Source organism: Pleurodeles waltl, chromosome 10, assembly GCF_031143425.1.
Source record: "Pleurodeles waltl isolate 20211129_DDA chromosome 10, aPleWal1.hap1.20221129, whole genome shotgun sequence".
Lineage (NCBI taxonomy): Eukaryota > Metazoa > Chordata > Amphibia > Caudata > Salamandridae > Pleurodeles > Pleurodeles waltl.
In genome coordinates this window covers 559,484,597-559,628,775 of record NC_090449.1, presented here as the reverse complement: position 1 = coordinate 559,628,775, position 144,179 = coordinate 559,484,597, and the positions used below count along the sequence as shown (strand labels likewise).

The window sequence follows — 144,179 nt, the reverse complement described above, 5'->3', positions numbered from 1 at the left end:
GATTTATCAGCTCATGTTGTTTGTTGTTGTGGGTGACATTTGTACCGATCAGACTACTTGTCTTCAGTGTGTTAAGAGTGATTCTACCTCACTACTGTGACTCGTATGATGGTGAACCTCTTGCATGTGACATAGCATAGAGTGCACTTTCGGTGCAGTCACTGAGCAATATTTCCCCTTGGTAACCAGCGAATGTACAGTAACATGAGAGAGCAAACATCACTGGTGCCATCAGTATTAGTTCCTATATGTTGGCATGTATACCTTTCCTTCTTTAGTATCATCTACACTACTGTTTCACATATGATCTACATGTCTTCATCGGTTGATGTCTGATTCCATCACATATGTGTGTGTAGGCCAAACTGTATTAGGAAATAGTTATATGTGATGGGTATACAGTTCATGTGTTACCACAAACAGGAGTGTGTACACATTGGTGGGAAGATCACACATACCCTAAGCCATTACTCAATGTCATTAGTCAGGTCCAATTGATGAAGCAATGTAGGACATGCCAAGTAGACTTACAGTAATTTCTCACAATGCGAATGGGGATGCCATTGATGTAGAAGTATGCAGATATGTGACTTGTACATATTCATTTGTGAGGGTTCATTCACTGACTGGTGACGATTCAGGAAGTGACATGCAGGAATGTATGAATCATATGTGAATGTCTACACTCAGTAATACCATGGAATTTGTGTTTGCATGACAGAAAGGTACAGTGATGTGCCTTCCCATTAGAAAATAGGTTACACCAACTCTTCAGGTAATGGAGAATCCCTGAGGCTCAAAAACCTTCAATGGACTATTGATTTTTAGTTATGCAATGGTGTTCTCACAGTACCAATCTGGCCTAGGGATGTCCCTGGGCCTAGCTGATTCATTATGCTGTGGATATTTGTACACACAGATTGCCTTCAGTCTAATTTTCCATGCTACATGTGAGATATAGCAAATATATTTAATTACAACTTTCATGAGACTATTCTGACAATGGACATATTAGGAAGTTACCATTTGGAAGCTTCATCAGTGTGGCATAAGTTTTTCCATGTCCCCTTATCCCTGCTACTGTACAAATTGCTGCAACTTAGCTGTATTAGTGGACTATCATTTCATGATGGTGTGGTATTAGGTTTTTGAACATTTGCTAATTGCAGGGCCTTGTTCGGCACCTGTAGGAATGAATTTGGTATAGCCAAAGTATTTTGTAACATCAAGTTACTAAGGTATACTACAAGAGCCAAACTATATAAGGTGATAAGGTATCCTACTTGATACATGGGTATTGTTATCTGACAACTTCACTCATGCAATTGGAGCTCTCTGTGGTTATGACTTTACTGTGAGTAACTGTTTACAGGTCATGTAGCATGCATGAATGTGGTCTTGCTAATGTTGAAGCCACTTTAGTAATGTTCTGTGATCAAAGCTGTTTGCCAAGTGAGTTCTGGCACATCTAATAAGCCTATTTGTATGTGTCATTTCAGCATCATCCTACGCAAGCGGAGGAGTCAGGGACGATATCTTTATGGAAGGAGCTGTCCATGATATCTCTGGTCGTGACACAAAAGACATAGAGGTAGCCAGTGACCCAGAGTGTGAGTAGAGTGCCACGGAGGACACAGACTCAACCTCTTGATAACCAGAGTCAAGCTCTAGCAGACAATCCCAGTGGTTGTGGAACACATAGGACCAGTACCTACACCATCCTTGTGTAGAACCCCTCCTTACCATCTATACACTCCCTGTTTCTCCCCACCCAGTTGGCCAGGCCAGCTCATCTAAGAGAGGAGCTGTTTCCTTTGCTTCAGGCACCTCAACCCCTGCCCCTCTTACCCCCACTCCTGCCCTGAGTGATGACGCTTTGACCTCTTGAGAAACATCTCAGTGGGTCAGGTAGCACTACTGAATGCCATCCAGGTGCAAGACAGCCATCTGTAACATATGGCTTAACTGGAAGGTATCTACAGTGTTATGCCTGTCCTACAGAGATCTTTTCAGGGTCTTGCCTCCTCCCCCACAGCAGCCTTCCACGATCCCAATCTTCCACTCTACCTCCTGCCTCTTCCCCATCCAATTATCCTACTCCCATGCCTGCCCCAAGCACACTCACACATAAGCACACACACCCTTCAACAGCCTCAAGTAGCACACACAAACAAAAACACCACAAAACAAACACACAAGCAAGCCCTACTCATCAGACACTCCCCCACCTCACCACCTCCACCACCCCAACATACCCCTGGATACCACACTCACAGGCCCCTCTACCATACCCAACCTACTCCCAGACACCACACCTACACCTAGAGACCCATCTACCACCCCAATATAGCCATAGACACCACACCCACACCCACAGACCCATCCTCCACCCCAGTACTAACCCAGATACCACACCACAGACCCATGCAGCAGCCTCAGTGTTCCCCCAGATATCACACTTGCATCACCACACTCATCCACAACACCCAGCATACCCAGCACGTCCACATCACACACCACAAAAAACACAAACACCCACACTGACCTACACAACAGGCATCTACAAAACAAAAAACAAGATACTTCAGACACACCAGCACCAAAACCACACCCACCCACACCTGACACTACCACTCCCGCTACCTCCCAACCCCTAATCCCTCAAGAACATCCTACCTATTTTCACAGGTAAAGCTTGTTATTTGCTATTGCCCTTAACCATGTCAAAACCAAACACCCCTTCCAATGCCGAATAACCTCTTCCATTACCCAAACCTGTTCCCCCCCACTAAACCCGACCATATCCCACAGAAAACCAAAACCCCTCCCAAAACCAAGGATACCTCTCTCAAAGGCAGAACCACCCTTCCCATAACCAAGGAGACCCCTCCCAAATTCAGACCCACCCCTCTAAAAACCAAACCCACTCATCCCAAAATCAACCCCACCCCTCTCAATTAGCATGATTGAGGTGCCTGGACTGCCCACTAGATGCCAATTCCTGAGGAGGTTACCATGACAGTGTCATGAGAAGCAGGTTTTGTGGCTCAGCAGTGTGTTGGACCACACACTGGGATCTTGTACTGGCCATTGACCTTTACTTTACTATATGTGTTAATTGTTTAAACTAAAAAATGCTATTTTAGTACATATTAGTCCTGCCATTACGTTTATCATTTTGATGTTCATGGATACTTTGTAATGTATGACTACAGTTATGTTTGTTTCACCCTGATTGATGATCCATTTGATGTGGTTAGTATGATCTGACCTTAGAACCTGTGCTGGGCTCACCAAGCACAAGGGAAAACGTTCAGTGGATGGATGTGTGGGATGGATTGCAAATGGGGCTGACATTGCATTGGGTGGTATTTCATATGGTAAGTATTTCATCTTGGTTTGACCAATGTTAACATCATTTGGGTTGCATTTCTCCATATGATGTAGGTGGGATATGTTTGTTTTTCTCATTGAAGGAAATGGACAACGGAAAACCTAAGAATTGCCGCACATTCCTATATTACCGAGTATTGTTTAGGTGCTCACACATTCAAAACATGCCCGTTGTCAAGCATGTGTATCGGGACAGAAACACTTGTACCAACAAGTTAAATCTATAAAAAAGTGAGAATGGAGCACACAAAAAATAATAATATCCCTCTATTGCCAGTATTCAAAAAGTCATTGTACACTTAAACATATAAGAAGAACATAATATGAATTTCCACTGAAGTGGTATCAATACAAAATATAATAATTGAAAGGTTAAAAGAGCAAAAACATTTTTTTATTAGATAAGTCATAAACATTGAATTGGATGTATCACAATAGAAAATTAGTTCCCAAAGGAATTTGGTAATAATAAAACTAGAAAATTACTACATAACAAATAACCAAACATTCACCAGACATTAAACAAAAGTATATATTAAACCAACAAAGGGTGGTTCGTTCCCTATTTTGATCATTCAAAAGTCCAAATCAAGATGGTTATAGGGATAGAAACTATCCACTCTGAAAATTTAGGAAGCGGAAGGGATTGTTTTCATCCAGATGGAAAGAAGGATTCTCCAGTTCTTCCAAACTCAGCCGACACGTGTTTCATCCTGCAACGAACCACCCTATTGCATCAATGCACCAGCTCCCCATCAGGATTGGACACTGGTGAGTCACCATTTACAACCTACTACTACCCCATACCTGCATGGCATCCCACCCCCTCACCCTGAATCCCCTCACCCCACTCACTCCCACACTGTGCACTACCCCAATTACCATACCTAAATGTCAACCCCTGCATGCCATACCCACTGCAAGCACATCCCTCCCAGCTCTGCATGCACACCCACCACCAAAGCATGGACAGCACGGAGAACTACCAGTCCCACAATACATCACCATACACTACCAGTGGTGGGAGGACAACATGAGTATTATTGGGAAAGCTAGAAATGCAGAATATGTTACAGACAATTACCCTAACACATAACTTACATCCCCACAGGTGCCCCAGCCAATGTCAGCGGCAAGGAAGTGCCATGGCAACCAAGTCCCCCACCTGAAGATGCCCTCAGTGATGTCAGCAACACTGGAGGTCTCGATCTGGACCAACTCCCTGGCCCATCTGGGAACACTGGTCAGTCGGATACCACATCCCATAGCCAGTCAACCACAGGCCCCCCCTCAGACTCAAACACCACAGCAGCCAGCCAACACCCCCACACCTCTGTCCCCAGGACACGTCAAACAGTAGTGTGCCCACCTACACATTGACCCGAGTCCGCACCACACAGGCAAGATGATGAGGGTCCTGGTGTAAGTGTGAGTGGGCACACCGTTGAGGAGACACAGGCACAGGGTGCCAGGGACAGTCGGAGGACAGCTGTGCACCAGGGGAGGACAGGCCCAGGGAACCAACTGCCGAGGAGGCAAATGTCCTGGGGGCATACCAACAATCCCAGGACAGGATGGGTCAGGTGCTCAACATCATGCAGGAGAATGAGCAGCTGCAGTTGGAACATCACCAGGAGGCCATGCAACAATTGCAGGCATTGAATACCACAATGGCCTCCATTGCAGGAGTGCTGGGTGACATGGCCAAATCATGTAGGAGTACACGGCACACCAGCGGGCCCCTACCACTAGCCAGTGTACTTACCAGCCCTCCACATCTGCTGCAGCTAGTGGACAGGGGGCCCTGCCACAGGACTCAAAGGCCACCAACACCCTTCCCCCTGCAGAAGGTGAACCACCCTGCAAATGTTCCCTGCGGCCTAGACAGACACCAGAGACACATGCCAAGATAAAGACCACTGCCTGGAAATGAGCCCCTCCAGAATGTCCCCCTTGTGTTCCACTGATTCGCCTTGTTCACTTTGGACTGCCATTGCTCCTATTCCTATGGCCCCATGGACACTGGACATGTGCTACAAACAGACTGGGCCACTACACTGGACTTTTCCCAACCATCATCCCACTCTATTGCACTTTCCATTGTATTTTTTTATACAAATTAACACCCTTGAAAATACTTTGTGTGATAGTGCTTTATCAGACAGACATGTGCAATGTATTGAAATGTATTGAACTGCATCGTCCTGTGCAAATGTCCTGTAATGTGTGAATCCATCCAACAAATGTGTGGTAGCAGTCTGTAGTCATCACATCAGTACACTGTTGTAACCACACCAACATCTGCAATAAGTGAAGACACAGGTGACAGTCAAATGGGATGCTAAGGTAATGACTGGCATTATACTACAGTCATACAATACATCACTTAAATGGAGACATGTATAGGTCAACAGTCTTACCTGAGTCTCATTGGAAGTACTGCTGAATGATATGTGTTCTGTTGTCCACATCCTCCTCCTCTTCCTCCTCCTCACTGTCCTCAGTCTCCACTGCAGCCACAGGTGCATTGTCAGCCCTCTCCTCCTGCAGATAGGGCGCATGGTGTCTGAGGGCCACATTGTGCAGCATGCAGCACACCACAACAATCTTGCAGACTTTCTCAGGGGAGTAGCATAGGGATCCACATGTCAAATGGAGGCACTTGAACCTGGCTTTCAGGAGACCGAAGGTGCATTCCACAATCCTCCTGGTACGCCCATGAGCATCATTGAACCTAACTTCAGCCCCTATTCTCAAATTCCTAACAGGGTTCAACAGCCAGTACAGGTTTGGGTAGCAAGAGCCACCTGGAAGAACTGAGGGACACACATTAGCATGCACAATGGCTTGGATTATGACTCCAGTAGGCATACACTGACATACATTGGGTGGGGACTCACGCTCACCTATAAGCCACACTCTGTGCCTCTGTAGTCGTGCCATCATCTGTGGGATGCTATTATTCCTCAAGACAAAGGCATCATGCACAGATTCAAGATACTTGGCAGTGAAATGGGTGATGTACTGGTCAGCTAGGCACACCATCTGGATATTGGTAGAGTGGTAACTCTTCCTATTTCTGCACACCTGTCATTTGCCCAAAAGGGACTAAGGCAATATAGGTCCTGTCAATGGCCCCTATCACATGTGGTATGTGTCCCATGGCTCAGAACCCAGCCCTCACAGTGGACAAATCATCTATCTGGGGTAATGCAATGTAGCTGCACATGTGTTTGAGAAAGGCAGCCAAAACCCATCCAAGCACAATCAAGAACATTGTCTGTGACAGTCGTGCAGGCACGCCCACAGTCACCTGGAAAGAACCATTTGCCAGGAAGTGGAACACTGACAGTATCTGCACAAGAGGGGGAATTACTGTGCTGCAACGGATAGCAGGTGGAAGATAAGGCTCCAATTGTGCACACAGCTCTGTGATTGTGGCCCTGTCCAGACGATAGGTGAGTATAATGTTCCTATCCTCCAGTGTAGCCAAGTCCACAAGAGGTCGGTACATGGTTGCATGCCTCCTCCTCCTATTCCTCCACAGTGGTTGGTATCTAAGTGAGCCAAAAGTAAAATGGTTGTGACTACAGGACCTATGGACATACAACATCAGAGTACATAGAGCACGTATGTGTGTAGGACACTAGAATTGTCTAGGTGTGTACAGTCAACACCAATGATGCACATTTGAATTCAATACATGAGTACTAGTGGTAGGGAATGGCAACCGCCTGTCCTGTATGCAGGGGCAGGTGTGTGACCTCACTCCACCAGCGTTAGGCATCATGGCGGAAGGCAGTCTGCACCGCCGTGCAATTCCTCATTGGATAACATGGGGCTCTATGGAGTTCACAAACCAATGACGATCAACACTGCAAAAATGACCACAATTTTCTTACTATCACTTCACTTGATTCCTGACCTTCCACACAACGCCATCTCCACTGCGTGTGCTGCTGTGACCTGTGTCTGGAACCTACCATGGCCCGTGCAACAGTGGTAGAAGCCTCAGACTTCATGTTGGAGGAGTTGGAGAAGCTTGTGGATGGAGTCCTACCTCTGTATAGGCAGTTGTATGGACCTCCAGACCAACAGGTGAGTACATCATGGGTACGTTGCATGTGACATGGCTGCATGTAGATGTAAGTGTGCAATAGAAGTGTGTCATTGGATGGGCTATGGCTGCAGGCAATATGAATGCAGAGGTACAGGTCATGTGTGTGCTTGATGAGGGCCAAATGCAGTATGTAGGCCATATGTGTGACAGGCTGAATGGTATGGTTCATGGTGTCCTACTGTATGTGTTTCCTCTACAGGTCAGCGCCCATCAAAAGAAGGGGTTTTAGCGTGCCATCGCCAAGGACGTGCGGACCCTGGGTGTCCACAGCCGGCAGAGCACCCACTGCAGGAAATGGTGGGAGGACCTGAGATGCCTGGCCAGGAAGACCGTGGAGGCCAAGCTGGGGATGGCCCCCCAACGAGGGAGGAGTGTCTGACGGAGCCTGACCCCCCTGATGGCACGCATACTAGTGGTGGCCAATCCTGAGCTGAGTGGGTGTTTGAGGGCGACACAGCAGCCACAAGGCGGTGAGTACAGTGTATGTGGTATTCATCATTAGTTGCCTGGCATGGGATTTGGGTGCACAGTTCTAGTCAGTGGATGCCCCAGAATGCCTGTTTAGACATTCCTGCCTGGTACTGCTTAGCTATGTAGGGTGGTATGCATTTTTGGTATTGCTAGGTAGCTAGCCTTCCATGGCAGGCAGGCCTTTGTTAGTCCCAGTAGGTGTGCAGATGGTTGTGTTTGGGTTCCTAACTGCTGTAGTACTCAGACAATGCTTGTAAATGTGGTCTATTCTGCCCACTTTAGTCCCAGGGAGCGATTGAGATGTGTATGCCATCTGTGCTGTTGGTGCTGTGATTGATCCTGTGCTCCCTTTCTTTCCCCCCCCCTCCTTTTGTCATCCTATCCATGAGTGCATTAGGATCATCAGGCAAAGGAGCATGGGCACCGGCGAGTGAGAGAGCTGCAGCCCATGAGACCCAGGCGGCAGAGTCAACTGATGCAGAGGGGACCAGAGGGACGGAGGGTGAGTGGAGAACCAAGGTGGAGACGGAGCTGAGACAACTGAATGATTCCTCCTCAGATGGAAGCTCCCTGGTGGTGGTGGACCCCTTTGGGACCAGACCAGCTACTTCATATTCCACCCCTGTACCAGTCCCTCCCTCTCAGTAGCACCCCACCCAGTTGCCTGTGCCCTCTCACCCAGGAAGGTGGGCGTTGCATTTGCCCCTGGCACCTCAGGCCCTGCCCCAGTCAGCCCTGCTGCCCTCAGTGAGGAGGCTATTGACCTCCTGAGATCCATCTCTGTAGGGCTGTCAACCATAGTGAATGCCAACCAGGGGCTGGCATCCCAGATGCAGCAATGCAATGCCTTCCTGGAGGGCATTCACGGTGGCCTGGTAGCCCTACAGCGATAGTTTCAGGCTCTGGCCTCCTCTCTGAAAGCAGCCAGTGTCCCTGTTTCTTCTGTCCCCGCTCCAACTACCTCTTCCCTGTCCCTGTCCCCTCTCCCCAACCCATCCTATGCACGCATTCTGACAGGCACGCACACAAAACAACAGACAGGACTCGCACAGACAAACACAGGCAGCACACTTCACTCCACAAGCACACACACAGCCAACACACAGTTGCAGACACAACAGCCACTGCCTCCACTGCCTCCCCTCCTCCTCTCTCACAGTCACATCAGCACTCACACCTGCATACACAGCATCAACAATCCCTTATCCTGCCACCTGTACAGCCTTACCCACAGTCACCACAACAGCAGACTCGCAGACATGCACCCCACGTATCACATGTGCAGTCACCACCACCACCATCACCATCACCACCTCATGCAGCACACCCATCTCACTTGCTGACACCACCACAACATGCATTCACATGTCCTGTTTATCCTCCCCCACCCTGTCAGACCACCCCCTCCAAAGACACACAAGCGCTTCCACTCTGATGCCCAATTGCCACCCACCTCACACATGCACACTGTCCATGCACATGTACCCACGTCCAGTACACCACCTCCTCCAACAACCTCTGCCTCAACCTTAATTCCCATACCTCCTCCCACGGCCTGCCCCATTGGTCTGAAAAGGCTTTTCCTTTCCCACCTTGACCTCTTCCCACCCCCACCCCATCCTGTCCATAATAGAAAAGTCCCACCCCCAAGCCCAGTACCTCCAGCTCCATACCGACTCCAGTTACTCCCCTTACGTCTACTCCTGCCACTAAGGTGAGGAAGGGTAGCACCCCGGCCCCCTGTCCCAAGGTCACTCTTCTGCCCCGAAACAAAAGGGCAAAGCCCGCCCCCTCCAAAACCGAAGCCCAACGACCCCCCTCCCAAGAAGAAACCCCCCACCACCCTCTGCACCATGAGGTGCCTGCCCACCATCTCCATGATGCCCCTGCCCAGTGGAGTTGCTGGTCTGTCAGGAGTCAAGTTGGGCCTTGGACGTTGCCCTGTGGCTAAATAGCTGACACTGGACTGGCCAATGGCCCTTTGTATATAGTTGCCTGTGTTGTTGTGGGCACAGGTCCGTCGAAATACAGAGCTTGATCCTAAGATATGTGTCCTGGCTTTCTTTACTTCTGGCGGATGTTGCTGTTGTTTACTCTGAAGATAGTTCTGGGTGTATGGTGTGTGTTGTGCGTGTGTGACTCTCCCCTCCCTCCATTATTTTAGGCAGCTGTACTCACTGTTGTCGTCTTTGTCAGCGTTAGTGCTCCTGGAATGCCATGGCGTGGTACAACATCGACAAGACTTCCAGTTCTTGTTCCATGGTGGCCACAGACTCCTCTGTGCCCCTGAGGTGCCCCTTTCATATATGTTTCCACCAGGCTTTTGGTTGTGTTGTTAACGCCCTGGAAATCCTGGCGGTCTGCTATGTCATAATATGGTGGGTGGATCCTTGTCTTCCGCCTGCCTGAAGGTCCCTACCACCATGTTCAGTGGTCGCACCGCACTGGCGATTGGGGTGATACATTGGCTGTCTATGGGAGCAATCAACACCATGGTAATTATTTGGCAGTCATTACCGCCAGCCTGGTGATGGTACTACTGTCATTGCCGGCGTGGTGGTCACCAAAACGCCAATGTCATAATGACCTCCATAATGTATGCAATGGGGGGAGGTGTTTCCCCATTAGGGGGGCTGAAAAATGGTGCAATGAAATCTAAAATCTAAAATATTTCATTGCACCATTTTTAGCGGCATTTTTAACACCTGCACAAAGCACACATTAAAAAGAATCACACCATTATTTATAATGGGCCTCAATGTGCTTTGCAGGTTTGGTGTCAACATTTTTTACACTAATCGTGCAAAGCACCAAACTAGCGTTAAAATCTTTGATGCTAGTTCCCTAACTACCGCCATGGTGTACTGTATCTTAAATACTTAAATACGGCACTCACATGGTGGCATTAAGGGGGCACCAAGGGGGGGAAGAAAAGTGGCGCAGCATTGGATGCAGCGCCACTTTTTCTTAAATCTGCCCCTAAATTACAAAAATTATCCTGTTAACATCGAGACATGCGGCCACATTGTAGCTTTGTAATTGTTATTAACAGAAAGGCTCCATAGACCAGCTGGACAAGTAAAACAGGAGCAATGAGAAAACTAACATTGTGTCAGGTGAGATAATAAATGTCCTCACTGGTTATAAATGTGTGTAATACACTCATAATAATATTGAGCAATCACCAGATGGCAGGAATATGTAATTATCAAAAATATTTAGCCTACATTGCAGAAGCGTGACTATTGAAAGTAGTCCATATGACGAGGTATGCACTTATCACCTCACAAAATGGCAGGCATGACCTTGCATCACTGAAGAGAAATCCTCTGAGGCTGGCTACGGTTGCAGGAAACAAATAGACTCGAACGACTCACTGGGTGCCCAGGAGGAGAAGCATCATTGTCTCCTCCACCAGGTAAGTGCAGCAGAAGCCTCAGGTCATGGAAATATGCCCAAGTCGCTGGAGCTCAAAGGCGCATCACCATCTTGTGTGTTACCTGAATTCACCCCCCCCCCCAGAAACCCTTCTTATGCACATCCAGAAAACATTCCTTTAGTCAACATCTGTTTGGCAACATGAATTAGCCAGCCCCTCATATGACATTGCCACATTCTCTTACTTGACTCAAACAAAGTAGGGTAATTTGATGGTGATAAGTTATTTTATGTAGAGCAGACATACTTTTATACAGGAAAACATTTATTTTTTCACAATGTAAAGATAACACCTTGGATATTATATCATAACAAATACTTAGAGCCAGCAGCTGTTGTAGCAGCATTTAGTCTTGCATGGCTGAACGTGCAACACATTATCATATTCTGCTATCTTTATGAGCTTAAGTGGGTAACTTCACAGTATTGATTCCTTTGCTGTAAGATTAAACTCTTGACAGGTTGGGCAGCAAAATACTATAGTCAGAACATTGTCTGGCATAAATATTGTTTACAATAGTATCACTCCATTGGAGTTAATAATAGAAAATCTAATGTCAGTGAGACAATGGTGGCGTAAACAATATTGAGGACACAATATTTATGTCAAAAAATGTTTCTGTACATAAAGCTCTGACATACAATTGTTATTGAACTCACAAATGAATGTTTCATTACACTGCTATTTCCTTAATTTTTACAGAAAACTTATCAGTGCCTAAAATGAAGTATTCCCTTGCATCTGAGCATTTATATGAGGATATCCCAGAATAACCTCAGGCCCAAATTTATACATTTTCACACAAAACTGCCCTAATGCAGTTTTGCGTGAAAAAGTGTACTACTGGCTAGCACTATTCCAAGACACAGTCCGGGCGTCATATTATGAAATGACGTTAGTTGGCGGTAAGGCCCGACTAGTGTCATGAAAAAAGATGCTAGCTGGGTGGGGGAGGCGTAGGGGGGACAGGAGGTTGTGCATCAAAGGATGACACTAGTATGGTCAGATGCATAAAAATGCCTCTAACCAGACAAGTGTCATTTTTTCACATAAACCCCCCATGGACATGACTCCTGTCTTAGTAAAGACAGAAGTCATGCCCACCACCCCAATGGCCATACCCAGGGGTGTCCCAGTGCCATGTAGGGGGCCCAAGTTAGGCACCCCTGTGGCACTTAAAAAAAAAAAAATACTTACCTGTACCCACCTTACTTACCTGGGATGGGGTCCCCCCATCCTGTGGTATTGCTCTGGTGTGGGTTGGGTGTCCCTGGGGCTAGGGAAGGGTATCTGAGGGCTCATTCCATGGTCTCTGAACATGGAAATAGACCCACAGGTCCCCTAGCACCTGCACTGACACAGGCGTTAAATAATGTCGCTAAGCAAGCTTAGCACCATTATTTAAGGCACCCGTGTGTGATTTTAACATAGAGGGATAAATATGGCGCTACGGTCATGTCGTCATTTTTTCCACTGTAACACCTATGTTGCATCTTATTGATGCAAAGTAGTTTCCCGCAAGCAAAAAATGACTTTAACTCGGGACCGGTCTAGCACCAAAGTATAAATATGGAGTTAGGTTTGCTCTGAATTTCCATAAAAAATGTAAACTCATTATTATATATCATGCCTGATGAGAAATGTGTACTTTTAATTTTTTATCATGTATGTCAACTTCAGTCAATCTTACTTAATAATGGTCTTGTGTTAACAACATTCCATCAGGCAATGCTACAACATGCACACTTTTCACCTCATTTGACAACACCAAACAACTTGCCTGTGTAAGCATAAAACATGTACCACTAATCAAAGGACCTCTTTGGGAATCTACCACCAGGTTACTTTCACTGACAAGGATGCCACCTGATAATTATGTGCATCTTGACAGCTGACTGCACATAATCTTGCCTGCCCATTACTACTAATTCCTATCTGAAATTAACATGGAGATACTTGATCCGTTAGAAGCCACGATAACGCATGGTCTACTAGGGGAATATCTGATTTATGGATACAAGATAATAGTGTGTTATTGATAATCCCAGCCTCCTGATATACCTCCATAAAAAAAATTGTTGGGCAGAGTTTTTCATTTTTGATTTGTGTTTCTGTATCATTAGAGAAGTAATTTACCTTGCGTAGACATTGCTGATCCGGGCCAAATTTCTCTGCATGACATTTTCAAAAATGGTGGATGTGTTGCAGTGATGATGTACTATTTCAGGAGCCATGAGACCTAAGTATTTTATTAAGGTGCCAAAAAATAACTCCTCACAGCAACCCTTCTGCTATTTTCCAAAATGGCAGATATAATAGTGGAAGAAGAGACATATATAGAAATGAAACAAATAATAATGGTTTTTAATCCTTTTATGTACTCCCCAAACAATGTTTATGATCCAAATATGAAAAAAATATTGTTTATCACTCCTGTTTTAGACACATTTTTATAGTTAATTTCATTTTTTTTGTTTCGCAATTGCTTGCGGTGCATTTGCAGAATGTTGAACATTTGAGAAAAGCATATCGACAGGGACATCTTTTTGTAGCACAGGTTTTGCAAATACATGTACGTGTAAGTTCGGTAGGAAGAGGTTTTAGAAATTTTGTAGGTTCTAGCACCCCATCAATATCTTCCAAATCAAATTCACATTGATCCTTTTTTTATTTTTTTTTTAAATCAGTTTATTAAGCATAATATACAAACAATAGTACTTTCACTATTTTAGATTTTGCAAACTGGCTGCACGCATATGTTATCATGTATAAAGCGATTACCTATTAATGTGCTATAGTGCAACTTTTAATAATACAAATTCTGATTAGCGTCACATCTGAGTTCCAAACTTATATATGCTGATCATTGGGGTAGTACAGGCAACTCTTGCCTGTTCGGTTGGGGATGGCACTTCTGCTATACATATGAGCTGTGGGGCAGAGGTTGAAACTGGGGCGGGGTGCTCACGGCACAAAGAATAAAGGAAACGGAGACCATATGCTAATTCCATGGGGTTATCGTCGGAGGAGACTCCCACTACCGTGCCCAACCGTGCCACAGCTGAGTTTGAAGGTTTTAAGGCTGAGTGTTTAGCGGGATGCAGGGGTTATGTGGTGTGAGAACTAAGTGGGGAGACAGTCTCCGGGTAGCTGCTGGTTCAGGGGGGTATGTATCATCTCTGGCTTCTATGTTTACCACAAAGTTATCCCATATTTCAGCACCGCCCTGTATCAGTCCCTTTTGTTGTAGCTGGCGTAGTGTCTGAGCCTCTGCCTACGAGCAACTGTGGAGGTCGTGGAGCCAAGCGGAGTATGGTGGGGGGTGTGGTGCCTTCCAGTGCGTGGCAATCAAGCGCTTGTAGACAACAAATGCAAGGTCGACAAATCTGTGAAGGATTGCAGTGAGCAGATGAGACTCGCGTGGTTCAGCATTACTGTGCCCCCATAGGTTATTAAGTAGTCTTTTTATGGCACTATGCGTCAGGAAGGCCCCGGGGTGCGTGACCCTGGCAGTCACTAGTTCCTCGAGGGTACGTGTAGTGGAGTTAGAGTAGTAATCCCCCATGTTTAATGGTCTCATGTCCTGCGTGTCGTGATGTAGTGAGAGTGTCTGGACTCCCGGTAATTGAATCAACGGTAGCAGCGGGGAGTAAGGAGGCAAAGAGGCTCTACCTTGGACGTATCTACGCCAACAAAATCGGACTGCATCCAACAGTGTAAACTTTTTCGGCGGTCGGGGAGACCTGCCATTAAGGAGGTTAGGATCGTTTGTGGTGCTGTCTGTGCGCGTATCGCTTCGCATTCCGGCAGGGGTGGTTAGCAGAGCCACATAGTTAGCTATTGCAGCTGAGCAGCAGCATAATGTAGTTCGAAATTTGGCATGCCCCGACCGCCAGCCTCTTGAGGGTATTGAGTTATAGATATAGCTACTCTGCGTCTTTCCTTGCCCCAAAGCAGATCCGTTAGTAAGGAGTGCAGCTTGTGAAAGAACGAGCGTGGCAGGCGTATCAGGAGTGCAGTGAAGTAGTATAAAAACCTCGGAAGGATGAGCATTTTGGCTATGGCTACCCGACCCATAGGAGATAAGGGGAGCGAGCTCCAGAACGGTAGTGAGCCTCGCTGGATGTGAGTATTCTATCAAGATTGCCCTCTTTCAGGTCGGCCATGGTGTGGTAGATTTGTATGCCTAAATACTTAAATGTTGTGTGTGACCATGGGAGTTGGTATTGATGTAATGCCATATGTAGATCGTTTGATACGGGGGTAAGGGGAAAGATGCTTGACTTGGACCAGTTGAAGCATAAACCGGAGGGGAGTGCGAGGTTATCCAGAATTAGCATTACCCCCGCAATGGAAGTAGTGTGATTGCGCAGGTATATTAAAGCATCATCTGCATATAAGGATATAATGTGGTGTGTATTGGAGTCTGGGATGCCCCACATGGGGGCGTAGCTGCGGAGCTTGATTGCTAGAGGTTCCATGGCTATTGCCAATAATAAGGGGAATAGCGGGCAGCCCTGTCTAGTGCCTCTGCCTTTAGGAAATGCTTCAGAGATCATTTGTCCTGTTTTGGCTCGAGCTGTGGGTTTGGAGTATAGTGTTTTAATCCAACTGATGAAGCCGTGTCCAAAGCCAAATGCACCAAGCGTGCCCAGGAGGTAGTCCCAACTCAGCATATCAAACGCTTTCTCTATGTCTAGGGAAAGGGCCCACACTTCTGCCTCTGTGGCTTTGTGCATTATACGGAGTAATCGTCTGATATTTAAGAAGGTGTTTCTACCTGGGATGAATCCAGATTGATCAGAGTGTATTAAGTTTGGAAGATAGGGGAGCAGCCTGTTTGCTAGGATTTTCCCTAGGAGTTTACAGTCTGAATTTAGGAGGGAGAGCGGTCTGTATGATTTGACGTCTAGAGGGTCACGGCCCGGCTTTGGGAGCACGACTGTTAGGGCTTCGCGCATGGAATCAGGTAATCGCATCCTGCTACGCGCTTCATTGAACACCTCAAGAAGTGGTTTCAGGAGGTGAATAGCAAAGGAGTTATAATACTCTGCTGGCAGACCGTCTGAGCCAGGGGTTTTACTGAGTGCCATCTGTGATAGAGCTAGATGTATTTCTTCAATGGTGATAGGGCCATCTAGTGTGTCTGCGTTATCAGTAATGTATGAGTTTTGGGGGACTAATGACAATAGGTCAGCCAATTGTTGTTCAGTTGAGGGGGAGGGAGGCGTGTATAAGGAGCGATAATAAGTAAAGAAGGCCTCATTTATTTCCACCTGGGTATTAATGATGTTGTCTGATTGCAATTGGATTGCTCCTAAAGAACCCTGTAGAAAGAGCTGCGTTTCTTCTGCACTTCCGAGGTAAAGTCTGGGTAGGCTGTTATCTCGGGGTTGTCAAATCGTATAGGACCTGATTTACAGAACAGTTGTAGGATGAGGTCTCTGTCACGGTAATTAAGGAGTCTTGCTATTAGTGGGCGAGCTTGCGCACCGGGTGGGGGTGATCTGCCCGGGACCCTGTGGGCGCGTTCTATTGAGAAGAACTTCGGATGTTATCTTTTAAAATTGTTTCCATGAGCCATTGTTCTACAAACAGTTCTGTACACAGGCCTTCAGCTCGTTCAGGGAATCCCACTAGGCGGATGTTGTTGCGGCGTGATCTTCCCTCTGTATCTTCAGCTCTACTTTTTAAGGCGTCCACTACAGTTGTCAGGTGAGTCATCTGCGACTGTAGATCCTTCACAGTAGAGGGAAGGGGCGTGGAGTATTTTTCGAGTTCCGTTACCCTATCAGCCAGTGCGTGCTGGTCTGTTCGCAATAGATTGACATCTTCTGCAACTGATTCTATTTTAGCTTCAAGGGTAGTCTTGGTTTCAAGGATAGCTTGTAGAATCTTTTCAAATGGCGTTGTGTGAGCCTCTAAAGTAATTTCCAACTTCTGCAGGTCCTGGTGAGTAATGGAGTGTTCACCGGAAGAGGGGGGGGCACTTGAATCCTTGTTCCCCGAGTGAGCTTGAGGGGTTTTTGTTTTGCCCATTTGTTGTGTGCGGCACCCATGGGTTATTAATAGTGTGTGCCTGATTTGATGTGTCATAGGCTGAGCCTCTATGTTAGATAACTATAGAGCTATGTCAATTAGGATTATTTTACGTTACTGTAAATGCCAGGCAAAGGATGATGTTGCTGCGTCAGTGTGGTATCGTGTCCTCGAAAGGTTGGGCCAGGCGGGGGTGCTGATATTAATATGACAACCAATCTGGTTCAAAGTTCTTAGCAATTTATTGTACAGATGCCCCGTTCCACGACTGTGCATCTGGGATACTAATGCAAGGGCCAACAACGTGGTGTGATCACACAGGTGGTGTCTCCTTACTCAATGTCAATGCACTGATGCAGCGTAGCTGTGGGGGATGTACTTTGTGGAAATAGATGGGGTCACACTTGCACGAAGGAACAAATCAACATTGCTGCAGCAGATGGTTAGGGCATCAGTAGACCAACTAAAAAGAGACAGCAAGGGGTGCAGGGCTGTGCCGTTTCTCTGTCCATCTGGGAGCAGTATCAGTCAGAAGAGAGTTTATTTAGGGGACCAAAAGGAACTAAAATAGTAGTTGCTTTGCTTTTGTGGGGCTCTTAGTAGCTCCGCATATGCTGTTTGAAAGGAAGGACAGGGCCACATGTGCGCGCCGCGACTCGATTTATGTCACCGGGAAGCGCCGGCCCCTGCTCAGCGCCGATCGCGAGTAAGCGCCTGGGGCCTGGCAGGGGGCCTCCAATCCAACGTTTTCCCGTCTGCGCTGGGTCCCTAGCGGCTGCACCCCTCCTGTGCCTGGGCTACATGGCATATTATATAGGTGCAGCGCTCTTATTTCACCTCCGGATAGAGCGCGGCGCCACGATGCTGCAGCAGGTCTACAATAAAACTCTGTGTGCCCCTCAATAGGGGGAGTCAGGGTCTGGTTTGCCCCAACAACGCTCTGGCTATCGGGACGTGGCCAACCACAGCGACGGGCCAAACGCTACCCTGGATCGGGACCGATGCTCGGCCCACACCGCATCAGGGGGAGGGGTGTCTGGGCCAGCGCTCACCTACTGTGTGGGTTCCGAGCCCTGGTCATCCTCACTGCTGGACCTCCTGTGCATGGTCGTGCTCCGGTGAACCGTTCCGGGTCCGAGTGTGTTGTCGGCGGGGCCGGCCTACATCCCAGGCTGGGACCCACCCAGATCACGACCGGAGGCATGCAGCTCGGAAGGTCCTCGGATGTCTTGTGGCACAATGGGCAGCGACAGATTCCAAAGTGAAGCCGCCACTTCTGGCTGAGGTCCTGGGCAGCCGAATGGGCGACGCCTGCCTAGAAGTGAATCAAAGGCAAAGTAATCAGGATAATAGAGTAGGGCCGGGCGTGGAGCAGCAGTTTATGCTGCCACTCCGGTCGCCATGTTGGCCACGCCCACATTGATCCTTTTATACATATGCATGATCCAAAAAATTTACACTTTCTGATTCAGTAGAACGTTCTTTAAATCTGCCCATACAGAGAACATGATGATGGTGGAAGGTCACTTAGTGGGACTGATCTCTTGAACTCACTTTTCGTACCAAATATTGTTAAATGTGTGAGAGTCAGAACTTGTTTTCCACACATGCACAAGGTATTTTTCCACTTTTCAAGGTCACATTCTTCTTCTGTCTCAGCAAAGGCTTTTTAGAAACTTCACAGGTTCAGCAGTTAAAGCTCTAAGCTTGGTTCCAATTTTGCTCATAGTTTCATCACCCATAAGATTATGGTGGTCATTACAACCCTGGCGGTCATGTTAAAGCGGCGGTAAAACCGCAAACAGGCTGGCGGAAAAAAAATGGTATCACGACCGTGGCGGAAACCGCCAACAAAGACAGCCACTTTAACACTCCGACCGCCACGGCGGTACAAACAAACAGCACGGCGGTCACCGCCAACAGACAGGCGGAGGACAATGTACCGCCCACAGTATCACAACCTACCAATCCGCCACCTTTTCCGGGGCGGATTGCCCGCGAACAAAAACACGGCGGAAACGGGACTTCGAAGGGAAAATGCTCACCTCTACACATCCCACGAGGAATCAGGACGCCATGGACCCCGAGCTCCAGATCCTGCCAGCCCTTATCTTCTTGCTCCTCTACCAGGAGCACGAACGCCGGCGGCGAAGACCACGGTGAGTACTGCACCTACGACACAGGGGAGGGGGAGGGAAAAAACAGGGACACACACACGCAATACGCAACACCCCCACCCCCACCCTCACCCACGACAACACACACACTAATACATATTGATACATTACAGTTACACCCCCCAACCCCCCGGAAGAATGCAAAGACAAAAGGAAATGAGTGTAACCATTGTACTATATTAAAATCCAGGACGCAAAAATACATATATATACACTATAAACAAAATATACACCAAGAATAGTAGTCCAGGTAGTGCTCCATTGAAGTCCGTGAAACACTGGGCCCACACGGTATGGGCGAGGCCCACACTCAATCCCCGAACATGACGGAGAGAACACTGCAGGGGCATCAGATAGCAATAAAACAGGCACCTCAAGGGGAAGGGAAAGGGGGGCACCTCAGACGGTTGAGTGCCCAACGCCAAATCCACGAGGGGGTCACATGCCTACTGTTCCATCCTGGGGAGTGCAAAGCCACAGTCTCTCAAGTCTCTACAGTGGGTGGTTTGCCCACTGTACCATCCTGGGGAGTGCAAAGCCACAGTCTCTCAAGTCTCTACAGTGGGTGGGTCGCCCACTGTTCCATCCTGGGGAGTGCAAAGCCACAGTCTCTCAAGTCTAACAAGTGGGTGGTTTGCCCAGTGCTTTATCCTGGGGAGTGCAAAGCCACAGTCTCTCAAGTCTCTACAGTGGGTGGTTGGCCCACTGTTCCATCCTGGGGAGTACAAAGCCACAGTCTCTCAAGTCTAACAAGTGGGTGGTTTGCCCACTGCTTTATCCTGGGGAGTGCAAAGCCACAGTCTCTCAAGTCTCTACAGTGGGTGGTTTGGCCACTGTTCCATCCTGGGGAGTGCAAAGCCACAGTCTCTCAAGTATCTACAGTGGGTGGTTTGCCTACTGTACCATCCTGGGGAGTGCAAAGCCACAGTCTCTCATGTCTCTACAGTGGGTGGGTTGCCCACTGTTCCATCCTGAGGAGTGCAAAGCCACAGTCTCTCAAGTCTAACAAGTGGGTGGTTTGCCCACTGCTTTAACCTGGGGAGTGCAAAGCCACAGTCTCTCAAGTCTCTACGGTGGGTGGTTTGCCCACCGTTCCATCCTGTGGAGTGCAAAGCCACAGTCTCTCAAGTCTCTACATTGGCTGGTTTGCCCACTGTTCCATCCTTGGGAGTGCAAAGCCACAGTCTCTCAAGTCTCTACAGTGGGTGGTTTGCCCACTGTACCATCCTGGGGAGTGCAAAGCCACAGTCTCTCAAGCCTCTACAGTGGATGGTTGGCCCACTGTTCCATCCTGGGGAGTGCAAAGCCACAGTCTCTCAAGTGGATGCCTTTCTCCACTGGTTCTGGAGGGGGCTTTGTGCCCAGAGTGCTCCATCCTGCCAAGGACTGAGGTAGTGGATGTAAATCTCCACTGGTTCTGGAGGGGGCTTTGTGCCCAGAGTGCTTCATCCTGCGAAGGCCAGAGGTAGTGGATGTGAATCTCCATGGGTTCTGGAGGGGGCTTTGTGCCCAGAGTGCTTCATCCTGTCAAGGACAGAGGTAGTGGATGTGATACTCCACTGGTTCTGGAGAGGGCTTTGTGCCCAGAGTGCTTCATCCTGCCAAGGACAGAGGTAGTGGAAGTGAATCTCCACTGGTTCTGGAGGGGGCTTTGTGCCCAGAGTGCTTCATCCTGCTCGTAACGGACTCAGTAGCGTCAGTGCCCTTGGTGCCCATGGGCCAGCGGTGCTAGTGGCGGCGGTGCCGTGTTCAGCAGTGCTAGTGGCGGCGGTGCCCTGTTCAGCGGTGCTTGTGGCGGCGGTGCCCTGTTTAGCGGTGCTTGTGGTGGCGGTGCCCTGTTCAGCGGTACTTAATGCGGCGGTGCCCTGTTCAGCGGTGCTTGCAACGCCGGAGCCCTGTTCAGCGGTGCTTGTTGCAGCAGGGTCCTTTGCAGTGACTCAGCTGCTGGCAGACCTGTCTGGCACAGCGGGGCTGGTGCTGGCGGTCCTGTCTGGACCAGCGGGGCTGGTGCTGGCGGTCCTGTCTGGCCCAGCAGGGCTTGTGCTGACGGTCCTTCATTGCCCAGCGGGGCTGGTGCTGGCAGTCCTTCATGGCCCAGCCGGGCTGGCGGTCCTTCATGGCCCAGCAGGGCTGGTGCTGCCGGTCCTGTCTGGCCCAGTGGGCTGGTGCTGGCCGTCCTTAACGGCCTAGTAGGGCTGGTGTTGGCGGAGGCCTCCTGGGCAGCTGTGCCATGGCGTTGGCTCCTGGGTAGCAGGGCTGGTGGCGGTGGCCTCCTGGGCAGCAGGGCTGGTGCTGGCGGTGGTCTCCTGGGCAGCGGGGATGATGGCGGTGGCCTCCTGGGCAGCGGGGATGATGGCGGTGGCCTCCTGCGCAGCAGGGCTGGTGGAGGTGGCCTCCTGGGCAGCAGGGATGATGGCGGTCTTCTCCGCCCTGCTGCTCTTCCCAGCCTTGCTGACTTTCTTGTGGCCCTTCCCCACCTTGGAAGGTGTAGCACCTGAATCCACACTCCCACCTGTACCACCGGGAGCGGCTTTGGTGGCTGGAGTCTTCCCCCTCTCCCGCTGGGCACTGGCCAACTTTTGATGCTTGACAGGTGGGGGACTGTCCGTGCTGTGGCTCCGTGCCACACTGGCTGCCCTGGTGGCCGGTGCACTCCAGATTCCTGTGACTACAGGCACCACTGGTCCTGGAGATGTTGTGGCTGAGGTGCTAGCTCGGGACCTATGAGACAGACGGGGTGGGGGAGGAGTGGGAAAGAGGTCAAGTTTGAACAGGAAAAGTTTTTGGGAGACACTGGGACGAGTACCATGAGGGGGTTTGGGAGTGGAGGAAGAGGTTGTGGTTGTAGGAGGTGTTTGTTTGCTGACTTTGGGTGAAGGTGCATGGGCTGGAGGCTGTCGTGAGGTGGATGGCTGTTGGGTGGGTGCGTGCCTGCGTTTATGTATCTTGGGAGGTGGCGTCACAGACACAATGGGAGAGGACACAGGGGACGTGTGAATGGTAGTGGGGTGGTGTCTGCACGTGAGCGGGGTGTGGTGGTGGGTGTGCTGGTGATGGCAGTAGTGGTTGTAGATGTAGTGCATGCAGGTGTGAGTGTACACAAGACTGGGAGGGAGGAGGGAGATGAGGAGGAGGGGGACACAGTAGAGGCAGTGGATGTTGGTGTGTCTGCATGTGTGTGATGCTTGTGTGAGTGTCTGTGGGATGTGTGGTGCTTATGTTTGCCAGAGCTTCCCTTGTGTGTTGACGTGTGTGCATGCTGGTCTGTAGGTGTGCTTGTGATAGGCTGGGGTACAGGGGATTGGATCTGGGTGGAGAAAGTTGGAGGGGGGAGGCTAGAGACAGGGGCAATGGCTGCCATTAGTGCTGAGGCCAGAGTCTGAAAACCTCGCTGAAGGGCCGCCTGACCAGAATGAATGCCCTTCAGGAATGCATTTGTTTGTTGAAACTGCCTTTCTACACCCTGGATGGCATTCAAAATGGTGAGCTGCCCAAAAGTGAGGGACCTGAGGAGGTCAATGACCAGGGCAGCAGGGGTGACTGGGGCAGGGCTTGAGGTGCCTGGGGCGAAGGTGATGCCCACCCTCCTGGGTGACTGGGCACGGGGCAAAGGCAGAGGGGCTGCTGGGAGGGCGGTGCTGGTGGGGGGGTGGCAGATGTACCTGTAGATGGGGGGGCACAGATGTTGCTGCCACCACAAGGGAGCTCCCATCAGAGGTCGAGTCCGTGTCGCTGGTCTCAGCTCTTGTCCCTGCCGTGGAGCTCCCCTCGCCCTCCATCCCACTGGTGAAGTCCGAGTCCGTAGTGTGGCCCTCCATGGCCATGTGGGATGCAGCCCCCTCAGGCTCCGGTGCCACTGCTCCTCCGCCTGATGATGCAAATGCACACAAGAACAGGGAGACCACAAAAAGGGGGAGGACGACAAAAGAAAGACATGTTGAGTGAATGCATTACCGCTACTGTTGGCGGACATGACAGACACAGAAGCTCCCTGCACTACGCCGCGCTCTTGGGCTCCACTGTTCAATCCCTGGGAAATGGCCTACTAGGCTATGGACGACATCTGCACACATGGATGACACAGGGGCATGACTAGGTGTACTTGGCACTCTACAGCGGTGGGGTGGGGTGGGGTGCCACATGGCCTGCCTTAAGGAGGGACCTTGCCTACTAAACTCCCCTGGCCTAGGGAAATCCACAGCCCACCTCCCCCATCCAGACCCCTCCACTGCACGCTAAATCAGCAGGATGAGAATGTACTCTCCCCGTGTGGCTGCTGTGATGCCCTCAAGCGCCCATCCAACTCCGGGTACGCCACCACCAGGATCCTGAACATCAGGGGGGTCATGGTGCGACAGGCACCCCTCCCACGTTGGGAGGCCATCCCCAGCTGAGCCTCCGCCGTCTTCTTGCTCCAGCGGCGAATGTCCTCACATCTTTTCCGGCAGTGGGTGCTCCGTATGTGGTAGACCCCCCAGGGTCCGGACGTCCTTGGCGATGGCATGCCAAATGTCTTTTTTCTGGTGGGCGCTGACCTACATGAATTGTACAGGGGGAAGAGAAACGTATTACCAACTGCACCGTTACAGTCATTGGCCTCCATCCCTACCCTTGCCATGTGGCACATGCACTCACCGTCGTTTCATGCACGCCGCAATCTATCCCCACTTCTTACATCCACCGCACTCCACACAGGCATAGCCCATACAGCATGCTCCCAGTGTACTTACCTGTTTGTCTGGAGGACAGTAGAGTAGTGTACTGGGGGAGGACCCCGTCCACAAGTTTCTCCAACTCGTCCGATGTGAAGGCAGGGGCCCTTTCCCCAGACACTCGAGCCATTGTCTCTTCCAGACCGAGGTCACAGCAGCACTTGCAGTGTAGGTCCTCTCCTGTCGAAGATCAGGTATCGAGTGATTGAACAGATAGAAAATGGCGGTCACATCCGCGGCGGTGCGTACCGTTACCGCCGGCGTACATCGTCATTGGCTCATGGGACCCATAGGGTCCAATGTTAACCTATGCAGCATTGCGCCGCGGTCTTCGACCGCCTACCGCGACGGTGTACAACGCTAGCGCAGTTACCTCACATCCCATTGTCCCACTTTACAGGTCAGGCAGCCACCATTTCAGGGGCCCACATGGCTTCATTTTTAACTGCGTCACACATACCTAGGCCTAGACTCAACGCACATACAGGCCATTTTTTGGATTATGATTTGTGTTCTGTGTAAGCTGTGGGTATGTACCTCTGAGTTGGTTGACTCTGTGCTCGCTGTTGTCCTTCATAGGCACCGTCCACTGGGACATGTGAGGAGATGGCGGCATCCTCCGGTGTACCGACCTCTGGTGGACCTGTCAACAATGGAGGAAAGACATTTGATCATCACATACAGGCTTGACCGTGGCACAATCCAGGAGCTGTGTACCCAGCTGGAGCCAGACCTGATGTCAGCTATCCGCCATCCCACAGGAATCCCCCTCAAGTGCAGGTGCTGTCAGTGCTCCATTTCCTTGCAAGTGGGTCATTTCAAACAACAGTGGCCATAGCATCAGGGATGTCCCAGCATATGTTTTCCAACGTGTTGTCCAGAGTGTTGTCTGCCCTGCTGAAACACATGCGCAGCTACATTGTTTTCCCTCAGGTGGAGGATTTGCCTACAGTGAAAGGAGACTTCTCTGTCCTGGGACATATCCCCAACATCATAGGTGCCATTGATGGGACCCATGTGGCTTTGGTCCCCCCGCAGGAGTGAACAGGTGTACAGAAACAGGAAGAGTTATCATTCCATGAATGTACAGATGGTATTTTTGGCCAACCAGTACATCTCCCATGTAAATGCCAAGTTCCCTGGCTCAGTGCATGATGCCTGCATCCTGCGGAATAGCAGCATCCCTTGTGTGATGGGTCAACTCCAGAGGAACCAGGTGTGGCTATTAGGTGAGCACCTGGAAGCAAGACAGTGGGAATGGTTGTCTGGGTCTGGGATTATCCCTCCAGGTTAGTGTGTGTCTAATAGTTGTCTCTTGCCATTTGCAGGTGACTCTGGTTACTCCAACCTGTCATGGCTACTGACCCCAGTGAGGAATCCCAGGACAAGGGCAGAGGAACTCTACAATGAGGCCCATGGGCGAACATGGCGGATAATCGAGCGGACCTTCGGCCTCCTGAAGGCCAGGTTCAGGTGCCTCCATATGACAGGTGGATCCCTATTCTACTCACCAAATAAGGTGTGCCAGATCATCGTGGCCTGCTGTATGCTTCACAACTTAGCTTTGCGACAACAGGTGCCTTTTCTGCAGGAGGATGGTCCAGATGGCGGTGCTGTTGCAGCTGTGGAGCCTGTGGACAGTGAAGACGAGGAAGCAGAAGAAGAAGACATGGACAACAGGAACTAAGTGATCCAGCAATATTTCCAGTGAGACACAGGTAAGAATACAAACCTGCCTACTACATGTACTGTAACGCTACTACCTCTCTACTGTCTGTCGTTTTCACCCAGTGTATGGTCACTGAGTTGCACTTTCCCTTACGATTTCACAGATGGGGGTCCCACAGTGTGACATCTGCTTTGATTCCTCATGGACTAGGCTGTTCCTCATGCAGGCGCTGGGTCTCCTGAAACTTGGCCAGTACAGTTGCCATCGTCTTCTGGGAGTGGTGGTAGGCTCCCATGATGTTGGAGAGGGCCTCCTGGAGAGTGGGTTCCCTTGGCCTGTCCTACCCCTGTTGCACAGCAGCCCTCCCAGTGTGTTCCCGGGCCTCCATCCCCTGAACCGTGTGCCCACTGCCACTGCCCCCAGGTCCCTGTTGTTGTTGGGGTGGTGGGTTAGCCTGGGTTCCCTGTAGTAGTGGACACACTGCTGATTGACGTGTCCTGGGGACGGAGGTATGGGCCCGCTGGGTGGGTGCTGTGCTGGTGTTTCCAGAGGGTGGAAGCTCTGTAGTGGCCTATGACTGTGTGATGGGAACCAACTATCCCGAGGTCCCTGATGGGCCGGGCTGGTCATCTATATCCAGTTGGACAGAGCTGCTGTCATCACTGTGGGCCTCTTCTGTTGGTGGTGTGGACATGTGTGGACCCTTCTGTCCGGTGACGTTGGGTAGGGGTCCTGCAGGGGTATAAAAGGATGTTTATAACATCTGTGTGTGGCATGGAGTGCAATGGGTGGGTGACCGTGTACCCCAGTGCTCGCATTCTTGTGTGGGACCTTGTGTGATGATGGTTTTGGGGGTGTATGTGTATGTGCAGTGGGTATGCTTTAGTGATAGGTGTCCATGCTTTGTTGTTGCATGCAGGGCTTGGTGTTGGTATGTGTGGGTTGTGATAGTGGAACATTTGTGAGGAGTAGGAGTGATGGGGGTGAGGGTATGTGATGGCATGCAGGTAGGGTGGGGGATGTAATAGTTAAGATTTGCCTTACCAGTGTCCATTCCTCCATCTAGTCCTGTGAGGCCCTCAGGATACAGAATCACCAAGACCTGCTCCTCCCATGTTGTTAGTTGTGGGGGAGGAAGTGGGGGTCAGCTGCCAGTCCGCAAAAACCGCAATGTGGTGTCTTGAGACCACGGAACGCACCTTCCCCCGTAGGTCGTTCCACCTCTTCCTGATGTCATCCCGATTTCTTGGGTGCTGTCCCACTGTGTTTACCCTGTCCACGATTCTTCGCCATAGCTCCATCTTCCTTGCAATGGAGGTGTGCTGCACCTGTGATCCGAATAGCTGTGGCTCTACCCGGATGATTTCCTCCACCATGACCCTGAGCTCCTTCTCCGAGAACCTGGTGTGTCTTTGCCGTGCCATGGGGTGGTGTGAGTTATGTGTGGGGTGGTGATAAGTGTGCTGATATGTAGTGGGGTGTTATGTGAGGTGCATGGAAGTTATGTGGGTGATGGTGTTGTGTGCCTGTGGATGCTAGTGTTGTTGATGGTGGTGTTTCTCTTTCTGCTTCTTTTTCAATTGTGGTCGTAGGGGTTTGTTGGTGATGTAGGTGTGTGTTTTATATTGTATTGGTTGTGTGGGAGTGGTGTGTGTATGTGTATCAGGTGTGTGTATTTTGAATTGTCCAATGTGGTAGTGTTTTGTAAATGTGTGTGTATTTTGAGCGCGGTGGTGGGTACCGCCAATGGAATACCGCGGTTCAAAGACAGCCGCGTGGCTTCCTGTGTTGTGATAGTGTGGGCGTATTTCTGTTGGCGTGACAGTGGAGGTTTTGTTTTCGCCAGTTTAGCACTGACCTTTGGTGTGGCGGATTTGTGTGGGTGTCTCAATTTTGGCGGATTCCGGCCAGTGGGTCATAATGGCTGTTGCGGATTACCGCAGCCGCGGCGGTGTGTTGGCGGTCTTCGGTACGGCGGTAAGTGGCTTTTACCACCAATGTTGTAATGACCGCCATAGTTTCGATCCATGTTCCAGGACATCTGGAGATCATGTCTTTTTATTGTTATCCACTTTTAGTTTGGTCGCAAAGTTGTGTGGTCGCACAGGCTCAGTCATTTCAAAGGGGTTTCCTTGCTGCTGCAAGAAATGAAGAAGGCTGTCAACATGTTTATTTACAATTTCCCCTCTCTTTCCAACAAGTTCATGGCGAGAAACAATTTCAAGGTAATATCACAAAATACAATGGTGGACGGAGTGCTGAAACTTTTCAAACATTCACTCCCAGTCACAGGTCTGGGTATAATCCATTGTTATTTTGCTTGCCACATCACCCCAGTTTGGACCCAGCTAAATGCAAATCAGTCTTCACCCTCTCCCCATGGAGCAGTCCAGCCCAAACTGCCAAGCCAGGTCCTCCCTGGACAAGATTCAAGCATCCTGGGACCGGTTTCAGGGTATCACCCTTCATCAGCCAGGCTAGCTTGAACACAGTGGCGCAGCAAGCAAGAGACCCACGTCTGGGCATACCCTAACCACTTAGGGCGCACAAGGCAATATCATGAAATAAAATGATGGACAGAGTGTTGAAACTTTTCAAACACTCACCCCCAGTCACATATCTGGGTTAAATCGATTGTTATTATGCTTGTCACGTCACCCCAGTTTGGACCCAGCTATATGCAAATCAGTCTTGACCCTTAGCCCAAACTGCCAAGCCACGTCCTCCCTGAACAGGATTCAAGCATCCTGTGACTGGGTTCAGGGTATCACCCTTCATCAACCAGGCTAGTTTAAATTGAGTGGTGCAGCAAGCAAGGGACCCATGTATGGGCCTACCCTAACCACTAAGGGTGCGCAAGTCCATTAATTTTGAATTTGTCATCTTTCTGAATAAATTGCAAATAGAAAGGACTTCATGGTAAAATAGCTGCCATTGAGCAACATAATCACTTTTATGTGTCTGACCAACAATTTCCTCAGAGCTTTTCTGTTAACTCTGGATCATCTGTTCCAGTTTGATATCTGGAGCCACAACATTTAGGGGGTTATTCTAACTTTGGAGGAGTGTTAATCCGTCCCAAAAGTGACGGTAAATTGACGGATATACCACCAGCCGTATTACGAGTTCCATAGGATATAATGGACTCGTAATACGGCTGGTGGTAAATCCGTCACTTTCCGTCACTTTTGGGACGGATTAACACCTCCTCCAAAGTTAGAATAACCCCCTTAATCTTTGCTCTCTGTCTTTCACCACAAAATGTCTTTGGATGATTTTTCTGTAGAGGTATGGCTTTTCCACCTCTAGCTTCTTCACTCTTTAGAAATACCTGGTCCCATATCTCAGGTAGTTTAGCCAATCAAATTTCAAAACACAGTAATCAGTGATTCCACAGTCTTTAGGTGCAGCTCCCAATCAAATCACATTCCTGATCAGCATGTACCAAGTTTTTCACTACAGCTAACATGTGTAAATCATTTCCCCATCTATAATGCATATCAGTTCTGATTTTTCTTCACATTCTTTGAATAACTCTACAAACCTGGGGCACATTTATAATGCCCTAGCACCACCTTGCACCACATTAACATCATTATTTTTGGCGTTGATGTGGCCCAACAAGGCCAAAATCCCCACACCATATTTACAAGGTGGAGCAATGCATGCATTGCACCACCCTGTAACCCTTTGTGCTACATTATGGACCTCATTACGACCCTGGCTGCCAGCGGTAAGCTGGCGGTAACACCACCAACAGGCTGGCGGTGTTCCGCCAGCTATTATGGCCGTGGCGCAATAGCCAGGGCCATACCGCCGGCCCCTCCACTATACCGCCAGGCTTCCGCCTGGCGGTCATAATCTCCAGGGCAGCGGTGCAAGCACTGCTGCCCTGGGGATTATGAGTCCCCAACCGCCAGCCTGTCCACGGCGGTAAACACCTCCATGGAAAGGCAGGCAGTATGGGGGACTTGGGGTGCCCCTGGGGGCCCCTGCACTTCCCATGCACTTGTCATGGGCAGTGCAGGGGCCATATTGTGCATTTCACTGCCCGAATTTCAGGCAGTGAAATGCGCGACAGGTGCTACTGCACCCGCTGCATATCAACATTGCCGCTGTGCAGCCCGATAGTGCATTTCACTGCCCAAATTCAGGCAGTGAAATGCGCGCTGCGCGACAGGTGCTACTGCACCCGCTGCACATCAACATTGCCGCCATGCAGCCCCATCGCGCATTTCACTGCCCGAATTTCAGGCAGTGAAATGCACGACAGGTGCTACTGCACCCGCTGCACATCAACATTGCCGCCGGCTCTATTACAAGCCGGCTGCAATGTGGATGTGACTGTTACCGTCCGCTGGCCCAGCGGAAAAGTCAAAATAGGGAGCCAGATATACCACCAGCACTGGTGGTATACTGGCGCTCGCAGCTTTGGCAGTCTTTGGGAAAGACCGGCGAAGTTGTAATGAGGGCCTATGTCTGCACCAGGCATAATGTTTGCAAAGTTTATGGGATCAAAAAAATTCCGGCTCCCCCGTTCTGGGAAACAGAAAAATTGGATTTCCATGCATCATTTTTATGGCACTTTTAAATCCTGCTCAAGAGCAGGCATAAAAAGAGGGTTTGCATTCTTTAGAATGGAGCCCTATGACCTCTGCAGGAGTAGCACCAATATTTTGGCTCTACTCCTGCAGAGTACATCAATAGTGTCATGAGAAATTACACTATTGCTGCCTACCCTGCTCCATGGTGCACTTTATTTTAAATAAAGCGCACACATGGTGGTAGTAGGGGGGTGCTAAGGGGCGCAGGGAAAGTGGCATTGTACTCGATGCAGCACCACTTTCCGTAAATATGCCCCTTGTTTTTCAGGTTTTCTGATGTTGAACTGAGTATATTGAAAAGTGCCTGACTTGCCATTATGTCTTTTGAATGAAGTACATCCTGTGCGTTGTTCACTTTTTGAGATAAAATATGTAAAACCTAATTGTGATTCCTGTTCCAGAAAGCATTCCAATGCAATGTTTCCATAGCTTCAGATATGATGAGCATACCTTGTAATGAACAAATAATGAGCTCCCCTCAATACTGACTGGACAGTTTTGCTTCCAAAGATTTCAGCCTCATCGTCTATGCCACATCCACTGTTATAACTTCCTGCACACCACAACACAACTTTTGTCATGTGGAAAATGCCCATCACTGGATAAACATTATCAAATTCTACTGTATTGCTCATAAAAATGTCAGCTACAATAAGGAAAACACATTCCTCACAGATAATTGGTAGGATAGGCTGGTCATCAAGCTGAGTACGCACATTTTGTAACTTTTTTAGAGCTGTGTATACTTTTGTGTAATTTGTGACTGGATATGGTATTATTGGTAAAAACCCAACCTTCTTAATTGGGACGGTATTCTGGGAGATCAGTGCATGAATTCTAGCCCACCGAGAAACTTGCTTTTCTTCATTCTCACTGAATAAGTGATATGATAAATTCAGTTAAATCAGCTTTGTGGAACTTCCAGAAGATCTATGTCCTCAGCCACTTTGAAACTTTCTAGTAGACTACAATGTGTTGATGGCTTGCAGTAATTTTGCACACATTGACAAGGCAATTTGGTTATAAGTTTGCAGATTTGTTTGTTTATACCTGCAGCTGACATAGCTTGTTTTTTAGCAGCTACTTCGTTGACACATACTTGAAAAAGCACTATGGCAGTATCATGGGTGCTGGATGTTCCAGGCAAAGAAGAGCTGTCTTCAAAATCAAAATTATCAAGACAGCAATTGTAAATAATTTCCTGGTAAAGTGACTTGGGAGTGGTGTACAGACTGATTCACAAGAGTTTACAGCATGAGCTGCTAACAGGTTTCTGCTCCATACTATGTCATTATAACTTGTTGATACACCAATTCTATTCATTGAAGTGATTAGCTCTCTACTTTTGCACTTGTCATAGATTGTGTGGGCAGTCATCATGAGTAGTGGAGTTTTCTTTTTGTTGTGATGTAATTCATAAAATAATATTTGGAAAAGACAGTACATTTGCACAGCATAAGCCTGTCAGTTCATGGAATTATCTTCCACTTCTTCTCTTATATCTTCAAAGCAATTATCAATGTAGTCGGATTCTGTTCTGAACTCAAGAACTTTAGTTTGTAACAGTTTCGCTTTGCTGATTTTAAAACTGATGTGAAAAATGTTAAGACAACAGGCATTCTTGTTTACTCCCATGATTTGCAGATCTCTGGAGCATCACAAAATTTGTCATTAAGTCCAAAATCTAAATCTTCCAGGACATTTCTTAAAATGGTCCCTGCTAATTCTACTGTGATCTTAGTTTGGCAGCAATAGCTTGAGAACACCATAAGTAGCTCAGTTCTTTTTGTTAGACTGACAAAAACAAATTCTGTCATTGTACATTCTCACCAAAAACATCTTAATTTCATTACGTATCAATACAGTTTTATCAATGTTGACCAATTTTCTCTGACCTCACTGAGTGTGAACCCACAGCCAGCACTCAAGAGTGGCTTTAAAACTTAATTTGCTTTTTCAAAGAGTGCATGTAGTTATGGTGCTGCTGGGAGCTTATGGTACATTCATATTTTAGAATGGTTGCACGCATGCAATATGGGTTGGCATACAAATCAGCTGCAAATACATTCACCTTGCTGTTCAGATCAGCTTCTTGGCTGAAAACTTAATCTTGGAAGAAACTAGCTGCAGATAAAAACATGTTAGCTCTTTGAGACTCACATACTCTGTACTTTGTTCTTTCGTCAATCCTTTTGGCCCTTGTTCTGGCCAAACCACAGATAACACATTGCAGATCTTCTGCTTTCTGATCAGTTGTTGAAGGTAGACGAGTAGTAGCCATCGATCTTCTAAGTGGATGGGCATTGGGTTTAGTTGTTGTCGCTTTCTCAGAATATTCAGATTCTTGTTGTGATTCACTGGTTTCTGCTATTTTTGGACAATTTTTTCCAGGCTTTTATCCCATTGTATATAATTTGTAGTAGTTGTTGTCCCAATGATAAAATATTTGATCCTTTTTACCCAGAAGTTTCGATCTTTTGTGAACTCTATCTTGTAGTATTTCTGAAGGATTTCAGCAGCATCTGGAATACTATTCTGTCCAGCCACAGTTGATGTTAGCTTTTCTTTCAGATTAGTTTGGCATATGACACATTTATTTTGTTGAAGGAGCCCTCAGATTTTGTAGTTAGCAACACTCTGTCAGGAAGTAAACAGTCTTTGCTACCACCTAATTTGCTCATGTTTACAAACTTAAATCAATAGAAAACCTGAAACAAAAACAATATTATAATAAATTACCAATATGATGGCTAAAACACATCATTATAGAGCTGCCATTTTGGTGGAAGGGTTGGTCTGAGGAGTTATTTTCTCTCTATATAAACCTACTTGACCTCTAGAGCCTATGTTTTTATACTATAATGAAGTAGATAGGTCTCATTGTTCCTGAAATATTACATCATCACTGCAACACATCTGCCATTTTTAAAATGTCATCCAGAAAAATTGGCCTGGATCAGCAATGTCTACCCAAGCTAAATTACGTCTCTAATGTTATATAAAACACAAATTAAAAATGAAATTCTCCTCTGATCAACAATTGTTTTACGGAGGCATATCAAGGGGCCAGTACTATAATGTTTATCTGCATGTTAATAGTTATGCATGGCTTTATATCAAACTATAATTGGAAATTCGTATTCTTCAGCACTTGGAACCGGTTTATTATTTCCCATTCTTCAATGATTTGCTCTGGGTCCAGTTCTGCTATTTGGATCTAGTTGTGGTCAGTCCCAACTCCTGAATTGATATATCCTTATGTACTAATGACTGTGATTGCTTGATTACTTACTGATAATCTTCATTGCTTGAAATCCAAATCTTCCTCATCAAAGTACTTTTGAGCCTACCCTTGTTCCTTGATGGTTTCTGAGTGAATATACAAGCATACATGCACTCTTATGCTTTGTAGTAAATTCACCTCTTCTGACTTTTCCCCATTTACAAGTGTACACCTACTGCAAACTGTAGATTTACATGTCATCACCCCATAAGTAATAGGGTTGGAGTCTAATTTAAGATGTCAAGTTACAACTTGTAACTTTTCACAAATATGAGTAGATCTATCTCCCCATCTGGGGGGAGAACTCCCTACTGTAATATTTAGCGAAAGGTAAAAAGATTATTAGGATTAATAAAACATAAATATAGTTATGTTTTTATTCATTATTATTGAACATTATTGTTATATATATTTCTTTTAATTATAGAACACAAAGAAAAATCCTAAATAACTGGTAAAGTACTTCTACGTTATACCTCTTTTTAATTTAAATATATCAAATTAAATGACAATTATTTTGTGAATATTTAAAAACTATACTTAAAATTAAAATAAAATGTTTATATGCATTTATGATGGAGTGACATTTACTAATAATGAAGCATAGAAGTAGTTTAATATATTTTAATTATTTTAAAAAATAAAGTTAGTTACTTTTGTATTTAAAAATGTTATATTGTGTAATAAAATAATATTTATTTTTATGTATATGTTTTAGCATTAACTTACATTTGTATATAATTTTGAAATACAAAATATATTTTTTCCTTTATTATCTATGTGTTTTATATTAAGTCCCTGGTTCCATTATTGTTTTTGAGAGGTTGTTGGCTGACGTGTGAGATGACATTTGTATTAATGGATTTACTTCATGTCTGAGCTGTGCTCCATTTACAACTAATTTGGGTCCTTTTTGGCTACAGTAACTTTAGTAGTGTAGTTTGTGACCAAGAATGGCTTTACACTTTTGTGGGTGGTTGCATGTCTTTTCCTAAATACCTCCCTAGACCTCCCTTAACTCCTCCTTACTGTTCCTAACTTTCTCCCATTTAGGGCCTGAGTGCGAGTTTGGGTGTTATATATTGTACATATAACAATATTACAGCATACACTTTTTATCAGGTGTGAAAAATAAAACCTCTTATGATTTGGTGGGGAATAACTGGGTTCTGGGAATTCTAGGTGTTTAATGCACCTTGGGCCAGATGTAGGTAGGTAAAAAATTGCGATTCGGAAATAGCGACTCCATGGGAATCGCTATTTTCGACTTGCAAAACCAAATGCCAGAAAGACTCGTCATTCCAAATTGCGAGTCGCAGAGGTGTCGCACCGCATTTTGCGACCTTCTTTTTTAGCTAGGTCGCAAATTGCGCGAAGGGTGTGGTCCGGTTTCCCAAATTGCGACTAACTCGCAAATTGCCTGCAGGTGGAACAAAACAGTTTGAATACCCACTTCCTGGCTCTCGGTGATGACATCAGAACCAGGAAGTCACCAAATAGAACTGGAAGGAGGGAGGAGCACACCCAGCCCAAACTGCAGAGCCCCACCCTGGTGATAGGAGCTGCAGCAACAATGGAGAAGGAGACACCCAGTGCTGGCAGGAAGAGAAAAATCAAGTTCTCTGACAAGGAGTTGGAGGTACGTACTGAGGAGTGCTGCCTGCACCATGACCAACTCTTTGGCAAGGCAGCAATGAGTGTCACTGACACCCAAAAAAAATATATGGGAAGACATCAAGGAAAAAATAAATGCCATTGGCGTAAGCCATCGCACCCTGGATGAAATTAGGAAAAGGTGGCATGACCTTCGAACCAGGACCAAGGAGAGGGTTGCGGAGCGCATGAGGGAGATGCAGGGCACTGGAGGAGGCCCGTCCACCGTTCCACCACCTACAGCACTGAAAATCATGGTGGAGATAACACTGGAGCCGGAGGCTGTACTGGGCATAGGAGATGTGGACAGTTCGGCGCCTGGAACATCAAAAAGTAAGTACCAAAATATATGCTTTGACACCCACAAATGCACTATACACACAATCCCAGTACAAAGCAGCAGGCACCTCCAGACTAGCAACCTCTAGAATAGTGCATTATGGGCAATGTAGTACAGAAGTCCAAATATAGGCAAATGTTTATTATGAGGCAAAAACAGATGTGCGAGACTCACAGTGTATCCCATATGTCCCACAGGTCTCCCACAAGGCCCCCCCATCAGCGCAAATGTGCAGGGAGAGGAACATGGGCCAGACCCACAGGAGGAGGCTGCCACTGACACAGCAGGGCACTGCAGGACAACACCCATGGAAATGCACCCGGAGTCCATGGACGATCCTGCGCTTGATATGGAGGCAGCAGTGGTAGCACCAGGGCCAATGCCTACGGAGAGGCACACACAGACATCAGCATGCGCAGTGCGCAGACGCCGCCACAGAGTGCAGTCTGTGCACAGTGAGGATGTCGCAGATGTTGAGTTTGCGGGACTTGAGGCATCCTTAGTACATGGTCAGCGCCTACAAAAATAGACAGTTGAGGTCAATTAACCGGAACCTAACAAGACTGCAGACCACTGTGACCCGTGGGCTGGCTAATGTGGACAATCAGTTCCAAACAATGAACACGCATCTGGGGAACCTGACACAATCCATTGACTTATTGGTCAGGGAACTGGTGGCTGACAGGGCACAGGCACGGCGCAGGGAGCGCAACACAGCAGCCCATTTTGACAGACTTGAAGCATCCATTGGGCGCCTGGCAACGAACACAACCTGCCTGTCAAGGCGCACTGTCAGCTTGCAGATAGAACTGGGTCATTTTGCTGGTGATGTGGCCCGGGTACTTGGCCGCATCAGCCATGCGGTTGATATCATGGAGACCAGACAGGCTGCAAGGGGCACAGTGGATACCCTGCAGGACAGCGAGGAGGGCTCAACAATCAGCAGTGTGTCTGCCACTGATGCCCATGTGCTGTGGAGTAGCAGTGCACGGCAGGGCTCAGGGGCCCCACCTGGAGTAAGCCATGGTGGCCTCAGTCGGAGGAGGCTGTGAGCCACTGACATGTACTAGTACTGAGGCTCATGAAAATAAAGTGTCTGATTTGACTGTTTCCAATACCAGACTGTTGCATACTGCACATTTCTAACAACATTATAGTTTAGCAAAAAAAAGGTTTTGTTTGTTTGACTACACAACTGGGCTATGTGTGTCTGACATTAGTGAGTGTGGTCACGGCTGCCAAGTACCTGCCAAAGTATTGGGTTGCAATGTGGTTCAGTCTCTGTCTGCCCTCATTTGCGATGCTTCTGTCCCCAGACTGTCGGTGTGGTAGCTCTTGCTCGTCATCCTCCGTGTTTGTGTCTTCAGGGGTGAGATGTAGCCCACGTCTGGTGGCAATGTTGTGTAAGATGGCACAGGCGGCAACTATCTTGCATGCTGTTTCTGGGGCATACTGGAGTGCTCCTCCACTTTTGTGGAGGCATCGTAATCTTGCCTTTAACAAGCCAAAGGTCCTCTCGACTACAGTTCTGGTCCGCCGATGTGCAATGTTGTATCGCCTCTCGTTCTGATTGCCAGGTGTTAGGTATGGGGTGAGTATCCATGGTCTCAGGGCATATGCACTGTCACCTGTTTGACATAAGAGGCAAATTTAGCATGGCATCACAGGGTTACTCAGTGACCTGTATGTAAAGTTTCAGAGTGTAGTCACCAATACCTAATAGATATCCTTCTCCAAACTCCCCACGTTCTATGCGTTGGTGTATCCCACTGTGCCTGAATATGTATGGGTCATGTGTACTCCCTGGATATTTAGCTACAATGTCATTAATGACATTATGGGCGTAACATTCCACCTGGATGTTTAGTGAGTGGGTACATTTCCTATTGCGGAACACATATTCCAGATTTGCAGGTGGGAAAATATGTATATGTGCCCCTTCCACACACCCTATTACATGGGGGAAGTTGGCAATTCTGTAGATGTCCAACTTGGTGGTGTTCATTTCTGCCTCATTCCTGGGAAGGTATATATATCTGGGCATGTGTGCGAGTATGGCATCTAGGAAACGTCTGAAGAATTGTGAAAGGGCACTTTGGGATACCCCACCTGCCACTGCAATCAACCCCTTGTGTGGGGATAGCGCTGCCGCGCATTGTCTGTCGTTCCAGCTGAGGTTTCAGCAGTTCAATAATCTGTAAGATAACAGCACTGCTCAGACTATTTTTGTCATAAATCTCCTCCTCAGTTTGTTAAAATAGTGTCTGCCTTGTTTGGTATATCCTCTCTTGTCTCTACCTCCTCCTCCTCTGCTGGGCAGTCTGGACTCTCCTCCTCCATGCAATCATGTACAGTTCAGCTATTTTGAGTAGCCCTTATGCCTTCTGGGTCTCTTTTTATACTTTGGTTCTGGTTACCACCTGCTCTGAATCAGTGGTAATCTGGGTGTGCAAAATGGGCTTTTTGTGACTAGTCGCAAATTGCGACTGGCTTTTGCATATGGTTTGCGACTCGCAATTTGTGACTTCCTGATTGCGGGTCACAAAATTAGGTCACAAATTTTGCGAGTCAGTGCTGGGTCGCATCGTTATTTGGTTATTGGAAATGGGATTTTTGCATCCCCTTTCGGATTTTGCGGGGTCACTAATAGAGATTCGGGCCATTGCGACTCGCAAAACTTTGCTACATGAGGCCCCAAAATCCACATGATATTGTAAATACCACATCTCTTTCCCCTGGTAAGTTTCAGCAGGTTTGGCCTGCCAAAAGATAATGAAGGCTGACATTTTTAACACAGCTGATAACTATTGGATGTGTTCAATACCAACCAACTAATATTTCCAACCTGTGCATAAACATGGGTTCACATCGGTCACAATATAGTGACCACCTGATACTTAGAACCCTAGTGGTAAGTATTCACCATTTTCTAGCCACTCCCCCCGGCCTTCCCGTATTTACTACTAAAACGAAGGAGTACATGTAGACAGATCTCCTCAGTTGGGGTAGAGATTCCCACACAGAAAAGACAGAGGTGGAGGAGTAGACTATCACCCAATAATTAAGTGTATAAAATTTTCGAGTGCATGAGTAGTACTGGTGTAATGCTACTAAATGTACTACAACATGCATTATGGAAAAAGGCCACAGAGCTTTGTAGCAGACAGAATGTGGAAAATGGAGGATGGGGTTTAGGAGAAGTGTAGGAAAGTAGAATCTTGCCTGGCATATTACCCCCATTTTTACTTGTGTGTCAGTTTGTTTTTGCCTGTCTCACTGGGATCCTGCTAGCCAGGACCCCAGTGCTCATAGTTTGTGGCCTGAATGTGTGTCCCTGTGTAGTGACTAACTGTGTCACTGAGGCTCTGCTAATCAGAACCTCAGTGCTTAAGCTCTCTCTGTCTTTAAAATTGTCTCTATTTTCTAGTGACCATTTTCACCAATTCTAATTGGCAAACTGGAACACCCTTATAATTCCTTAGTACATGGTACCTAGGTACCCAGGGTATTGTGGTTCCAGGAGATCCCTATGGGCTGCAGCATTTCTTTTGCAACCCATAGGGAGCTCAGACAATTCTTACACAGGACTGCCACTGCAGCCTGTGTGAAATAACGTCCACGTTATTTCACAGCCATTTTACACTGCACTTATAAGTCACATATATGTCACCTCCACTTAGGTGGAGGTTAGGTGCAAAGTTACTAAGTGTGAGGGCACCCTGGCACTAGCCAAGGTGCCCCCACAAAGTTCAGGGCAATTTCCCCAGACTTTGGGAGTGTGGGACACCATTACACGTGTGCATTACATATAGGTCAATGTCTACATGTAGCTTCACAATGGTAACTCCGAATATGGCCATGTAACGTGTCTAAGATCATGGAATTGTCCACCCCTGCCAAATCTTGTATTGGGGTGCCAATCCCATGCATCCCTGGGGCTCCAGCATGGACCCCGAGTACTGCCAAACCAGCTCTCTGGGGTTTTCACTGCAGCTACTGCTGCTGTCAACCCACAGACAGGCTTCTGCCCTCCTGGGGACTGGGCAGCCCAGTCCCAGGAAGGCAGAACAAAGATTTTCTTCTGAGAGAGGGTGTTACACCCTTTCCCTTTGGAAATAGGTGTTGAGGGCCTGAGAGGAGTAGCCTCTCCAGGCCTCTGGAAATGCTTTGTTTGGCACAGATAGTGCCCTCCTTGCATAAACCAGTCTACACCGGTTCAGGGAACCCCCAACCCTGCTCTGGTGCGAAACTGGACAAAGGAAAGGGGAGTGACCACTCCTCTGTCCATCACCACCCCATGGGTGGTGCCCAGAGCTCCTCCAGTGTGTCCCAGACGTCTGCCATCTTGAATCCAGAGGTGTGAGGGCACAATGGAGGCCTCTGAGTGGCCAGTGTCAGCAGGTGACGTCAGAGACCCCTCCTGATAGGTGCTTACCTGACTAGGTGGCCAATCCTCCTCTGAGGGCTATTTAGGGTCTCTCCTGTGGACTTTTCCTCAGATAACGAATGCAAGAGCTCATCAGAGCTCTTCTGCATCTCCCTCTTCAACTTCTGCCAAGGATCGACTGCTGACTTCTCTAGGATGCCTGCAAAGTTGCAACAAAGTAGCAAAAAGACTACCAGCGACATTGTAACTCCTAATCCTGCCGGCTTTCTCGACTGTTTCCTGGTGGTGCATTCTCTGAGGGCTGTCTGCCTTCACCCTGCACTGGAGGCCAAGAAGAAATCTCCCGTGGGTCGATGGAATCTTCCCCCTGCTAACGGAGGCACCAAACTTCTGCTTCACCGGTTCTCTGGGTCCCCCCTCATCATGACGAGAGTGGTCCCCGGAACACAGGTTCTGGATCCAAATGACCAGACGCTCCAGTGGTCCATCTGTCCAAATTTGGCAGAGGTAAGTCCTTGCCTCCCCTCGCCAGACAATAATCCTGTGTACTGCGTGAACTGCAGCTGCTAGGGCCTCTGTGCACTTTTGCAAGGAATCCTTCGTGCACAACACAGCACAGGTCCCCAGCAATCTGTCCTGCATTGCTCAACTCGCTGAATTGACCACCGGCTTCGTGGGACCCTCCTTTGTAGTGTTGAGATGATCGCCGTGCTCAGTTTTCTTAAACCTGTGTTAAAGTACTTCTGCGGGTGCTGTCTTCTTCTGCATGGGCCCTCTGTGTTGCTGAGGGCCCCCGATGTCTCCTCTTCCAAGTGGCAACCTCCTGGTCCTTCCTGGGCCCAGGCAGCACCCATTTTCTTCAACTGCAACCTTTGAAGCTAGCAAGGCTTGTTTGCAGTCTTTCTCCAAAGAAACAACTCTGCATCCTCCAGCACATTTTGGGACATTTTCTGTGGAAAGGAGATGTTCCTGGCATCTTCCATTGTTGCAGAATCTTCAGCTTCTTCCACCTGTAGGCAGCCATTTTTCACCTTCATCCAGGGTTGAGTGGGCTCCTGCCCCCCCCCGGACACTTTCGTGACTCTTGGACTTGGTCCCCTTTCTTTACAGTTCCTCAGGTCCAGGAATCCATCCTCTGAGATATTTCTGACACATTGTCACTAAAATAAAGTACCTTTATTTTTAGTAACTCTGAGTATTGTGATTCTGATGATATAGTGCTACATGATATAAGTGGTATAGTAGAGCTTTTCATGTCTCCTAGTTCAGTCTAAGCTGCTCTGCTATAGCTACCTCTATCAGCCTTAGCTGCTAGAACACTACTGATCTACTAATAAGGGATAACTGGACCTGGCACAAGGAGTAAGTACCATCAGGTACCCACTTTAAGCCAGGCCAGCCTCCTAAAAGAAGGAAGAAGAAAATGTAAAAAATCATGTCTATAACAAACGTTAACAGAAAGAAACTACAAAGGTGTTAGAAAAATTGTGTCCTTATCAGGGAGAAGCTAAGCCTCATGTTGTCATGACTATGACAGGGATGACATAAAATCATAATAATCATAATAATGATTACTGTTAAACATGTCAGGACCACTTCATAATTATGTCACATCACTCACTAATACTATTGTCGGAGTTGTTTTTCCGTTGTCATACCAGTTTCAACATATACCATTGACAAGTGTACCAGTTGTTCATTAAGGGGTAATTCCTACCTTTTAATATTCATGATTATAATATGGTTTCATTAAAAGTTTAAAATAATGTAAGACACATGCCTATTTGTTATCCCAAATAAATTTACATTGTCTCTTTTTTCTTAAACTGGAAGATGTTTTCTTATTATTATTCACATGCCATTCAGAGGTCCTGATTATAAGTGGGATGTAATTTTCAGACTCCTGTATAAACTCTTGTTTGTATAGGGCTGGGAACACCATTTTGCAAAGTTTACCTTACCCATTTTCTACCAGGTGTGATAACCTCTGCACACTTTCTCAAATCTCAGAACATCCATCCTGTCAGATTTAACTGGAGAAAAAATTGGTATTTACAGTGACATGTGGACTCTGGTGCAATAAGCGCTAAAATTCACTTGTTATTCCTCAAAGACACAGAATAGGTACCCAAAGTATTCAGAAACAATGAATGTTAGATTTGTAGGGTGTAATAAAGAGTACCTTCCCTCTGGGGCATTCATAATCAGGGCGTTGATTATAAGTAGGATATCATTTTAACCCCTTCTGTGCCGAGGACGTAGTGGTTACGTCCTTCGGCACAGTGCTGCTATGCCGAGGACGTAATCACTACGTTCTCAGCACACAGCCCAGAGGGAGCGCTCTCGCTCCCTCTGTGTGCTTCCCCCCACCCCCCCCAAAGTCAGGGATGGAAGGGGAAGCCATTCCCCTTCCACCCAGACCTCCCCAACCCCCCCGTGACGTCAGCACGCGAGCGCCCGAGCGCGCGCTGATTAGTCACAGGGTCCCCCCAATCACGCTGGAAGCTCTGCTTCCAGCGCGATTGAAAGTGAAATGCTCAGCATTTCTCTTTCAATCACGTGGGGGAGGCCCGGAGAGGCTTCAAAGGGAAGGAAATGTATGTCCTTCCCTTTGAAGTCTCTCCCAGGGTTTCAAAAGCCGGATTGCTTGCAATCCGGCTTTCGAAACCCCACTAGACACCAGGGATTTTTTTTTTGTGGAAATTGACATAAGGGAGCGACCCCTTGGGCAAGGGTCGCTCCCAGGGGGGGAATTTTTTTGGGAAGGCCTTTTCTGCCCCCCCCGGGGGCAGATCGGCCTATTATTAGGCCGATCTGCCCCAAGGGGGGGAAGAAACCTCTAGGCACCAGGGATCATTTTTTTTTTCTTTTTGTTTAGTTTTGGTTCTGTTTTAGGTGGGGAGCGACCGCTTAGGCAAGGGTCACTCCCCTAGGGGGCAAATTATATTTAGGCCTTTTCTCCCCCCCTTGGGGGCAGATTGGCCTATTTTGATGTGGCCAATCTGCCCCCAAGGGGGGCAGAAACCACTAGACACCAGGGAGTTTTTTTTTACGTGAATTTCACGCAAGGGGAGCGATCCCTTAGGCAAGGGTCGCTCCCTGGGGGGAGAATTATTTTAGGCCATTTCTGCCCCCCTGGGGGGTAGATCAGCCTATTTTGATTAGGCTGATCTGCCCCCAAGGGGGGCAGAAACCACTAGGCACCAGGGATTTTTTTGTTTTTTTTGTTTTACAGATGGGGAGCAACCCCTTGGACAAGGGTCGCTCCCCTGGAGGGGCAAATTGTATTTAGGCCAAGGGGGGCAGAAACCACTAGGCACCAGGGATCTTCTTTTTACGCCGTCACGCAAGGGGAGCGACCTTGTAGGCAAGGGTCGCTCCCCGGGGGGGGGGGTGGGAGGGCAAATTTATTTTAGGCCATTTCTGCCCACATTGGGGGCAGATCGGCCTATTGGTATTAGGCCGATCTGCCCCCAGGGGGGTCAGAAACCTCTAGGCACTAGGGCTAATTTTTTTGGGTGTTTTTTTAGAGATGGGGGGCAGACACTACTAGGTACCGGGGATTTGTTTTTTGGCGCCAATGTCACGTAGGGGGAGCGACCCCGTAGTCAAGGGTCGCTCCCCGGGGGTGGGGGTTGGGGTGGCAAAACATTTTTAGGCCATTTCTGCCCCCCCCGGGCAGAAACCTCTAGGCGCCAGGGCAATTTTTTTTTTTGTGTTTCTTTTTTTTTGTTTGTTTGTTTTTTTAGAGATGGGGACCGACCCATTAGGCAAGGGTTAATCCCCTGGGGGGCAAATTGTATTTAGACCATTTCTGCCCCCCTTGGGGGCAGATTGGCCGATATTAGGTCAATCTACCCCCAAGGGGCAGACACCACTAGGCACCGCGGATTTGTTTTTTGGCATCAATGTCACGCAGGGGGAGCGACCCCATAGGCAAGGGTCGCTCCCCGGGGGGAGGGAGATGAGGGGGTGGGGGCAAATTTATTTTAGGCCATTTCTGCCCCCCGAGGGCAGAAACCTCTAGGCACCAGGCCAAATTATTTTTTTGTGTTTTTTTTTTTTTTTTTTTTAGAGCTGTGGACCGACCCATTAAGCAAGGGTCAATCCCCTGGGGGGCAAATTGTATTTAGACCATTTCTGCCCCCCTTGAGGGCAGATTGGCGATTGTAGGTCAATCTGCCCCCAAGGGGGCAGAAACAACTAGGCACCAGGGATTTTTTTTTGGGCGCCAATGTCACGCAGGGGGAGCGACCGGGTAGGCAAGGGTCGCTCCCAGGGAGGGGGTTGGGGGGAAATTTATTTTAGGCCATTTCTGCCCCCTGGGGGCAGAAACCTCTAGGCGCCCGGGCAAATACTTTTTTTGTGTTTTTATTTTTGTTTATTTGTTTTTTTAGAGATGGGGAGCGACCCATTAGGCAAGGGTCACTCCCCTGGGGGGCAAATTGTATTTAGACCATTTCTGCCCCCCTTGGGGGCAGATTGGCCGATTTTAGGTTAATCTGCCCCCAAGGGGGCAGAAACCACTAGGCACTGGGGATTTTTTTTTTGGCGCCAATGTCACGCAGGGGGAGCGACCCTGTAGGCAAGGGTCGCTCCGGGGGGGGGGGAACAAATTTATTTTAGGCCATTTCTGCCCCCCCTGGGGCCGGATGAGCTAGAGGCCAAAATCCACAGATAGGCACTGTTTTCAATGAAAAAATGTGATGTGTCCACGTTGTGTTTTGGCCATTTCCTGTCGCGGGCGCTAGGCCTACCCACACAAGTGAGGTATCATTTTTATCGGGAGACTTGGGGGAACGCTGGGTGGAAGGAAATTTCTGGCTCCTCTCAGATTCCAGGACTTTCTGTCACCGAAATGTGAGGAAAACGTGTTTTGTTTGTCAAATTTTGAGGTTTGCAAAGGATTCTGGGTAACAGAACCTGGTCAGAGCCCCACAAGTCACCCCATCTTGGATTCCCCTGGGTTTCTAGTTTTCAAAAATGCGCTGGCTTGCTAGGTTTCCCCAGGTGCCGGCTGAGCTAGAGGCCAAAATCCACAGGTAGGCACTGTTTTCTATGAAAAAAATTTATGTGTCCACGTTGTGTTTTGGGCCATTTCCTGTCACGGGCGCTAGGCCTACCCACACAAGTGATGTATCATTTTTATCGGGAGACTTGGGGGAACGCTGGGTGGAAGGAAATTTGTGGCTCCTCTCAGATTCCCGAACTTCCTGTCACCGAAATGTGAGTAAAATGTGTTTTTGAGCCAAATTTTGAGGTTTGCAAAGGATTCTGGGTAACAGAACCTGGTCAGAGCCCCACAAGCCACCCCATCTTCGATTCCCCTAGGTCTCTAGTTTTAAAAAATGCACAGGTTTGGTAGGTTTCCCTAGGTGCCGGCTGAGCTAGAGGCCAAAATCCACAGGTAGGCACTTTGCAAAAAACACCTTTGTTTTCTTTAAAAAAATGTGATGTGTCCACGTTGTGTTTTGGGGCATTTCCTGTCACGGGTGCTAGGCCTATCCACACAAGTGAGGTATCATTTTTATCGGGAGACTTGGGGGAACGCTGGGTGAAAGGAAATTTGTGGCTTTTCTCAGATTCCAGAACTTTCTGTCTCCGAAATGTGAGGAAAATGTGTTTTTTTAGCCAAATTTTGAGGTTTGCAAAGGATTCTGGGTAACAGAACCTGGTCAGAGCCCCACAAGTCACACCATCTTGGATTCCCCTAGGTCTCTAGTTTTCAAAAATGCACAGGTTTGATAGGTTTTCCTAGGTGCCGGCTGAGCTAGAGGCCAAAATCTACAGGTAGGCACTTTGCAAAAAAACACCTCTGTTTTCTTTCAAAAAATGTGATGTGTCCACGTTGTGTTTTGGGGCGTTTCCTGGCGCGGGCGGTAGGCCTACCCACACAAGTGAGGTATAAATTTTATCGGGAGACTTGGGGGAACGCTGGGTGGAAGGAAATTTGTGGCTCCTCTCAGATTCCAGAACTTTCTGTCACCAAAATTTGAGGAAAATGTGTTTTTTTAGCCAAAGTTTGAGGTTTGCAAAGGATTCTGGATAACAGAACCTGGCCAGAGCCCCACAAGTCACCCCAACTTGGATTCCCCTAGGTCTCTAGTTTTCAAAAATTCACAGATTTGGTAGGTTTCCCTTGGTGCCGGCTGAGCAGAGGCCAAAATCTACAGGTAGGCACTTTGCAAAAAACCCATCTGTTTTCTTTAAAAAAATGTGATGTGTCCATGTTGCGTTTTGGGGTGTTTCCTGTCGCGGGCGCTAGGTCTACCCACACAAGTGAGGTATCATTTGTATCGGGACACATGGGGGAACGTAGATTAGCAAAACAAGTGTTATTGCCCCTTGTCTTTCTCTACATTTTTTCCTTCCAAATATAAGAGAGTGTGTAAAAAAAACATCTATTTGAGAAATGCCCTGTAATTCACATGCTAGTATGGTCACCCCGGAATTCAGAGATGTGCAAATAACCACTGCTCCTCAACACCTTATCTTATGCCCTTTTTGGAAATACAAAGGTTTTCTTGATAGCTATTTTTCACTCTTTATATTTCAGCAAATGAATTGCTGTATACCCGGTATAGAATGAAAACGCACTGCAGGGTGCAGCTCATTTATTGGCTCTGGGTACCTAGGGTTCTTGATGAACATACAAGCCCTATATATCCCAGAAACCAGAGGAGTCCAGCAGATGTAACGGTATATTGCTTTCGAAAATCTGACATTGCCGGAAAAAGTTACAGAGTAAAACGTAGAGAAAAATTTATGTTTTTTTTACCTCAATTTCAATATTTTTCTTTTTCAGTTGTTATTTACTGTAGGAAACCCTTGTAGGATCTACACAAATTACCCCTTGCTGAATTCAGAATTTTTTCTACTTTTCAGAAATGTTGTGGTTCCTGGGATCATGCCCATTTCTGTCACTGACTGGAAGGAGGCTGAAAGCACAAAAAATCGTAAAAATGGGGTATGTCCTAGTAAAATGCCGAAATTGTGTTGCAAAATTGGGTTTTCTGATTCAAGTCTGCCTGTTCCTGAAAGCTGGGAAGCTGGTAATTTTAGCACCGCAAACCCTTTGTTGATGCCATTTTCAGGGAAAAAAACACAAGCCTTCTTCTGCAGCCCCTTTTTCCCATTTTTAAAAAAAAAAAAAAATTTTCACAGTATTTTGGCTAATTTCTTCGCTTCCTTCTGGGGAACCCACAAAGTCTGGGTACCTCTAGAATCCCTAGGATGTTGGAAAAAAAGGACGCAAATTTGGCTTAGCTAGCTTATGAGGACATAAAGTTATGAGGACCTAAGCGTGAACTGCCCCAAATAGCTAAAAAAAGGCTCGGCACAGGAAGGGAAAAAGGCCTGGCAGCGAAGCGGTTAAGACTCCTGTTTAAACTCTTGTTTGTGTAGGGCTGAGAACACCATGTTTGCAAAGTTTACCTCACCCATTTTTTACCAGGTGTGATAACCTCTGCACACTTTCTAACATCTCAGAACACCCAACCTGTCAGATTTTAACTAGAGGAAAAATGGGTATTTACAGTGACATGTGGACATTGGTGCAATAATAGCTAAAATTCACTTGTTATTCCTCAAAGACACAGAATAGGTATCCAATGTATTCAGAAACAATAAATGTTAGATTTGTAGGGTGTAATAAAGAGTACCTTTCCTCTGGGGCATTCATAATCAGGGCTTTGATTATACGTGGGATGTAATTATCAGACTCCTGTTTAAACTTTTGTTTGCATAGGGCTGGGAGCACCATGTTTGCAAAGTTTACCTCACCCATTTTTTACCAGGTGTGATAACCTCTTTACACTTGTTCAAATCTTAGAACATCCAACCTGTCAGATTTTAACTGGAGAAAAAATTGGTATTTACAGTGACATGTGGACATTGGTGAAACAAGTACTATGATTCACTTGTTATTCCTCAACGACAAAGTTTACCTCACCCATTTTTTACCAGGTGTGATAACCTCTGCACACTTTCTAACATCTCAGAACACCCAACCTGTCAGATTTTAACTGGAGGAAAAATGGGTATTTACAGTGACATGTGGACATTGGTGCAATAATAGCTAAAATTCACTTGTTATTCCTCAAAGACACAGAATAGGTACCCAATGTATTCAGAAACAATGAATGTTTGATTTGTAGGGTGTAATAAAGAGTACCTTTCCTCTGGGGCATTCATAATCAGGGCATTGATCTCAATTTAAACCCAGAACATTATACCCAGACCCTCAATACAAGTTTGGGGCTAAATTATGATATTTATACACAGAGTGTGCATAGGTATGAGAATGACAAGTTCAACAATAATAGTATTTACCAAACGTAATAAATAACCTACCCTATTCCATTCAGACTATTTCTTCCAATTTACATTGAGGGCAATTGTGTCTTTTTAATTCTGCATACCCTTTAACGTTCATTGCTGCAATGCTGGAATTTGGTGAATGCCAACATATACAATTAGTATGCAAATAATTTCACATGAATAGAAACATTATTACAGTAAATATATCATAAATATTTAGAAACTGTAGGCATTGGCGATTCATTCATTAAATTTAGGGGCATATTTATAATCCCCTAGCTCCACCTTGTGCCACATTAGCTTCTTTTGTTTTGATGTTAATGGAGCCCAACGAGGCCAAAATCTTCCCGCCACATTTACAAAGTGGCGCAATGCATGCATTGCACCCCTTGTAACCCTTTGAGCAAAATTGTACCTGCACCAGGCATAAAGTATCCATAGGGGGCATTCCCCCATTAGGGGGGCCAAAAAGATGGTGCAAGGAAATCTAAGAGATTTCCTTGGCTCATTTTGTACGGCACTTTTGACGCCTGCTCAGAGCAGGCGTTAAAAGGGAGCTTACATTATTTAAAATGGGCCCCTATGTACTCTGCAGGAGAAGCACCAATATTTTGGCTCAACTACTGCAGAGTACATCAATAACGTCATGAAAAATGACCCTATTGCCCCCTACCCAGCACCATGGTGCACTGAATTTTAAATTCCATTGCACACATGGTGACGGTAGTGGGGCGCTAAGGGGTGCAGGGAAAGTGCCGTTGCACTCGGTGCAGCACCACTTTACATAAATCTTCCCCTAAATTTTTAATAATAAATGGGATTCTGCAATTCCTGTATGAATCCTGTCTCTAATTTCTTTATAATAGGCTACTTGTGACACATCCAGTAGCCTATTATAATGAATGGCTTACCTATTATGAAGAATGGTGTATCAGCTCAACTGTAATAACTCCCACAGTTCAGGGAAAACCATTTTAGGTCATGGAGTACATTTTAAGCAGTTGTTTGCATTGACAAAAAGATATTTATGACAATATGACATTTTAAAACTTATTTTGCACTTATTGAGTCATTATAGAAAAGTTTGACCTTTTTATGCAGGTTTCTATACATTTCTAGCTACAGCAACCATTTTGTAGTAAAACCTGACTTGTGTTAAATTGATTCTAATATCTTTTTACAATAAATATCAAACATCTTTTTTGGTGTGTTTAGGTTGTCCTAGAGTTCTATTTTCACTCTTCAAGTTTGCAAACATACTGCCTTTTTCATACGAAGGAGCTCTGCACCATAGATTTGAGTGAATTGTGGGATAGGTGATGGTGTGGCCATGTATTAAAAGGAATAAAGAACCAGCTATCATCGGATTTGGGATGCCTAGGTTTGGGTTTGGAAGGGGGGCTGCTTCTTTGGAGGGGTGAGCTTCTTCTTGAGGGGAGGGGTATGGGTGCTTGCAGAGGGGCTGGTGTGACAGGGGAAGAAATGGATGTGGAAGGGAGGGGTTGGGATGTGAGTTGGGTCTCTCAGGTTTGGGACAAGGGTGAAGGGAACAGGGTAAAGGACAAACTAAAAAAATAAACTCTCCTTTGGAACACAGGGACATTCATCAGAAGGAGATGGCAATTTGGAGGTTGAGGGAGTAGTCATCTGATCCGTGGGTTTTGATGTCTTGGATTTGTGCGTGTGTAAGGTATGCTTATGTTTGGGTGGTATCTGTTGCATGCGTGAGTGTGATTATTTGTGTGCTTTGGGGAGCTGGGAGGTGGAGTGGCTGGGTGATGAAGTGGTAGATGTGTGTGTCTGTTAGGGTGGTGTCTGCAGATATGCTGGTAGTGTTGGATGTTTCTGTGTCTGTTGGGGTGGTTTCTGCAAGTATGATGGATGTGGTGGATGTCTGTGTGTCTGTTGTGGTGGCACCTGTGGGTATGCTTCATGTGATGTGGGTCAGTGGGGGTGTCTGCTGAGGTGGAGGCTAATGTTGTGTTTGTGGGTATATGTTGAGTTCCTGTGTGCCGGTGTGTCTTGTGGTTTTTGTGTTTATGTGTGCTGCTTGTGTGTGTTGAGGTAGGTGTGTGCAGATGTGTCTGTATGCTTGGGATAAGTAGGGGAAATAGGGATTTGGATTGGGAAGAGGGAGGTGGAGGGGAGCGGAATGTGGGGGTGACTGGCTACTGTCAATAAGGAGGCCAGAGCCTGGAAAGATCTCTGTAGGCCAGGCATGGCACTATGAATGCCTTCCAGGAAAGCATTGGTCTGCTGACATTGGCTGGCCAACCCCTGGATGGCATTCCCAATGGCAGTCTAACCCACAGTGATGTTCATCAGGGGGTCAATAGCCTTCCTTACTCAGGGCAGCAGGGGTAACAGGAGCTGGGGTTGATGTGCCTGCGGCAAAGGAGACACCTACCCTCTTGGATAAGAGGGCACTGCAAACTGGGTGAGGAGCAACAGAGAGGGTGTCGATAAAAGTGGGGGTTGTGGACAAAGATGGTACATAAGTAGGTCCTGATAGGACCACCACCACTAGGGAGTGGGGACTGGAAGTACAATCTGATGATGAGGATGTAGATCCGGTCTCCTCCATGGCACCCCCACACCTTCCGGGCCACTGGGTCTTTCTGTGTCTGTGGTGTCTTGACCGGAGGTACAATGGCCAGATGCTTCCTCACTGAGTTGTGCCCTGTTTCCTTCGCTTGCCAGTGCTGGTGCTGAAAATACAAAGAGAAAAAACGGCCACCACATGTCCCTGATTACACTTGAACAACAGCTGTGATTAGCAAACATGACCGTGATGTCAAGAAGGCCCCAGCAAGAAACTCCACCAAAGTGGCCTCTACATGTATCATACCATATGTATACATGCCATCTGAACTGTCTGCAGTGGCCCACAGGAAAAACAGGATCTCAGACAACTATAATTACATGGCTGAAGTTGTGCAATCACAGTAACCAATGATCAAGTAGGAGACCCCATCAACTTCAAAGCTTTGCCTCATGGAGCATACCTCAGTTGCCTGTTGTCATATAAAAGTAGGTCGATGCCAGCTACATTTCCACAGATGCCACACAAAGTCATGCAGAACTTTATGTGTCACATACACAATAACACAAAAATGTGAATTGATGCTCCCAGAAAATGCCATTGTGCTGACAACAGTACAGTAGCCTTGAGAAGGTGACATAGACTTATTCATTTCACACTGGAAACATATCAACAATGCACACTTCAACAAATGAAATTTGTCCCAATAGAGTAATGGAGGTAGTACCGATGTTGCTTTGATACGTCACACATTTGACATGGAAATGCACACTGTAGACATCATGTGCTGATTGACAGGGAGATATGTCCTTAAAATCCACGACACAATGAATCAGCAAGCCCCAGTGAAATCACCACTAATGTCTGGTACCCCTTACAATGACATACTTGATTTAATCAGTAGACACCATTAGAGAGACCCAGAGATCTGCAAGTACCTGTGGAAGTTGCCCATTAGGAAGCTACATAACTGTCACCATTTGGTACTGCAAACCCAGAAGTCAGTGGATGAATGGTTGTATACAACCATATGTGATTTCAACATAACTACAAGTTACTCCATGATACATGCCAAGAGTCAGGTTATAAACCTCCCCTATAACACAGAGCAGTTTGCTACATGATGCCACATCAATGGCCTGGAAATGCATATTTTGGCTACAAAATCTAGCCATACACATCTCGACCCTCATTGCCACTGCAGTTGTACATGCCAAATGACATGCAATGACGGTTCAGGGTATGTGTCAGCCAACAAATAATGGTGACACACTCCTGTCTTTGGCAGCAATTGAAACGTACCCCCATTGCTAACGTCCTATTCCACCCATGGGTTGGCACATATATGTGAGGGAACACAGAAATCATCCCATGAGCACAAGTAAACCAAGCATGAAACAGCAGAGTACACATTTTGTCAAAAGAGAAAGGGACACATTCTAACTAGTAGGCACAAGGAATGTTGGCAACAGTGATGACACACAAATTATGCCAGTGGACAATCCCCACTTATCAAGGGAAAGTATTGTTCTGTAGCTGACCCAAAGAGCAATATATGCTCTGTTGCATGTATGATGGCCATCTTCACATTACAAACAGTATTGAGGCACAGGCACCCATCACACACTGAAGACAAGTAGCCTCTGGGTGGTAGATGCCAATATACTCATTTGACCAGTCACATGGTTGAGGACAGCGATCCGTCACTTCCTTTAATTTGGTCTGTAATGCAGAGGAGTAGTAGTCTGTTGCATAGAATGTACACCTACTACAGCAACAAACAGTGCTTGGTTGATCAATGTACACAGCGATATGTTGTCCCTGAAGAGCAAATTGTTTGTGGATTGTACACAGTTGTGTCCTAGGTCCCTGGGCCAATAGGCAAGGCACATCAGTATACACCACATGACATATCTACACAGTCAATCATCTACTGTGTCACACAAAGCACATCCCTAATCGTCAGGAGGACATATCAGAACCTAACACATTACCTTGGCAATATCACAGGTATGAATATGTCCTGTTCTTATCCCTTTATTACTGCTGTGCTCCCCTCAAATGCCCATCAAGGTCTGGGTAGGCTACTGCCATTAAAGGGGTCATTTTCTGACGTGTGTTCTGCCCATGTTGGGAGGACAGCCCCAGCCCCAGATCCTGCCATCTCTTCTGATAGAGAGCGCTCTGTCGGCTGTGAACCCCCAGGGTCTGTACCTTCTGGGCAATGGCTCTCAATAGCTCCTTCTTCTGATGGGCATTTACCTGCATGGATGCAAAAGACAAATCAAGGGGTTACAATCACACGTTTTAGCACAAATGGTTGAGTAACATACATGTCAGAAACACCAAGCTAGAAGTTTTCAATTTGTTTTCAATTTGTTAACACACCACAAAAGTGAGCACTGCAGGAGGCTGGCCTGGCTTATAGTGGGTACCTTGTGGTACTTACACCTTGTGCCAGGTCCAGTTATCCCTTATTAGTAGATTAGAGGTGTTCTTAGGCTAATAGAGGTAGCTATAGCAGAGCAGATTAGGCTGAACTAGGACACATGCAAAGCTCCTACTATACCACTTATATCACTTAGCACTATATCATAAGAAAACACAATACTCAGAGTTACTAAAAATAAAGGTACTTTATTTTATTGACAATCTGCCAAAAGTATCTCAGAGGATATCCTCCCTTAGGAGGTAAGTAAAATACACAAAATATACACACAAACCAAAATCAGGTAAGTAAACAGTTAGAAAAGTAGTGCAAACACTGTAGAACACAATAGCATGCGATAGGAGACAATAGGCCTAGGGGCAACACAAACCATATACTCCAAAAGTGGAATACGAACAACAAATGGACCCCAAGCCTAGTGTAGTGTGTAGAGGGTCACTTGGGGTGTAAAACACTAAGGGTGTCCAAGATACCCCACCCCAAGACCCTGAAAAGTAGGAGTATAGTACCCTACTACCACAGAGACAGAAAAGTCGAGATAGGGGATTCTGGAAAGACAACAACTGACTGCAAAGCACTGAAGATGGATTCCTGGACCTGAGGACCTGCAAAGGAAGGGGACCAAGTCCAAGAGTCACGCAAGTGTCAAGGGGAGGCTTGAACCCCGGACGGAGGTGCAAAAGGGCTGCCTCCTTTGGTCAGAAGATGTCCTACGGTGTGCTGGAGGATGCAGAGTTGTTTCCACGCAGAAAGACCGCAAACAAGCCTTGCTAGCTGCAAGAGTCACGGTTGAAGGTTTTGGGTGCTGCCAGGGCCCAGAAAGGACCAGGAGGTCACCCCTTGGAGGAGGAGACCGAGGGGGCGCTCAGTGACACGTAGAGCCCACGCAGAAGCAGGCAGAACCTGCAGAAGCACCTGAACAGGCGTTCAGAAGATTTGAGCACGACAGTCGACTCAGTACAACAAAAGAGGGTCCCACGAAGTTGGAGTCCAACTCAGTGAGTTGGGCAATGCAGGACAGAGTGCTGGGGACCTGGGCTAGGTTGTGCATGAAGGAAGTCTTGTAAAAGTGCACAGAAGCCCAAGCAGCTGCAGTTCACACAGTACACAGGATTACTGTCTGGCGTTCGGAGGCAAGGACTTACCTCTACCAAATTTGGACAGAAGGGCCACTGGCCCGTCGGGAATACTTGGACCCAGCTCCTGTGTTCCAGGGACCACGCTCGTCAGGATGAGAGGGGACCCAGTGGACCAGTGATGCAGAAGTTTGGTGCCTATCGTTGGCAGGGGGAAGATTCCGTCGACCCATGGCTTCCAGTGCAGGGTGAAGGCAGACAGCCCTCAGAGCATGCACCACCAGGAAACAGTCGAGAAAGCCGGCGGGATGAGGCGCTACATTGTTGCTGGTAGTCTTCTTGCTACTTTGTTGCAGTTTTGCAGGCGTCCTGGAACTCTGGTGAGCTCTTGCATTCGTTATCTGGTGAGATACCCACAGGAGAGACCCTAAATAGCCCTCCGAGTAGGATTGGCTACAGAGAAAGGTAAGCACCTAACAGGAGGGGTCTGTTACGTCACCTGCTGGCAATGGCCACTCAGTGGTGTCCATTGTGCCCTCACACCTCTGCATCCAAGATGGCAGAGGTCTGGGACACACTGGAGGAGCTCTGGGCACCTCCCCTTGGGAGGTGCTGGTCAGGAGAGTGGTCACTCCCCTTTCCTTTGTCCAGTTTTGCACCAGAGCAGGGCTGGGGGGAATCCCTGAACTGGTGTAGACTGGCTTATGCAAGGAGGGCACCATCTGTGCCCTTCAAAGCATTTCCAGAGGCCAGAAGAGGCTACTCCTATTTCCAAAGGGAGAGGGTGTAACACCCTCTCTCAGAGGAAATATTTTGTTCTGCCTTCCTGGGACTGGGCTGCCCAGGCCCCAGGGGGGCAGAAACCTGTCTGAGGGTTGGCAGCAGTGGTAGCTGCAGAGAAAACCCCGGAAAGTTAGTTTGGCAGTACCCGGGCTCTATGCTGGGGCCCCGGAGATGCATGGAATTGTCCCCCCAATACCAGAATGGTATTGGAGTGACAATTCCATGATCCTAGAAATGTTACATGGCCATGTTCGGAGTTACCATTGTGACGCTACATATAGGTATTGACCTATATGTAGTGCACGCGTGTAATGGTGTCCCCGCACTCACATAGTCTGGGGAATTTGCCCTGAACAATGTGGGGGCACCTTGGCTAGTGCCAGAGTGCCCACACACTAAGTAACTTTGCACCTAACCTTCACTATGTGAGGGTTAGACATATAGGTGACTTATAAGTTACTTAAGTGCAGTGTAAAATGGCTGTGAAATAATGTGGACGTAATTTCACTCAGGCTGCAGTGGCAGTCCTGAGTAAGAATTGTCTGAGCTCCCTATGGGTAGCAAAAGAAATGCTGCAGCCCATAGGGATCTCCTAGAACCCCAATACCCTGGGTACCTAGGTACCATATACTAGGGAATTATAAGGGTGTTCCAGTGTGCCAATTAGAAATGGTAAAATTAGTCACTAGCCTGCAGTAACAACTTTTAAAAGCAGAAAGAGCATACACACTGAGGTTCTGGTACAGACTTCACCCTTACACTTGAGTGAAAATTAAGGCGCTGGCATGGTGGGTACAGAAAGTGTCTTCCTTGTGCAGGTGTGAACATGTGGCTTAACTAATCCAGACTCATGCCACTGCAGCAGGTGGGCTCTGTGGTATGTGCCTGTACCACAGAACACTCCTTTGGACAAATGTGTCTACCCTACAGGGATAGTATCCAACATACAAAGGTATGCATTGTACAGTTTCCTATATGTGCCCAGGGTACTGACTCTCATATCATCGCCTTCCAGGAATCAACACACTGTCTGCACTGTGGGACAGTTTTTTGTGCAATACTCCTGTACAAAACAAATATGACTTATGCAGAGGTGACAACAGAACTGTCGGAGTAAGGGACCTGTCATAAGTCAAAGACACACATTGTCAATGATGTACAAAAGCACATGTGGACTACTTTTGGGATGCACCTCAGTACCCATTCCTAATTTAGTCAATGGACTTTGGCATTCAGGGCAAGGTTCACCACTAGAGCATCACATTGTCCACATGCCAGGACCAGCTGGTGTAAAGAGAGAGTGGGCACAGTGCCACAGTTGCATATCCACAGTGACTATGTCTCACACTGGGAGATAAATGCAGCAGGACCTGGTCTCTGATGGCTGAGCATACAGAAGGCACATGTCACTTCACTTCTATGCATGATTGCATGATAGTACATAATGTTGCCATCAACAATTTGGCATGTGGTGTGTGTGTGGCAGCCTAAAGGTGTCATGCCGCAGGTCCCGCAGCATCCCCTGCTCGGGCCACGGTGAGAGCTGTGATCCGTCTTTCGGATCGCGGGGCTTGCCACAGCCTTTTTCCTCGGCCGAAGTATATCATATTGCCCACAGCGAGGTCAGAGGTCCAGGGATGGGCATCAGGCCACATCGCATTCAACACAGGGCATGGGTGTTTGCCACAGGGTGTCTACGCCCCCCTGGCCCTTCACTTACCTGGTAACCTGATCTAGGGTACTTTCTTTCTTCCTTTCTTTTTCTCTCCTTCCTTTTCCTTGTGGGGCCATGGTCTCTCCTTCCCAACATACAATTCTCATTTTGTTTCCCTGCATGCATCTGTTTCCTTTCATAATATGGTGTCTTTTTCTGCCTTGTTCTATAGCTCCTTTCTCAATCTAAGATGCCGTTCTTGCTTCATCCTGCATGTCACTTCCTACTAAGTGGTATATAAGGGGTCAGATTCTTGTTCTCTTTGCATTGCAACACTTCCCTTAGTGGTGATCATGGTCCAGCTGGTTTTTCTCTGATTCCAGTTTTTGTTCCTGCTTTTCCAGCTTTTCCTGTTATTCTTTTTCTGGCGTTGGAGTTCAGATTTTTGTCATGTCCTTTTTTCTGATCCAGGGAGTTCCTGTCAAAGAGGTTTTTTTCCTTCAGGGTTTTTCCTCTGGGACTCCTTCTGGAGGGCACAGACTGTTGTGCCGTACCATTGTCAGCAGCACCGTGGCTACTGACCTTACCTTGGTCAGAGCAGGACCTACAAGAACTGAGGTAGCACTTCAGCTCCGTGTGACCAGGGCGGAAAGCGGAAGGTAGATTGCCACAAAATGGCAGAGTGAGTCAGGAAATGAATTCTAGAGTACAGTTTGGCAAGGCCAGATATGGGTTGGAAGATCTGTGGGTCTATACACATTGCTTACAAGATCCTTAAATGACTCATACAAGATGCATGCATGGCTCAAGCTGTCATGCATATACATGTTGTTCAACATTTACAACAATTATGAAGGAAGGGATGTCACTGGACAGCAGTAAAGTATCCTTACCCAGTTATGTGCCTCCAACACAAGGAGGATCATCTAGGACTCCAATAATCTCACACAACACAAAGGGACTGAACTTAACATATAGGGGGTCATTCTGACCTTGGCGGACGGCAGAGGCCGTCCGCCAAGGTACCGCCGTCAGAACACCGCACCTTTGACCGCGGCGGTGATTCTGAGATTTGCCCTGGGCTGGCGGGCGGCCGCCAAAAGACCGCCCGCCAGCCCAGGGCAAATCAACCTTCCCACTAGGTGGCCGGCTCAGAATTGAGCCGGCGGAGTGGGAAGGTGCGACGGGTGCAGTTGCACCCGTCGCGTATTTCAGTGTCTGCTAGGCAGACACTGAAATACTTTGTGGGGCCCTCTTACGGGGGCCCCGCGGCACCCCCTACCGCCATCCTGTTCCTGGCGGGAGAACCGCCATGAACAGGATGGCGGTAGGGGGTGTCAGAATCCCCATGGCGGCGGAGCGCGCTCCGCCGCCATGGAGGATTCTGACGGGCAGCGGAAAGTCGGCGGTACACCGCCGGCTTTCCGCTTCTGGCCGCGGCTGTACCGCCGCGGTCAGAATGCCCGGCGGAGCACCGCCGGCCTGTTGGCGGTGCTACCGCCAACCTCCGCCATGGCGGTAATTACCGCCGGGGTCAGAATGACCCCCATAGTACTGGCCACCATTACCTGGATAATGTACATCCTATTGACCCCATACAGACTTCAAAAACAGGCACACAAGAAGTCTAACTGGCACAGAGGGGTATATTGCAGCCTGTAAGGAGGGAAAGGATGGTATAAAAAAGAATCAATTGTGCCTATGAGATTTCTGCCTGCTCCACTCATGAGCTATAGAGCTGTCTATGGTAGAACATCATCAATAAGCCTCTCCAGCTCCTCTGGAGAGAAGACAGGGGGTCTATCACATGCTAGACGTGGCATGATTGCTCCCAGAGACAGCACACAGCAGCTCTGGTAGTGGAGGTGTTGATGGCAGCAGTGTCAAGAGTCAAGTGAGTAAATGTCCTAAACATGGCATTCTCATCCACCACCTACGCGGCCGTCACCCCCATTGGACACAGAGATTAGGCAGTGACCACCACAAAAATGTAAGCCTATGGCTGTGTCCTCCACAGTTGTAACTACCTACCACCCTGACAAATTCCACCGACAGAGGAGGGTGATTCTTAATGTCCAGTGGAGTACGTCAGGCATCCGCCACTTTGGCTGTCCGAAATGCTGTATGCCACCTACAATATATGGGCGTGATTCACAACAGTAATCTTAGACTTTTGATCTAAGTTTAGACCAAAAGTCTAGGTTTACAACTTTTAAGTATTCACAAAGGTAATTTATAAGTAGTATCTTTACATCTGCACTCGGGACAGAATCTCCAAAATGATACTCCTAATAACTTATCTTTATGAATACTGAAAAGTTGTAGACTTAGGTGGTCATTATGAGCTTGGCAGTCAGGTGACTGCCACACTGGCAATGGTGGTAGTACCTTCGCCAGGCCAGCGGTAATGACCGCCAAATAATGATCATGGCGGTGATCCCTCCCATAGACAGGCAATGTACCACACCAACCGCCAGCGCGGTATGACCACTGAACACAGCAGGCAGAAAACAAGGATTCACCCACCATATTATGACACATCAGACTGCCAGGATTTCCGGGGCATTAGCAACGCCACCAAAAGCCTGATGGAAACCCATCATATAAAAGGAAACACTCATCTTCAGGGACACAGAGGAATCTGCGGCAGCCATGGAACCAAAACTGCAAGTCTTCCCGATGCTGTACTACGCCATGGTCGTCCTGGAGCAACAATGCCAAAGAAGATGACGATGGAGAGTACAGCCACCTAGCACACAGAGGAGGGAGGGAAGGAGGGGAGAGTGACACACACACACCTACAACACACACCATACACACACACCACACCCCCCGAACCAGTTGCAGAGTAAATCAAGGGTAACAGTACCCAGGAGCAAAGAAAGCCAAGACACATACCTCTATTCCAACCACTGTAATCCTGTTGCATGAATATCATAAATTCTATAACATACACAACTGCATATTTACATAAAGGCCCAAAGGCCAGTTCAAAGTCTCTAATGTCCACAGGGCAAAGTCCAAGCTTCAACTTGACTCCTGATAACATCAGGACTCCACTGTTCAGGGGCATCATGTTGGAAAATGGGCAGGCAACTCGGAGGGCAGGGGGTGGGGTGTGTGGGGGGGGCTTATCATCTGGAGGCGGCTCCATGCCGACTGGTTCTGGAGAGGACTCCTTAACCACTGGTCCTGGAGGGGGGCTCCATGCCCACTGGTTCTGGAGGGGGGCTCCTTGCCCACTGATTTTGGAGGGGGATCCTTGCCTACTGGTTCTAGAGGGGGCTCCATGCCCACTGGTTCTGGAGGGTGCTTCTTCGCCTCTCGTTCGGGATGGGTCTCCTTGGCTTTTGTTTTGGGAGGGATCCCCTTAACCTTTGTTTTGGGAGGGGTCTCCTTGGACCTCGTGTTTGGAGGTGGTGGATCCATGGTCTTGGTTGTCTGTTTGGGAGGGGGCCGCAATTTAGCCCTCCATTTTGGGGGCGGAGGAGTGCCCTTGGGGCAGGGTGCCGGTGTCGCACTCAGTGGCAGCTGGAGACTTTGGGGGTGGAACAGTGTCAGACTGGGTGCTTGAGGTACTGGGCTAGGAGGGTGAGACCTTCCTCTTACTGGCAGGATGGGGGTGGAGGGGGATGGAAGAGGTCAAGGTGGGCAAGGAAAAGCTTCTTAGGGCCGATGGGGTGGGATATGGGTGGAGGGATGTAAGTGGAGGTAGAGGGAGTGGTTGTAGGAGGAGGAGGTGTGCTGGACTTTGGTCCAGGTGCGTGGACAGTGTGCGTGCGTTATGTGGATGGCTGTTGAGGGTCTGAGTGTAAGCGTTTGTGTGTTTTTGGAGGGGGCAGACAGGGTGGGGGAGGTCAAACAGGACTTGTGGATGGATGTTGTGGTGGTGTTTGCAAATGAGGTGGGTGTGCTGCATGAGGTGGTGGTGGTGGTGACTGCGCATGTGGTGTGTGGAATGCATGTCTGTGGGTCTGCTGTTGTGGTGACTATGGGCAAGGCTGTGCAGCTGGCAGGTTCAGGGACTGTTGATGCAGTGCATGCAGGGGTGAGTGCGGATGTGACTGTGAGGGAGGAGGAGGAGGGGGAGACAAATAGCGGCAGTAGATGATGTTGTGTGTGCATCTGTGTGCTGGCTTTGTGAGTGATTGAGGACTGTGTGATATTTTGTGTGCATGCTTGTCTGAAAGTGTGCGTGGGATGGGTTTGGGGTGAGGAAACTGGGAGTGGGAAGTGGTAGTTTGAAGGGGGGCAGAAGAAACAGGGACACTGACTGTCATCAGTGAAGAGGCCAGAGCCTGAAATAACCTCTGTAGGGCCCCTAAGCCACTGTGAATGCCCTCCAGGAAGACATTGCATTGCTGCATCTGGGATGCCAACCCCTGGATGGCATTCACTATGGTTGACTTCCCTATAGAGATGGATTTCAGGAGGTCATTATCCTCCTCACTGAGGGCAGCAGGGCTGATTGGGGCAGGGCCTGAGGTGCCTGGGGCGAAGGAGATGCCCACCCTCCTGGGTGAGTGGGCACGGGCAACTCTGTGGGACTCTACTGGGAGGGCGGTGTTGGTACGGGGGTGGCAATAGAACCTGTAGCTGGGGTGGTCCCAGGGTCATTTGCCACCACCACGGAGCTCCCATCAGAGGAGGAATCAGAGTCAGTGGTATCAGCTTGTGTCCCGCCGTGGTGCTCCCCTCACCCTCTGTCCCACTGGTCCTGTCGACGTCAGTGGACTCTGCCTCCTGGGTCCTGTGGGTTGCAGCTCCCTCGCTCACTGGTGCCCCTGCTCATTTACCTGATGATGCTAAAGCACACATGGACAGGATGGCAAAAGGAGGGGGGGAGAAAGAAAGGGAGCCCAGGGTCAATCACAGCACCAACAGCACAGATGGCATACACATCGCTGTCACACACTGAGACTGAGAATGGGCAGTATGGACCACAAGGGCATACCACTGGCTAAGTACCACAGCAGGTAGGAGCCAAACACTGCCATCTGCACACCAACTGGGACCAACTAAGACCTGTCTGCCATGGAAAGCCATCTACCTAGCAATCAAAAACATGCAATTCACCCAATTCACCTAAGCTGGACCACGCAGCAATGTCTAAACTGCATATTGAGGAGTCCACTGACTAGCACCTTGCACCCAAATCCCATGTTAGGCAACAGAAATAGGTGTCAAACAAACTGTACTCACTTCCTTGTGGCTGCTGTGACGCCCTCAAGCACCCATCCAACTCTGGGTATGACACCGCCAGTATGCGGGCCACCAGGAGGGGCAGGGTCCGATGGGCACTCCTCCCTCGATGGTAGGCCATCCCCAGCTGGCTCTCTGTGGTCTTCAGGGCCCAGCGCCTCAGGTCCTCCCACCGTTTCCTGCAGTGGGTTCTCCACCTGCTATAAACCCCCAGGGTCCGCACATCCTTGACAATGGAATGCCACAACCCCTTCTTCTGATGGGCGCTGACCTGCAGAGGAAAGACAAACAGAGGGACACCATAAACCAGACAATCCAGCCAGTCACACATATGGCCAACGAACTGCATTTGCCCCTCATCAGGCACACACATGACCTGTACCTCTGCGTTAACACTGACACCATCCATACCTCCAAATGACACACTGCCAGCACACACACATATCTCCATGCAGCCATGTTGCATGCATCATACCCATGGTGTACTCACCAGTTCGTCTGGAGGCCCATACAATTGCCCATACATGGGTAGGAGCCTCTCCAACTCCTCCAATGTGAAGGTTGGGGCCCTTTCCCCTGTTGCACGTGCCATGGCAAGTTCCAGACACAGGCCTCAGCAGCACAAGCAGTGGAGATGTCATCCTGTGAAAAGTCAGGAATCAAGTGAAATGGTAGGAATAAAATGCCGGTCACGTCCGCAGTGGTGAACACTGTCACCGCCGGTGTTGATCATCATTGGTTCCCATACTCCATAGAGGGCCGTGTTAGCCATTGAGGAATTGCATGGTGGTGCAGACTTCCTCCCGCCATGACGCGAACGCAGGCGGAGGGAGGTTACTTCCACCTGTCGCTGCATATAGGACAGGCGGTTGCCATTTTCTAATGCTAGTACACATACACAGATTAATAAGTGCGTCATTGTAGTTGAATGTACACACCTAGAAAATTCCAGTGTTCAACATACAAGCATGCTCTGTTTACACTGCTGTAGTGTGTTCATGGTTCCTGGTGTCAATCCCTTCTTACTTTTGGGTCCCTTAGGTACCAACCACTGCAGAGGAATAGGAGGAGGAGGTAAGCACCCGTGTACAGACCCCTTGGGGACTTGGCTACACTGGAGGGCAGGCACATCATACTCACTTGCCTTCTGGACAGGGCCACAATCAGAGAGCTGTGTGCACAATTGGAACCTGATCTGCTACCTGCTATCCATTACCCCACAGTAATACCCCCTCTTCTGTAGGTACTCTCAGTGCTCCATTTCCTGGCAACGGGCTTTGGTAAAAATTTGTATACAATGCAAAGTGCAATAGAGTGGGGTTATGGTTGGGAATAGTCCAGTGTAGTGGACCAGCCTGTTTGTAGCACAGGCCCAGTGTCCAAGGGGCCATAGGAAGGGGAGCAATGGCAGTTCAAAGTGGACAAGGTGACACAGTGGAACACAAGGGGGACATTCAGAAGGGGCTCCTTTCCTGGCGGTGGTCTTTGTCTTGGCAATTGTCTCTAATGTATATCTGAGTCTCAGGGACTGTTTGCGGGGTGGTTCACCTTTTGCATGGGGAGGGGTTCTGGTGGCCTGTGGGTCCTGTGGCAGGGCCTCCTGTCCACCAGCTGCAGCAGATGTGGAGGGCTGGTGGCTGGCTTGTGGAAGGGGCGGGCTGGTGTGCTGTGTAGTCCCTCATGATGTTGGCCATGTCACCCAGCACCCCTGCAATGGAGACCATGCTGCTGTTCAGGGCCTACAATTCTTGCTTGATCTCCTGATGGTGTTCCCCCTCCAGCCACTGGTTCTCCTGCATGATGTTTATCACCTAACCCATCATGTCCTGGGATCATTGGTAAGGCCCCAGGACATTAGGGAGTGCCTCCTGGGCAGTCGGTTCCCTGGGTCTGTCCTCCCCCTGGTGCATAGCTGCTCTCCGACTGTCCCTGCCCCCCTGTGCCTGTGTCCCCTGAAGGGTGTGCCTACTACCACTGAACCCAGGACCCTCATTGTCTTGCCTGTGAGGTGTGGACTGCGATCCCATTACAGGTAGGCACACTACTGATTGATGTGTCCTGGGGGCAGAGGTCTGGGGACATTGGGGGGCTGCTGTGGTGTTGGATTCTGAGGGGGGAGTCTCTGTAGTGGACTTGTGTGGCCTGTGGTAGCCGACTGACCAGTGGTCTCTGATGGGCCAGGGAGTTCATCCGGATCCAGAAATCCAGAGTTGCTGTCATCAATGGGGGCATCTTCTGGTGGGGGATTGGGTAGCCTGGCACCTCCTCGCCTCTGAGATTGGCTGAGGCACCTCTGGGGATGTAACTCGTGTATTATGCTACATGTCTATGACATATTCTGCATCACTAGCTTCCCTATATTTTTGCTGTTGCCCTGCCACCTCTGTTTGTGTATGGTGATGGATTGTGGGATTGTTAGTTGTCCATGCTGTGCATACATTGGTGGTTTGTGTACATGCAGGGCTGGAAGGAATGTGCATGCAGTGGGTATGGCATGCAGGGCTTGAGATTTAATTTTGATAATTGTGGTGGTGCACTGTGTGGGATGGATTGGGGTGAGGGGTGGTGGTGGCATGCAGGTATGGGGAGGTGATAGGTAGTAAATGTGGACTCACCAGCTACTCTAGTGAGTCTGTCAGGATGCAGGATTGCCAAGACTTGTTCCTCCCATGCTGTGGCGGCCACCACCAGTCCTCTGCATGGCGAGCTGGTGCCTTGCTGCAATAGAACACACCTTCCCCCTAAGGTCGTTCCATCTCTTCCTTATGTCCTCCCTTGAGTGTGGATGTAGCCCCACAGCATTCACCCTCTCCACGATCCTTCGCCATTGCTCCATCTTACTGGCAATAGATATCCGCTGGACCTGTGCTTCAACCAGCTGTTGCTCTACCATGACTATCTCGTCAACAATGACCCGCAAACTCCTCATCGGTGAAACAGGGGTGCCTTTGTGGGGACATGGTGTTGTGTGGTGTGTGTACATTGTGCAGAGGGTGATCTGTGATGTGTTGGGGTGTGGAGGGTGTAGTGCGTGTCTGATGAATTGGTAGTTGTGATATGTGTGTGCAGTTCTCTTTTACAGCAGCATCGCAAAGTGTGGTCGTATTCATGTGTTAGCAAAGGATTATGGGTGATGTGGGTGTGTGTTTTATAGTACTCTTGGTGGGTGTATAGGGTGTGTATATGTGTCAGGTGTGGGTTTTTTGTTCTGGCCAATGTTGTCTTGTTTTGTATTTGGGTAGACATATCCGCTTTGGCGGTGTTCACTGCCAATGGTTTACCGCCGTTAAATGCCCGCTGTTGTGATTTGTGGGTCATTATTTGAAGGGCGTAGTATTGGTGGCATAACAGTATAGGTGGTAGTACAGACAGTTTATCATGTACAGTGGGTCTGGCGGATTTGTCGTTGTGGCTGTTTTCTGTTGGTTTTATATGCATGTGTCATGATCTGAAGGACGGATGTCCCTCTTCACGTTGGTATGCTGGCGGCAGTCAGCGCAGCGGTATTCGGGATTTACCGCTGAGGTCATAATGAGGGCATTAGTCCTTTGGTCTAATCTTAGATCAAACGTCTAAGTTTACCTTTGTGAATCAAGACCCAAGAGTTTTAGTAGCACAAAAATCCTTATTCTGTCTTGTCATGTAGGTCCTTCTACACAACCACCGGCGTAGTATGTTGCAGGGCACAGATGGTATTTGACAGCAGTACATAGTTCACCACCTCTGACAGTCATTTTGGCGGTCGGAATATACAGTCATATTTTAAGGGGCAATTGTGTAACACATCCTTGAGGTTCGTCCAAATCCATGTTCTGAACACATGTACTGACAACCATGGGGGTCAAATGTGACTGCTGTGTACTTGCTAGCTGTGTTGTGTACTGTGTGTCATGTCTATCTAGTCAGAAATACTTTGTCACATGATATTTCTGGCATGTACCATATATGGTGTTGGGAGAGGGAATATGTGACAACCTCTGGTCTACTGTCCACTGCCAGACCTTCAGACCATGGAGCAACTGCATATTATTATGTCATACTGCCTGGATAGGCAACAATAGTGCACTTACACTGTCAGTTGGAGCCAGATCCGATGCCAGCTATTATTTTCCAACCTGAAAACCACATGTACAAGGTTGCAGAGGAGATACAGGCGCAGACCAGCGTCGTACCTCTCAACTCTTTTCAATGCCCAGGGGCTCATTGAAGAATTTATACTGCGGAAGCGAGAACTGCTTCTAGAGCCCAGGAGGTGAAAAGTGTAAGCAGGCTAAGCTGAAAGAGAAAGAAGACAGTGACCAGATGAGATGCTGCGAAGAAGATGCAGGATGGTTGACCCGAGACGTGGGAAGCTGGGAGATGCAACGAAGAAGACGCAGGACCTGAGATGTTGGAATCTGAGATCCTCAGCGTAGAAGATTTATAACCCAAGGCGTCCATAGCTGAGACGTGCACCAAGGAGGGGAAACTAGAGACGGCCTGGAGAGCAGAAGGAGGAGGTGTCAGGACCAGCTGACCACACCACGTTCCTGGAGGCGCATAGCTGGACAAGATACATCCTTTTGGCAGAAGGGCACATGTAAAGAGAGTAGGGGAGGGTGGTGAAGGAGAGAGGGAAGAGTTCCTATACAATCAGGGGCACTTTTGGGTTATTATGGCTGAGACACTATCCAGGTCAGTGACACCGTACAAATGCATGTTATAAAAAAAAAGAACACAATTGGTTTGAGACCCCTTCTTACAAGCACTCCCCAATTCCCATCCTAAGATCCCCAACAATTAAACACCTACCTGATCCAGGATCCTTGTTTTCTCTCACTCTTCCTCCGAGGTGGCCTGGCGGCAGTAAAGCGGGTGCACCAGAGTATGTCGTTGAACCTAAGAAAAGAGATGAATGAAGAGAATTATTTACTACAGTCAGAAGAAGACACAGCCAAGGAAATACATTGAGGACATTAAAGTGCCAAATTAATAAAAGAAAAGCAAATAAAGAAAACAACAGTAACCATAACAGTCTAGCTACCCATTGTTTTGCGATACAAACCATGACAAGTGGTGTCAGAAGTGGGATTTTTAAGGGCCCTGGCACACCTTAATAGCTATCTCTATGGAATCCGACTCTACGATGAATGAGATTATATGTTAGTTGGCAGAGGGACAGAGGCACCTGCATCTGGTGATAGAAGACCAAGCAAAAATGGCACAAAGAGAAAGAGGACAGTTACAGGAAGCCCTAAAAAGTCAGACTGCCATAATAGCCAATAATCAATTGGTTCATAAAACTACGCTTCAAAGGTTAACTGAGACCATTGCGAGTTCCAAGGTCCACCTTAACGTACCAAGCTCGGTACTACAGAAGTATCAAGCAGCGGAAGATCCTGACTTCACTAGCTTTGATAGAGTAGGGTCTTTGGTCGCTTGGCCTGTGGAACTGGGGTCAATTTGTAGCCCCGCTGTTAACAGGGGAGTTGCAAACAGCTTACCAAGCCATCAATCCAGGAGTGACCACTCTCTGTGGGCGATATTAGAAAGACTCGGTTATGACAGTGAACATTTTCAGTTGAAATTCCGAAGGGAGAAATGGGACAGTCACGATAATCCAAGGGAGCTGTTTTTCAGAATCCAAGACCTCAGCCTACGGTGGTTAAAGCCGGTGGAATACAAAAAGGAGGAGCTCATAAACAAGGTACTATTGGAACAGTATTGGAGGCTCCCCAAACTCCACCTGACATTGGAACGGACAACATCTGAATATAACGGTGCCGGATGCCATTGAGTTAGCTAGCGTCTTTCATCAGATAAGGGAGAGCAGAGAATATCTGGCTCGAGGAACCCTTGCTCCTTTGCCAGGAGAAAGAGGCATCACCGGGTAAACACCTCAGAGAGGACTCCTTAAGACCCCTTAGATTCCATGACTTCAAGGAAGGGAAACAGTACAACAACCTCAGTGTTACAATTGTGCGGATTGGGGACACATAGCTTGAATTGTCCCCTTCTGGCCCAGAGTCCTGAACCAATGGAAGTACAACTGTTGAAAGGGAAAGTGCTATGTAGCGCCAAAATAGCCTCTAAATATGTTCTCACCATAAAAATGAAATGGTCAACCCAACCAGGTCCAGATAGATTCGGGGTGTCGACAGTCCATTATTAAAACATACAGGGTGTCTCCTTAGCAATGGAGGAAGGACGAAAAAACAGGCATTAATTGTGTGCATGGGGAAACTAGAATCTACCCCATAGCCCTGGTACAAGTGGAATGGAGAGGATATATAGAGATCCTTAATGTGGGAGGTATACCTGACCTAATCGAAGACCTTATTATAGGGACAATTATAGCGACTTCTCACTCCTGCTAAATAAAGCAATCAGTCAGGAGAATGACTCAAGCTGGCTATCCGAGGCCCCGTTCCATGAAAAAGAGCAAGAGGGCAGTAAGAAAAGGAGGTAAGTGAGTCATAGGGAGAAAAGGGGAAATAGGAAGAAATATGTTACTTCTACTCTACTGCATGTTTTTTCCTTCTTTTTCACAGTACCCACTGGAGAGAATCCTCCTGGGAGTTTTTGAGCATGTCAGAGGAAGGATCCTCCTTATAGACCCCACATCCTACACTTAGCACATAGCCAAGTGGTGGGGGGCATTATACCTCCTTAGCTGTTTCTATTGGTCCAGGGTCTATTCCGATATCTGTGATTTTGTGTCTTTTGCACTCGGTGTCAACTTACTAATATTCCCCAACTCTCTAAAGTCCCAATGTGTTCCCTACCAAATATTGACATCCCATTTACCAGGGTAGGTATGGATCTGGTAGGTCCATTACTCCCTTCCTCTAGGGAATACCAATATATTTTGGTGCTCGTCGATTATGCACCTAGATCTCCTGTGGCTTTTCCGCTAAAAAACATGACTACTGGATTGGTGGGTAAAGCCATGACTGAATTCTTTTCTAGAGTCGGATTTCCTAAGGAAGTACCGACCGATCAATGTACCCCCCTCATGTCAAATATTTAACCTGCTAGGTAATAAACAATTAAAAACATCTGTATATCATCCTCAGATGAGGATGGCCTCATAGAAAGATATTATCCAACAATAATATTGTTTTTAAAGAAGACCATTTTGGGCGTAGGTCGCGATTGGGTCAGAAACTACCTCTCGTCCTATATGCTATTCGCACACATGCTCAGTCTTCCACCGACTACAGTACTTTTGAACTTGTCTTCGGAAGACAACCAAGAACTCTCTTAGAAAGGCTGCAGAACATTGGGAAGAGAAGATGAGGGGAGGAAGCTACTAGAATACGCCCATAACCCTAAAGAGAGTCTACACTCTTTTTGGACAGACATACGAAGTATGAGGGAAATAACCCAAAAGAGACAAAAATGCTATTATGACCAAAGCAGTAAATTGCAAGAACTCCGAATGGGTAGTAAGGTACTCATACTACTCCTCTCATCAGATAATAAACTTCTCACAAAATGACAGGGACCCTACATAGTGACAGAAAGGGTGTGCCTTGTCACTTACAAAGTATCAGTGCCCAATGTAAGCAAAAATGAACAGATATACCACATCAATTTGCTAAAAGAATGGAAGGAGTCAGAGACAACCACTTGTGTACCCTCTCTTGTGTCCCTAGTAACCAACACCTGCTCCCTCAAAATACAATTTCTCCCATCAAGTCTAGAAGCAAAGGTAATCTTACCCTATATAAAAGACAAACTTACAGAGGAACAAAGGAAACAAGTACTACACTTTGTAGATCACAATGGAGACGTCTTTTCCCCAACCCCAGGGCGAAAGTAACTCGCTCAACATCGTATTCACACAGAACAGGGAAAACGTATTTCTTTAAAACCCTATTGAATCCTCAAGGCTTGTTGAAAGGCAGTAGAGGATAAGGAAAACAAAATGTCAAAAGATGATAATACAGAACCACCCATAAGTCCATGGGGTTCCCTCTTTGTACTAGCCCAAAAGTTGAATGGCTCTCTCCGGTTCTGTATAGGCTTTCATCAACTAAATTCCATATCTACCTTCAATACCTATCCCATGCCTAGGGTGGATGAAATGATCAAACAATTAGGGTCAGCAAAGTACCTCTTCACCTGAGATCTCACGAAGGGATATTGACAGGTACCTTTGTCACCAGAAGACCACAAAAAAATACTTTTTCCACCCCGTCTGGTCTTTACCATTTTAAAGTGATGCCTTTTGGGTTACACGGAGGCCCAGCAACATTCCAGAGATTAATGGACAATCTTCTTAGGAACCATAAATCCCATACCTCCGCTTATCTCAACGATATTGTCATTTTTAGTCCTTCATGGCACTCCCATCTGATACACCTGGAGGCCTTTTTTAGTGACCCTCAGGGAAGCAGGGCTGACTGCGAACCCCAGTAAGTGTTAGATGACCCAGGAGTCCATACCATACCTTGGTTATAATATTAGACAATATTTTATCAGACCCCTAGTGGATAAAGTAAAGGCCATTCAGGGAATTCCATACCTAACTACAAAAAGACATAATCGGCCTTTTGTAGGGTTGGTCGGATACTATAGGAGATTTATCCCTCACTTTGCTGCTAAGGCAGCCCCTCTTACCAATCTATTGCAGGCAAAAAGCCCCACAAAATATCATCCCTAACATCCCAACAAAAGAATAGTTTTAACGTTGTTAAGAACATTCTATGTACCAATCTAGTTCTATGCTGTCCAGAGTTTTCTAAACCCTTTATAATACAGACCAACACTTCTAATTTAGGATTGGGAGCTGTTCTACTACAACCAGACAACCAAAATGAACTGCACCAAGTAGTATATATATCAGTCATAAACTGTTACCCTGTGAACAGAGTTACCCAACCATAGAGAAGGAATGTTTACGCATCAAATGGGCAATCAAAGCTCTTCAATATTATTTGTTGGGACAATCCTTCACTGTACTCAATGACCATGCACATTTCACCTGGCTTTCGCATCGCAAAGACACTAATTCCAGAATTCTATGCTGGTTTCTAGCATAGCAACCCTTTTCCTTTCAAACGATCCATCTCCCTGGGAGGAGTCAAATCATGGTGGACTACCTGTCTCTGATGCTGGGTCCCTCATGGCCCGATCGGCCATGCCAAGAAGGGGAATCATGCAACAGGGTTGCATAAGAGATACAGGCACAGACCGGCATCGTACCTCGCAACCCTTCTCAGTGCCCCGGGGGAAGCTGGGAGATATGACGAAGAAGACGCAGTACCTGGGACGTTAGAATTTGAGACCCACAGCGGAGAAGATGTAGGACCCGAGGTGGCCACAGAGGACACACACGCCGAAGAGGAGGGACCAGAGATGGCCTTGAGAGCAGAAGGAGGAGGTGTCAGGACCAGCTGACCATGCAACTTACCTGGAGGAGCATGGCTGGACATGCTCCTCCAAAGATACAGTCCTTTTGAAAGAAGGGCACATCTAAAGAGGGTAGGGGAGGGTGGTGAAGGAGAGAGGGCACTTTGGGTTATTATGGCTGAGACACTATCCAGGTCAGTGACACGGTACAAATGCATGCTTTAAAAAAAAAAAAAAAACGGATTTGAGACCCCACCCTTTCCTCACAAGCACTCCCCATTACACATCCCGAGATACTTGTTTTAACTCACTCTTCCTCAGAGGTGGCATGGCGGCAGTAAAGCAGGCACACTAGAGTATGGTGTTGTACCTAATAAAATAGATGAACAGAGAGAATTATAGACTACATTCAGAAGAATACACAGCCAAGGACATACAATAAGAACATCAAAGTGACAAATGACTAAAAGAAAAGTAAATAAAGAAAACAACAGTAACCCTAACCAGTCTAGCTACCCTTTCTTTTGCGATACACCCCACAACACCACCTACTGTATGTCATGTCAGTAATGAACTTCCTTCCCACAGGGCTTTCCAACAAAAAGTAGCCCTATCTGCTGGTATGTCAAAACTTATGTTGGGTCTGGTGTTTAAAGATGTATTCACAGCAATGTTGAAACACATTAACAGCTATTACAGGTTCCCCCGATGTGAGGATTTAGTCAATGTAAAAGTGGATATTTATAGTTTTGCCTGCCTCCCACATGCGGTGGGAGCCATTGGTGGTACACATGTTGGCTTGGTGCCACCACAGGCCACTGAACAAGTCATTTGCAACAGAAAGAACTTTCATCCCATCAATGTGCAACTTGTCTGTTTTGCGAATCTCTGGATCTCAAACATCTGGGTCCATTATCCAAGATCAACCCACGATTCCTTCATAATGCAGAACAGCATCATACACCACCTGATGTCTCAACTGCATCCTTAAAGGGCCTGGCTGCTTCGTAAGTCACATCTGTCTTGAGTGTGTGTGTGCAATGCCAGGTGCTACAATCATGAAGTGAGTGACTCATTGTTGTACTTACATCCCATTCCTTAATAGGAGATTCCACATATCTAAACCGTCCTTGGTTGTTGACGCCGCTGAGGAATCCAACAATGCCAGGGGAAGCCTGCTTCAAAAAGGCTCATGGAAGAACACAGCGGTAAGTGGAGCGGGCTTTTGGGCTCCTGAAGGCCAGATTTAGGTTTCTGGGCAGGACTGGTGTAGCCCTACTCTAATCACCCGAGAAAGTATGTCAGATCATTGTGGCATGCCTCATGCTCGCCAACATCGCCCTTCTGAGGAATAACCTGTGCATCCCAGAGGAGGTAGAGCCTGTAGTGCCATCGGGTGAGACTCCCAAAATGCCAATTAAGGATGACAGTTGTGAAGAGGAAGGAGGTGACTTGTGAGAAGATCTCACCAACAGCTACTTTTCATGAGTGTATGTCATGTGATCTAATGACAGTAGAATGAACTGTAGTTCTGAGATTGTGTGGAATTGAGTGTTTAGAACCGCTAGGGAGCTCACACTCTGCAATATTCAGCCAAAAGCTACTTGATAAGATAGCTTTTCACACATCCCCACCTTGATGATGTTGCTTTGTGTCAGTTCCCTTGCAATGTACTCTGTTTTCCAATTGTTAGCTATGTGACTTGTGTCATAGGTAAGTTTTCAAGCCTATACTCCTTGTTCTGTTCTTTTTACAGGCACCTTCACCATGATATCTGTATGTGGGCATTTCAGAGTTGTGACAAAGTGGGCATGGATTGTTCCAGATAATGTAGGTCGTAGAGTTTGGAAATATGAGACCTGTATCAAGACACTTTGCACAGTACTTGGGTGGGAGGTACAGAACTGCCCATTGTACTTAGTTTGTGTGTTGTGGTAAGCCTAATGCATTATGTGTATCATCATGTGTTCTGAAAATATGTAGTCCTATATTTTGACCAAGTCATTTTCCTTCACATTGGCTAAACACTTTTTGAATGACTTGTATATAGCTGACAATGTGTTTTATCATTGCAGGCCACAGTGACTGCCACAACACTAAAATATGTTTGTGTCATACCACCAGATGCATGGGAAGTTGATTAGGATTTCCCTGTATTCAGGGACTGTTATGCTGCCATCTGTCCTTATCTTGGATTTTGCGATATTAGATTACTTTGCTATGGTATGTAATAAGGCTCAATTTGCTGAAATCAACCACTTTAATGTTTGCCTATTCTATAGGACAATGTCTGACAAATCCCTTCCTTATGTGGTCTGTACCTTGAAATATGTTAATTTACTCAGTGTGAGTCACTCATTCAATAGTTCAGATATATTTACAGTCTATGTGCCAAACACTGTAACAACATTTTGATTTGACCAGACACTTGTAGTAATGTGTTGGTATGTATGGTTGTAGTCCTGAGCTGGACACAATGCACCAGTAACATGTCTCTGCTTGCACAAGTAGCTTGTATCTTCATCATATGTTTCACATGGTCTTACATCTCTACATAGCTAAATGTGAAAATTAAGTAATCAGATAATGAGTATGTGATGGATGAATTTATTACAATGCTAATACAGAAACTACATTTTGGACAGAAGAAACAAAAATGTAAAGTGAAGGGGTCAGTCATGGTGAATGAAATCATTAGAGTAGATGCCACACCACTGGGAGTCCAAAGTCCAGAGTACTCCTTGCATTAGAACTGGTAGGTTGTTCAGGATCAGTCAACAGAGTGAATGTGCAGCACTGAAAGGAGGTCCTTTAGGAAGAGGTCACTTGCTGGCAGTGGTGGGTGTTTTGCCACCAGCACCTCTTGAATTCTTAGCTGGATGACCCTGCATGCATGGGGGGGATTTGCTGCTACGATGGCAGGGTTGCCTGCGGCCAGTGCACTAAAGTTGATGTGCCTGGTGTTGATGAGCCGAAGGAAAGGGTAGACTGTTGTTGAAAAGCCCTGCACAAGATGATGTGAATGCCCCTCGGTACACCTGTTATGGAGGCCGTGTTGTTATTGTGGGCCTCCATCTGTCACCGCATGTCACTGTGCATGTCCCTCTGTAACTGCTTGATTTGCCGGAGTTTAGTCTGACCCATCACACCTTGGGACTCCTGATAGACACCCAAGATGTAGATGATGGTGTCCTGCCCAAGAGCAGCCCCAGTTGCCTCAACCCACTGGCCCACAGCATCCCTCCCACGTACCCCACTCCCACAAGCCTGTGCCTTTGCCACAGGGTGCCCTCTTCAACTTGTTCTTGGACCCTCATTGTCAGAAGTGTTGTGCTGCAACTCAGGATCCAGGACTGGGGAGGCTCAAGATGGGGGGCGAATGGTTCCCTGTGATGTTGAGGGACCGGGCTGGGAAGTGTTGATGTGGGCACAGTGAGACTCACTGTTGGCATCTGAGCAGGTTTCCCAGATGGGCAAGAAACATCCTCCATATCCAGACATCCAAGAGGGTATTCTTCACTGAGGGCTTCATCCAAGGGGGTAGTGGCAGTTCTTTCAGAACCCAATACAATTGTTACTTGCCACAATAGGATTAACTACAACTTAACTTTGTACATCGTCTCTGCTTACTGTAACTCTAATCTATTAGAGGTAGATGACACAATACAACCAGTATCATTGTACATGTTACATTATCATGTCGACCTGCTGCTGAGTACACAGAGGCCTCCAGTAAAAATGTTACTGTTACTTCTCTCACCAGGCCAGTGTTCTCTTGTCCAAGTACCATTCTTTGGCAACTCGCAAATGAAGTGTACTCACCTGGGAGGTGACATTTGCATATTGTGTGTAGTACAGCGAGTGACATGACTGCTAAGATCAGTAAGCCCTGTATTTATAATTCCAACCACCAGCCCAGTGTTCATTTCTCTAAATACCTCTGTTCCTCAACTCTCAATTGAAGTGTAGTCAGCTGATGGTATACTATGTGTATATTGGGGCTGATTTAAGAGCCCCTAGCGCCTCCTTGTGCCACTTTAGCTTCATTTTAGTTTATGCTAATGTGGCCCAATGAGGCCAAAAGCTCTGCACCATATTTACAAAGTGGCGCAATGCATGCATTGTGCCACTTTATAACCCTTTGAGCTACATTATGCCTGCACCAGGCATAATGTATGCAAAGGAGGTGTTCCCCCGTTAGGGAGACAGAAAAAATGGTGCAAAGAAATTTAAGAGATTCCTTTGTGTAATTTTTTTCATCACTTTTAACGCCTGCTCAGAGCAGGCATCAAAAGGAGGCACACCATTGTTTTCAATGGGCCTCTGGAGGCTTTGCAGGATTAGTGTCAAAAATGTTTATGCTAGTCCTGCAAACCTCCTAACTAGTGTCAAAAGTGTTGCTGCTAGTTCCCCTAACTATTGCCATAGGGCGATTCTAAGGAGCATGAAGAAAATGGTGCTGCACTGGGTGCAGCGCCACTTTCCTTAAATCAGGCTCATTGTGTGTCGTAGAAAGAGTAAAATGACTGGAACTCCCAGGAAGCCTTTTGTCTATAACTCCAAACACCAGATCAGGGTATACTTGTCCAAAGAACACTCTTTAGCAACTCTCAATTAAAATGCACTCATCTGGGAGGATACGATTTGCTAAGTGTTGGGAAGTAGAGGGAGTGACATGATTGCAAAGCCAAATGGGCCCTGTTACTCTAACTCCAAACTCCAGTACTGTGGCCGCTTGTCCAAATACCCTTGTTTGTCAACTCTCAAATGAATCATACTCACCTGGGAGTGATCAAGCACAGACCATGCCCAAATCAAAGATGTATCTGTCAACATCGCTCTATTTTGACTTGCCAATCCAAGATTACATTTTTGAAGACATGAATGACACCTTACCCAGTGTGTATAACAAGTATTCATTGGGCCTCAAGATGCCTCACCAGATAGGTATTGGCAGCAGACACATTCACACAGCTCTGTGCAGATGATGACTCTAGTCACATATGCAACACATTCCTAGGTTTGCCTGCATCTCACTCAACTAGGCCTCCAAATGGGAAAAGCCATATCTTGCCTTCCCACTGTTTTGCCTGCACTGGTGGCAAGCTGGCATTTTCAGGCCATCCTCCCAAGTTCAAATGATCTGCACATTTCAGCAGCTGCCTGAGTCCAAGCGAATTGGCAAGCTTCACACATGTCATGTCAAAACCCAATACCATGGTTACTTGCCACAATAGGATTCATTGCAACTTAACTTTGTACAAGGTCTCTGCTTACTGTAACTCTAATCCATTGGAGGTAGATGTCACAATACAACCAGTAACATTGTACGTTTTACATCAACAGGTCGAGCTGCTGCTGGACTCACAGAGGCCTCCTGGCCTTAGCAGTCATGTCACTCCTTGTGTTACACACACTATAAACATGGTATCCTCCCAGGTGAGTACACTTAATGTGTGAGTTACCAAACTATGGTATTTGGACAACAGAACACTGGGCTGGTGAGTGGAGTAACAGTAATAGAGCCTCCTGGCCTTAGCAGTCACGTCACCCCGGTACTACACAATATACAAATGTTATCCACCCAGTAAAGAACACTTCAATTAAGAGATTACAAAAAGGACATGTGGACAAGTGTCCACTGGTCTTCTATTTGGAGTTAGCAAAACAGTCCTTCCTAGGAGTTGAAGTCAGGTAACTCTCTCTCTACTGCACACACTATACACATGGCATCCTCCCAGGTGAGTAGACCTCAATTGAGAATTACCAAAGAGATGTATTTGGGTAAGTGTACACTGGACTGGTGGTTGGAATCACAGAAACAGGGCCTCCTGGCCTTAGCAGTCAGGTCACTCCTTTTACTTCCCACACTTAACAAATTGTACCCTCCCAAGTGAGTACATTTCAATTGAGAGTTACCAAACAGGGTATGTGGACAAGTGAACACTGGTCTGGTGTTTGGAGTAATAGAAACAGTGCCTCCTGGAAGTTGCGTTCAGGTAACTGTCTCTACTAAATACACTATACAAATGTTGGGTATTATATATCTGTGTGCAGAGTGAAATTAGGGTTGGGCATACATTTACCTGTTGAGACATACCATGAGTCCTGGGATCATTTTTGTATATTGAAAGACTCACAAGCCCCGTTTGGACATATGGCATGTGATGGACCTTATTAGAAGTGATGTTGGGTTCAACAATACAGATTGACAGTGTCAACACCAAGATATTCTGTGTATTGAATGTTGGTGGGGTACAAGAACATGACAGAGGCAAAAGGTGAGCTCTGCACATGCATGATGTAGCATTTTTGTGACATATTTTTGTGTTGTGACATACCAGACTCCGCTCCCCCAGGTATTTCTGTCAAACCCTCAGGATGCAGGATGGCCAAAACCTTCTCCTCCGAGGTGAATAGATTTATTGGGGCACTGGGAGGGCCCCCAGTAGTCTTCTTGCCTGCAGCTGGTGCCTGGAGGCCAGGGAATGGTCCTTGCCCCTGGGGTCATCTCACCTCTTCTTGATGTCCTCCTTTATGCGTAGGGTGGTGCCTACAGCACTCACTCTTTCAACAATCCTGTCCCACATTTCAATTTTCTTGCTGAGGGGAGTATACTGGACTTTTGTTTTACAAACAATTGTGGCTCTACTCTTAAGATTTCATCCACCATGACTCTTAACAAATTTTCTGAAAAACAAGTATTTTTACAACGTGACATGGTGGTAAGAAAAAATAAATCAGTGACAGTGACTTACTAAACAGGGAAAGTGCAAAAAGGTTTGAATGAACAAAAGTGTGTGCAGGGTGTTATATGGGATGGAGAAAAAAGGGGTGCCTAATATATGTACTTTGTGGAAAAAAGGCACCCAAACTTCCATGTTTTGTATTAGAAATGCAAAGGATTGTGGTGCGTGAAGGGGTGTGTTTTATGGTGTCCTCTGCAGGTGTGTACACTGTGGCAACATATTTCACAGTGTGCTTTTGTGTATTACTTTGCTGACTGCCAACCATTGTGTTTCAGACCACCATTGGCTGACCGCCATGAAAGGAGGGCCACGCGACTGTGTGCTTGTAATATGCTCAATAGTTGGTTGTGGTGCTGTCAGCTCTGGAGGTCGGACCTCCTATTTCCAGGCTGTTGCGCCGCTGGCTATGTGCCATTTTTGCTTGGCGGTCGGCAGTCATGCCTGTGTAAATCGTAATAGGGAAGTCTGAAAGACAATGGAGAGCCAATGCCAATGCCGATGCACTGTGTGCGCTGGCAGCACACTCAAAATGCACACTATCTGCTATGGCAGACAGTGCTCATTCCTTGTGTGCTGACAGGGGGTGGTCCCTACATTGCCAATGCCAGGGGGATGGGTAGGCAAGGCCCCCTTGTGGCTCCATCCCTGCTTTTCTGCTGGTCTTTCCATGGCAGAGTCCCCATCATGGAAAGGCCGTTGGAAAGGCAAGTCATAATCAGCACGGCAGTGCTGAACTCAGAACTGCTGTGGTTGACCACGACTTGCACCATTGCCAACCTGTCAGGATCTCTGATCTTGGCTGTGGCAGTCGTTTGCTGGCGGTACGACCACCAGCATCGTAATTTGGTGTCGGACCACCAAGGAAGCGGCAGTCCAACCACATCCATGGGTGTGGCAGTCCATGGACCACCATACTTGTCATTAAACCCATAATATCTAATGTGTGGTGATTTGGGGTATTTTGTTAACTTCTTGTTCAAGGCATATTAATTCTCCATTAGGCCTCAGGTTGCCCTAGCACTGCTATGTTATCATATACATAGATATTATCACTTCCCCGTGCGCTGACCACATGTTTTTATTATCAGTATCTTGTATGTTTATTTACAATTTATTTCTTGGTGATGGTGTTGCATTATAACTACTAACTCTGTGCAAAAAATTCATATTTAAATTTGCTGAAATAATCAGTGGTCAGTGGCAGTTCATGGTGTCACTGTTGTAAAGTAAATAGTGTTAATCTATCTCTTGCCCCATTTTTCCATTGGTAGACAATCTATAGCTCAGATTTTGGGGGTTTATGTTGGCGTCACCCCTTTTTGGTTACCCACATTTGATTATTTATCACAAATTTGGCTGTGTTTTTACTAAGCAAGAACAGTGTTTGAAGATTGCCATGTATGATTTTGTACTTTGTGAAAGATAAGGGCAAGTTAATTCAATTACTTCTTTCTTTCATCACAAGTAATGATCTTGTGTTACAAAAAGCACAAGACAAAGTTTCCAGCAAATAGCTTGATGTGTTGGTGGAAATCACCCTGCTCTTTGGACCAAATTGTTTTGAATCCAAATGCCACATTACTTTCTTCAGTTACTCAAATGATTTTAGGTAATTTTCATTTTTTGCTGCTTTTAGGCCCTTTATAGCATTTCTTTATCCATTTATCAATTAGAAATACATGGTTTGTTCATTGTTTAATTGCTTATATTTGTTATATATTGTGATGCTTTGAGATAGGTTGATTAATTCCGTCCATAATTTGATTTAATGATCACCATTTGATATGATAACATTCCTTCTAGTACTGTATCATATTTATTTCACCAGCATTTTTATTTCTACAATAATAGCCATTCCTTTATTTAACACTAGAGCCAGACTTTAATATTTAAGGGCATATTTATACTTTTTGAAGTAAAACTACCCTCACGCAGTTTTGCATCAAAAAGTTTAGCCCCGGCTTGTGCTATTCCTGAGTGCCAGCCAGGTGCCATATTTTTGGAATGGCACAAGCCGGTGCAAAGGGTGGGCTAATGTTGGCGGTTGGCGGTATAGGAGAAGGGGGGTTTGCACCAAAAAATGATGTTAGACTTGTTTGAGGCAAAAAAAATGCCCTAGCGTCATTTTCTGACACAAAACCATTCATACCAAATGAGTCCTGTCTAAGAAAAGACAGGAGTCATGCCCACCACCCCAATGGCCAGCACAGGGGACCAGTGTCCCCTAGGCGTGGCCATTGCATCCTGTGCCATGCAGAGGGCCCCAAGTTGGGCCCTTGATGGCACTTTAATTAAAAACAAAATATTTACCTCTACTTACCCTATTTACTTGGGGTGGGGTCCCCCATCCTCTGGTGTCCCTCTGGTGTAGGTGAGGGTGTTCCTGGGGCTTGAGGAGGGCACCTGTGGACCTATTCTATGGTGTTTAACCATGGAAATAGGCCCACAGGTCCCTAATTCCTGGTCTGACCTGGGAGTTAAATAATGGTGTAAAGCAAGCTTTGCACCATTATTTAGCTTCTTCTCCCACCCTTGCGTCATTTTAGCACAAGGGGATACATATGGGGCTATGGGGTTAGCACCATTTTTTAGATGGGAACGCCTACCTTGCATCTCATTGACAAAAGGTAAGTTCACTCATCTAAAAAATTGTGCAAACTCAAGTATTTTACGTTAGACATGTCTAATGTCAAAATATAAATATGGAGTTAGTTTTGTGCCGAATTTGCATAAACAAAATGGAGTATAAATATGCCCCTTAGCCTTTTAGATCGGCATAGCATGGATTTCTTGCATGTACGTCTTGAAAAAAAAAATCTGCAGTTTCTCACAAAATGATTGTTACTGAGTTGACATTATCTCTAAGTAAGTCATTGATGGCCTGCGAGTCACAGCCTTTCCATTTTCACTGCTTGTGATGGTAAGTTGGCCAAGAGATGTCCAGGCCAAGGGGCTGTCAAAATCTATATGAGCTGTATGTATAAGAGTACTCTCAACACAAAAATGATTCCTCTGGTCCAAAATGGCTGAGAGAATGCATTTTGTGCTAAGAAATACTGATAAATTCAAAAGAAAATGAATGACAAGCGCAAGCAGCCACTTGTGCTTGCTAAATGTACTCTAGAGGTTTGGGTTTTTACCTAAATTATCCCTAGCATTTAGCACAGTTTTCACTATATGCCCCCTTGCATCTAAAGTGAGCATGAAAAGGCATTTTGCACTAAGAAATAACACTAAATGTGCTTCTGGGCTGGAATTTTCATTCAGAATTACTGCTGGCATCCAGCCATATTTTCTTAGTTCACAATGCACCCTCACGTCCAAGATGGACATGAGGATGCATGTTACATGAAGAAATAGCCCTAAACGCAGCAGAGCACAAATAGCGAGTGGCTGCTTGTAGTCGCTAAATGTGTTTTCATGGTAGAATTGTTTTATCTTAAATTATTCTTAATTACCTGAGCAGACATTTGCATTAGTATTATTAATTTTGCATTAAAGTGTAACATGGAATTCCTGAAATTACTCTGATTATGCCTCTGTAATTAAAATAATGCCCAGGCTTTCAGAATATTATTTACACACTATATGAGGCTATTACCTTCAAGACTGAAGCAACTCTGACAAAGGAACGCAATGCAAGTACAGTGTACTTCCAATGAGATACAGATCCTCAAGATCATAAAATTGCATGCAAAGATACTCTGCCAAATTAATAGAAGTTAAAAGTTTCACACACTCCACTGATGAGAAAAATCAATGGTTGTCATGGAGACAGAAAAAAAAGATTGTACTCTAGTATTGAATTAATTACTAACACTCTAAAGAAACTATGCACCCATTTGATAATCAACAAGAATTAATATATGCAGCCATTGAACATGGAATGCAGTCCAAGCAATGAACAGGCTGTGCATAGAATACTTGTCATGGTCATTAAGATCTACGTTGATGAGGACTTAGTAACTAATAAATCTGTGTCCATAGTTCAAAAGTGGGTACTCACAGCTCCTAGTGTGCAATTTATCTGCCTGAACCTCACACCTCTGATGTCAGTAAAAAATGTAGAACTTAGTGAAGTTATTACAAATCGGGTCTCTAGTAGACAAAGGTAGGCACCTTGTAGAAATAGGGAACACATTCCTAGTCAAGGTAAATCAGTTAGACACAAGAAATTAAACCATGCTCCCCCTCTGGTCGCATGGAACAGAACAGGCAGGCTTAACTTAGGAGGTAATGTGTAAAGTATTTGTGCAGCACTTAAAACTGTAAAACAGAGACAATATCACATAAAAAGATACCAGACCTGATTAGAAAAACAGAGCTTAATATTGTGAATGAACAAGACCAAAATGACAATAATCCAATAAGTAGAAGTTGTGATATTAATGTTTAAAGAATAAATGACACTGTAGCGCTTGCAAACATGAAGCACCAACCGGAGCTATCTGGTGGCTCTATACCAGGTCAAATATGAAAAGTCAGGCCCACCATGATGGAGAACAGGTTGGATACAGGGACATACCTTGGCCCACTAAAATCAGTACCATGGTTTGGGATTGCCTTGACAGCGAGGGTGGATGCGAGAAGCTATGGCTATGCAAAGAGCAGATGAGCCAATACGTCATCATCTATCCTAGCATTGCCAGGCAAAGCATCAGTTCCAAACTGCACAATTGGGGATGCCTCACTTCAGAACCCCTTTGATGTAGCCAATGTGTCACCGTTGAGCCACACAGCCGGCAATGCAATGTCTCCTGAGGCGGTGATGCGTCAGCATCAAATGGAGATGCATCAGTTCCAACCAACACAATGACAACGATGCATGGATTTTGATAGTTGTAGCACTTTATATCCAGTTACAATGGCCAAGGACTGGATTGTCAGCACTTGGTTCACTTGGAAGGGTAAAACTTGCAGAAACCAAAGTCCAGGAGCTGCTGCAGATTCTGTTGAAGTCATTTTTGTACCTGATATTTCAGAAGAACAGGAAGCAAGCCAGCAAGCCCTTGGAGTCACTCTGGATTCAAGTGAGATGGGTCCAGTCCTGCTGTATTTTTCCAGTAGGAGGGGGTGCCCTCTTGGAAAACTTGGAATACCCCTTGTAGTGCCCATATTCATAGCATTGAGACTCTTATAGGGAAGCTTTTTTCTGGTTGACCAGATTGGGATTGGCGACCCTTTCCCTGTGAGCTCTTTTGGGGGCCTAGTGAGATCACCTTCTTTTTATCTCCCAATCCTTCTTCTGGTCGGAACCCTCACCACCCTTATGAGAGTCCCACAGAGATGCTTTTTGGACACTCTGGTGCAGACCCTGAGGTCTGCCTCTTGAGCAAGCCTCTTGGGGTCAGGCACCTTCCTGTCTATTAGGTGCTGGTGCAGCTCTAGAAAACAAACTTCAAGCATGTGCTCCCTCATAACAAGGTTGTACAGCTCACCAAAATCATTTATCTTGTTGGCCATCACCCAGTCATTCTGTGCCTCACTGGAATAATCAAGGAAATCCACCCAGGTCTATGTGGGACGTTTGTGGCTATCCCTGAACCAATGTTGGTATTTCTCAGGGGTTATGCCAAACTTAATAATAAGTATGGCCTTCACAGAAATATAATCTGTCAGATTCCCCCACCTCTAGTGTCAGGAGTGTGTTCTTTCCCACTGTGTGCATATACCTCCATAAACGACCCCAGTAGTCCTTTGGAGCCTTGTGTACCCTTAGAGTCACCTCATGGGCTGAGAACCACTTATCTATGTCATCCCCACCCACATAACTGGGCACCAACTATTTTAGGATATGGACCCTTTCTTCACCAATGGACACTGCAGTTATGTTGTCACCATTAGTGTTAGACTCCACTTCCATGGCCTTGATGTCCAGCTGTCTGAGGCTTAGCCCATGGCCAATTTTTCTTTGCTCTACTCCCATGGCCAGCTTCATTTACTCCTAGGCTTACTCCCTCTCTATCAAAGCTTTTTCTTTTTAAATCTTAAATTTTTCCAGTTACGACTTGAGCTTTTTTTCCTCCCACTTTTCCTCCAGCTCCACTGGGGACAGGTCCCTGGATGATGCATTTCTCCTGGTCCTGGGGAAGCACTACTCTTGGCAAGATATTGGCCTCCTGCCCTACAGGTAGATCCATATTCTCCAGTGAATTCTCGTCCAGCTTCTTTTCCAGTATCTCATCCCCCTCCTTTGAGGTTGTTAACGCGTCCGTCTATGTTAATTTATACACATCGGGACTCGTTTTAGGTCGATGAATCTTTGGGCCCAGTGATGAGTCTCCGTAAGACGAGATAACCAATCAATAAACTAATCAATAAATCAATAACATTGTGAAAAGTTATCGTTAAAATATATTTCGCATTAACCATAAGTGAACCTTCAGTACAATCGTTAGATTCCGGCACAAATAACCACACCTTAAAGGATGATTTTGTGAATTTATTCCCTATTGATTACAATCTAATAATAAACGCATTAGTCTCAAAACCAAGAAACATAGAAGCATAATCACAAAGTGACAACTACGATAAGCTTTCAATAATTCAATGATCTGAAACATAAGATAGATGCATCAATAAGAATAGATCACAGTGCATAATAATTCATAAGTCACAGTTCAGCATGGCTATATGTCAGTCACGTCAGCTCCGTCAGTCAAATGAATCCCTCATCTAACCTCGAATTAGCATTAACATGTGGGGCTTCATGTAAAACAATTTAGAACATCAATTTGGAAAACATCTAGCTAAGATCTCTATTCAAAATATACACAGCAGTTGGTACCTAGAAAGAAAAGGCAAAATAGATTTCATTAGTGATATTATTATTACCCTCCTCTGGTCAGGTCAGCATACAGGATCAGTCTTCGTCTTCAGGACATCAGTTAGAATCACCGTCAGTCTATCTAATTAAAGGCAAGGGAAACTCTCCCCTTAAGGGGGAAAGTTAACGGGGCAATCTATGGACAAGAATAGTTTTCTAAGTCTCAAGTCACCAAATAGAGTGACAGAGTTTCTGGATGCATTCAGTATCATTCCCTACCTCCTGTCTCTCGTCTCCTGTGTCATGGGTTTTTATCCCCTTTTGCGTGATACATTCCCCCAAGATTCTATTGGTCAGTCACTACACCCCACTATTGGTAACCAATCAAATTATACATTAAGTAATGCATTTGCCATTTCTCGATATTTACTCATATCCTAATTGGTCTTTATAATTGCCGTTTTTCGTAGGTGGCATATCCGGGGTTACTTCACCACTTTGGCACACGTCTCGGGTCAAGAGTTCTCTTCTCCTCGCTTTATTGTCCTTGAAAGTGTCCATGTTTGTTTCGAAGCTTCACAATCCCTACTAAAGGCTACTAGCATGCGAATGGGAGAATACAAAAATGTTTCTTTTAAGTACAGAAGAGAACAATCGCTGGGTCATGGTCGTTTGCAAGTCTGCACACTTCAGAAGCAGAAAAATACACTTTAAAATGAGAGTTACACAGCTAGTTTGCGACTCATGCTAACTTAAGATGTACGAATTCTAATGAATGCGGTTCTAATAGTAATAATGACTATTTCTTCTATTCGACATTAGTTTACACAAGTGAATATTTCTCCACGTTTATTAATACATTTCAATTATTAATTATTAATACTGCATTGTTAATATATATATATGAGCATTTCACGTCTATAATGTGTAATATAAAAACTACGCTCTGTCAGACCCTCCTCTGATGACGCTCGTCAACACACAATCTTTGACTTTTAATTTTTCACCTTGCGCATAATACGCATTTCAACATCTTGCCCTTTATGTGAACTTTCCCATATTTCATTGAACATTTTCTCTCTTTCACTTTCTTCATTTTGTCTGGCTCTTTTTGTCAAGTTTCTTTTAATTTTGTCATTGATTTTGCATGCTCCCCATAATCCTAATAGACAAACCAAAACAATTAATAGGCCTATCATTATTTTTGCAAGTACTCCATTCCAAATGTTGTTAAACCAGCTTCCCACTCGGGCAATTCCTTTTCCTAATTTCTCCCAAACCCCAGGTTCTTTCAAATCTTTCAAATCTGTACTATCTTTAGTAAGGTTAGTAAGCATACTTCTAATCTTTTTACTATTGTCAGGTATAAATGAGCAGCAGTGACGCTCATTAAGCATTTTGCACACACCCCCACTCTTTGCTAAAAGAATGTCTAAAGCAAGTCAATTTTGAAGAGTCATAGCTCTTTCTGCAGCAAGTTCAGTATCCATCAATAGTATTGCTCCTGTAAAATTTGTCAGCATGTTATCCACAATAGTAGACAACTTTTGAATTTTCATGGAATTCAAGATAACCCCAACTGATGGGATTATAACTCCAAATATGTCACCAATGACAGCCGCCACTGATTCTCGTTTTTGTCTAGTATGTTGTATTTCCGAAGATTTGGGTATTTGTTTTAAGTCATCAATCTGGTATATCTTTGGGAAAACTATTCCCAAATAACATGTCCCATACCATCCCGTTGGGAGACGGTAATATGCATTTAACCCACAGATGTAATAGATTCCAGGAATCGCTGGTTCTTCTCCATTTAACATGAAGGTCCATTTACTCTGAAACAAAAACACATGCCTACATTCACTCGTACCTACAAATAAATTGTCTTGATCAGATTTTGGCCTATATATACATAGCCTACCTACGTGTACTGCATCTATAGCTAATTTGCCTTGTGTTTTAATGGCTGTGTAAGCATAATCATTTGCATAAGTACGTTTTTCTAAGCCTTTTTCTAACCTTTCTTTTAATGCTGTGCGTCTATCATCTGTGTGATCTAAAAAGCTTTTCTCTACAGTAGACAGTAAGCAAGTTAGGTTATTGCGATGTGCATAAGCAGTTCCAAATGTAAGTGTCGGCTCAAAGAATCCTCTAACTATTTTAATATCATGTTCTTGAGCTAACTTATTCAAAAACTCAATCACAGGTACAAAAGAAAACACAACATCCAGATTTGAATAGAAGTATTGCACATGCTCTTGATTATAGAATCTAGTTAATAGCAAGCTACAGCTAATTCCATAAGTAAGAGGGAGGCTGTGATAAGTAACTCCTTCCTGCACAGATGAAGGAATTTTAGTACACACAAACAATCTTTCGCATCCATAGTTTCCACATACTCATTTAATAAGCGATAGAAGACATTAGTAGAAAGTTCCTCTTTTGTATTAGTTCCCTCATGCAAATGTCTAGCATCTTGTTCAAATTTCTCCCATGGCGATAATTTATTAGCAGTAGTAGTAGTCTCAGGTTTGGAAGTTGCATTAATAATTTCTCTCTCTTTCCACGGCATTCCTACAATCACTCCTGCAATCATTATTGCACATACAACACCTACCATAAGTCCTAACCAACCATACACCTTACTTCCTTTGCTGCTATAAACCATGTTTGTATAGAATCAGAATAGAAGATCAATAATCAACTCAAGATGACAGACTTTTCTGCGTATTTACAGCGTCTTCACTCACTCCAGGACCCTTTTCGTCAATTCAGGTTAGCAGCTTGTCGTAATTCGGTTTTTTGTTTTCAAATCCAGGTTTCCTTGTCTCTTTCCGGTAGGATTATACAGTCTCTTTCTTTTATTTTTCACGATTATAATTTTTCATCAAGGTCTTCCTTTGTAGTTTACCTTCAGGTACCGTAATATTGGCCTGGCACTTCTCGATCAAAGCAGAATGCTAAGAATTCTTGTTGCCATTCAGAAGTTGTAGCATATGCCCATTCAGGACCTGTGTATCTTCTGTTTGCTATTCTTTTTCTTTTTAATCTTCATTCACCTTGCTGTTCTCCTTCACTCAGATCATCTACCTGTGAGGTATCGCTTTCTTCTACTATTGTTTCATTTGTTATTTCTTTTATTCTAAAGTGCTGCTTGTCTGGCCAGTTATCACCTCTGTGCGTTTTGCTTCGGGGTTTTCTTTCAGGACGCTGAACAGCACCCTCCTCTTGCAATATGTTGTTTTCTCTTGACGGACCTGCAACCGATTCAGAAGATTCTGATCCGTTTTGATTTGAATCTCTGATTTCTCCTTCTCTGTTGTCTTCTGGTTCTATACTGTATTCAGGCTCAGAATTGTATTCGTCTGCTTCTGGGAGAACCTCTCCTTGTCTTAGTTCTCCTGTTGCCTCAACTGAGATAGGCACTCTGTCACCTCTCTCGACCTCACCGTTAGTTTGAGGGACAAGGCTGTCCTCAGTGGGCTCACCTGTAATCTCAGACCTTTCTTGGCTAATCTCTGTCTCTGTAATCTCTCCACCTGAAGTTACTGTACCGGATTCTTCAAGTTCTTCCTCGACAGGACACGTTACCCTCTTTGTGTGACTGGCATGTATCCAGTTGGGAATTCCGGCACACTTCACAGCAGTTGTGGTAGTCAGTATTACTTGATATGGCCCTTTCCAGCGTGGTTCAAGACACGATTTCCTCACGTGTTTCTTGACAACCACCCAATCGCCAGCTTGCAAAGAATGTCCTGGTTCACCGATTGGTGGAAATGTGTTAGCTTCCACCTGGTGAGAGAAAGAGCGAATCACATCAGCCAAACTTTTGCAGTAATCCAACACCATATCATCTGTAATATTTACTAGTGCATTCGCAGGTACCGCTGGTAACCTCATTGCTCTACCCATGAGGATTTCATGGGGGGACAGTCCCGTTTTCTTATCTGGTGTATTTCTCATGGACATCAGTACTAATGGTAACGCATCTGGCCACTTCATGTTTGTTGCTGCACACATTTTCGCTATTCTTGATTTTAAGGTACCATTCATTTGTTCAACCAGTCCTGATGCTTCAGGGCGATAGCTACAGTGCAACTTCTGTTCGATGTTAAGTGCTGCACACAGAAGTTTGATCACCTCATTGTCGAAGTGTCTTCCCCTATCTGATTCTATAGAAACCGGAAACCCGAATCTTGGTATCAACTCTCTGAGTAGTAGTTTTGCAACTGTGAGACTGTCATTTCTACGTGTAGGGTAGGCCTCAATCCAATGACTGAAAACACACACAATTACCAATACGTACTTCAATCCTCCACAAACAGGCATTTCAATGAAATCCATTTGTATCTTATTAAATGGACCACCAGCCCTTCCAATGTGGCTCAAAGTTACTACTGTTCCTTTCCCAGCATTCATCTGCTGACAGAAGATGCACCTGTGACAAGTAATTTCTGCGGCATGTCTGAATTTTGAATTAAACCAATCGATTTTAAAGGACCTAATCATGGAATCTCTTCCTAAATGTGCTTGCCCATGATATAATCGGGCAAATTGTGATAGAAGACTATTTGGTAAAACCAACTTTCCTTAATCTGAGACCCATATATCATCTGCTCTTTGTACACACTGCATTTTCTGCCAGGAACGTTTTTCTTCTTTGCTAGCACGACTTTGTAGTGTCTTTAATTCATCCAAAGTATCAACTACTCGTAATGCTAGACTCAAGGTTGTGTCGTTCTCAGGTTGTGGTAGCAATTCCCACTGTTCTTTAAATGATATACAGTTCAATGGACAAAATCTTGCAACCTGGTCTGCGTAACCATTCCCCATTGACACAAAATCTTGTGATCTGGTGTGAGCACTGCACTTTACCACGGCAATTTCAAGAGGTAACTGAACTGCATGTAACAAACCTCTAATTTGTTCTCCATTTTTCACTGGTGAACCAGAGGAAGTCATAAAACCCCTCTGCGACCACAGTTGGCCGAAATCATGTACAATTCCAAATCCATATCTGCTGTCAGTATAGATTGTGACTTTCAAATTTACAGCAGCATGGCAGGCTTTTGTGAGAGCTATTAATTCTGCCACTTGTAAAGAAAATACTTTTTCGAGCCAAGAGGCTTCGACTATGCCAGATATAGTACACACTGCGTAACCAGCTCTCAATGTCCCAGTTGAATCTCTTAAACAGGACCCATCTACGAACATAAGGCAGTCGTTTTCTTTTAACTGGGTATCCTGTATGTCTGGACGAGGTTTGGTACAGAGTTCAGTCACCTCAAGACAATCATGCTCAAAGTCTTCCCCATCTTTGATTTCTGAATTCTCATTGGGAAGTAGAGTTGCCGGGTTTAGTACCATGCATCTTTTTAGTGTAACATTTGGTGACCCCAAAATAATCGTCTCATATTTGGTAAGTCGTGCATTTGTCATGTGTTGCGTTTTTGTTCTCGTCAACAGGATTTCAACAGAATGAGGGACCAGTACTGTCAAAGAGTATCCCATGACTATGCCCTCACATTGTGAAAGGCTTTGTCCAACTGCTGCGACTGCTCGCAAACAACCCGGTAAGGCTGCTGCGACAGGGTCCAAAGTTGCTGAAAAATATGCTACAGGGCGATTTGCATCTCCGTGGACCTGTGTTAAAACAGACAAAGAACAAGCATCACGTTCATGACAAAACAACAGAAAGGGTTTCTCATAATCGGTCATTCCCAATGCTGGTGCCCAGCACATGCATTCTTTCAGTTCTAAGAATGACTCAAGTTCTTCTTTTGTCAAAGTGATTGTATATGGTTCATCTTTGACATCCTTTCCTGTTAATTTTATCAAGTGCTTTGCAATGATTGAGAAGTTGGGTATCCACTGGCGGCAATAACCCACCATTCCCAAAAACATCCTGACATCTCTCTTTGTTGTTGGGGGATTCATCTGTAAGACAGCTGTTATTCTCTCCTTTGATATCCTTCGGGACCCTTTCTCAATTAAATGTTCCAAATATTTTTCTTCTTTCTGACAATAGTGTAACTTCTTAGGTGACACCTTATGCCCATTCTTTCCCAAATGGTTCAACAATGCAATGGTATCGTATTTACAACTGTCTCTGATTTTGGATGCAATTAACAAATCATCGATGTACTGCACAAGAGTTGAATTGAAAGGCAGCACAAGAGGTTCCAGATCTTTCTTCAATATCTGATTGAAGATGGATGGTGACTCAGAAAACCCTTGAGGAATTCTGCACCAACTGTACACCTTATCCAGGAATTTGAAACTGAACAAAAATTGTCTATCTTCATGAAGAGGTATTGAGAAAAATGCCTGTGATAGGTCTACTACAGTAAACCATTCAGCATCACAAGGAACTTGGAACATTATTACCGCTGGGTTAGGTACCACAGGGCAACATTTTATCACAATTTCATTTATTTTTCTCAAATCCTGCACAATTCGAACCTTCCCACAGGGTTTCCTCAAACCCATAATAGGTGAGTTACATGGACTGCTCAAAACTTCTTTCAAAACTCCCTGTCTGAGAAAATCTACAATTATCTGTGTCACTTCAATTAGTATATCCTGAGTCATTTGATACTGTGGTACTTGTGGGAACACTGCATCTGGTCTTATTTTCACCTTGACTGGTTCAACCCCTTTAATTAATCCAACCTCTTTTCCTGTCAAGTCCCACACTCTTTCTGTTACAGACCCTTGTAGGTCAGCAGGTAAGTCGATTAGAGTGAACACTGGAAATAAAGTAATTAGAGGGTCATCTTCACTCGTCTCTCCTCCTTCTATGAACTGCCCCTCATCTCCCTCATCATCACTGTTTGTCTGGACTTCTATTCCATCATTGGATCAGGTAATTGAACATTTAGTCTTAAACAGCAAGTCCCTTCCCAGTAGGGATACTGGACTAGAATCGCACACAACAAACCTATGCAGGCCTTGGAAATTCCCAATTTCAACCTGTACTCGGTCAGTGATGGGATTTGTCAGATACTGGTTAGCCACACCAACCACTCGTATGGTGCGCCCTGATAGAGGTAGTCTTGGCACTTCCACACTACGGACTGTAGAGCGTGTAGCTCCTGTGTCGGCTAAAAATGAAACCTTATAGCCCATTACCTTTCCCTCTACATATGGGCCTCTCTGATCTACCTCTAACGAGGCTGCAAGCCTGCACTCTTCACTGTCTGAGCTATCGTCTGACCATTCTTCATTCATATCATTTTCACCTCGCAATGGGAATTGTTGTACAGTATTACTTTGACTTGTTACTTGACCTGTGACCTGCTGAGGAAGCGTCACCTGTTGCTGTCCCATCGGAGCTAGGGGTAACTGCATTTGCTGTCTAGGCACCATAGGGATCTGCTGTTGCATCGGTTGTACTGTCACGTTTTGAAAACGCGGCATTAACATCTGTTGCATAGGTTTTACCCCTGGCATTTGCATCGAATTATTCTGTAAGTTCGGGTTCTGATGTCTCATTCTTGGACCCCGCGGGTTTTGTTGTGTACAAACATTAAGGCTCTGCTGAACTGTACCATCATGCACCATATTTGGACAATCCCGTTTCCAATGCCCCACGCCCCCGCATGCATGGCATGGTGACATTCTTCTCATTGCCTGCCCGTCATTCTGAACGACAACATTATTCAAGTCCATATTACGATTCACAAAACCTCGACCTCTACCCCTTGGCTGTGCCTGAAACACACCGTTCATTTGCGGTTGCTGCTGCATCATTTGCTGAACACCATTTCCCTGAATTCCAGCCTGTGCAGCTCTCAGCTGCATCACCATCACTTTCTCCTTCAGCTTTTTCTGCTTCAACTCAATTTCATCACTACAGTATTTTGCATACTGCAACACCTCATCAATCGGTTTAGCTTGACAACAAATCAGATGATTCTTAATCATATGGCCAACCTCGGGTCTCAGCACTTCGACAAACCTGAACACAAGATGATTCATGTCTTTTGGTTCGATCGTTTCGGTACCACTGTAATGTTTAAATGCCTTCAACAATCTCTCATAATAGGCATGTATTGATTCCTTAGCCTCTTGCAAAGTCCGGTCGATTTTCTGCCAATCGGTCACTTTCGGCGACACCTTTTGTTTCAAAAACTCAATAACCTTATGATAATATTTCATCACCTCTTCAGAAGGTGCTCCGGTCACCTTATCTCTTGCCGGTTCCTTCGTGGGCCAATCTACCCCTCTCTTGCACTCAAGCCACAAATCCGGCGAAACAATGATCTCAAATAAGGTATTTAAGTCTTCCCAAAGACACTTTGCAAGTTTCACAAATCTATCTGTCTGTTGATACCACTCGATCGTTTTTTCTCTTAACCTCGGGTAGTCATTTGTAAAGGACAAAATATCTCCCCTAGACCAAGGCACATGTACTAAGACACCACCAGCTGTTTCTCTCATGGGCAGGATTTTTACCGCATCCAAATTGGGTGTGGTCGTTGTTTCAATAGACCCTGGGCTATCCTTTTTCCCTTTGTCTCTTTTCTTTGCCCATCGGCCTTCCGATTTTTCTAGAGCTCCCCAGATTTGTGCACTTTGCAGTAATTCTTTCATGTGTGTTTTCATGCCTGTAGATCTCATATGTTCAAAATCTTTAGTATCAAAATCTAACCTGTAACTTCTCTTTAAATGTTTAGTATTTCCAATATCGATGTTATATTTGTCTGCCAGATTTGCTAATCTCTGATGTATTTTTCCCACTTCTTTGGTAATCTTGGGACATAAGTATCTTAGTTCTGCCTCAGTGTATGATTCTAACCTATTTACTCCCATAGTCCCTTCCACCAGTTCGGCAGCTTCTGCTCCTAATCGTACAAGATTCAGGTATTCATCCTGTTTTTCTTTTTCAGGCTCAATTGCGGTTACTGTAGTCCTCTGTGAAACACAAGTTTTCTCTAACCACTCATTTAATTGCTGTACTGTATACCCCTGCAGCGAAATGTTCCCTGCATGTATCATTGGTGTGTGAGAGGTATTCGTACTCATAGTTTGGGGAGTCAATACTCCCAACCCTGCTTGTCGCATTGCTTCCAGAGGTGCCCCTATTGGACTAAGATCCATTAAGGGTCTCGGCTGTTCATTTACCTGTTCTCCAGGAGGCATTATTTGTGGGGTCCCTATAGGCCCTCCTCTTATCGTTTCTTGAGTCATGACCCCTTGTTCGCATGTCCCTATTTTCTCTTGTGCATATAACGGCACTGGAGGACCAACAGTAATAGGTAGTGATATGGCGGTAGGTGTCTGACCTGGTCCCAAACTTCTAGGAGCTGCAACACCATAGGTCTGTTCTAATGTACCAGGTACAGGTACTAATGGAGGTCTTGCTACAGGGTTATTCCCAGGTATCAGCTGTGGCGGTTGAGACACTAACTTCGGGGTTGACTCAATCTGGATCAGTCTTGGCTTTGTGTATGTCGGTTCTGGCGGCACTACCAAGTTCGTAGTAGTCTCAAGCACTGGAACATCAGGATAAATTCTTTTTATCTGCGGTGGAGGCTGCAACTGTATCAGTACGTCTGGTGCAGTGGGTACACTGTCACCATTCTGTATCAAGGCTGTATCGCTAGTCTGTACTGTATCAGTAACTCCCTTTCCCTGCGTCTGGTTCCCAGGATCCAAGCTAGTACTTGGAGCATCGTCGCTCACTGCATAAGGTGGTGGACGATCATGTAACAATCTTTCCATAAACTCCTCATCCTCTGAATCATCCTCTTCTTCCCAGGACCTTTTATGCTCTTTAGCCTTGTCTGAATCTTTATTAGTTTTGCAAGAAGCTTTCTTTCCCTGTGTCTCTTCTCCCTGCGTTATCGCTCGAAACAGCTTTAACCCATCTACTATTCCCCGTCTCCACATTTTATTCTCATTTTCCCATCTAGCTTCTGCATAAGATTTTTCTGCCCTTTTCAGTCTTCTGTGAAATCTTTCTTGCCTATGTTTAAGAGCCATCAGGTCCCATATCGCCAAAGCCTCATATTGTGCTGGTCTCGGAGGTGGTTTCTGCGTACTTAACATCCACCTCAAGTTTTCTAATACCTTTGGGTTGAATGTCCCATGTTCTGGAAACGCTAAACATCCCTCTTTTTCTGTCAATTTACGCCATTGTTTCATCCATAAACAAGGTGCAACACCCTTTTCCTCCATAACTGTATAAGCTGGAGTACCCTCGGGTGGTGTAGGTTCCCCATCGGTTGCGACAATGTACACATCTCCTTTCAAAGCGCTTTTGAATGCCTTAACAAAATTCATTTTGAAACCTTTTTTTATTTTGTATTTGATCAGAAAACGGCTTAATTCCCAGGACACTCTTCGCCTACCCTTTTCTCAACTTATTGCCTCTCACGGACGGCAGCCAATCCGTGCGCGACTCCTCTTAACATCTGACCTATCTCAGCGCGGCACCACTGATGTCACACTCACACACTGCAGCTGACAAAGTCTTGCGGCTTGTCCACCTCTCACCAACTCGTACAACTCATACAAACTAATGCGATTTATTGCAGACACTTTAAAATAACAATACAAATCCGTCGGTTTACTACAGGAAGGGTAACACATTCGCTTCAGAACTTTACAGAGATTTCACTTAAAGCCTCGGCCGCTACTCTCTCCTTCTCAGTTCCCTCATACGCAAGCAGAATTCGACCCGCGAATCCTACTCTCGACTTGTCAATGACTCCTTCTAGTGCACTTTAGAACTCGTCAAATCTCCATCGAAGGTTTCACACATACATTATATCTCGAACTTGACTTGTCAACCACGCCCGATTGACCTATTAACCCGCACAGATTACAACATAAACCATATTTCTCATCATACTCCAGAGTCTTAGACCTCAATAGGCCCGTATACAATAATCAACCACGTGGATCATTTTGAACAATAAGCGCTGCATTCACATGAAGTACGCCGACTTCCCTACTCTCATACTGTGGAGTACGCCCACTCCTTCTAATTAACACTTTTTTGTCCTAAGCACACAAATTTTCACAATCATCTGCAAGGATGCATAAGATTTAATAAGCGCAAAAGACCCTAACCACGCATACTATGACGCCGAGATCATTCCCAACTCATCTGGGCAGGTTCCGAGATCCCAGGAAAGCCATGGCGAACCTAGCCACTCATCGTCATACCAAACTTCATTATCACAGAAAACAAAATTTAACAATAAAAACTCCGTCCTAGGGCACCCAAGGGCCAAACCATCCACTGCTACCAGAACTGTTAACGCGTCCGTCTATGTTAATTTATACACATCGGGACTCGTATTAGGTCGATGAATCTTTGGGCCCAGTGATGAGTCTCCGTAAGACGAGATAACCAATCAATAAACTAATCAATAAATCAATAACATTGTGAAAAGTTATCATTAAAATATATTTCGCATTAACCATAAGTGAACCTTCAGTACAATCGTTAGATTCGGACACAAATAACCACACCTTAAAGGATGATTTTGTGAATTTATTCCCTACTGATTACAATCTAACAATAAACGCATTAGTCTCAAAACCAAGAAACATAGAAGCATAATCACAAAGTGACAACTACGATAAGCTTTCAATAATTCAATGATCTGAAACATAAGATAGATGCATCAATAAGAATAGATCACAGTGCATAATAATTCATAAGTCACAGTTCAGCATGGCTATATGTCAGTCACGTCAGTTCCGTCAGTCAAATGAATACCTCATCTAACCTCGAATTAGCATTAACATGTGGGGCTTCATGTAAAACAATTTAGAATATCAATTCGGAAAACATCTAGCTAAGATCTCTATTCAAAATATACACAGCAGTTGGTACCTAGAAAGAAAAGGCAAAATAGATTTCATTAGTGATATTATTATAACCCTCCTCTGGTCAGGTCAGCATACAGGATCAGTCTTCGTCTTCAGGACATCAGTTAGAATCACTGTCAGTCTATCTAATTAAAGGCAAGGGAAACTCTCCACTTAAGGGGGAAAGTTAACGGGGCAATCTATGGACAAGAATAGTTTTCTAAGTCTCAAGTCACCAAATAGAGTGACAGAGTTTCTGGATGCATTCAATATCATTCCCTACCTCCTGTCTCTCGTCTCCTGTGTCATGGGTTTTTATCCCCTTTTGCGTGATACATTCCCCCAAGATTCTATTGGTAACCAATCAAATTATACAGTAAGTAATGCATTTGCCATTTCTCGATATCTACTCATATCCTAATTGGTCTTTATAATTGAAGTTTTTCGTAGGTGGCATATCCGGGGTTACTTCACCACTTTGGCACACGTCTCGGGTCAAGAGTTCTCTTCTCCTCGCTTTATTGTCCTTGAAAGTGTCCATGTTTGTTTCGAAGCTTCACAATCCCTACTAAAGGCTACTAGCATGCGAATGGGAGAATACAAAAATGTTTCTTTTAAGTAGAGAAGAGAACAATCGCTGGGTCATGGTCGTTTGCAAGTCTGCACACTTCAGAAGCAGAAAAATACACTTTAAAATGAGAGTTACACAGCTAGTTCGCGACTCATGCTAACTTAAGATGTACGAATTCTAAAGAATGCGGTTCTAATAGTAATATTGACTATTTCGTCTATTCAACATTAGTTTGCACAAGTGAATATTTCTCCACGTTTATTAATACATTTCAATTATTAATTATTAATACTGCATTGTTAATATATATATATGAGCATTTCATGTCTATAATGTGTAATATAAAAACTACGCTCTCTCATGGTCACAGCTGCTACATCGAGAGTTTCTATCCAGGCCCTCAGTGACTTTTGTCCCTTCACCTTCCCAATTAATCCTTTAGTAGAAAATTCTAATCCCTTACAGCAATCCTTGAGCTGGACCACAGTGCATCTCTCAAGTTTGGCAAGCTCAAAATCTATTATTGCATGTATAGGTGCAGATGAAAAACCTCCAGTCAGATATATGATTTTAGAAAAAATCAAAAATGCCAATTAGGGAGAATAGACAGATTCAAATTGTTCTTAGGTATGGATTGGTAGTATACATGGAATTACTGTAAGGCACCACACAAACACACGTCCTGTCTTCACCATTGATCACCAATGTTAAAAAATGAATCTCTTGTTGGCAGAGGTATGCACCCTGTCCGAGTAGGACTCACAATCCTAGTCAGGGTAAGTCACTTACACACTATAAATCAACCTGTGCTCACCCTGTAGTAGCTTGGCACAGAGCAGGCAGTCTTAACGTGGGAGGCAATGTGTACAGTATTTGTGCAATACTTCAAACAGTAAAACAGTGACAACACCGCACAAAAAGAAACCACACCTGGGGCTGCATAACAATAAGTGCCCCAGAAGTGCAACGGCATTTGATACTGCTAGGCTTGCAGCCAAGGCACTTTCGTATCACAGAAGGGGCAGCAGATGCTTGTGCGACCCCTTCTGTAATACAGATAGCGCTAGCACACATGGTGTACCAGCACTGTCTGAAGAGGCCATCCCCTAATTTGCATGTGGGCATGGCCCTATCCAAATGCGGGAATTCCTTTACCTCTGCACTCGTGTCATCTTAGGGAAGCAAGTGCAGGGGAAATCCCTTTACCTCTGCACTTGTGTCATCTTAGGGACATAGGAGCAGAGGTAAAGAAGCTGTCAGGAGGTGCACTGATAGCAACCCTCTGTATGGCAGAAAGAGGGTTCTGAACCACGTATTCAGGAATATGTTGCTGCTGAGCCTTTATATGTAGGCGTTGCAACATCACCAAGCCACGCAGCCAGTGATACAATGTTTTCTGAAGCAGCGATGCGTCAGCATCGAAGGAGATGCATTATTTCCGACCAGCGCAATGACGGCGATGAGTAGATTTTGGTGCTTTTAGCCCTTTATACCCACATTTGAGGGCCCAAAACAAGATTGGAAACACTTGGCTGGGTAAGATATGCAGCAAGCAAAGTCCAGGTGCTCTTGCAGGTTGTGTTAGAAGTCTTTTGTATCCTTGGGCTTTCAGAATAAAAGGAGGAAAGTCAGAAAACCCTTGGAGTCACCCTGCGTTCACATGGCATGGGCCCAGTGCTTCCTCGGCAGGGTGGAGGAAAGCAGTCAGCAGGGGAGCACAGCATAAAAGCAGTTCTTTCACAGCAGCAGCTCATTATGTCAATCCAAATAGCAGCACATCAGTCCTTCATCCAGGCAGAGGTCTTCACATGTCCAGAAATGTACTCATTTGGTAGGATCAGATGTTCAGTTTTTATAACCAGTTGTACCTGTGTGTACTTCAAAGAGGGGTCTTTGCAAGAAACCAGCCGTCACTCCAGCCCTGATGTGTATTATAGACAGGCTGCATGTAAATAGAGCTAACATGAGGAAAATGCCAACTTTCTAAAAGTGACATTTTTAACATTTTAATAGTACATCTGATTTTAGCATTAAAGAGGACTATTCATTCTCAATCAGGAATTACACTTTAGTAAATGTAATAAAGAATCCCCAATGTTAACTTAAATTAGAGGTAGGCCTCACAGTACTGAAGAAACAGTTTTGGACATTTAAAACTTAAAAGTATACATCCTGCCTTTTAATTACATGGCACCCCACCATATGGGCTTCCTGGGGTCTACCGTAGGGGTGACACAAATGTAATGAAAGGGATGTTTAAGGCTTGGCAAAAGGTTTTACATGTCAAGTCGACATGGTAGTGTAAACTGCATATACAAGCTCCGCAGGCCTGAGATATATTTAAAAGGTTACTTAAGTGGGTGGTAAATGAGTGTTCAGGTCCACAACTAGCATTTAATTTACAGGCCCTGGGCACATACAGTGCACTTTAGTAGAAACTTATAAGTAAATTAAATGTGGATACACCAATGTGACCATGTTTTAGGGAGTGTGCAAAGGCACTTTAGCACTGGTTAGCAGTGACAAAGTATCCAAAGCCCCAAGGCCAATAAAACAGATCAGCAAAAGTGAGGCAAAACAGGCACTAAAGTTTGGGACAAGACCACCCCAAGCCTAACAGAAGGGTTTTTAGATCATCACTATGGCTTACAATGTGGTTGGTGTTACACTAATGTATTATGTTATGGGCAGAGTTTCACTTGCACTTAATTGCACTTTCCAAGTCTTCTGGCCAACCACCCCCGCTGCACATGATCAAAAGCTGTGTGCAGCATGGGGTTGGCTGCCTGCGGTGTTGGAAGCAGAACCAGCTGCTAAATCTCTGTGCGTGGTGGGGGGTTGGCTTCCATTTGGTAATAAAATATTACCCCCCATATTATTTCACTCGTGACAATTTCTATGACATTATTGATCATTTTCACTGCAACATTTGCAATGAAAATATTGATGAGAAAAATGTCGATGGAGGGAGCGTAACCTACAGTTACCTTACAGCCTGAGTTACAGTCACTCAAAATAACTATGGGCCAGATGTGTGAAACTGGCCCATAGCGAAAGGGCATGTGTGCTTTACATGTTAAATTTAAAAATGCAGTTTTACTGCATTTTTAAATTTTGCACCAGGTTACCACCTGGTTGTAGACAATGGTATTTTGCATGTGCAAAATACCATTCTGCGAAAAATCGCATTTTGCGATTTTTTGCAGAATTGCCTTGCGACCTGGATTTTGCGAATCGCAAAATCCAGGTCGCAACGCAGAAAATCGCAATTTTTGCAATTTTCTTTTTGTGGTCTGCGAATGCCTTTGATGCATTGCAGATCACGATTTTGCACTCGCAAACGGTCGATTTCGCAGTTTGCGAGTGCAAAATCATTTGATACTTCTGGCCCTTAAACTGTTGAATTTCTGTGTTTTATTAGTTAGAAAAGTTACATTGTTACTGAACATTTCACTTAACTATAATGGTACTTTAGCATTTGTCTTTGTAAATATATATTTATAGTTAGGATTTTTTTTTTAAACGTATAAATTGACAAAAAAAATGTTACAGGGACGCAATAGGTAGGTTCATATTGTGCACACAAAAATCATAGGAATTCAGCAGTTTAGAGTTATCTAAAATAAATATAACTTGTGTCCTAAGGTAACTATAACTCACACCCACACTGTTAACTGCTAATTACCTCAAGTATTATGTCACAGATAACATCTTTTATGTTATCATTAATAATATCTCTGCATAATTTGCTGTGAAATTATTGGTGAGAAAACTGGCCATGGCGGTGGTGCAAATTTTAGTTACGTTAGGGCACGAAGCCCATACGTGGCGGAGGTTGGGTTAAATTATGGTAATTAATTATTACTTTACGTTAAAAAAACCTTAGAAATTCACTGAAAAAAATAAAGGTTACATGAATGTTACAGTTATGACATAAATGCCAGAAAAATGTAGAAATTCAATAGAAAACAAAGGTTTCAGGGAGATTATAGTTAGATTCACATTTCACACACACAAAACCATTGAAATTCAGTAGTTATAGTTATGAAACCTAACTGTAATTTACACCCCTGCAATGAACGTCTTATAACTGCACATATTACATCACTCATAACATGGTCAGTGACTTTACTGATGAGCCAGTGTCTATCTTAGTATATGAGAGGGTGTGCAACTGACTGAATGGGTGGGTGAGAGATGGTGTAAGTTGGTGTATTTATTGCTGAATGTGTGTTTTGAGTTGCTTAATTGGTGACAAAATACATGTGTGAGCACCTCTATAGGTAAGTGAGTTGGTGTTTGACTACTACCTTTGTGAGTAGGTGAGTGAGTGTATTTATTGTAGGGGTGAGTGTTTGTCTGGTAGAGTGTGTCTTTTGTTGGCGAACATGTATGTTATTGGCTGAGTTGGTGAGTAATTTTTTTGTGTGCTTCTTTATGGATGCCTCAGTGTGTCTGTAAGTTGTGACTGTTTTATTTTGTGTTTGTTTATTTATATGAGTGTGTGTATAGATGTGTGAAATATTGTACGTGTGAGTAAATATCTACTGGAGTTATTTCATGTTTGACCATCAAGATATAGGAGTAGGTATGGAAGTGATAGCATGTGTGTGTGAGATGTTCTATAGGTGAGTATGAAGTCATTTAAGTTGGTTGTATAGGTGATTGAGAATGTGAGAGCAGTTTTATAGTTCAGTTATTATATGTTAGTGGTTATATTGATATGTGAATGCTTGGTTAAGTGGTTATGTGCATGCATTAGTGGGTGTATCAGTGGGTGAATGGGGATATAAGTGTTTTTGTGAATGGTATCATCAATAATAAAGATTCAGCTGGAATTGGGGAGATGTCTAAATTATTGTGAATGCCTGTCGGAGGCATCTTATTGTCACTCAGTTTGCTAAATTTTTGTGATACATAGATTAAACCATTCCTCAGCTATGAAGTGCAAAGCACGTTTGATCCACTGTACTAGATCTTTATCTTCAGTTATGTCACCAATAGCTGCCTGCCTCTGCCTTGTACTATGTATGATGGCAACACACGTGTTGTCAGGAGTTTCTGCTGATGTTGCAGAAAATTCATAATTTTCCTTTCTGAAACTAACACTAGTTAGTCTCCTTTAGAGGGACTGGCCTTTTCATCACTGAGCTCCACAGATGGATATCATTGTATGAAGTAGGGTTTACCTACATCATAGGGTTTGGGTGCTTAAATGGACTTGTATTCCCATGAAGAGCAGACTACACAATAATATTTGTACATAGTAGGTGTTTGTGTATGTAATAGAGCACAGTTGTGTAAAGGTACTGCCCTGTCTATGATGATCTATACACAGAGCAAATAGTGTGCATAATAGAGTCTAGTCCACCTAATGGTGCTTGAGAGTCTGGAGAGATTGTCCTGTCCGTAAACAGCTTCAACCAGAGTGATGATTGTGCATAGTAGGGACGTTCCACCTAATGGACCTTCATTTTCTGGACAGGCTGGGCTCTCCATTAAGGCTTATGCACAGGGGGGAAGATGACAATTAAAGGACCCTGGTCACCTAATAGGGCATCTGTTTTTAGAAGGAGTGGCCTCTTTCCGAATGAGCTGTGCAGATGGAGAACAATATATATACTAAGGGTTTAATCACATTATGGGACTTCAGACTCTGAAGGGAATGGCCTCTTCAATAAGACCTTTGCACAGGGTAGGCTGTGTATACAACGTACTTGGTTTTATAATGAAGCTCATTTGTGTGGGGGTGGGGGCACAAGCCTCACTGTGAAAATCTGTACAAAGAGCAAAGACTGTATGTAGTTGAAACTTGGCCATCTAATAGGCCTCCGTAATATGGAGGGACTGGTCTCTTCATGAACACCTGAACACAATGGAAAATATGTGCATTACAGAGGCTTACATGAGTTAAAATATGCTTCTCTTGTGGTACTTGTCACTTCATGACTGAGCTGTGCTGAGAAAAATCACTGTAGGTACTAGGGGCTTACCCACGTAATAGAGCGTGGGTGTCTGTAGGAACTAGCCTTCCCATGAGTAGTTGTGCACACAGCAAAGCCTATGCATAGCAGGTGATTGGCTATGTACAAAGGAAATAGTTGGCCTCTCCAGGAACATCTGAATCCATGATCGGCACTGTGCATACTAGAGGGTTGCCCCACTAGTGGGGTTTGAAAGTCGGAAGAGAGTGGATCCTCATTGAAGATCCATACACTGTAAAGGCTCTGTGTATTAGAGAATAGCCTACATAATAGGGCTTGTGTTTCTGAAGGGACTGGTCTTTCATTAAAGTGATTTGCCTCTTTTCTGTAAAAAAGGCTACACAAACTAACTAATGGGTTTTGAGTGTCTCTGTCAAGACCTGTACACACAGCAAATACTGTGCGTGTGGTCATCTAATGTGCCTAATGGTATTGAATATCAGCCCCATGAAGAGATCTGAAGAAAGCACAGGGCAAGTTTAGTAGGTGCATACCCATATAATGGCACTTGGATACTGAAGGGACTGACTTCACCATGAACAGTATTGCAGGGGATAACGGATGTGTGTACAGATAACATCGTGAACAGCACAGTGCACAATATATTATAAAACATGGAGGCCATCTATCTGTTAACATATACAGTTGCTATACATTTTCCTATTCCAAAACTATGAAACCTTTAACCTATCGATCTGCACTGTTCAAAATACTCTAGCGCTCTACAACAACCTCTATGAAAAAGTGAATACTAATTCCATCTAAACATTGAATCAGCAATAATAAAAACACTTTTCTCATCTACATCATTCAATTGTTTGTGTCTAGTACTTTACATGTACTCTGTTTTATAAGAAGCAAACTAAAAACTTTCTAATTTAAAAATAATACATAGAGACTTAACAGAGGAACGAAATCAAGTGTAGTACTGAAAAATAGGGCACTGCAATTTCAAGTAACTTCCAAACTCAAACAGCAACTATACTCATTACCACATCACTATAACTAGAATATAGTATTTTTATGCATATTTTCCCATGTAAAGTGTATCAAAGTTCATAGGTGAAATCCTCAAATGAAGCAAATTTGTACTGTTTAGAATCATATCAAACGAAAACTTATAATTGTACATTTTCTTCTATTTGAAAATATTATTAACGAACCTGTACAAAATTTCAGTAGAGTATTCCGCACATTTTTAAAACTATCATGCAAATAAAAGTAGTTAATTACAGTAATATTTAGGCACGTGCATTATTATTATGAACCATAAGTAGAGTCTTAATTTAAGTACAATTGTGTACTATATTTCATAAATGTAAAGGTATAATTGTTTAATCACTAAAATATATTTAAATTATTAACACTACATCTTCTATTATCTGTAAAAGAAGCTGCATTTTGAAAGTAGGATAGAGTGCTTTGTGATACACTCAAAACGAAACACTTCTGAGGATCTGAAGCAGAAGAGAGCTCAGCTCTAACACTCGACACCAACTATAGCTACCTTCAGGGGCATATTTGTAACTCCTAGCCCCACTGGACCAGCACTTACCGTGATGCTCCAGTGGTGCTATCCACTGCTTCATATTTACAAAGAGGTGTAACTCCACTTTTTGTGGCATTACGTCTCCTTGTGAATATGGCCCCCTCCGATGCAGTATTCTGCGTCATAGGGGCATGCAATGGGTGTTGGTGTGGGTGTGCCACAGCAACACCCATTACATTTTGATGCTGCCTCAGAGTTCCGAGTTTTCATATACCTGAGGCAGTGCCAAAATCAAATGCCACCCCCAGGGGCGGCGTTAGCAAGGCGCAACGAGGAGGAATACTTTTATTCCTCCTCGTTTTTTGCTTTTTCTATGCATGCTGCATTCTGCAGCACACATAGAAAGAGCAAAATGCCAGAAATTATGGTTTATGTGTGGGAAGGTGTCCCTCCTGCACAGAACAATCATTTGAAAATGACGTTTTGGAAATTCTGTGTGTGCTACATTCTGCAGCACACAGAGAAGTGCCAAAGCGCCATTAGTGATTGTTTATGTGCAGGAAGGGGCACCTTCCCGTACATAAACAATCACACCCCTCAACGCAGACATCCTTGCACGCTCGTGAAAGGATGCCTGCGCTGGTGCTGGCAGCTAAAATTGGCACCAGCACCGGGGACAACACAGGGGTACACAGTATTCACTTAAATACGGCGCATCCCTGCATTGTGAAAATGACAGAGCGCAGTGCTGCCAATTTTGGAGCAGGGTTTAGTGAGCATGTGTAATTGGTTCATTACACAGATATGATGGTCTGCTAGTAAGATTTCTCCAACTAAAATGAATGCACAAAGATTTATTTATAACAGACATCAAACTCAGCCGAATACAAATATGCCAGCAGGTCAAAAGTTCACTAGACACAGTCTGCACTGCAGTACTGCTAAACCGTTCCATTGGCAGTCCACATTTTGTCTTAGAGTATAAACAAATAGCATTGAACACTATACTCAAAACTCATTTTTTCAGTCAGAATTAACAAAGGAAATGGCAGTTTCTAAATATCTAACTTACTATTTTACCACACAAACTACAACCATTAATATTTGAAACTGCCTTCTTTTCCAAAATACTTCTCTTTCCGCTCCTCACTCCTCACTCCACCTGTCTCCTGATCAGCATACTGATTTGATGGTTCGGGTGTGGCTTGTTTGGGACAGTTTGTCTTGTGGGTAGGAGAGCATGACAGAAACTGTGGAATACGACAGATATCTTGGATTTCCTCAGGTGGATATTAGTTGGGTTGGCCACAAAGGTACGTTATTTCAGCAATGTTGCCTGTGGATGAAACCGTTTTGAATTGTTAGCACCCAGATCTTATGAATTTGTTTCTGTGTTAGCAACAATCTGGGCTCAATTACAGGAGATGGACTTAAAATTCAAATGAAGGAAACCTTAGCACACTTGATGACTCTCTTCCCTCACGCTGCCTTTGTCTAGCAGACATCTATGAAAGACGAATTACAGTGGTCAAGACAGTTTTGCCCCAAGATTGAGAAATCCCAGAAAAAGCAGTGTTGACATTTCTCTGTGACCACGGACCAGGCTCAACCTGCTTTGACACGCTTTGTGTCTATCGTAGGGATGGCGTCCATTTCACAACGGAAAAGAATAGGAATTTCCTTTAAAAAATCAAGGAAATTATCCAGTTCTACCGATAAGTGAGCACAAAACAACATTAATGCAATAGCTCTTTTCAGAAACCACCCTATGACCCAATTAGAAAAAAGGTTTATTACAAAAATACTTTTTGTACACTGTTTTCAATTCAGTGGGATTCTACAGGAGTGAACTGGGGATAAATAACACATTTTTACTGGTATCTGTACTGTGAGAGTTTTGTGGAATCAACCTCACATCAAAAAAATATTTATTACTCAATAACCTCCCTCACAACAGAACGTGAGAAATAATCAAGACAATGTATAGTGAGGGGTTTGCACATCAAAGAACTTCAGTAAGTTGTCTTCCTGTGAATACTTCTGTACAATGACCTAATGGGAAGTGGGTGTCTGAAGGCAGCATGCTCTCCCTACGGTCTTCTGTACAAGGCACTTTATGCAAAGTGTGTGCTTTGCCACCTTAGTGAGGGAGAATGTAAGAGAGTCTTTATGACAAAATGGGGCATTGGTATCTGAAGGGAGTGGGTCCTGCTTGAAGTCTTCTGTACAAGACCTAGGCTTTCTGCTGTAGGGGCTTCTGAACTCACATCTCATTGATTACACCCAAGAGATTGCCCACCCACAAACGGCTTGCTTAGAGGAAAAGGGTGCACAAAGGAAGAATTCAACATTTAATGGGGTGTGAATGTTAGAAAGGAGTGAGCTCTCCATGTTCCATTCAGATAATGGATAGAATGCTGAACATCATCAAACGTTCACCCCCAGTCACAAATCTGGGTTTAATCCATTGTTATGTTGCTCGCCATGTCAGTTTAGATGCAACCGTATGCAAGTCCACCTTGACACTGCTTTCCATGGGAATAGACCAGCCTGAACTGCCTAGGTGCTCCCTGGACCTGAAAACAAGCATGCTGGGACCAGTTTTGTGGTATTACACCTCACCAGCCAGGCTAGCTTGGTAGCGTAGCAAGCAAGGGACCCATGTCTGGGCATATTCTTCCGACTTAGTGTGAAAATGCAACAAAAAAAGATGATGGATGGAGTTCTGAACATTTACAAACATTCACCGCCAGTCACAGAGCTGGGTTTAATCCATCATTATTTTGCTTGCCACGCCATTCCAGTTTGGGACCAGCCATATGCAAATCAGCCTTGACCATGCAATCCCACCATGCACAGTTTTCTCATCCAATAATGTTATTGAAAATGTTGCAGTGATTATATCAGTGATGCCATAAAAGGTGTCATCAGTGATGTCATATGTGGACTAATTAGCTGTGTACGGCGAAGTCACAAGTTATAGTTACCTTAAGGTATGAGTTATAGGTACTTGAGTTAACCATAACTTTAATTGCTGAATTTATATAGATTTGTGCAAGTAAAATCAGAACCTAACCATAATGTCCCTGTAACCTTTGTTTTTTTCAGAGAAATTATATAGATTAACATTAAACATTAAATTCATTTTTTGGGGAGGGGCAGTGCATCTCCCTTCTCTAGGCCAATCTCGCTGTGCGGACCCCATCCCCCAGAACCCGGACTAAACATTGAGTTTTTCTGGGGGAGGGGAAGCCACGTGGCCCCCCCTCACGAGGCTGATCTCAACTCCGCGATCCCCATCCCCTGGGGCACGGCTTAAATATTATTTTATTTGGGTTGAGGAGGGCCATGGGGCTCTTCTCCCCATTATGACCTCAGCCCCCAGGACCCCATCCCCTTGGGCCCAGTCTAATTATTGTTTTTTTGGAGAGGGGGCTGTGGCCCCCCTTCCAAGGCCAATCTAGGCCCCGGGGACCCCAGCTGCTGAGGTGTGGCCTAATTCTTTTTTGGGGGGAGAGGGGCTGCATGGCCCCCTCCCCAGGGCCGATCTCAGCCCTGGACACCCCCATCCCTAAGGCTAAAGCTCCTTCCTCTCTGTGAGAGCAATTGTTTGATCTGTCTCCCTGAATGCATCTCCACAGGCAGGAAGACAGAGTAAAACTGAAGAAGCACTGTTTGGCAGTTCTAACTTGCTGCAAACAGAGTGTTTCCTGTGACTTAGTGGGCCGTAAAGCTACAGCCAAGCCACAACTAACAACTATGTCCCAGGGGTGGGCACACTGGGACATAGCAGGAGCCAGCCCTGGGGAGGTAGTTGTCCCCTGGGCTGCAGGGGTCAAAACTGACCCATTTTTCTTGTTTTAATATTTGTCCTGGGCAGGTGGTGATCCCTGGGGCTGTGGGAGGCCACACATTCCCCCTGTACATAATCACAGAAATGCCCTGTGCAGGTGGTTGTCCCCAGGGCTGCAGGTTGCACTCAGCCCCTCTGCACATAATCCCAGAAACGCCATGGGGAGGTAATGATCCCCTGTGCTGCGCGGGGGCCACATGTCCACTGTGTTATATTGTTATAAAGCCCCAGGGAGGTGGTGGTCCCCAGGACTGCAAAGGGGTCGGGGACCCCTGTTACAATTGTTTGAAGCCCCATGGAGGTGGGGGTCCTCGGGCTATGTGGGGTCTGGGAAGCCCCCCAGGTTTCTTTTTTTAAAGCCAGGTAGGTGGCAGTGCCCAGGACTGTGGGAGTCCAGAGGACCCCCAACATTAAAAATGTAAATGCCCCCAAAACCTGGCCCATCCCAGGGCTTCACAGATAGAAGTGCTTGCTTTTTTGTTTTTTTAAGTGGGTTGACACAACTTCACAAATTCGCTGGATTTCTTTTTTTTTGCCCTGAGGGGGTTCCTTTGGGACCTCACCACTAGAGCTAATGGGTCAGGGTGTTTCTACTGTGGCCCCTTTTCCTTTTTCCCACATTTTCTAGTGGGACTCCGTTGAAGCTGAGTTCCAAGATGGCTGCCAACACTTCCTGGTTCAAAGTGTTTTAATCCAATCAGAGCTGTGCATTTTCCTGCATGAGCTCATCATTATTCGCAATTATATTGCAAACGATCAGCATCCCTAGAGATACAAATGTATTTTCCCTTTAATTTCTCAAAAAGTACTGAACGGATTTACACCAAAAGGATGAAAGCATAATCTGCATACCGAAAGCCAGCCAAATTTGGTGTAATTTCATCCAGTGGTTTGGGCTGTAGTCATGTCTAAAGGACTGGTAGCTGCCAGTAGGTAGTTATAGTTAGGACCTAGTTTCCGTAAGAAGAGCTTTTTTTGTTTTGCCAATAACTTCTTAGTTGATTCAGCTGCTGTTTTGAAAGTTACATGGTGATCCCTCAAGTGGGGGTGAAGAGAAAGGCGGGGACCCAAAATGTGTTTTCCCTATACATTTTTCTACAGGGTCTTTAGACATGCCTCCAGCCCACACCGCTGAAAGGAATTACACCAAATTTGTCAGGAAGCTAGATTGTGCTTTTTGTAATTTAGTATAAATCCGTTTGGTAGTGTTGGAGATAATAAAGGTTAAAAACTATAGATATCTAAGTACATGGATTCTCTTTGGATAAGAAAAAGAAAAGGGTCCAGAGTAGGGACACCCCGAGCCTCTACCCCTGATGCAGGGATCTGCAAGGGACCTCGCCACAGCTAAAAAGCATTTTTTTTTTAAATCTCAGAAAAATAAGCAGATGGACCAGCAGATTTTTCTGAGCCTTTTTTTAAAAATAAAGGGAAGTCTCTCACCTTTTTTCTTTTCTTTTCCCCCTGGGTGAGTCAGGTCCCGGGGCCATTGGGGGTTTAAAAAAGAAGAGGAAGCACAGGGTCTTTGTTCTAGGGCTTGTATTACTCTGGGGACTATGACCTACCCGAGCCGATGTGACTGATATATGTGGGGGGCTGTGCGGCCCCCGTGTTCCGAGGACCATCACCTCCCCGGAGCCAGTGTTACCATTAGGACTGTCAATCATCAATCTCCTCTTAGGAACATTTAGCAGCATATTTATAAGCCCCTAGCGCCACCTTGTGCCACATTATCGTCATTTTTTTACGCTAATGTGGCCCAACGAGGCTGAAATCCACGTGCCACATTTACAAAATGAGGCAATGCATGCATTGTGCCACTTTGTAAACCTTTGCGCTACATCATGTCTTCACCAAGCATAATGTATGCAAAGGGGGTGTTCCCCTGTTGAGGGGGGTGAAAAAATGGCTCAGGGAAATATAAGAGATTTCCTTGCGTCATTTTTTAAGGCACTTTTAACGCCTACTCAGAGCAGGCATTAAAAGGGGGCTTTTATTATTTATAATGGGCCCCTATGTACTCTGCAGTAGTAGTGCCAATATTTTGGCGCTACTCCTGCAGAGTACACCAATAGTGTCACACGTTATTGCCCCCTCCCCTGCACCATGGTGTGCCATATTTGAAATACAGGGCACATATGCTGGTGGTAGGGGGTGGTGCTAAGAGGCGCAGGGAAAGCGGCATTACACTTGATGCAGCCCCACTTTCCATAAATCTGCCACTTAACATTTGGTTGGATCATTCTGAATATGAAAAAAAAACAAAATTTAATAGACACCTGCCCAACCCTAGGTCTAAGATCATTTGCGAATTCTCCTAAAAATTATGAAGGCACAACACACAACCTCATTTTTTCTTCTCAATCTAATATCAATAGAATGGAAACCCTTCCCCTGTTTTTGACACATCATTTTAAAGTGTTCATTGATTGGGTTTTGCAGGTCCACCATAGTACAACACAGCTAGAACTTGGAAAGGGGTATCACAGGATGCTTTTGTAAAGCATTACATAGGTTCTTTTCCATATTTTACAGTATTAACACCCACATATTGCATCCAGATATTGCCTCCTGGCTCATTTATTCACTTGATTCTGGTACCCCAGGAAACAAACAACATCTTGAGGATCCTTTTTTCAGTACCTTGTTTTTTACAGGATTAGCACAAACAAAACAGAAATGTAAACAACTACAATGTAGCCAAAGAAGGATTAACAGTTTGGAACAAAAAAAATCTATTCAGCTGCACTTTACAAATATAAAGAAACACAATGATAGGTACCTATCAGGAAAAAATATTTAGCGTTTTCGTCCAATATTGTCAAGGAATTCATTAAAATGCTGGACTCATCTCTTGATCCTATATGCAAGCATGCTGCCTCTACTGCAGGTTCAATTTTTCTATGATAAAACTGCTGATATCCGCTGGACCTTTTGTATCTCAAATTCATTCAAATCACCACTATGCATTTATCTCAATAATCTCAAGCTTTATCGCCCCTCACTGAATTCAAACATTTTCCTCTGAGATGGTGCAAGAACTGTCTTAATGATTAAATCTTGCTCTTCTGTGAATGCTTGTCTTTCTTTTATCTTTCACAAGGCGATTGATAGAACGTGTCCAAACTGAACATCTTTGTGCAATGCTTCCCTAAAGGCAGTGTATGTTCATCAATTATGGAAGCAAGTAGTGGTTACACGAATATTAAAAAGTCATTGGTGGATAGTAATATACATAGTAAATACTGCCCCATTTTCCTGCTTACATGTCCGATTAAAGTCTGAGCAAAGTATGACTACAAGGAGATCACGGACTTCTGGACCACAATGCCATCCTGGATCCAGAGGAGTTGGGCTTCAGATCACAACCTGGCATGGAATTAGCCCTGGTATCTGTGGTGGAGAATCTATGCTGGATACTTGATTATGGAGACAAAGCAACATACATACTATCAAAGCTTTCAGCCTTGTTTGAGACCATCACTCATGATATGATGGTGATTGATGTGATAAAACTAAAATACGAGAAAAAACTTTAACTAACTTACCTCTTTTCTACACGATTGTCTACACATTGTAAAAATCGTACCTTGTAACTCAGGACCTAAACAAATGAACTAAGAGGTTCCCATTGAGACCTACTCATTTTAAAATGTATATGGTGTTTCTTGTCTGACTGATTAGATCTTTCAAATTTTCCATCATGGCATATGCAGATAATACAACTCATTATTTGCTTAGATGGCCTTTCATCAAGGCCCGAAGAGCGTTTCAAAAGCTGTCTTTTAGAATCAGTATTGTTGATGCACTGTAATGCTCATAAGCTAAATAATGATTAGAGGCCATACTTATTCTGAATCATGATAGCAAAACAACAACCTGGTAGGTAGAAGCTGGTAGAATTGATTGCCCCTCTAACTGAGTCATCTTAAAGAAGAGAGCTTGACAAGATGCCAAAGCAGTCCAACACTCAGGAACTCGGCACTTAAATTCAATCAAGGGCTCTGTAAAAGACCGACTCATGCAGAAAAAAGGCAAAAACTCAATAGATGACACACACGCCGATATTGAGAATCAGAAAGCAGTACCATGAAAATAAATTTTTCCTCTTGATATGTCCTCAACCATATAAGCGTTTGCTGCACTACAACGAAGAAAGGCGAGTTGTAGGTAGCAAAAAATAATAACTAGACAGCCAGCTCAGTATTTTTAGTTAGACCGTGGATGCGAAATGTACTTACATAATGGAAGCAAACAAAAATGCTTCAACACTCAGGAGCAGGTTTAAAAAAATTGGCACAGCACACAGTGCAGCGCCACTTTCCTTGCACCCCTTAGCGCCCCGAGATCGTCATCATATTTAAATAGGCCTAATGTAGCACAAAGGGTTGTAAAGTGGTGCACTGCATGCAATGCTCCATTTTGTAAATCTGGTGTGGCGTTTTTGCAATAATAGTGCCACATTAGTGAAACAAAAATGACTCTAATGTGGCGATATTATGGCACAAAGGCCTCTTAAATCTGTCTCTTAATTTAAATCTGCTCAAGATATGATGTGATGCGCAAGAGAGGGTAAGAGCACAGTCGTAGTTGACCAAGGCATGTGAAAGGCTGATAAAATTATGTTTTTTATTAGGGGAACCAAGTCAGACATAACAGCAAGAATGTCTGCTTTTCTCCACCAGGTCTGGAAAATACAAGAGAAAGAGGTGTGATATACCTTGTGCTCTACAAACCTAACAATGTAATATGAAGCAAGGAATGGTTTTATCTTTTTTCCCATGCGTTAAAATATGTCTATGTGGAATTGTTTATGCAAAAAGCTTTATATCGGAGTTTCTTGAACAACAAGTTGAATTGCTTGGTTTATAATTGTAAATTATATCCATTTGTTTTTGCATGTCTAAAGCTTGTAGGCGAGTTTTTCTCTTTAAGTTTCAATGTTTTTTAAAATGTAATGTGAAAGGTAATAACCAAGTTCCGTCCTTTTCTCTCCCTCACCTCTCTCCAAGAGTGAAGATACTAGTGTACATTGCTTAGCGAGAGACTAGTGTGACATCGACAAGGTGTAGGGGGTCACAAGCCGCTTTATGCTTCTCCTTCATTATTCAATCTCTGTCAGTATTTGTGAAGCTCTTAAAGTACTTGGAAGACTCAGTGAGCTACACCCAGTCTAGTACAGATGATCATATTTCTAAGAATTGTCTCTTATGGCCATCCCTGACTTGCAAGCTTCTTCCCTTCCAAGGATTCACTTAAAAATCTTTGGTACCAGTCGACATCGTAGAGGAAACTGTTTTGCTCAATGTTGACAATAGTGTGTTTTGCCCCTAGATGTGACTGCGAGAATTACCACACCTTTCTTTTGCCCCTTATTGATGTCAGGGGCCCAACTTAATAGTCAACGGAGGGGCTCTCTGGGGTACTGGACTCACATAAGTAGCTGCATGTCAACATCTGTGAATAAAGCGCTGAAGTGTTATCTTTACATGAAACAAAAGGACTTTGGCCAAAAGTGTATTTTTAAATTAAAAATGAGTAGTGTCCTGTTGGCACAATCACAATCTTTCAGAAACTGCATTGTCTACCAGTTAAAGATGCAACACAAATTAAGGTCCTCTGACTGCCATATAAGGGCATAGCAAGCATAGCGCACTTTGGCCTAGATTCACAAGAAATGGCACAAAACTCGGCTAACACAGTTTTGCATCAAATGTAAATGGCGCTTGTTAGACTTTTCATCCTTGGCGTGGTCTCCCTTAACTTTTTGCCTCTGTTCCCCAGGTTGTTGATGGGTGCTGGACTCTGATTTTATTGTTTTTGTTACTCTGGGCACTTTACCACTGCTAACCAGTGCTAAAGTGCAAGTGCTCCTGTTTAAAATGTGTACGTAATTGGTTCTCCATGATTGGCATATTTGTTTTACTGTTAAGTCCCTAGTAAAGTGCACTAGAGGTGCCCAGGGCCTGTAAATCAAATGTTACTAGTGGGCCTGCAGCACTGGTTGTGCCACCCACACAAGTAACCCTGTAATCATGTCTCACACCTGCCACTGCAGTGTATGTGTGTGTATTTTTACTCTGTTAATTCGACTTGGCAAGTGTACCCACTTGCCAGGCCTAAACCTTCCCTTTTCTTACATGTAAGGCACCCCTAAGGTAGGCCCTAGGTAGCCCCAAGGGCAGGGTGCAGTGTATGGATAAGGTAGGACATAAAGTAATGTGGTTTATATGTCCTGACAGTGAAATACTGCCAACTTCGTTTTTCACTGTTGCAAGGCCTGTCTCTCTCATAGGATAACATGGGGGCTACCTTTAAATATGATTAAAGTATAGATTCCCCTAGAGAGTAGATGGACATGTGGAGTTTGTGGTCCCTGAACTCACAATTTAAAAATACATCTTTTAGTAAAGTTGATTTTAAGATTGTGCGTTTGAAAATGCCACTTTTAGAAAGTGAGCATCTTCTTGCTTAAACCATTCTGTGACTCTGCCATGTTTGTGGATTCCCTGTCTGGGTCAGTTTGACAGTTGGGTTATTTTTCACCTCACACCAGACAGTGACACAAAGGGGGCTGGGGTGTAACCTGCATTTCCTGATTAGCCATCTCTGCTAGGAGGGAGGGGTGGAGTGGTCACTCTCATCTGAAAGGACTGTGCCTGCCTCTGACAATGCCGGCTCCAACCCCCTGCTGTGTGTCTGATGACTTGCCTGGGCAAGGCAGGATTTCACAAGTAGGTGTGAGTCCCCTTTGAAGAAAGGTGACTTCAAAGACTAAAATGGGTATAAGAAGGGCACCCAAATCTACAGACTTTAGAAACACTTCTGGAACCAAGAGGAACCTCTGCCTGGAGAAGAGCTGATAGCTGAGGAATAAGTGCAGCCCTGCCTGTCACTGTGCTTTGTGGAGCTTTCCTGCAGTGCTGCTTCTGCCAGAGTAAGAGGGCAAAGACTGGACTTTGTGTGCCTTCCATCTTGTGGAGAAATCTCCAAGGGCTTGAGTTAGAGCTTGCCTCCTGTTGTTTGAAGTCTCAGGGACAGCAAAGACTTCTCTCTGCCAGCACCTGGAGTCTCTGGAGAGACTCCTACCCCGACAAGTGGTGCCCTATCCAGTCCCTGGGCCCTTGAAAGGAAAGCTGGTGGAATCCAAGGAAATCGACTTCGGACGACTTCGGACTGACGCCGCTGCTGAATCCGGTAACGCCGCCTGCACCTGACGCCGTGACCTTCGCTGGAACGCGACGCTCTTCGCAGGCCCGACGCCGCAGCAGCCCCGCTGAAGTCCGCGACTCTGTGGAAGTCGCCGCACCACGTCGTGACCGACGCCGCTTGAAGTGCACGGATTAAACGTTTCGCACAGACGCCGTGATTCCTGACTTCGCGCCTCGGCTTGTTTTCACTCTTCACCAAAGGTACTGTACTTGGGGGTCTACACGACTCCGTGTCCGGCGCCGCTGGTGTCGGCTTGTTGGGAACGACTCCGTCACGACACCGTGTTAACATCTCATTGAAGCATTTTTGTTTCTAAGCGCTATTTTTGAGTTTAATCTTTAAAAATTCATAACTTGACTTGTGTATGTCGGATTTTTGTCGTTTTGGTCTTGTTTTGTTTAGATAAATATTTCCTATTTTTCTAAACCGGTGTTGTGTCATTTTGTAGTGTTTTCATTGAGTTACTGTGTGTGTTGGTACAAATACTTTACACCTAGCGCTCTGAGGTTAAGCCTACTGCTCTGCCAAGCTACCAAGGGGGTAAGCAGGGGTTAGCTGAGGGTGATTCTCTTTTACCCTGACTAGAGTGAGGGTCCTTGCTTGAACAGGGGGTAACCTGACTGTCAACCAAAGACCCCATTTCTAACATTGGTGATCAGCGGTTGGGATTTGGACTTGTATTTGTGCTTGACATACAGTAATTAAGTGTACACTACTGTTTGAGTTCAGACCACTACATGACCACATACTACTAGTCTTGTGATTTTTGTTTTTTTCTATTTGGACTGTTTTTGCTCTGCATTCAGTTTCTTTTTTCGCTGATCCGGTGATTGACTTTTCTGGAACTTCATTTGAGAACTTGCTTTTCTGCATTTGGAACTTTGCACTCTTTTAACCTTTTATCATGTCTCTACTTGGAGATGCATCAGTTGAAGCTGTTTTTGACCTGAAGCAATTGGATAGTTATAACAAGGCTCAGCTAAAGCAGTTTTGTAAAAATTTTGGTTGTCCCATTAAGAGCTCTTCCAAGAAGGATGAGCTGAAAAAGGCGCTGAGGGCCTGGGTGACAACCAGAAGCACTGGAGGGCACACTGAGGATGAGGAGGAGGATGAGGATGAGGAGGGAGATCAATCAGTACATAATGGTATAGTGGGGGACCTGTTATTCCCAGGGAAAGAGTCTCTAGGGCAAGTAGCAATGTATCCTCCAAGGGTCTGGCACCTGGAGAGTTACAGGACAGACAGGCAGAGAGGGAGTACCAATTGGAGCTGAAAAAGCTCAGTCTAGAGATGGAACAGAGAAGGCTGGCCATTGAGGAAAGGAAGTTAGCAATGGCTCATGAGCTCAGTTTAAAAAAGATAGATCAGAGGAGTCAGCCCAGTAGGGATGGTGGCAGCAATCCTACAGTGCAGCCTGAGAGAAGGGTACACATCCCAAAAGACCTTGTGAGGGATTATAAGAGGGAGGATGATATCTACTTGTGGTTCAAGGGTTATGAGTCAGCTCTCCACATGAACCTGGTCCCTGAAGCTCATTGGGGGGCAGCCCTGTGGAAGCATTTTGAGGCAGAGGGGAAGGACACACTGACAGCCTTGGGGGATGCTCAGGATCTCACCTACCCTGTCATGAAGGAGGCCTTACTCACCAGGTATGGTCTCACCCCTGAGCAGTACAAGGAGAAGTTTAGATCCTACAAGAGAAAGGAATCCCAAACATGGTTGGAATGTGTTGATTCTTTTTGCAGGTCACTGGATGGTTGGGTGAAGGGATGTAAGGTAAACACGTTTGAGGGGCTTTACAATTTAATTGCTTGGGAGCACTTGTACAGTTTATGTTTTCCAGAGCTGCGCCAGCACCTCATTGACAGCAAGCTGACTGACCCCAGGAACCTTGCACAGGAAGCGGACCGCTGGGAGAGCACCAGGGTCCAAAAGAGGTATGGGGGAGACCACGCCAAGGGTGGGCAGGGTCCCTCTCAGAAGAAAGGGGGGGGGTAAGGGCAAACAGGGGGAGTTCTCTAAAGGGCCCCAAACTGATTCCCAGGGTAAGGATTCCCAACCCCCCAGTGAAAAGAAGCCATGGTTGTCCAAAGGGAAGCCAGTGGCAGGTGGTCCCCCACGTAAGTGCTATGCATGTGACCAGGTGGGTCATGTGAGGGGGGACCCCAAATGCCCCAAAAGTACACCGGCACCCACTGGTGCACCGTCCCAGAGTTTGGCCAGTGTACCGCTTGGGGAGGAGTTGGTTTCAGGTGGGTGGGAACCAGCAGAAATGACCCTTGTCTCACTAGGGGACAGTGAGATGGTCCAGAGAAACCTAGTGCCTGATAACACTAAGAAGTACAGGCAATGGGTGACCATCAATGGACAGAGGGTGGAGGCTCTGAGAGACACAGGAGCCAGTGTGACTACAGTGAGGAGTCACCTGGTGTCTGAAGAGCAGATTGATCCCCAGGTACTTCACCAAGTAGTTGCAGTAGACAACTCTGAGCGCCTCTGCAGAGTGGCGCAGGTTCCCTTTGAATGGGGGGGGGTCTCAGGTTCCTGGAAAGTAGCTGTGAGTCCAACCATGCCTGTTGATTGTTTGCTAGGTAACAACCTGGAGGATTCCCCTTGGAAGGAGGTGGAACACAGGTCTCACTTTGAGATGTTGGGTCTGCCTGGGTGGGTATGCGTATCCACCCGGTCTATGGCAGCCAATCAGGGTAGTCAAGAGCCCCTGAAGCCTGAAACAGTGGCCCAGGGGACCGCCAAGAAGAGGAAGGGCAGGGGGCACGGGAAACCAACCCCAGAAGTTCCCACGTTCCGGGAGGAGGCAGAGCCTGAGGGTGATGCCCCGGAGCCTACATGGGAACAGGTGGCTGAACTGGGGGAGATCCCTGAGCTGTCGCAGTGGCAGCAGGAAGGGGGAGCCACCAGGGAAGCATTCTGCACAGCGCAGAAGGAGTGCCCTACTCTTGAGGGGCTGCGACAGCAGGCTTCAGCCCAGGCGGCTGGCGAGGCGCCAGGTACTCACCTGATTTATTGGGAGGATGGCCTCCTGTACAGTGAGCCTAAGGTTCCTGAGCCTGGGTCAGCTCGTATGCTGGTGGTACCCCAGTGCTTCAGGGCCTTCCTACTGGGTTTGGCTCATGATGTGCCTTTGGCAGGACATCTAGGGCAGGACAAGACCTATAAGAGGCTTGTCTCCCACTTTTACTGGCCCTTGATGCACAAGCAGTCAGCTGCTTATTGTAGGTCTTGTCAGACTTGTCAGGCAAGTGGCAAGAGTGGGGGGAAATGCAAAGCTCCCCTCCAACCTTTACCTGTAGTCAGCACTCCCTTTGAAAGGGTAGGAATTGACATTGTGGGGCCTCTGGATCCCAAGACAGCCATGGGCAACAGGTTCATCCTGGTCCTGGTGGACCATGCCACACGGTACCCAGAAGCCATTCCTCTAAGGACGGTCACTGCCCCCGTGGTGGGACGTGCCTTGATGGGGGTTTTTACCCGCATGGGGTTCCCCAAGGAGGTGATATCTGATAGAGGTACAAACTTCATATCCACTTATATGAAGTCTCTGTGGAAGGTGTGTGGGGTAACCTACAAGTTCCCCACCCCTTACCACCCCCAAAGTAATGGTCTGGTTGAGAGATTCAACCGCACCTTGAAAGGCATGATTCAGGGCCTGTCACAGCCCTTGAGGCGTAAGTGGGACGTTCTCTTGCCATGCCTTTTGTTCGCTTACAGGGAGGTGCCTCAAAAGGGACTTGCCTTTAGCCCCTTTGAGCTCATCTATGGCCACCCTGTGAGGGGACCGCTCAGTCTGGTGAAGGAGGCTTTGGAGAAAGCTCCTAGTAAACCACCCCAGGATGTATTTAGCTACATGCTGGCACTAAGAAACCAGACTGCCCGCTTCAGGAGTCTCGCTCAGGAGAACCTGGAGGCGAGCCAGGAGGATATGAAACGGTTGTACGACCAGAATGCCACTCTGGTTGAGTTTCAGCCTGGACAAAAAGTGTGGGTCATGGCACCAGTGGAGCCTAGGGCTCTCCAAGATAAGTGGACTGGGCCTTTTGAGGTGGTGGAAAGAAAGAGCGAGGTCACCTATCTGGTAGACTTGCAATCCCCCAGAAACCCTTTGAGGGTCCTACATGTCAACCGCCTCAAACCACACTTTGAGCGAACTGAGCTATCCATGCTCCTAGCGACAGATGACGGGGTGGAGGAAGAGAGTGAGCCTCTTCCTGACCTCCTGTCTGCAGGAGAGAAAGATGGGTCTGTGGAGGGAGTGATCCTCTCCCCCTCCCTGACTGAGGAACAGCAGAGGGACTGTCGCCACGTGCTGGGACAGTTCGCCTCGCTGTTTTCCCTGATCCCAGGAGTCACACACCTGTGCACACATGATGTGGACACTGGGGACAGTACACCTGTTAAACATAAGGTTGACAGGGTGACTGACAGGGTCAGGGCTTGCATTAAGGAGGAAGTCTCCAAAATGTTAACCCTAGGGGTTATTGAGCACTCCAGCAGTCCTTGGGCCAGCCCAGTGGTCTTGGTCCCAAAGGCTGCTGCTCCTGGTGCCACTACCAGGGTCTCAATGCGGTCAGCAAGACTGACGCACACCCCATCCCCCGAGCTGATGAGCTCATTGATCGGTTAGGAGCTGCCAAGTACCTCAGTACGTTTGATTTAACATCTGGGTACTGGCAGATTGCCTTAACTGAGGGGGCAAACGAGAGGTCAGCATTCTCTACCCCAGATGGGCACTTCCACTTCAATGTGATGCCCTTTGGGATGAAGAATGCCCCTGCCACCTTTCAGAGGTTGGTCAACCAGGTGTTGGCAGGACTGGATGAGTTCAGTGCCGCCTACCTGGATGACATTTCTGTGCTTAGTTCCACATGGGAGGAACACCTGCAACACCTCTGGAGAGTGTTAGAGGCCCTGCAGAAGGCAGGCCTCACTATTAAGGCGAGCAAGTGCCAAATTTGGCAGGGTTCTGTGGTGTACTTAGGACACCAGGTGGGGAGTGGCCAGGTGGCACCCCTACAGCCTAAGATTGACACGATTCTGGCTTGGGAGCCTCCCAAGACACAGACTGAAGTGAGAGCCTTTTTAGGTCTCACAGGATATTACAGGAGGTTTGTTAAGGGATATGGTACCATTGTTACCCCCTCAACGGAGTTGACTTCTAAGAAGCAACCCAAGAAAGTGATCTGGACAGAGGCTTGCCAGAACGCTTTTGATGCCCTGAAGGCTGCTATGTGCACAGCACCTGTGCTGCAGGCACCTGACTACTCCAAGGAGTTTGTTGTGCAAACAGACGCCTCAAAGCATGGTATTGGAGCAGTACTCTCACAGCTTAATGAAGAGGGCCTAGATCAACCCGTAGCCTTCATTAGCAGGAGGTTACTACCCAGGGAACGTAGGTGGAGTGCCATAGAATGCGAAGCGTTTGCTGTGGTCTGGGCACTGAAGAAGCTAAGACCCTACTTGTTTGGGGCTCACTTCCGAGTTCAGACCGACCACAGGCCCCTCAGATGGTTAATGCAGATGAAGGGTGAGAATCCAAAACTGTTGAGGTGGTCCATTTCCCTACAGGGGATGGACTTTACGGTGAAACATCGTCCTGGTACAGAGCACGCCAATGCTGATGGTCTGTCCAGGTTCTTCCGCCTTAGTGATGAGAACTCCCATGAGGTTGGGTAATTGCTCCCCACTTTTAGCTGGGGGGGACACGTGTTAGACTTTTCATCCTTGGCGTGGTCTCCCTTAACTTTTTGCCTCTGTTCCCCAGGTTGTTGATGGGTGCTGGACTCTGATTTTATTGTTTTTGTTACTCTGGGCACTTTACCACTGCTAACCAGTGCTAAAGTGAAGTGCTCCTGTTCAAAATGTGTACGTAATTGGTTCTCCATGATTGGCATATTTGTTTTACTGTTAAGTCCCTAGTAAAGTGCACTAGAGGTGCCCAGGGCCTGTAAATCAAATGTTACTAGTGAGCCTGCAGCACTGGTTGTGCCACCCACACAAGTAACCCTGTAATCATGTCTCACACCTGCCACTGCAGTGTCTGTGTGTGTATTTTTACTCTGTAAATTCGACTTGGCAAGTATACCCACTTGCCAGGCCTAAACCTTCCCTTTTCTTACATGTAAGGCACCCCTAAGGTAGGCCCTAGGTAGCCCCAAGGGCAGGGTGCAGTGTATGGATAAGGTAGGACATATAGTAATGTGGTTTATATGTCCTGACAGTGAAATACTGCCAACTTCGTTTTTCACTGTTGCAAGGCCTGTCTCTCTCATAGGATAACATGGGGCTACCTTTAAATATGATTAAAGTGTAGATTCCCCTAGAGAGTAGATGGACATGTGGAGTTTGGGGTCCCTGAACTCACAATTTAAAAATACATCTTTTAGTAAAGTTGATTTTAAGATTGTGCGTTTGAAAATGCCACTTTTAGAAAGTGAGCATTTTCTTGCTTAAACCATTCTGTGACTCTGCCATGTTTGTGGATTCCCTGTCTGGGTCAGTTTGACAGTTGGGTTGTTTTTCACCTCACTCCCAGACAGTGACACAAAGGGGGCTGGGGTGTAACCTGCATTTCCTGATTAACCATCTCTGCTAGGAGGGAGGGGTGGAGTGGTCACTCTCATCTGAAAGGACTGTGCCTGCCTCTGACAATGCTGGCTCCAACCCCCTGCTGTGTGTCCGATGACTTGCCTGGGCAAGGCAGGATTTCACAAGTAGGTGTGAGTCCCCTTTGAAGAAAGGTGACTTCAAAGACTAAAATGGGTATAAGAAGGGCACCCAAATCTACAGACTTTAGAAACACTTCTGGAACCAAGAGGAACCTCTGCCTGGAGAAGAGCTGATAGCTGAGGAAGAAGTGCTGCCCTGCCTGCGACTGTGCTTTGTTGAGCTTTCCTGCAGTGCTGCTTCTGCCAGAGTAAGAGGGCAAAGACTGGACTTTGTGTGCCTTCCATCTTGTGAAGAAATCTCCAAGGGCTTGAGTTAGAGCTTGCCTCCTGTTGTTTGAAGTCTCAGGGACAGCAAAGACTTCTCTCTGCCAGCACCTGGAGTCTCTGGAGAGACTCCTACCCTGACAAGTGGTGCCCTATCCAGTCCCTGGGCCCTTGAAAGGAAAGCTGGTGGAATCCAAGGAAATCGACTTCGGACGACTTCGGACCGACGCCGCTGCTGAATCCGGTAACGCCGCCTGCACCTGACGCCTTGACCTTCGCTGGAATGCGACACTCTTCGCAGGCCCGACGCCGCAGCAGCCCCGCTGAAGTCCGCGACTCTGTGGAAGTCGCCGCACCACGTCGTGACCGACGCCACTTGAAGTGCACGGATTAAACGTTTCGCACAGACGCCGTGATTCCTGACTTCGCGCCTCAGCTTGTTTTCACTCTTCACCAAAGGTACTGTACTTGGGGGTCTACATGACTCCGTGTCCGGCGCCGCTGGTGTCGGCTTGTTGGGAACGACTCCGTCACGACACCGTGTTAACATCTCATTGAAGCATTTTTGTTTCTAAGCGCTATTTTTGAGTTTAATCTTTAAAAATTCATAACTTGACTTGTGTATGTCGGATTTTAGTCGTTTTGGTCTTGTTTTGTTTAGATAAATATTTCCTATTTTTCTAAACCGGTGTTGTGTCATGTTGTAGTGTTTTCATTGAGTTACTGTGTGTGTTGGTACAAATACTTTACACCTAGCGCTCTGAGGTTAAGCCTACTGCTCTGCCAAGCTACCAAGGGGGTAAGCAGGGGTTAGCTGAGGGTGATTCTCTTTTACCCTGACTAGAGTGAGGGTCCTTGCTTGAACAGGGGGTAACCTGACTGTCAACCAAAGACCCCATTTCTAACAGCGCTATTCCCAGAAAAGTGCAGCTAATCTGATTTGCAGCATGTTACCCAACGCTATTCGTAATGGCATGACTTTTCGGCAAATAGCGTCCAGAAAAAAAGTCAATAAAACAGAAGCCTGTAAATTAAAAAATTGAGAAATCAGGATAGGAGAGACATACGAGACCCCAATGAGCCAGGTACCAGCCAGGATGCCTGTGCAGTCACAGGATAAGGAGAAAAGGAAGAGGAAGTGCAGGTTCCGTGAAGAGAAAAAAAAAATAGTAATTACAGAGGTGTCAGAGCATCAAGACCAGAGGAGGAAGAAGTCTTGCAGCCCAGAAGCAGCTGAATGAGCTCAAGGAGAAGGTGAAGAAGGAGAAGGTGGCAGCTGTCATCCCGGATGAGGTGGTGGAAGGAGTCCAGGGCTGGGATGGGACACTGCAGCAATTGAGAAGCTACAACAAACAAAAGGTAAGGTGCAGTTGGGGTCAATGTTGTATCCCAGAAATTATATAAGGGGGAGGCTCTTTGGAGGCACTGTATGCATGCTAATGGGTTGCATGGGGGCACACTAATGATCTACTGCATGTAATGTCCACTGACCCCAATACCCCTATATGCACAGATCACTTCACTACCTTCACTCAACTACCTTCACTGTGTCAACTGTACCATCTAGCCATTTCTGACTCAGAATGGGTAACATGGACCAGGCATGTAGTGCATTGGGGGGCACCAAGTGCTGGGAAAGGCCTGCCTGTACCACTGGGAAAGGGCACTAATGTAACTTGCACACAACAGATGTGGCTCCACTGTCCCCACCACTTGGGCTGCTGCTCATTTTGCTGCCATGTGCCTATGGAGACAAATCTGCACAATACTACAAGGGGGGCTTTGTTAAGGGGATGAATGATTTTAAGCATGAAGGGACACCTCCTTCTATAGATACATACACACAAGGTGGGTGCATCTTACTGTGGATGGTGCAGGATAATGTGAACACAACATAAGAGATCACATGGAGGATGCACATTAACTGCTACGCCCTTGCATCACTTCTACAACACATGTGGGTGGCATAAGGACCTGACACAGTCCCTAAAATGAAGGTCTGGCAATACAACAGATTCTACCCGATTACATAGGTCTTGCATGGGTACACCACAAACAACACCCATGGCATTCAAATGCCATTCAATGTAGACCAAGAAATGGATCACATGCAGGTGCAAATTAAAAGCTGCATAACTGAGAAGTGACATGACTTTGACATGCGGACTTGCACAATGTTTCAACAGTGGTTTATCCAAATTCATGTCCTTGTGGTGCTGTGCGCAGCCAGGGGCCCGTGAATGTGGGACTTGATGTGTGGCTCCATGCCATTAAAATTAGGAAACAATAAAATTAAAACTTAGGACTAAATAGAGTAGCTAGTACAGGATAGGAGTGACATATCTCCATCCCATTGCAGAGACTGAATAAATCCCTCCTGGCCAGCTGCCTCTCCTGTACGTCCAAGACAATCCTGATGACCAGCTAGCAACCTTCAATCCAGACACCATCCAACAGATCCTACGTTCCATCCGGTCACTATCTCCAGTTGGAGGGAGGACACACAGCATTGCGGCGTCTTCAGATGTCTCACCCAACAGAGCACACCCACCACCTGCCAGCTCACAGACAGCCCAGGACTCCCAGGACCCAGGCATAGTTTTTCAAAATCAAACAGTAGGAGGCCAGCGGCAGCTGGCACAAAATGTGTGGGTGGGGATGGAGACCATGGCATGAAGCATAGCTGAAATAAAGAGGTGCCTCAGTCCCAATAGGGACAACTCAGCTGCCATCAGAGGCACCCACTTCCCGTTCTATGGACTGCAGTAGTCCCTGCCAAAAATCTCCAGTATCCGTAGGCAGAGGCACAAACAAATGGCCTACTAAAGTGGTACCAGCGAGGTTGCCAAAAGACTGGGGGAAATGCTCACTGTCATGCAGTCCATGCAGCATGAGCTGGTATCCATCAAGGAGTACTTGGCTGACTACCACTGTGATGTTGCTGCAGTAATGAGAAACCAGCAGTCTCTCTTTGCTGCAGTGATGCCTCATATCTTTACATAGGTGACAGCTACTGGGACCTACGATTTCACTTCTTCTGCCCCCGATGTTCGTGTGCCTCCCTCAACTCCACTCAAACACAATCCCAGGCACAGGGTGCACTGAACATAGCAGAGGATGAAGATGTGGAAGAAACAAATCTCACTTGTAAAACATCCCAGTAGCTGTAGTCTGTGGCCCATGACCGTTTCTCTTTAGCTCTGTGCATAAGATTTTGCCAGTATTGCTACAACAATCTACATCCCCACTTCTCTTACCCACTGTTGACAAATCAGACCGATGGACTGTCAATGTGTCCCATCCAACCTAATGTCAATGTGACCACCTCCTGACTGATACACTCCTTCTACACACATGTCTTGTTATATGTTCCCCTACCTCTTGTATGTCACTGGGCATCCAATGAATTTGGATCTCACATGGGGTCCAATATACTGAGGTGTGTCTTTCACAAAGTGCAGGGTGGGGACATATGAAAAATAACAAAGTGTGTGCCTACAGTAGCTAATGTGTATGATCTACTGCCCAGCAACAAATCAGACCTATGGACTGTCAATGTGCCCATCCAACTTAATGTCAATTTGACGACCTCCTGACTGACGCACTCCTCCTCCCCACATTTCTGGTTACATGTTCCCCTACCTCTTGTATGTCACTGGGCATCCAATGAATTAGGATCTCACATGGGGTGCAATATCCTGAGGTGTGTCTTTCACAAAGTGCAGGGTGGGGACATACGAAAAAGAACAAAGTCAAAGTGTGTGCCTACAGTAGCTAAAGTGTATGATCTACAGCCCAGCACCAATTTAGGCATCCTAGCACCATGCTGAAATGTGTGGCAGGCTCGCAGGCAATAATTGCAGTATGTGCTGGAAGGTGTCCCTCTCAGAAAAGTCCCTAATGTATCTTTGCACTCTTCATATGTGTAGGAAAATTGAGCACAAATAGTGGAAGGCAATCTTGAAGCAATAAGCATATTACTCACAAATGACCCATGCTAACCACACCCATGGGCTGGCGTCATTAAATTATCCATTGCCTCAGGTGCACGTATCATGGTATGGCTGATTCTGTTAAACCTCATGATTATTGCTTGGGTATGGCCTACTCAGCACCCATTGAATGCCCCTCTACCGCATCACCCTGCTGCAGGGGAGCTACACCTGTAAATTTGCAGTGTGGCAACTACATTGCCACAGTGCCCATTTTTACATATGTGTAATAAATCATCACCATGGCATTGTCACAATAAATGACAACATGGTGGTGTCATTACATTACAACTATGCCACTGAGTACCTACCAAATAGATATTTGTTTCAATGTGTCTGGAACAATCCCACACATACTGACTGCAACATGATTACAGTCACTGAGAACAACGAGGAGAACCAAAAAATACATGGCCTGTGTTCTGTGGCATGCGTTTATCATGTCACCTTACCATGAGCACAACACAACAAATGTGGTTGGGTGATGCAAGTGTTTTCGTTACATCACTCCATCTATATTACAATAACAGAATGCATGTGTAAGATTGTGAGGGCCAAGCATGAGCGGCCCTGTCCCAAACCCTTGATGTAGGGGGATCCACTTGACAATTATCCTATTGACATATACCTTCAACACACAGTAAATTAACATGAGATGACCTGTGTCAGGCTGTGTATCCATTCACAATCAGAGTGCCATGTACCTTGCAGAAATGTGTCTCCAGTAGCTGACATCACACTATTGGCAACCTGACAGGAAGTTCAGCATAAGTGATACATATTGTCACATATGTCACAAATTTCTGCTGCTCAGATCACTGAATTGTGTAAAAAACATCCTGTATTGACATGTTGTTACCTGCACAATAGACATGATGGAGATGAAGCTGTGTGGTACAACAAGATGTATTGAACAACATACTTAAGCCTATGACTATAATACCTAACTAAACTATGCTAGCCTACACTAACTTATACTAACTCATAACTACAGTTATCTTAGCTTAGCCTAACCTATTCAAAACATCAGATGCCACAATTGAACATGAACCCCTCTTAAATTACATCCATTGACAAAGACAACAGTGACTAAAGGTAAACATTGACTTAACTATGCATATATGCTAAACAAATACATTTTTTGGAAACAATTATTATTATTATTATTTATTTTTTTTATACCTGGAACATTAACCTAAAACATCACCACTGCCCCCCACTATCACCCTGATGCACACCAACTCCTCCCCCCTAATAAGGTACAACTATGGCCTAAAAATACCTACACTAAACTAACTTACCTATACCATCCATCTAATGAAACCCCAAATAATGAAAACGAACAGTTCAAACAAGGGGAAGGGAAAACTGTCACAATTTCTGATCTTCAAGATCATTTTCTCTTCTGGTTGGCCTCTATGTCCTTCACTATAGTTAAGATTTGTTCAACCTTATGCTCCAGCCAAGCAACCCTGTACTTTTGATCAGCCAGTTCTGTATGCAGGTTGTGTATATCTAGTGGCTTCACATGATGCTGCCCTGGCTGTGATCCTGCATGTTTTGGCCATACAGTAGGTGGAATAGGTACCAAGGATGGTCCTACTCCTGATGGTCCTCCTACATCTGTCATTGCTGACCTGCCTGCTGGTTGAGTGGCAGAACTGACATTGTTGTTTCCTTGTCTCTCGAGTGAGAATGCCCTCCATTTCTTCCTTTTGTATGCCTCATTATACACCTTCTCAGAGTCCATTTGTGGGTTGGCAAATGGGGTCATCACCCTTCGTTGGATGCCATATCCCTGGCCTGCCTCAATGGCAGAGGAGAGACAGTGTTAGACTGTCCCTTGTGTCCCATCACAACTGGCCTGGCACAGTTTTGAGGCATGATTTAGGGGTTGAGGCTTACTTCACAAATTGTTTGAGTTCCTGTTTGCATACATGATTTTATTGGTGTGCAGTGGCGCTCCTTCCATTTGAGGGTGCAGCCTCAGGGGCATGGTGACTGTGTTATTTGAATGGCATTACAGTTCACCCATGAAGGATGTATGTTATATAGATGTATGTAGAAGAATTTAATTGTAATAAGTGACCTACCAAAGAGGCATGTTGTGTGAGTTTGATCCCTTTGTGTGTGTTCTGCGCCATGAGACAGGTATTGTGCCCTGTTTGTAGCGTGCAAGCCACACACCCTTTTGGCATGGTACACTTCCCCTACCCAAATGGCTTTTTTCCATATTTCTTGACTTACATACATGTGTGTGTGTGTGTGTGGACATCGTTCAAAGTGCAGAACAGTAGCTTGGGATGTATTGGCATATTTGTGGATTTTGGGGACATATCAGGAGTGTGCCATGACTATTACATATGAAGCATTGCTGTCCTCTGGGCTTGACACTTGTTCAGCTACCAAGCTGCAACATGGGCACCCTGGCACCTTGTATGATGCCTGCTGTTAGAAATGAGGTCTTTAGTTGGAAGTCAGGTTATCCCCTGTCCAAGCATGGACCCCACTCTCTAGTCAGAGCAAACGAGAAACACACCTGGTTAACCCCCAACTCCCCTTGGGAGCTTGGCATGAAAAGGAAGGCTTAACTCAGAAGTAATGTGTAAAGTAGTTGTACCAACACACACAGTAATACAGTGAAAACACTACAAAATGGACACCAATCAAAAAAGACCAATATGACACAGATCCAACATACACAAGTCAAAATATGAATTTTCAAAAGAATAAGAGTATTTACTCCATATAACAACAATCGAAATGTTGATTTTACACAAAGTTCATGGTTTGCGTTAAAAATAAAGGAGCATGGTAAGCGTGAGTTAGAAAAGTCGATGATGCGTCGATTCCTTACTCCCATGTGAGACGTGCATCGTTTTCTTCTCTGTTCGGGTCGGTGATGCATCGCTTTTCTCCCTCGGAAGAGAGCGATGCATTGATTTACGGACAGGGCACCTTAGATCAACTCAGGTTCATGATGACTTTGACGCCCAGCAACGATGCAATATAAATCCGGTCGCACGGTGTTAGAAAACTGTGCTGCGTGGGGTTTGCGTCAATTTTAGCAGCTGCAAGCGGGTGTTGCATCGTTTATCCAGCCCTAATGCATCGATCTCCTAGCTACAATGCAGGTGGAGCGTTGATATTTGCTGTGAAGCGGGTGGCATATTGTTTTTTGGCCTCATTGCAGGTGGTGCGCCGAAAATGTCCCTGCATGGTGTTCTGTGCATGGATTTCAGTCCTGGTTTTGCCAACTTTACCTCCCAAGGGCACAGGGACTGGCTATGATACCACTTGGCAGGGCAGGGTCTCAGCAGAGAGTCCAGGTGCTCGCAGAGGAAGGCTTTGATGGCCCTGAGACTTCAGAACAGGAGGCAAGCTCAGTCCAAGCCCTTGGAGATTCTTCTCAATTACGGATGCACAAAAAAATCTAGTCTTTATCCTCTTTCATGGGCAGAAGCAGCAGATGCAGGATAGCCCAACAAAGCACAGTCACAGGCGGGAGCAGTACTTCTCCTCAGCTTTTCAGCTCTTCTCCTTGGCAGAGGTTCCTCTTGAATCCAGAAGTGATCTTGAAGAAATCTAAAGTCTGGGGTTTTGGGTCCACTACTTATACCCCTTTCTACCTTTGAAATAGGCAAACTTTAAAAGAAAGTTTCTATTGTTTACAGGTTCGTGCTTTGCCTATGCGAGGGCCCACACACACACCAGGGGGTTACAGACTGCATTGTGTGAGGGCAGGCACAGCCCATTCAGGTGCAAGTGAACACTCCTTCCTCCACTCCAGCCCAGATGGCTTATCGGGATATGCAGGCGACACCCCAGCTGGCTCTGTGTCACTGTCTAGTGGAGATTCACAAACAGCTCAACTGTGAGTCTGACCCAGACAGGGAATCCACAACAGGCAGAGTCACAGCATGGTTAAAGCAACAAAATACCTACTTTCTAAACGTGACATTTTCAAATTGACAATCTAAAAAACAACTTCACTAAAATATGTATTTTTTAATTCTGAGTTCAGAGACGCCAAACTAAATTTTCTAGCTGCTTTCAAACAGAAACTACACGTTAGGAATATTTAAAGGCAGCCCCTGTGTTAACCAATGTGAGAGATAGGCCTTACAACAGTGAAAAACAGATTTGGTAGTATTTCACTGTTAAGACATATAAAACACATCATTACATGTTCCACCTTTAACATACACTGCACCCTGCCCATTGGGCTACCTAGGGCCTACCTTAGGGGGGTCTTACATGTATAAAAAGGGAAGGTTTGGGCCTGGCAAGTGGGAACACTTGCCAGGTCGAATTGGCAGGTTAAAACTTCACAAAGAGACACTACAGTGGCAGGTCTGAGCCAGGTTTACAGGGCTATTCATGTGGGTGGCACAATCAGTGCTGCAGGCCCACTAGTTGCATTTGATTTACAGGCCCTGGGTCCTCTAATGCACTTTACTAGGCACTTACTAGTAAATCAAATATGCCAAACATAGAAAAGCCAATTATTCATATAATGTACAGAGGAGAACTTGCACTTTAGCAGTGGTCAGCAGTGGTAAAGTGCCCAGGTTATCAAAAACAGCGAAAAACATAGTTAAAACATGGAAAAAGACAAATGAAACCACGCCAAGGATGCCAGGTCTGAAAGCTGCATTGCAGGGGTGATTGCTTCTGTATCCAACAGTTTCCCTTTCTGCGCTTCATATAATATCAAAGTAGAAATTTGCCATGTTTATGTGTGCTGTGGACTTCTGTACACATTGGGAGATAAAAAACAATTAAAGTGCGAAGTGTTTCTACTTTTTGCACACTATTCTTTGCACCCTTATGGTGGATTTAATTTGTGGTGCTGCCCCATGTGTGCATATTACTGTATATATGTGTCAGTGCCAATATGCTATATATTATGTGGTGGCATACCTACATCATCATCCAATATAAGACCCTTCCGCACGCAGGGTTTCATTTGATAAGCCTATGTTGAGAGAGCTGCTTAAAGAGCCAAATGAGTTGTTGAACACTGACTTGTGAATGCAGAGCAGGCAGTGCTATACAGGAGCATCATTGTAATTGTCCCTCAATTTGCACTAGGGGCTTGTACAGTGGTCATTATGGAAATGTTGGTTGATGGTGGAATGCCAGAAGATGTGGGCATCATGCACACTTCCAGGATACTTAGCCAGCACATTGGCAAATAGTCCCTTGTGGTCCACAATGGCCTGCACATTGATTGAATGAACGTGCTTTCTGTTCCTGTACAGCTAAGGAGTTTTGACAGGAGGGGCAAGTAGCACATGCGCGCAGTCCATGGCACCCAGCACATTTAGAAAGCCGGCAACTGCATATAATCTCTGTTTAGTCTCAGGCTGCAGTTGCTGGGTGTTGGGGAACTGTGTATGACGAGGAGTGAGGCAGATGATGGCATCCAACACACTTGTCAGTAGGGCTGAGAGGGAGGGCTGGGACAATCCATCCATTTCTGTCACAGTTGCCTGGAAAGTGCCAGAGGGAAGCATGTGCAGCACAGCCATATCTTGGTCACAGTGGGGTGTTGGTTGACCTATGCATCCTTGGAGTGATTGCTGGTGCTCTGTCATGATGCAGCTGCACAATGGACTGTGGCTTAAACCAGTAGTACCTGATAACAGTTTCTGCTCTTTGGATGAGGATGGATCCGTAGAATTCCACAGAATCTTACTAAGTTTTCCTCATGAGTTCTGCCCAAGCCTAGTTGCATGTCTAGAAATATAGATATAACAATGTGCTTTGAAAGCCAACCTGTGAAGTGAGTATCATGCTGTCATGCTTAATTGAATGTTATGGTTGGCCTGAAAACAGCTGTATCCACAGCTTAAAGAGACAAAGCAGAATCAATGTCTTAGGATAGCTTTCCTGGGAAGTGTGGCTAAGTCACCGAACAATGTGGCCACAACTCAGTGGAGCTCCAGCAGTAGCTTGCATTATCTTGGCTCTGCACTGAGGGAGGGGAGTCCATTGATCTTCTGTTTTGCCCTTAAAACCTTTGGGGGATAGACCTAGAGACCCCAAGCTGTCCTCTACCTTACCAGCAAGTTGCAGGGGCCAGAGGCGGAGAGCTCTGAAGCAAGAATGTGCTGCCTTGGGGCCTCAGGAGATATGGCGGCCAGGCCTAGACCGCACTGTTGCTGCTGGGTGCAGAGCCCCTGGCTCCTCAGCAAGGGCTCTGCTTTTGCCCCTCTGGGCTCCAAAAACTCCATGAGGGGGGCCAAGAGGCACCTGGGAGATACCCTGTGACTCTTCTGGAGAGCCATGGCCAGACTGTAAATAAAGGCTCCCTGCCCCATCTTATCATGGATGGTAGGGGGTTTCAGGCCTACTGGTAGGTATGGGGAGGCCTACAGATACCCTCACAGAGGGTGAGTGACTTTTTCCTCTTATTTCCCTCTAGGCCATGAATTGGACATTGGTTCATATCAAACTCCCCTCCTACTTCCACTCCAGTCCTCTTGACCACCTGTGCCCTCCTGTCATTGGCTCCAGGGGTGAAGTGGGTCCATCAAGGCATGAAGTAATCTCTGAATTTTGAAAGTGGGCCTAGAGTACCTCAGAATCCCTTGTGGCCTGTGGAACTAGGTTCCCTCTATGTGGACTTTGCTACATATCTGCCAACAACCTCTTCCCACAGTTTTGCTGCTGCCTGACACCATCCCCAACCTGGGGTCTCTCCCAACTGCTTGCACCGCTGCTGGACTTTTGAACTTTAAAATGGTCAAGACAGGTCAGGAGACCAGAGCCACATCAAGTGCAGAATTTTCTCTATTGCCATATTATATTATATATTCTACATAACCAATGCCCAATGCCCTCCATTCAGAGATATGTAGTCCAATGGGCAGGACACACAGCATATATAAGCGCACACAGCGGCCAACGGCCGACATACACCTTGCGATGATCACTACAACCATGGCTTCATTGGATCCTTACAGCAAACATGCCCCCTTACAGCAACCAGTGACAACAGGGTCCACCCCCAGGGCCCCTGTTGGTGCCATCTGATACTGTTCAAAGCTCCAAAAAAGGACCAAACCTGAGTTGATAATGCAAAAGTGAGGATCTTCCCTGACTATGCGCCATATGTACAACATAAATGCTCTTCTTCTATGAAGGTCAAAAAGTTACTGTGCTCCCTAGGACATCAGCATGACCTACTCTTTCCTATAAGGCTGTGAGTTTCCTCCGTCTGTGAGTTTCTGCTGAACAGTGATTTAACTCTTCACAGACCGGAATGTGCCTGGAATGGATGGAGGCTTGAGAAGGCCCACCAGAACCTCTTTAATGATCTCACTATATAAAATTCTTATTGTGAATAAGGTATTGGTGACAGTTCAGTGACTGCAACCCCAGATCCAATGCCTCAGTTGCTTCCTCCTCTCTCAGGCCAGCAGAAGAAAAAGTGCTTGACTGAAGTACTAGCATCACTTTAATACTTATCTGCCACTTCTCATGAGTATAAATCAGATTCCAGCACTTCCTGTGGTGATGCTTCCTCAGGAGTGCTTAACTTGGAAATACTGGATACCCTGCGGATCACTGCACAAACAGAAGGCCATTTTCTCTGGTACCAAATCATTTGTAGCCCTTCCGGGCCTATTCCACTTAATTGTATCCCTAGTTTGGAGGGTTCCTAAGCTCCTCCTCTTTTCTGGGGATGATCTTTGTTCTGGGTACCTTTCAAATGCCTTGCCAGGCGACTGTATCTGTGTTGAGAACTGTTGCTCTCTCTGTGCTTTTATCTGGCTTTTAAGCAGGCAAGCTGGTCCCTTGGCTGGCTGATCATTGGGGATCCCCTGTTAGAATTGTTTGAAGCTCCAGGGAGGTGGAGGTCCTTGGGCTGTGTGGCGGCTGGGCAGCCCCCCATGTTTATTTATTTAAAGCCAGGGAGGAGGCAGTCCCCGGAATTGCGGTAGTCCAAAGGGCCATCAACATTAAAAATTTAAATACCCCCGAAACCTGGCCCATCCTGGGGCTTCACAGATAGAAGTGCTTGTTTTTTTAATTAAATTGGTTGACACAAATTCACGAACTTTGCAAATTCGCTGGATTTCTTTTTTTTTTTTTTATGCTTTTTAGTCCTGAGGGGGTTTATTTGGGACCCCACCACTAGAGCTAATAGGTCAGGGTGTTTCTACTGTGGCCCCTTTTCCTTTTTTCACATTCTCTAGTGGGACTTAGCTGAAGTTTCCTTGTTCAAAGTGTTTTCAGCCAATCAGAGCTGTGCATTTCCCTGCATGAGCTCATCTTTATTCCCAATTACAGTGCAAAGGATCTGCATCCCTAGAGATACAAATGTATTTTCCCTTTAATTTCTTAAAAAGTACTAAACAGATTTACACCAAAAGAGTGAAAGCATAATCTGCATACTGAAAGCCAGCCAAATTTGGTGTAATTCCATCCAGTGGTTTGGGCTGTAGTCATATTTAAAGGACTGGTAGCTGCCAGTAGGTAGTTATAGTTAGGGCCTAGTTTCCATAACAAGAGCTTTTTTTGTTTTGCCAATAACTTTAATGAATCTTAACAAAATGTTCAAAACGCATCTTTTAGTTGATTCAGCTGCTGTTTTAAAAGTTTCGAAGTGATCCATCAAGTGGGAGCTAAGAAAAAGACTGGGTCTCAAAATGGGTTTTTCCCATTACTTTTTCTACAGAGTCTTTAGACATGCCTACAGCCCACACCACTTAAAGGAATTGCACCAAATTTGGCAGGAAGCTAGACTGTGCTTTTAGTAATTTTGTATAAATCTGTTTGATAGTGTTGCAGATATTAAAGGTTAAATAAATATAGATATCTAGGGACATGTATCCTCTGTGGATAAGAAAAAGGAAAGGGTCCAGAGTAGGGACACCCTGAGCCCCTAGCCTTGGTGCATGGATCAGCAAAGGACTTCGCCAGGGCTAAGGAGCATTTTTTTTTTGCTTTTTATCTCAGAGAAATAAGCAGATGGACCAGAAGATTTTTCTGAGCCTTTTTTTAAAAAGAGGCATTCTCTCACCTTTTTCATTTCTTTTGTCCCTGGGTGGCCTAAGTCCCGGGGGGGGGGGGACATTGGGTGTTTAAAAAAGGAGAGGTTGCACAGGGTTTTCATTCTAGGGCTTGTATTACCCTTGCAGACTATCACTCAATACAGCGCTACTTTCCATAAATCTGCCCCTCAATATTTGGTTGGATCATTCTGAATATAACAAAACCCAAAATTTAACAGACACATGCCCAACACTAGGTCTAAGATAAATTGTGAATTCTCCTAAAAATGATAAAGGCCCAACACACAACCTCATTTTTTCTTCTCAATGAAATTTCAACAGAATGGAAACCCTTCCCCTGTTTTTGACACATCATTTTAAAGTGTTCATTGATTGGGTTTTGTTAGTCCATCATAGTACCACACAGCTAGGGCTTGGAAAATGGTATCACAGGATGCTTTGTAAAGCATTACATCGGTTCTTTTCCATAGTTTACAGTATTAACATCCACAGATTGCATCCAGATTTTGCCTCCTGGCTTATCCATTCACTTGATTCTGGAGCCCCAGAAAACAAATAACATCTTGAGGATCCTTTCTTCTGTACCTTGCTTTACTCCGAGATTCGCACACATAAAATAGAAATGTAAACAACTACAAAGTAGCCAAAGAAGGATTAACAGCGTGGAACAAATAAATCTATTCAGCTGCACTTTACAAATATAAAGAAACACAAATCTGGAAAAAATCAATTAGCGTTGATGTCCAATATTGTCAAGGAATTATTTAAAATGCTGAGCTCATCTTTTCATCCTAAATGTAAGCATGCTGCCTCTGCTGTGGGTTCCATTTTTCTATGATAAACCTGCTCACATCTGCTGGACCTCTTGTTTCTCAAATTCATTCAAATCACCACTATGCATTTATCTCAATAATCTCAAGCTTTATCGCCCCTCACTGAATTCAAACATTTCCCTCTGAGATGGTGCAAGAACTGTTTTAATGATTAAATCTTGCTCTTCTATGAATCCTTGTCTTTCTTTTATCTTTCACAAGGAGATTGAAAGAATGTGTCCAAACTGAACATCTTTGTGCAATGCTTCGGCAGTGTATGTTCATCAATTATTGTAGCAAGTAGTGGTTACACTAATATTAAAAAGTCATTGGTAGGTAGTAATATATCTAGTAATTGCCCTATTTCACTATTTACATTTCCAAATAAAGTCTGACCAAAGTATGACTACAAGGAGATCGCGAACTTCTGGACAACAATGCCATCCTGAATCCAGAGGAGTTGGGCTTCAGATCACAACATGGCATGGAATCAGCCCTGGTATCTGTGGTGGAGAATGTATGCTGGATACTTATTGATGGAGACAAAGAAACCTACATACTGTCAAAGGTTTCAGCCTTGTTTGATACCATCACTCATTATATGATGGTGATTGATATGATAAAACTGGAATAAGAGAAAAAACGTTAACTAACTTGCCTCCTATCTACACGATTGTATCCAACTTGTAAAGATCAGACCTTGTGACTCAGGACCTAAACATGAACCAAGAGGTTCCCATTGAGACCTACTCATTTTAAAATGTATATGGTGCTTCTTCTCTGACTGATTAGATCTTTCAAATTTTCCTTTATGACATATGCAGATAATACAACTCATTATTTACTTAGATGGCCTTTCATCAAGGCCCGAAGAGCGTTTCAAAAGCTGTCTCTTAGAATCAGCATACTTATTCTGAATTATGATAGCAAAACAACAACCTGGTAGGTAGAAGCTTGTAGAATTGATAGCCCCTCTAACTGAGTCATCTCAAAAAAGAGAGCTTGACAAGATGCCAAAGCAGTCCAACATTCAGGAACTCAGCACTTAAATTCAATCAAGGGCTCTATCAAAGCCCGACTCATGCAAAAAAAAAAATGTCGAAAACTCAATAGATGACACACACGCCGATTTTGAGTATCATAAAGCAGTACTATGAAAAGACATTTTTCCACTTGACATGTCCACAACCATATAAGCGTTTGCTGCACTACACTGAAGAAAGGTGAGTTTTAGGGTTGCAGACAATAATAACTAGACAGCCAGCTACAAGCTCAGTAGATGTAGTGAGGCCGCGGACAAGAAGAGTACTTAAACAATGGAAGCAAAAGAAAATGCTTGAACACTTTTGTGCAGATTTAAGAAAAGTGGCACTGCACTCAGTGCGGCGCCACTTTCCTTGCGCTCTTTAGTGCCCCACGACCGCCGCCATATTTAAAATAGGTATAATGTAGCGCAACAGGTTGCAAAGTGGTACAGTGCATGCATTGCTCCATTTTGTAAACCTGGTGTGGCGTTTTTGCAATAATAGTGCCACATTAGCGTAAAAAATTGACACTAATGTAGCCATATTATGGCACAAAGGACTCTTAAATCTGTCCCTTAATTGAAATCTACTCAAGAAATGATGTGATGCGCAAGAGATGGTTAGAGCACAGTCATAGTTGACCAAGGTATATGAAAGGCTGATAAATGTATGTGTTTTTTCAGGAGATCCAAATCAGACATAACAGCAAGAATGTCTGCTTTTCTCCACTTGGTGTGGAAAATACAAGAGAAAGAGGTGTGATATTCCTTTGTGCGCTACAAAGCTAACATTGTAATATGAAGTTAGGAGGTTTTTTATCTTTTCCCGATGCGTTAAAATATGCACATGTGGAAGTGTTTGTGCAAAAAGCATAATAACGGAGGCCCATATTTATACTTTTTGACGCAAAACTGCGCTAACGCAGTTTTGCGTCAACAAAAATTAGCGCCGGCTAACGCCATTCTGAAGCACCATGCGGGCGCCGTCTGGTGTGCGTTAAAAAAAACGACGCACACCAGGCAGCGCCGGCGTAGAGGAAAATGGAGCTTGGGCGTCAAGAAATGGGGCAAGTCAGGTTGAGGCAATTCTTTCGCCTCAACCCGATTTGCGCAATTTTTTTTCACTCCCAACCCCCATTGAAATGACTCCTGTCTTAGCAAAGACAGGAGTCATGCCCCCTTGCCCAATGGCCATGCCCAGGGGACTTCTGTCCCCTGGGCATGGTCATTGGGCATAGCGGCATGTAGGGGGGCACAAATCAGGCCCCCCTATGCCACAAAAAAAAAAAAAAAAACACTTACCTGAACTTACCTTAATGTCCCTGGGATGGGTCCCTCCAGCCTTGGGTGTCCTCCTGGGGTGGGCAAGGGTGACAGGGGGTGTCCCTGGGGGCATGGGAGGGCACCTCTGGGCTCCTTCAGAGCCCACAGGTCCCTTAACGCCTGCCTTTTGCAGGCGCTAAAAAACGGCGCAAAAGCGGCCGTACGTAATTTTTTTGGACCCGCCCACTCCCGGGCGTGAATTTTGCCCGGGAGTATAAATCTGACGCACATGCCTCGGAGTCGATTTTTTAGACGTGAACGCCTACCTTGCATCTCATTAATGCAAAATAGGTGTCCACGCTAAAAAATGACGCAAACTCCATGGACTTTGGCGCTAGACGCGTCTAACGCCAAAGTATAAATATGGAGTTAGTTTTGCGTCGAAATTGCGTCAAAAAAAGCGACGCAATTCCGGCGCAAACGGAGTATAAATATGCCCCGGGGTTTCTTGAACAACAAGTTGAATTGCTTGGTTTATAATTGTAAATTATGTCTATTTGTTTTTGCATGTCTAAAGCTTGTAGGCGAGTTTTTCTCTTTCAGTTTCATTGTTTTTTGTAATGTGAAAGGTAATAACCACATTCCCCCCTTTTCTCTCCCTCACCTCTCTCCAGGAGTGAAGATACTAGTATACATTAGTTAAGCGAGAGACTAGTGTGACATCGACAAGGTGTAGGGGGTCACGAGCCGCTTTATGCTTCTCCTTTCTTGTTCAATCTCTGTCAGTATTTGTAAAGCTTTTAGAGTGCTTGGAAGGCTCAGTGAGCTACACCTAGTCTAGTACAGATGATCATATTTCTGTGAATTGTCTCTCATTGCCATCCCTGACTTGCAAGATTCTCACCATTCCAAGCATTCACTAAAAAGTCTTTGGTACCAGTCCGACATCGTAGAGGAAACTGTTTTGCTCAGTGTCGACGATAGTGTGTTTTGCCCCTAGATGTGATTGCGAGAATTACCACACCTTTCTCCTGCCCCTTATTGATGTCAGGGGCCCAACTTAATAGTCATCGGAGGAGCTCTCTGGGGTACTGGACTCACATAAGTAGCTGCATGTCTTTGAGAACCATGTTCCAGAATTTCTCAATTTTGGGACAGTGCCACAACATCTGTTAATGAAGCGCTGAAGTGTTGTCCTTACATGAAACAAAAGGACTCTGACCAAAAGGGTATTTTTAAATTCAAAAGGAGTAGTGTCCTGTTGGCATAATCACAATCTTCCAGAAACTGCATTGTCAACCTGTTAGAGATACAACAAAATGTAAGTTCCTTTGACTGCACATAAGGGCATAGCAAGCTTAGCACACTTTGGCCTAGATTCACAAGAAATGGCACAAAACTCGGCTTACACAGTTTTGCATCATAAACCATAATGCCGCACTACGTCATTTCCTTGCGCCTTGTAAATGCCATATTTACACTATGGCGCTATATGGCACCATGTGGCAGTAAGGAAAGTTCAGTGCCACAAAAAATGGAGCTAACTTAACATAAGTGACGTGTCACAAATGTAAATGGTGCTATTCCCGGAAAAGTAGAGCTAATCAGATTTGCGGCATGTTACGCAACTCTAATCGTAATGGCGTCACTTTTCGGCAAAAAGCATCCTGAAAAAAGTCCACAAAACAGAAGCCTGTGAATCAAAAAATTGAGAAATCAGGACAGGAGAGACGAAGAGACCCTTAGGAGCTAGGTACCAGCCAAGATGCCCTTGCAGAGTCACAGGATAAGGAGAAAAGGAAGAGGAAGTGTAGGTTCAGTCAGGAGGAAAATACAATACTGATTACAGAGGTGACAGAGCATCAAGACCGGAGGAGGAAGCCTTGCACCCCAGAAGCAGCTGAATGAGTTCAAGGAAAAGGTGTCGAAGGAGAAGGAAGAGAATGTGGCAGCGGTCATCCCAGATGAGGTGGTGGAAGGAGTGCAGGGACGGGAAAGTACACTGCAGCAATTGGGAAGCCACAACAAACAAAGTGTAAGGTGCAGTGGGGGTCAATGTTGTAATGGGGGAGGCCCTTTGGAGGCACTGTATGCATGCTAATGGGTTGCATGGGGCACACTAATGATCTACTGAATGCAATGACCACTGACCCCAAACCCCCCTATATGCACAGACCACTTCACTACCTTCACTCAACTACCTTCACAGTGTCAACTGTAGCATCTAGCCATTTCTGACTCAGAATGGGAAACATGGACCAGGCATGTTGTGCATTGGGTGGCACCAAGGGCTGGGAAAGGCCTGCTTGTACCACTAGAAAAGGGCACTAATGTAACTTGCACACAACAGATGTGGCCCCACTGTCCCCAGCACTGGGGCTGCTGTTCATTTTGCTGCCATGTGCCTATGGAGGCAAACCTGCACCATATTACACGGGGCCTGTGTTGAGGGGATGAGTGCTTTTAAACATGAAGGGACACCTCCTTGTATAGACACATACACATAAGGTGGGTGGTGCATCTTACTGTGGATGGTGCAGGATAATGTGAACACAAAACAAGAGATCACATGGAGGATGCACGTTAACTCGTTAACTACTACCCCCTTGCATCACTTCTACAACAACTGTGGGGTGACATAGGGACCTGACACAGTCCCTAAAATGCAGATCTGGCAATGCAACAGATTCTATCCCATTACATGGGTCTTGCATGGGTACACCTCAAACAACACCCATGGCATCCATATGTCATTCAATGTAGACCAAGAAATGGGTCACATGTAGGTGCAAATGAAAAGCTGCATAATTGAGAAGTGACATGACTTGGAAATGTGGACTTGCACAATGTTTCAACAGAGGGTTATAAAAATGTGTGTCATTGTGGTGCTGTGCGCAGCCAGTGGCCCGTGAATGTGGGACTTGATGTGTGGGTCAGTGCCATTAAAATTAAGAAACAATAAAATTAAAACTTAGGACTAAATAGAGTAGCTAGTACAGGATAACAGTGACATATCTCCATATCATTGCAGAGATTAAAGAAATCCCTCCTGGCCAGCTGCCTGTCCTGTACTTCTAAGACAATCTTGATGACCAGCTAGCAACCCTGAATCCAGACACCATCCAACAGATCCTGGGTTCCATCCGGTCACCATCTCCAGTTGCAGGGAGGACACACAGCATTGCGGGGTCTCCAGATGTCTCACCCAACAAAGCACACCCACCACCTGCCAGCTCACACACAGCCCAGAACTCCCAGGCCCAGGCATAGTTTTCCAAAATCAAACAGTAGGAGGCCAGCGGGAGCTGGCACAAAATGTACATGTGGGGATGGAGACCATGGCTGGAACCTTAGCTGAAATAAAGAGGTGCCTAAGTCCCAATAGGCACAACTCAGCTGCTGTCAGAGGCACCCACTTCCCGCTGCATTGACTGAAGTAGTTCCTGGCTGAAATCTCTGGTATCCTTACCCAGAGGCACGAACAAATGCCCTACCAAAGCAGTGCCAGCAAGGTTGCCAACAGGCTGGAGGAAATGCTCACTGTCATGTAGTCCATGCAGCAGGAGTTGGTATCCATCAAGGAGTACTTGGCTCCCTACCACTGTGATGTTGCTCCTGTAATGAAAAACTAGCAGTTTCTCCTTGCTGCAGTGATGCCTCAAATCTTTACACAGATGACAGCTACCGGGATCTACGATATCACTTCTTCTGCACCTGATATTTGTATCCCTCCCTCAACTCCACTCAAGCACAATCCCAGGCAAAGGGAAAACTGAATACAGCAGAGGATAAAGATGTGGAAGAAACAAATCTCACTCGTAAAACATCCCAGTAGCTATAATCTGTGGCCAATGGACAGTTTCTCTTAAACTCTGTGCTTAAGATTGTGCCAGTGTTGCTACAACAATCTACGTCCCCACTTCTCTTACCCACTGTTGACAAATCAGACCGATGGACTGTCAATGTGCCCCATCCAACCTAATGTCAATGTGACCACCTCCTGACTGATGCACTCCTTCTACACACATGTCTTGTTATATGTTCCCCTACCTCTTGTATGTCACTGGGCATCCAATGAATTTGGATCTCACATGGGGTCCAATATACTGAGGTGTGTCTTTCACAAAGTGCAGGGTGGGGACATATGAAAAATAACAAAGTGTGTGCCTACAGTAGCTAATGTGTATGATCTACTGCCCAGCACCAATGCAGGCATCCTAGCACCATGCTGCAATGTGTGGCAGGCTCGCAGGTAAGAGTTGCATTATGTGTTGGAAGGTGTCCCTTACAGAATGACAACAGTCACTAATGCATCTTTGCACTCTTCATGTGTGTAGGAAAATTGAGCACACATAGTGGAAGGCAATCTTGAAGCAATAATCATAATACTCACTAATGTGCCATGCAAACCACACCCATGGGCTGGTGTCATTAAATTATCCATTGCCTCAGGTACACGTATCATGGTATGGCTGATTCTGTTAAACCTCATGATTTTTGCTTGGGTATGGCCTACTCAGCACCCATTGAATGCCCCTCTACCACACCATCCTTCTGCATGGGAGCCGCACCTGTAAATTTGTATTGTGGCAACCACAGTGCCCCAGTGCCCATTTGTACATATGTGTAATAAATCATCACCATGGCATTGTCACAATAAACAACAACACAGTGGTGTCATTGCATTGCAACTATGCCACTTAGTACCTACCAAAGAGATATGTGTTTCAAAGTGTCTGGAACAATGCCACGCATACTGACTGCAACATGATTACAGTCACTGAGAACTATGAGGAGAACCAAATAATACATGACCCATCCAAGCATGGCATGTGTCCAGTAGCATGCGTTTCTCATGTCACCTGACCACGAATACAACACAACACATGTGGTTGGGTGATGCAAGTCTTTTAGTTATATCACTCCATCTATATTACAATGACATAATGCATGTGTAAGATTGTGAGGGCCAGGCATGAGTGACGCTGTCCCATAATCTTGATTTGGGGGATCCACT

The 144,179-nt window shown here is 45.7% G+C and overlaps 1 long non-coding RNA gene across 1 annotated transcript; it reads right to left on the bottom strand.

Annotated features, from left to right (window-relative positions):
- Positions 1-51,880: 51,880 nt before the first annotated feature.
- On the bottom strand, positions 51,881-105,131 carry LOC138260793 (uncharacterized). The gene is made up of 4 exons (XR_011198993.1): positions 105,100-105,131; positions 71,960-72,018; positions 67,104-67,190; positions 51,881-53,410 (listed from the first exon to the last, which is right to left on the bottom strand). It is a non-coding gene; the product is annotated as an uncharacterized lncRNA (long non-coding RNA).
- Between the last annotated feature and the right edge of the window lie 39,048 nt (positions 105,132-144,179).